Below are 122,630 nucleotides of genomic sequence, written 5' to 3' on the forward strand. Positions count from 1 at the left end.
CGCGGCTGTCCCACTGCTGGTGTCCTCAGAGGCTTTGCTCCCCATCTCCCTGGCAGACCAGGGAGACTGGGAGCAAAGCCGCGGAGGTCCCAGGGGGCGGGACTGTGGTGCGTCTCGGTCCGCCGCCCGCGTCTTCCTGGTCTGCTGGGGTGGGGGGGGGGGCGCAGCTAGTACGCCTCCCCACCCAGCAGACTAGGCTTTTCTCCAGACGCCTGTGGCAGAGCAGCTGGGGCACTGCCGGTTGGTCCCGCAGCGCCGCTCTGGGCGCTACTGGACCAACCCGACAGCACCCCAGCTGCTCTGCCCCAGGCGTCCTGATTCAGCCGCTGCTGGTCAGTTTCAGCAGCGGCTGAATCAGGACGCCTGGGGCAGAGCAGATGGGGTGCTGCCGGGTTGGTCCAGTAGCGCCGAGGAGCGGCGCTACTGGAGCAACCCAGCAGCACCCCAGCTGCTCTGCCCCAGGCGTCCCCAAGTCAGCTTCTGTTGAAACTGACCAGCGCTGACTGCAGGAAGCCCGAGGCAGAGTTGCTCTGCCCCGGGCTTCCTGGAATCAGCTGCTGATCAGTTTCAGCAGCAGCTGACTTGGGGACGCTTGGGGTTCTTAAGTTGATTCTGTATGTAAGTCAGAACTGGCGGTCAGTTTCAGCAGCGGCTGAATCTGGATGCCAGTTCCGACTTACATACAGATTCAACTTAAGAACAAACCTACAGTCCCTATCTTGTACGTAACCCGGGGACTGCCTGTATATTGAAAAGCTGTTGCACTGAAAAAAACACATGCAGGAAATCAGGGTTAACATGACGTGAGGACTTAATTCTACATTGGAAAGAAGAGACCTGGCTAAACCTTGTTGTCTTATCTGTGCTATATTTGTGTAAACTGGCCTTGTATTTCAGAACACTGAATAGGAGACAAGATATGTCAAAAGCTGAGGCTGCAGTCTCTCCCCGATGAGGCACAAAAAGAACAAACCAATAGTTAAATTCTCCCAAAGTCCTTTAACAGTTTTGCAGCAGATCCTAGCAGTTCTGAAATTAGGATGTTTCATTTATTACTCAGTCTAGCTCTAGTGGGAAGCAGGGAATGGTGTCTGGGAATCTCCCCTTTCAAAGCCCTTCTGATGCATAAACACAATCCAAGCAATTCTTCTGTACCTTTTTCAGTTCATTGGTTGGATTCCGTCATTCCCTTCAACGGCAAGAGGCTTATATGTGCTTCTGTACAAAGTTCAGAAGTGTTGCTCTGTCAATGAATTAGTGCTGCAATGTGTGGCAGCCTGTTGGGACTCTCTGACTGTTGGCAGGAGTAAAAATGGGCTATTGGGGGGCCCTTCTGGGAGGGTATATCTAGCCTTAATAAAACTATTTGAGCTAGAGCAACTATTTGGCAGTGAGGTGGTGGTGTGGTGCAGATATGTCTGTAACGTCCTAGGGCTGCCTCTGGGACAGGCAGCTCACTTGTTTCCACTGCAGCTTTATCTCTTTCAGCCAGCCAGGTTAAGGTTAAGTTGTTTGTTCCTGACATGTCTGCGTGAAGTGATAAATGGAATGTGGCTAGGAAGGCTAAATTGCACAGGCCCGTAATGTGCAGGAGGGGCTGTCTGGAGTGTATTTGTAAGGCTGGGTCACATGCTCTGATCTGAAGTATGTCAAAGGCTTAGATGTTGCTGCATCAATGCTCCAAACTGACCAGAACTGCTCCTGTCTCATCCAGTAGCCTCAGTTTAGGGCTGGGCAGAGACAGCCCATGGTGCTGAACGATATCTTGACCATCCATAGCTCTTTCTCTCGTACGCCATAGCATATTTGCAAAATCCATTGAACTTTTAAAATATCAAGACCAAAAAAGTCGGGTCTGCTGTAGCCCTACCAACATGCCTTTGGTGTAAATGACCCGCCATATTTTGTTTTGCAGTAATGGATTCACATGCTGAGTAAACCGAATGTCCTCTGTGTTACTGTCCTTGGGGTATCCCTTTTTCTAACAGCCATTCTACACAGTGAATATCTGAATGCCTTTCAGTCTCCGTGCCCTGGGATGCAGAGAAGTAATAAAGTGCCATTTTATTGATGAGGAGATCTGGGGTAGTAGAGCTGAAATTGACCGTAGAGTTTTTAATCAGGAGACTGTCCTTTTATCTGTGCCAAATGGTTTGACTCAGGAGGACACAACCCGTTGTCATGTTTACCTCATTTTAGTTTACATAAGCGTGTAAATAGACAATACTGTGCACATAGAACCAACCTATCTAAATATGCACAAAGCAAGCAGAATGTAAAATATAAATCAATACAGTGACTTCCAATCTTATTAAAATGTATAGAATCAGCTTGGCACCCACAAGATTGTGCTTAGGTGTATGTGGCCCTTCTGTGTAATAAGGTTGGGTGCCCTGGCTGACTCCTCTCTTTATTTCTCCCACCACCCCTTGTCATCCCTTCCCCTTGGGATCTGCAGCTGGAATAACTCTTTCTTCTTATTATTTCCAGAAATGTCTTCCTTGCCAGACTTGGGGCTGTTCACGATGGGGATGTGGTCTGTCGGCCTTGGAGCTATTGGCGTAGCTGTGACGGGGATGCTTCTTGCTAACACTGACTTGTTTCTCTCCAAACCGAAGGCAGCCTCGTTGGAGTTTTTAGAGACAATTGAGCTAAAATCTCTGGGAGAAGGTAAGAATTGGATTCCTCTAGAAATCCGAGCTCACATTATACAGCAATGAAATTTATCGTGTAGAGCTAATCTTACTGTTTAAGGCCAGGGTTGAAAACCAAGATACAAGGAGAGTGTGTTTGTAAGAGTGAGTTGTTCTAGGCTATAAGTTCAACAAGGGAACCAAACCACTCTACTCTTGTTTTTTCCTGCTTCTGTAACTGTTGGGGGAAGTAGCTGACACTTTTTGAGAAGGGGAAGATAGGGTTAAAGTGAGAAACTTCACTGAAAAAATAAGTGGCGTATAATTTTGAGAATTGTGGTGTCAAGTGAATGGCTGCCAGATGAATGATGATACCCAGTTCTTATTTAGCACTTTTCATCCATAGATCTCAAAGCACTTTACAAAAGAGGCCAGTATTATTACCTCCATTTTACAGAGAGAGAAATTGAGGCACAGAGACTTGCCCGCAGTCAACTGGCTGGCAGAGCTGGGAATAGAACCAGGTCTCCTGAATCCCATCCAGGGCTCTCTCCAGTAAGCCATGTGGCCTCCGATATAGTTTTGTGGTTCTGTGTTGCCTTTTGCAGACTTCTCTACTTGCTGAAGATCATTCGTCTTGGCAGCTAGATAATTTTTCTGCCTAATACACACACAACTTTTATTTCCTGTTGATTTGTTGCTTATTTCACAGAGAGCACTTTTTTCTAGTCTGTCTCAGCCATCACATGCTGCATGGTAGGAGCGAAAGGATGAAAACAGACACAGAAAAAATGTAAACAAAAAATTAAAAACCTTCCCCCAAGGTGATACGCAATTTAATTCTGTTCATATGTGAAATCCAATCAAAAACCCAAAATAAGGTGGAGAATTGTGTAAGTGTGCGAGGTCACATGCAGGATTCATTAGAGGTTAAAACAGAATATGCCTCTTCAGGGTTTTCACTATCTAATATTTCCTGTTACAGCGGGGTGAAGTGGGTGGAAAACTGAAATGAAACTATTGACATCTAATCAACATATGTACACAGAGGGACAGAAGCGGATCTTTTGTGCTTCAGAAGGAAGCGTCATTGTGGTGTATAAGTTGTAATATCCAGACATAAGGTCAGCTGGAGGCTGCCTGATGGTTAAAGCAGGGGATGGAAAGTGACGGATTTTAGCAGAGCTGGGAACTGACTCCCATATGCAAAACAAGGAATAACAATTTATACCTGTCTTTGTGAGGTGCTATAAATTCTGGGATTTTGATAAAAATGGACTCTTGGTTTTTTACATTGAGTTGGAATTCAAATGCACTTTGAAAAACCTCCCCCTCTGTTTTGAATAAAATATAAATGCATATGGAATGCTGAACTGGGAAGTTTTCATCAAGCTTAGCATTGTTCATCAGACATCCTAGTAATGTAAATAGATGCCATAATTCATGCTATTTCTCCCGTCTGAGCAGAAGAAAGAACTTTCAAGGCAGGTGAGCTATGGAAGAAGAATGGGGCAGTGATCATGGCTGTGCGGAGACCAGGATGCTTTTTGTGCAGAGAGGTACTGTGATTGGAAAATGAACGTTGCTTTATCTGTGTCCCCCCTTGTCGATATCATGGGCTAGATTGCCAGCTGGTGTAAATCAGTAGATATCCTTTAGCTGTGATGGGGTTATGTTGATTCATTCTGCATGACAATTTGGCTCCACAAATCCAAAATAAACTTGGATGGGTAGGTACACTGTGGTCAAGAGAAGCACATACATGGATTAGCATGAATTTTTCAGGTACAATCCATTGATGCAGTAGCATTGGCAGGAGACAAACACGTTATCACCAATTTGCTCCAGTAGGTGCTTCATTTTCTGGACATGAAAATCATTCTTTCAAAGGGAGGAAGGAAGAGCCTGCTGTTCCCACATAGACAGTCTGCTCAGTACTCTACTTTGTGTTTCAATCACTTAGGATATTTCCACCATAACAATTATGTTGTTACTCACCTGTTAATAAAACAGAGCAATTAGGCTAGCAACCACTTAATTATAGGATCTTCATAATCCCTGCACCACATAATATTAAAAAGCATCGTACTAGGGCGGTCAAGCAATTAAAATTAACCACGATTAATTGCGCTGTTAAACGAAATTAAGACTCTAACTGTCCCTGGGCTCTGCGTTGCACTGCCCCTTTGAAATGCCGCCATAGCGTTTCAAAGGGGCAGCGCTGCAGAAACGCCTCCGATCAACGTGCGTTAAAAAAATTAACACATTCATTTCTGCCCTGCGTTAATCGCAGGTGTTAAGATGCGTTAATTGACAGCCCTACATCGTACATCTCTGTGAATTTAATTCTCCTGGACAGAGCAAGACTGAAATCCTGTGATCACGAAAAGGGTAGCATGAAGACTGGGGCAGAGAAAGCCCCTTCCCTTTGTCCCCCCCCCCATGCCCACTGTCTCACTAGTGGAATTCAATTTTGACCTGGGGGGGAGCCACCACTAGGGCAATGATTCTGTGTCACCTGCGGGGGGGTCTATTTTCAAAGACCTAAAGGGCAGCCTAGGGGCACACAGCTCCCTCTGACTTGTGCTTTTGAGAATCTCTTAGTTAACTTTTGCCTCTCTGCTGAGCCTGCCAGCCTAAGCAGACATGGTGGTGGTGTGCGGAAAAGAGGTGGCTAGCTGTCCGTGAGCTGTCTGTGAGCCATTTGCTTCACTCAGGTGGCAAGATGTGTGCCATCAGATGGCAACAGCATGGATTGACACTATGGGTCTCCTCTCCAGAGGTGGCACCCACAAATTCCATTGCCACTGGTGCTCTGAGAATCAGGCCATGTGAACTTAGCATAGAGTTGAGCCAATGACCTCGAGGGGAAGAAAAGCTCTGTATCTTCCCCTAAAGCGACCAGTCCCATTCGTTAAGCATTCTTCACTGTCATCACGTGTACTTCCTTTAACTAAGTTTTAATATGACTCTTAAAAATATCTATGTAAAGTTGGGGCAGGGAAAAGTTGCCAGTGTAGCAGGAAAACTCTGTGACCAGAGTCTAGTCCACTCGGTCTCTTCTGGTTTTTTTTTACCTTTTATGGTTCTGACGGGGCAGTGGGGAGGGACTTACCTTTGAGATGGACATGGAAGAGAAAACACTGGTCAACTATTGGTTTGGCTAATGGCTATCTAGTAATGGAAGTGGGCAAAAAGACCATAGACTATGTTACAAATGTTCCCTGTGCCCTGAATAAGGGGTGGAGTATGGCTGCTGCAGAGCCCCGTAAGCTGACCAGGGAGGGAACTGTAGGTGGACTGACTTGTCTTGAAGGGGGCCACGTCACAAATTTTGGAAGTGGTCGTGGACCTCAGGCAGAAGGGGTGGGGCCTCGGGCAGAAGAGGGCTGTTCCCTCTAGGTGCGGCCCACCCCTGGTGGGGGGAGGAGACTTCATGTGCTCTCCTGCCCCCACAGACCCTGATTGACCTGGGGGCAGGGGAGCATGTGAAGTTTTTGTTCCCGTCCTGCCAGGGCGACTCTAGCCGCCACGTGCCCCTGGTGGGGGAGGAGACTTGGCGCGTTCCCCATGCCCGGGTCTTGATTGGCCTGGGGGCGGGGGAGTGGCAGAGCTGCGGCAGGCTGGAGCAAGTGGCTTGGCTGGCTGGATGCTGTCAACAAAAAAATCCCGGCTGCCGGGGTCCCATCGAAATGGTTCGAATTGGGCCCCACACTTCATAAAGCCAGCCCTGTTTCCTGGGACATAAATAAGGATAAAGCAGCCCCATGACATTCAGGCTACATCTACACTACACATCAATTTAGAAATAAGCTATTCCGGAAATAGTTATTCCAAAATAGCTTGTTTCGAAATAGCACATCTACACTGCAGGGAAGCCTCAAAATTAGTCCAAGGCAGGCTTCCCTAATGTAGACGTGCTATCTCGATTTAGAGCCCCAGGAGGCACTGGGGAGGAATAACTTAGACTAGCCATGGTGAGAGGCTTCCGCAGACCATGGGCTTGCAAAGTTCTGGTGGTGTCCTGTTGTCTTGGTGTCCAAAGAGAGGAAACAATTTCTTGGTGTGCATTAAAGGAAATAACCCATTTTTGCCTTCTTCCTTGTGTAATAAGAGCTGCATTGCACCCTCTGACCTGCAGCATGCAAAAGGCACATGAATGCCTCTTCACCATTTTGCAGGTAGAGAAACTGAGGCATGGAGCTGTAAAGTGACTTGCACGCACTGGCCATATTGTCACTAGAAAAGAATGTGTGTGTTTAACACATGCTAAAGTCCTAGCATGCACAAGGCAAGCTATAGTTTTAATTAAAACTTTTGTTTGAGCCTTTGCTAGGATTTTAGCAAGTTCATGCTTAAAATGATACCCCTTCCCTAGGGAAGTCAGCCCCAATAAGGGGTACTGTGAATGAAGGTGTGACGGGGTGCAGTCAGAGAGGACCGCATGGGGGTGCTGACAAGGCCACTGCCACTCGCCTTCCTGCTTTCTGGGGTTTCTCCCCACCTGTCCTGCTGGGCCAACTCCCTGGTATCCACCAGTCAAGGCACAGAGCTGAGATTCCCTCTCCCTCCCGCCCCAGGAGCACTACAGACACTGAAACACTTCTGCCTAAGTGGCTGCATGCCATATGTTAAGTCTTCCATGCGTCCATCCAGTGCTTAAACCTGGCGTCACACTCATTGTCTTCTAGGAGGCTTCTGAGCTTTCTTCTCTCAAATCTCAGCTTGACCAGTTTGGTGTCCCCCTCTATGCTGTTGTGAAAGAAAATATTGGGAATGAAGTGGAGGATTTTCAGCATTATTTCAAAGGGGAAATATTTCTGGATGAAAAGGTATGTTTGGATTGCACTCTTTGTTCTAAGCAAGACTTATGCATGAGTCTTGGCTTGAGTCAGCCTCTGTATCCACCAAACCTGTTCAAGCAATCTGAACAGTGTGGCTTGAATGGAACTTGGGTATCTGGAAACTGATTTAATAGTGCTTTGTAGCTTAAGAAGTTAATCGGCTTAGATTTTCTATATATATGTTTGCTCAGTTTATAAGCTAAGTTGTCTTATTGCTGTGTACTGTTGACATGTTCTTGCATGATTCTTTTCCCCTACACACCTAAACAGACTGTAAGATCTTGTCTTGCACTGTCTGTTTAATCATCCTGGTACTAAAACAAAGGACTAAAAATAAAATAGAAGGGTGTGATAAGTTCATTAGCTGCGCTGCAGCTAATACAGAGAACAAGAAATGTTAGCAATATAACTGCTTGTTGCTATGTTTACTGAAACACTTCTGCTGTTGCCAACCCCGAAAGGTCAGAAACCATGTGTCACAACCTCAGAATCCTGAGGTGAGTTTAGAAATTGTGATATATGATTCTTTTATTTGTCTTTTATTGTTTTGGGACTGTGGAGGCATGAAAAGGGAATAAGGGAATTTGTGTGCAGCCATCTTGGTCTTGTTAACAAGAGAGCAAGAGTCAGGCTAAGTCTGTGGCCTGACAACGCGAGATCTGTAATTAGACGCTGCCTTTGCCTCTCGCCTCTATACGGAGATAAGGATAGAATGCTGACTCTGGTAGGGACCTTGAGATAAGGAGCATCTGGGTGGAACTAAATAACTGTTAACCATTGGTGTTTGTAATGGGAAGGAGACTAATTGTTATTGTTATTATATCTAATAGACAGTATATAAACTGCTTTATAATTGCTTGTATTCGAAGATCTGCCTCGGTGAGGGGGGGGACTCCCCCCCTGTCCAAACCAGTTTTTCCCTTGCTGCAGCTCGTAATAAAACTGCCTCTGGCTACTTGTTGCTTACAAACTCAGAGTGAGGACAATGTTTTCTTCCACAGGACCTTTCGGAGTCATACTCTCCATCGCAAGTCTAGGAGAAGTCTCGTAAGCGAAAGCTCGGGTTGTTTCAAATGCATGATTCCAAAAGCAGGGACTTTAGGATAAACCAATTAATAGCAATCATGGTGATAAATGGTGGAAGATGGCACCCTTTTAAAAAAGGGTGGTCCCTTTTCTCCAGTGGATGAAAAAAGCCAAGCTATTCTAGCAGGAGTTCTGTCCAGTAGTTCAAAACAAACTTGTTCATTTAAAAACAGGCTGCAGCTGTCAGGATGTCCAGGAAGTGAATATAGTAGGTTGATCAGGTCCATAAATCTTGAATAGCAATAACAAAAAAAATGGCAATAAAAAAAATAGAGTAGGTGACCTCTTGTTGTGTTAACGGAACTTCTGTCCTGATAAGATTACAGTAATTACTCGTTTAACACGTACCCGCTTAACACGTTTTCGCAATAGCACGATTTTTTTTTTTAGGGAATGTTTTTCGAATAACACGACTGTCCCCGAAATAACACGAAAATAATCAAATGGCAGACTACTTCATGTGATGGTATAAGTTGGTGAAAACAGTGATAATACACACGAGTGGATGAATACACGTGGTCACCGTGCTCCTTTGCTCATTCACATGTTTATCTTTGTGTTTTAACAAACCGCAGCAACTTGTGTTGATAGTTATCCTGTGTTGCTACATATCTAATGTTGTCGTTGATGACCCAGCACCAACAAAAAATTGACTTTGCCACCACCAGCAGAAATGCAACCCCCACCTTTTCCATTATTTTTAATGGGAAAATTGACCCCACTTAGCACGAACATTTTCAGAAACGCATCTATAGTGTTAAATGAGGAATTACTGTACTAAAGGCATCATTCGGTCCTATAGATCCAAATGTGACCTGTTAGAAACCATTCTGGATGCAGAGGCTGGCTGCCTTGATTACAGTTAGGATAATTGCTTCAGTCATTGTTATGCCTCGTGTAATGAGTTTTCTTTTGTGTCCTTCTACAGAAAAGGTTCTATGGTCCTCACAAGCGAAAAATGGTGCTGATGGGTTTTATCCGCTTAGGAGTCTGGCAGAACTTCCTTCGTGCTTGGAAGAATGGCTACAGTGGTAACCTGGAAGGAGAGGGGTTTATCTTGGGAGGAGTTTATGTGATTGGTGCTGGGAAGCAGGTACTGCATGGCTTTGAGGAGTTCTTTTTCCCCTTCCTCCCTGTTTCTCTTCAGTTTCTTCCAAGACCCTCTGAAATCCCGAAGGCCTCCTGCTTTAGTCATTTATTCTTAGAACCACATAACAAGTCAGTGATTTCTGCCCTGCACTGTGTTTTAGTTGTGAGCTTGGGACATCTCTTGTCTTGTGCAGTGCAGTGATGTTCACCAAACAGCTTCCAATATCTGACACTTCCAATGTCTGGCCTTGCCATTGAAAACAATCTCTTATAGTCACTTCCAAACGTTCAAACACATACCCATTAAGGAGATTTCTCATATGCTGCTCTCCATTGATGAGCTCCCATTGTCTTAAAAATCACATTTGATGGTTCGCATACATTTCTGCTCAGCTCGTGGATGTGCACCTAGTACCGACTTTTCATTTTTAACTTAAAAATGTGGGGTGTTTTTTTGCATCAAATAAATGATCTCCCATTACTGGCTATGATGTGTGTGGCTGTGAGAAAACTCTGTCCTAAATAACGTTGCTATCTGTTCATGTTCTTAAAGATTTCATTGATTCAAATCAAATGTGTGGAAAATATCGGTACACATTTTAAATACCCACCCTCGGTTTGTTTAAAAAACACTATAGTTCAGTGTACCTAAAAGATGGGCTTGGTCTGGATCTAGCTTCCAGCAAATTTTGGGAAAAATCAGCTCTCGGTTCAACTTGGAGTACATCTTTAAATAGAATATCCTAAAGACTTACCCTATTGTGTGACCTGAGCAAATTGTTTTGCAAAACAAAGTGCATGGAGAAAAATATGTAGCAAATTTCATAAATTGTGATTTTTAAAAGGCAAAAACCTTGGACTTAAATTTCCAAAGGTGCCATGAGAGCATCTTCTAAAAATTAAGCTGCCTTTAAATTGTCTCAAGTTGGGCACCCAAAAAATCATGAGTTACCTTTTGGAAATTGAGTCTTTGGTAACTGATATTGTCAAGAAACATTTGTTTGTTCGGAAATTACACCGCTCATCAAAGCACAATTTAGAGTGGGGGGGAGAGGCATCTGTTTTGAAAATGCTAAAGACTGGGTGCTGTGGTGGTATAAATAATTTACTTAAGTACACAAGAAATGTATATATACAGTCTGCAGGCAGTATGGAACTTCTAATTTCCTCATTTAACCAAGCAGCTTAGAACCTAACGATACTTCTGGGGCCTTGAGCAGGTTACGTACATTTATATTTGCACTAATTTTCCTGAGATGGAAGCAAGAGTGTACTGTAAGAAGTGTTTATCTGGTTTATAGGGAAATACCACAACATGTATCCTTGCATAATATGTGCCGTAACGTAAGTAATAATGGGAAAACTCGTGTATTTGTTGGACAGGGCCAGATTAAGGGGGGGGTGGGTTGCCGGGCAGCTGCCCAGGGCACCAACCAATGGGGGGCTCCTGATGGCAGCTCTAAGGGGCACCACGTGCCCAGCCTCACAGCGCCCCTTAGAGCTGCAATCAGACGCTGCACGTCCGGGGCCAGGGGCCGCATGGTGCCCCTTACAGCTGCAATCAGGCACCGCGTGCCCGATTGCAGCTGTAAGGTGCACAGCGCGGGGGGGCGGGGCTGCGCATGCGCCATGCGCCCGGGGGCGGAGCCGCGCATAGTCGCGCACTCGCTGCCCGTGGCGCAGGAATGGCTCGAGTCAGCCCTGTTGTTGGGGTGACTTGAGTAATCCTGTATTTGAGAAATTGGATCATATCATCTTCCACTCCCCCTTCTTTCTCATTCAGATTGAAAGTGAAAAGCAACATTTTTGAGTTTGTAAATGTTGTGTTCTATTTAAATATGTATGCCATATAAAAAAGAAATCACTGCACATTTTTCCTTTTCCTCTCCCTAGGGTGTTCTCTTGGAACATCGAGAGAGAGAATTTGGAGACAAAGTGAGCCTTCAGTCAGTCCTCGAAGCTGCTGAGAAGATAAAACCACAGGCTGCAGATGCCGAAAAATAGTTACACATGTTCAGTCTTGGCTGGAATATGTAGAACTTGTCTGTATGTGAACATGCAGCATAATTGCTTTCTTTTAGACTATTCTGTAACAGCTCAGCTGGAGGATTCTCCCTGATATTAGTCAACAAATGAACAACCTCCTTGATGGTAGCTGACTTGTTTGTGCTTTGTAACCCCTCAGGCACCCACTGTTTCTACTAGTCTTACCGCATTAATGAAATGTTGGTCTTAAAATCTTAAGGCATAGCCTAGACGGGTCCTGTTAGAGCCAGAAAGGTAGAGGCTGTCTGGGGAGTAGAACATTGATAAGGAGGAGGAAGTGAGATTGAAAGGTAATAAAAAAACATGAATTAAACTTCTTGGTTTTCAATTTTCTAATTTTATTACAATATCTGGAAGCCTCTGTGTTGATAAGCTGGGCAAGTTTCTCTCCCATCTGCTTGCACGGAGACACATGTCTGATTGTTACAGTTTTTACATTTGGGCTGTGTCTACACTGGCAAATTATTTTGGAAAATCAGCCGCTTTTCCGGAAAAACTTGCCAGCTGTCTACACTGGCCTCTTGAATTTCCGGAAAAGCACTGATGATCTAATGTAAAATCATCAGTGCTTTTCCGGAAAAATTATGCTGCTCCCGTTCAGGCAAAAGTCTTTTTCCAGAAAACTGTTCCAGGAAAGGGCCAGTGTAGACAGCACAGTAGTGTTTTCCGCAAAAAAGCCCCGATCGCGAAAATGATGATCGGGGCTTTTTTGCGGAAAAGATTGCCGACGGACGCTTTTCCAGAAAAAGTGCTTTTCTAGAAAAACATCCTGCAAATCTAGACGTGCTTTTCCGGAAATACTTTTAATGGAAAACCTTTTCCGTTAAAAGCATTTCCGGAAAATCATGCCAGTGTAGACGTAGTCATGGGGTCCAGTCCCATTCCCTTTGAGTCCAGTGGTAATTCTGCCATTGGCGTTGGTTGGAGGAAGATGGTGCCTTTTATGCATCAGGTTCTGATTAGTAAGGGAAATTAAAAGTCAGTATCAGGCTGTGTATTTAAAAGGTGACTACAAGGTGGGACGTGCCTATTAATAAGTGATGTAAAGATCCTAAATGCAGCCGTGAATAAGAAGTGCATATCAGCTAGCCCTGGTGAAACATGTCAACACAGCAACAGGGCTGCTGGCATGCTTTCCTGTAATATCTAGAGGTGGACCAGCCAGTAGGATACATTGAGATACAGTACCAAGTACAGCCAAATAACTACATCTAGCTGTATGTTGTTAAAAGGCCTGTTCTGGGGAGCGGGGGAGAGGAATTAATTGCCTTTGGGGAAATTAAGGGCTTGAGTTTTTCAGAGATACTGAGAACTCAAAATGGAAAATTTTAACAGGGAGGAAGGGGTACTTAAAAATTGGAACAGCTCAGCAAGGGATAGGGCAGATTATCCATCACTTGGACTCTTTAGAATTAAGACTAGATCTCTCTTAAGAGATCACTCTTAAAAGTGATGGTGTAGTCCCTTCACAACTTACTGGACTAATGCAAAAATTAGTGGGTGCAAATCTATGTCCTGTCTTTATGCAGAAGATTGGCCTAGATAATCATAATGATTTTTTCTGGCCTTAAAATCTATGAACCGTAACTCCATTGACTTCAATGGAGGAGTGGATACTTAACAGCTCTGAAAACAGAGGCTTGAATTTGACTGGCAGGTGTCACTCTTGCTGCCTGCCTGTATGCCAGTATTTCTTTAAAAAAAAAAATTGTCAGCTCAGTGGAGAGAGATCTATTCTTCTCTCTCCATGACAGCTAAAAAAGGCAGTTGCAAAGAAATCTAAAATTCCCCAACCATTTTAACCTACTATTAGCACATCTGGATTATCTAAAACTTGCACAGTATTTAAATGACACTCCCCAGTACTCTTTAAAATTAAATAAACTACTCTTCAGCCCAGAGAGAGAATCATTTTGACAAAACCTGTGTCCCTACCCACCTTTCTTTGTTTCTCCTCTGCGAAAATGAGCCTATGGCATCTAACATTTGATACTCATGGTTACTAATAGGTTTGATCTGAAAGCTGTACTCTGCCATCGTTTTGAAATTTGTTTTTTTCTGTCCTTTGTGTGGGGTCCAAAAGCAGCACAGCTTCTACATCAGCTTGTCATCTCATTTGACCTTATCCTGTCTGACCCGGCCTAACAGGTGAACTCAGTGAGTGAGGCTGTGATGTGCTTCTTGCAGTCAGTTTCCAATTTAAAAAGCAACTGTGGATGCTTTGGATAGGGGCAGTGATATTGTTAGAGGAGCAGCCCATGTCTGATTCGGGTCTATTAAAATGTCAGGGATACATCTGTGTACAAGCAGCTTACTCTTAGCCCTGTTCAGCCTCCTGCAGAGCAAGTAAATTGTTCTTGCCCACGTTCCTGCCTTTCTTCAAGAAACTGCCCAGACTCTTTTACATCTTAGGTAAATCTACACTCGGTTAATGTACAGATTTTACTATTTCGGTTAGTGTGAGTGTCCTAAACCAGTTCAGCTTCCAAGTAGGAGTATAGTTAGATCAGCATAAAGGTGCCTTGTGGGAATAAGTATAGCAGCATAATTTAGAGAGAAATTATGCTGGTATAAGTACCTTCATATCACTATAACTAAATCCATTGTAGCATTGTAATACATTGATCTAGTTAAGTTACACTTTCCTGTGTAAATAAGCTGTTAGATTGGGCTGAAGAAAAATTCTAGTGCTTTTGTAGCCCATCCTACCAGGACATAGGCCTGTGACCCCCTCTAGTGGTTATACCATGTGAGAGGTTTTAAGTGTGCTGCTGACTCCAACATAATGGACCTTCCGGCTCTCTTGGCAAAGGAGGAGCCATGCTTTTAAATTCAAAGGTCAGCGGTTCAACCCTTGCTTGGCCTATCCCAAGTCGCTGTTACTCTTTCATCTAGTTCTTCTGCCATCCAGTGGGGGTAAGGAAACAGACAGGAAGCCATCTTTCATCCTGTCCCACTTCAGGCTTAAAATGCTTAGCCATTGCATAAAGGGCATTCTAAGTATCCCATTACCTTGTCCAGCCAGGTTATCTAAGACCATGCACCTCAAAAGGCCCTGTGCAATGTTTCAGCTGCTTTCTCAAGGACCGGAGCCACCGGAGAGGCTGTCAAGCCCTCTTGCACTAAGGGCAGGCACAGCATGTGTAGACTCCCCAAGAGATGCCTGCGGCTGAAGAAGGAAAAGAATGTTCGAATCGGAATGTTCCCTGCCCCTGAGCGTGCCAGTTGGATACGAGCAGCTATGGGGCTGGTGGAGATGTGACGTTTTGCTTGACGCCTGAGACTCTAAAGTCACGTGGGTATATCAGCGCCTCAGTTTTCTTTCTCAGTGGTTTTAAATGTAAGTTTCCGGTTGCTCCTGGTTGCAGAGAGGAACTAAAAAATTTGGAAGCCTAACGGTAACAAAAACAAAGCAATCTTGAGGCCTTCCTTTTTTGAGCCTGTGGCAGTAGTGAAGAAAGAGGACTGAAGAAAAAACCCCTAGTAAAAGCTCCAGACCAAAGAGAAACAGGAAATAAGTCATGAAGAAGGAATTATAATAGGAATTTGGATGAAGTGTGTGAAGCAGTCTCTAAAGCCAGGTCTACACTCGACTCGGCAGGTCGGCTTAAGGAACGCAACTCTAGTTACACAAAATGCATAGCTGGAGTCAGCTTTTCATAAGCTGAGCCACTGCGGGACCCCAATGGGAGCAAATGTTCCTGTCAGCTTCCCTTGCTCTTCGCAAAAGGAGGCGTACCGAACACCGGCGGGAGCTGCCCTCAGCGTTCGATTTACAGGCCTATACTAGACCTGCTAAATCTAATGCCAGAAGATTGACCTCTGGAGCGTTGCTATCCCAGTAATGATAGACATGCCGTAAGAGACTCTGCATGTGATCTCCAGATTGCAAAGGAAAAACAAACTTATGTGGAATGATAACAGAGAAGATAGTGAACCTGCCTCACTGCAAAGTGAGGGAGGGGTAGTTTGAATAGTTGCTTTATCACAATATTCTTTACTAAATGTAAAAGTTCAATGTATTTTTCCCATTGTGATTAGCTGCTGTGTTGATGGCTGCAGTGCAGCAGCAGCTTCTTAAATGTACTTCATTTGTTCTCTCCTTTTTAATAAATAGGTACGCAAAGTCTGAATGACTCCTTTAAAGAGACTTCCTCAACTTTTAGATCACGTTGGTCTGGAGATTGTTTACCTACTTTACCATAGGCCGGTCTTCTAATTAAAATGACAATCACTAGAAGAGAATAGAAAGCAAATTCTAGTTTTTCAGTTAGTTTATTACTCTGTGCTTGTGAAAGAGAGCAATTTGCATAAGGCCTATTTCACTACAGCCATTTCCCCCTTGTCTGGGGGGAGGGGTTTGTTTCTGTTCTTTTCTTTCTCCACGTGCAAATATGAACACGCTTTTAAACAACAGGATAATGTGGTCAAATCATCAAGTTACCAAGGAGATTTTGGGGCAGATGTTAGTAGCTAAAACTGCTTTTTAACTCCTTCTTTTACAAATGTTGGTGTAGATCTGAGATCTACAGCATCCCTTAGAGTCAGCTAGTAAAATTATCACCTGACAGGATCTTTTCTGTTTATTTCCTATGCTGTGCTTTCTGTTTCACTTTGTCGGTCACGTGTTCTTGTTGCTATGAATCCATCTGCAATTGGTGCCTTTTACACGGGCTTTGGAGGACAGGGTGGCTGAACTGGAGGAGCTAAGGGAGGTAGAGAGCTATGTTGATGAGACTTTCCGGGACACTGTAGTACTGTCCCACCTCCAGTCTGAGAGCCCCAGTGTTCTTAAGGAGGATGAAAGTCTCAAGGGAACAGAGCATTTAATGGGAGCAGAGGGAAACCATCCCGTAGTTGGGACCCTCCTCCCAGAGGATGTTGCGGTATCCTCTTGCACTGAGGATACCTCTGATGGGGAGGGAATGCCAGCTAGGAAGAGGCAGGTGTTAGTAGTGGGTGATTCGGTAATTAGAAACATAGATAGTTGGGTTTGTGATGACCGGGAGAACCGTATGGTCACTTGCCTGCCTGGTGCGAAGGTTGCAGATCTCTCGAGGCATCTAGATAGACTTATGTGTAGTGCTGGGGAGGAGCCGGTGGTCGTGGTACATGTAGGTACCAATGACGTAGGGAAGGGTAGGAGAGATGTCCTGGAGGCCAAATTTAGGCTGCTAGGAAAGAGACTGAAATCCAGGACCTCTATGGTGGTGTTCTCGGAAATGCTTCCAGTTCCACGCGCAGGGCCAGATAGGCAGGCAGAGCTTCAGAGTCTCAATGCATGGATGAGACGATGGTGTAGGGAAGAGGGGTTTAGATTTATTAGGAACTGGGGACACTTTTGGGAGAGGGGGAGCCTATACAGGAAGGATGGGCTCCACCTAAACCAGGGTGGAACCAGACTGCTGGCACTAAACATTAATAAGGCCGTAGAGCAGTTTTTAAACTAAGAGATGGGGGAAAGCCGATTGGTGCGGAGATGCACGTAAATCGGTGAGAGACTTCTCTTAGAGGAGACTCCGTTGATAGAGATTCTCTAAGCCGTAGTCAGAAAGAGAGGAGGGGAGAGGGCAAACCATGGGCCAGAGCTGACACACAACCGCATACAAAGGAATCCAATGCATCAGGGAAGGGCAAACAAATAACCAGTGGCAAATTTTTAAAGTGCTTGTACACAAATGCTAGGAGTCTGACTAATAAGATAGGTGAACTAGAGTACCTCGTATTAAATGAGGAGATAGACATAATAGGCATCACTGAAACCTGGTGAAATGAGGAAAATCTGTGGGACACAATCATACCGGGATATAAAATATATAGAAAGGATAGAGCAGGCTGGGTGGGTGGCGGAGTGGCACTGTATGTGAAAGATAATGTAGAATCAAATGAAATAAAAATACTAAGTGAATCAACATGTTCCATAGAATCACTATGGATAGAAATTCCATACTCCAATAATAAGAAATTAGCAGTAGGGATATATTACCGACCACCTGACCAGGACAGCGATACTGATATAGAAATGCTGAGGGAGATTAGAGAGGCTACCAAAATAGAGAACTCTATAATAATGGGGGATTTTAATTACCCCCATATTGACTGGATACGTGTCACCTCAGGAAGAGAAACGGAGATAAAATTTCTTAATGGCTTAAATGACTGCTTCTTGGAGCAGCTAGTGCAGGAACCCACAAGGGGAGAGGCAATTCTCGATTTAGTCCTGAGTGGAGTGCAGGATCAGGTCCAGGATATAACCGTTACAGGACTGCTTGGGAATAGTGACCATAATATAATCACATTCAACATTCCTGTGGTGGGAAGAACACCTCAGCAGTCCAGCACCCTGGCATTTAATTTCAAAAAGGGGAATTACACAAAAATGAGGAGGTTTGTTAAACAGAAATTAAAAGGCACAGTGACTAGAGCCAAATCCCTGAAAGCTACATGGAAACTTTTTAAAGACACCATAATAGAGGCCCAACTTAAATGTATACCCCAAATTAAAAAACATAGCAAGAGACCTAAAAAAGAGTCACCGTGGCTTAACCACCATGTAAAAGAAGCAGTGAGGGACAAAAAGGTATCTTTTAAGAAGTGGAAGTCCAATCCTAGTGAGATAAATAGAAAGGAATATAAACACTGTCAAATCACGTATAAACATGTAATAAGAAAAGCAAAAAAAGATTTTGAGGAACAGCTAGCCAAAAACTCAAAAAGAAATAACAAAATGTTTAAGTACATTAGAAGCAGGAAGCCTGCTAAAAAGCCTGTGGGTCCCCTAGATGATCGAGCTATAAAAGGAGCAATCAAGGACGATAAAGCCATTGCGGAGAAACTAAATGATTTCTTTGCTTCAGTCTTCACGGCTGAGGACGTTGGGGAGATTCCTGAATCTGCACCGTCCTTTGTGGGTGATGAATCTGAGGAACTGTCCTGGATTGAAGTGTCATTAGAGGAGGTTTTGGAACAAATAGAAAAACTTAATGTTAACAAATCTCCGGGACCGGATGGCATTCATCCAAGGGTTCTAAAAGAACTTAAATGGGAAATTGCTGAGCTATTATCTGTGGTTTGTAACCTAGCCTTTAAATCGTCTTCCGTACCTAATGACTGGAAAGTAGCCAACATGACACCAATATTTAAAAAGGGCTCTAGAGGCGATCCTGGCAATTACAGACCGGTAAGTCTAACTTCAGTACCGGGCAAATTAGTCAAAACAATAGTAAAGAATAAAATTGTGAAGCATGTAGAAGAACATAATTTGTTGGACAAAAGTCAACATGGTTTCTGTAAAAGGAAATCCTGTCTTACTAATCTATTAGAGTTCTTTGAAGGGGTTAACAAACATGCGGACAAGGGGGATCCAGTAGAATCATAGAATCATAGAATAATAGGACTGGAAGGGACCTCGAGAGGTCATCGAGTCCAGCCCCCCGCCCTCAAGGCAGGATCAAGTAGATATAGTATACTTGGATTTTCAGAAAGCCTTTGACAAGGTCCCTCACCAAAGGCTCTTGTGTAAATTACATGGCCATAGGATAAGAGGGAAGGTCCTTTCTTGGATTGAGAACTGGTTAAAAGACAGGAAACAAAGGGTAGGAATAAATGGTAAATTTTCAGATTGGAGAGGGGTAACTAGTGGTGTACCCCAAGGGTCAGTCCTGGGACCAATCCTTTTCAACTTATTCATAAATGATCTGGAGAAAGGGGTAAGCAGTGAGGTAGTAAAGTTTGCAGATGATACCAAACTGTTTAGGATAGTCAAGACAGAAGCAGACTGTGAGGGACTCCAAGAAGATCTCACCAAACTGAGTGATTGAGCAACAAAATGGCAAATGAAATTTAATGTGGATAAGTGTAAAGTAATGCACATCGGGAAAAATAACCCCAACTATACATACAGTATGATGGGGGCTAATTTGGCTACGACAAATCAGGAAAGAGATCTTGGAGTTATCGTGGACAGTTCTCTGAAAACGTCCACACACGGTGCAGCGGCGGTCAAAAAGGCAAATAGGATGCTAGGAATTATTAGGAAAGGGATAGAAAATAAGACCCAGAACATCTTACTGCCCCTGTAGAAAACTATGGTACGCCCGCATCTTGAATACTGTGTACAGATGTGGTCTCCTCACCTCAAAAAAGATATTTTGGCCTTGGAAAGGGTTCAGAAAAGGGCAACTAAAATGATTAGGGGTTTGGAACGGGTCCCATATGAGGAGAGGTTAAAGTGACTGGGACTTTTCAGTTTAGAAAAGAGGAGACTGAGGGGGGATATGATGGAGGTCTATAAAATCATGAGTGGTGTGGAGAGGGCTGATAAAGAAAAGTTATTTATTAGTTCCCTAAATAGAAGAACTAGAGGACACCAAATGAAATTAATGGGTAGCAGGTTTAAAACTAATAAAAGGAAGTTCTTCTTCACACAGCGTGTTGTCAACCTGAGGAACTCCTTGCCAGAGGAGGCAGTGAAGGCTAGGACTATAATAGAGTTTAAAGAGAAGCTGGATAAATTCATGGAGGTTAGGTCCATAAAAGGCTATTAGCCAGGGGATAAAATGGTGTCCTTGGCCTCTGTTTGTCAGAGGCTGGAGAAGGATGGCAGGAGACAAATCGCTTGATCATTGTCTTCGGTCCACCCTCTCTGGAGCATCTGGTGTTGGCCACTGTCTGTAGACAGGATACTGGACTAGATGGACCTTTGGTCTGACCCAGTACGGCCGTTCTTATGTTCTTATCTGTAAAAAGAAGAGAGTTCTAAGGAACCCTCCCCTCTTTCAGAAAGCATTTTAAAGCAGATATACAAGGAAATCTCATCTGTATGTTTCACCACTGGATGTCACTGCTTCTTCAGCCACAAGGAAGGTCCGTGCTGAAAAGATACTGCAAAGAATTTGAATAGTAAATAAATGTGCCAGAAACTGAACACCACAGATACCTACTGGGCTAGAAGACCGAAACAGAAGTGGCTGAAAAACAAACATTCCAGTGCCCTTTTATGTTATATACTTTACACTCTACCTTCCTAATAGGATATTTTGGGATGGAATGAATGGGGGAATGATACAGATCAGCTATTTTGTAGATACAGGAAATGGGTTGTGCCCATGAAAGCTCATGATACCATTTGCATGTTTTTGTTAGTCTTTAAGTTGCTACTAGACTATTTGTTGTTTTTTAAGTCTTTCATATTTGTAAAAACAGGCTTGGGAGGAAATGACTAATCTATTTGATCTACAGAGCAGACGCTTTGATAAAATAGTAATGGGAATTACACTTGGATTGGGGCTAATAAACCCACAATCATTCCCAACGTAGTGCTTTACCAAGCTTCTTCGTGGATAGCGAGAATGAAACTTGCAATGTGAGTTAGCTGGAGTAAATTGTCCAGTCTAATCCTAGGGGCTGTTTTGATTTCAGCCAAACTGCAGCTTGGTCTAGTGGCTCTTAAAAAGATAGGGAGACCTAAATCTTTACCTCATTAGCTTCTGATTACAGTTTCTTGTAGCTTTATTATCTGAGCCTGCTTAAACTCAGAGTCATCTGGTATGTTTCATCCTCTTTTATATTTTCTCTTGTTGCCTATGGCTTTGCTAACTGTGGGACTTGCAATCATACATCACGCTCCCAGGTGAAACTGCTTGTTTATAGTGATGCATCCTGGTGACAGTAGAACCTTCTCCCCTATGAATTCGTACTTCAGGAGGGAGAAGCGTTAGAAATGAATCCTCCTATAATAGCAATAATGCCCTTAACTGCCATCTCTTTGTCGCCCATATCAGCAAGGCCTCCTGCTCCCTCATTAATGTCAGGCAATGTGTTGTGATGGCCCCAGGAAATGGTGTCGATGAGCTGTGTGTAACTCATTATGTGTAAGTCTTGCTTTCCACTGTAGCATCTTCATTCTAGGGTGAGAACTGAAGCCTTGACCAAGCAAAGCTTTTGCAGACTTTCCAGGTTTGCTGTTGCAGTTGCAATTACTGCAATCGATGGGATATTATTGAAACTTTATAACTAGGAGATAGTGTGAATACAGAGGAAACATTGGTTGGTTAGTGGCCAAGGCAACTGAAACGTTTTTAAGAGTGGTCACTGCGATAATTCTCACCTCTGAAGGTTAACATTTACCCCACTCTGATGCTTCCTGCATCCAGTACAACAGCAGCCCTTTCACAAGCCTGTTGCAAGGGATGTGCAATCTCTGTTTGAAATGCTGATTGTTCCAGTCTCCAGGGCCAATAGCCTGCTGGTGCCAAAGTCTCCTAGATGCCCCTCCCCTTCCACCACTGATCAGCTCATTCCCCAGGCGAGTGTGGGACATTGGTGAGTGGGTGCCCACAGGCCAGGGGCATGGCCCGACATTAGAAGGCACTGACATACAGTGCGGAATGGTGTGATTGTGACTCACCTGACTTTCTGCATTGCCGAAGAAGAAGGTGCCGGTGGCCAGCCAGTGGTTCTCAACCTGCAGCCTAGTCAGCCCAGAATTACAGCCCATGAGGCAGTCTCAGTGCCAGGTAGTACTGGACGCGGCCCACACATACGTGGCCCACAGCGGTAAATAGCTTGATAACCATTGGATCCCACCTCCTCCCTGCAGAACCACTCAATAGGACCACCTCAAGCCATAAACACCATCCGGCCTGTGCCTCAGACTCCAGCTCGAGGCGGCATGGGATTACGCCGCCCTCTGCTTTTTTCTTTTCTTTTTAATTTAAGGTTGCAGCCCTGAGGGTGTGAAGAAATGCTTCAAAACAGAAACTGAGCGTAACTGAAGCAAGTGCTGTCTGCCTGAGTCTGAGTTTTACGTCCTTATGTCCCCCACTCACCGCGGTGGTGGGAGCTGGAGCAACCTGCTCCGTTCCCCCAGCCCGCTGTGCTTGACTTCACCATGGCAGCCACAGGGTGCTCCGCTTCCCAGTCTTGCAGAGAAGCAGGTCACAGCGGGCTGGGAGTGGGTGGTAGGGCAGAGTAGGTTCCTGCTGCCACAATGAATGCAGTGGGGGGCGAACCCTGCTGCTGCCCTGTGTCAGCGCCCCCCTCCTTATAATCCCCTGTCCATGTCACTTGGGGAAGGAGGCTTTGGCAAGGGGATGAGGGGAGCGGAGCTTGTGGGAAGGGGTGCAGCGGGAGAAGGGCAGAGTGGAGGGGGAGTTGCACTGGGCCCCCTGCCTGGGGTACTGGGGGGAGGGGCGTTGCCCCCAGTCTCACTCCCCTCTAGGACTGGCCCTACTTTGAAAATGTTCGTAACTCCGAACAGAATGTTATGGTTGTTTTTCAGGAGTTTACAATTGAAGATTGGCGTAACACAGCCTTGAAATTTTTCAATGCAGAAGGAAAATGCTTTTTTTAACCATTTTAATTTACACCAAAAGGGCACAGAAATAGTTCCCTTATCTTAAATCTCTTTTAAAATCTTCCCTTTTGTTTAATAGTTTTCATTTGGCACAGTATTGTATGTATTGCTTTTGTTTTACTTTTACTTTTACTTTTACTCTGCTACTGCCTGACTCCAGTTCTAAATGAGGTGTGGCTGGCTGATATGTTCGTAACTGTGGTGTTCATAACTCTGAGGTTCTACTGTACAATAGTACAGTTGCACCAGGCCCCCAAAAGAAGTTAGGGTATGTCTACACATCAAAGTTATTTCGAATTAACTTTCCTACCGTCTACACAGGCAAACTGCTATTTCAAAATGAAATTGGGGCGCTTATTTCGAATTTGGTAAACCTCATTCTATGAGGAATAACGCCAAATTCGAAATAGCTAATTCGAAGTAAGTGCTCTGTAGATGCTTATTCTGAAATAGGGGCCTCTAGCCCTTCCCAGTTTCCCCTGGTGGCCACTCTGGGCCAAACCAGGAAAACTCTTCTCCTCTCCCCCAGTCCCGGAGCCCATAAAGGGGTAGACGCTCGCCACACTGTATGCCAGAGCCAGGCCTGCCATCAGTAGCTGCCCCTCACACAGTGGCCAGAGAATGAGCTGGGCAGCCAGTGCTAGCCAGCTGTCCCCCAGCTCCCAGGAGCCAGCCAGGGGCCAGAGACAGCAGGCGCCCTCCTGGACTAGTGCAGAGATCATGGACCTCATTGAGGTTTGAGGGGAGGCCTCCAATGTCCATGATCTCCGCACTAGAAGGAGGAACGCCGACATCTACGGACACATAGCTGGCACCCTGGCCACCAAAGGCCACATGTGCACACAAGAACAGGAGTGCATGAAGATCAAGGAGCTGCGGCAGGTGTATGCCTGGGCAGCTCCTCAGCAGGGGCAGACACCTGCCCCTACTCTGACTCCCTGGACCGCATCCTGGGGGGTGGGATGGTCTATGCCACCCTGGGGGGCCCTGACCAGGGCACAGAAGAGGAGCCGCCACAGAGGGTGCCATGCCGGCCAGACCCCCAAGCTGTCCCAGCAGCGGAGTCACCAGAGTCGTCCGGGGAGGCCACATCATGTAAGTGCCATCACTGTCCCCTTCCTGGGGGGGAGGGGGAAGAGGGAGAGGGAGACCAGGGATCGCACATGTGGGCCTTGCTTACCATGGATCATGCAGCAATCTGTGCACATGCAAGCATGTGCCGTGCCACCCCTGGGCAGGTGGCTCCAGCTGTGTGAAAAGACCTGACATGCTCCTGACTCTGGGGTGGGACACAGCAGGACACCCTCCCTTCACAAGCCCCCTCTACACAGAGGCAGGGGACATCTCCGCCCACCTCGGCCGCACTATACACAGCACAGAGGCATGGGTGCGGTCTCGGGGCAGCTCCCACTCCAGGGGATAGCCGGACATTCCATGGCCTCTGTGCAAGCACAGCAGCTCTGACGGTGCAGGGCACGGTCATCCTCACCTCGCAGAGGGGGGCTGGGCTTCACCCACTGTGTCCCCAGGGAGAACTGACCACTTCCCTTCTTTCTCCACAGCCGCACCAGCTGTGCATGCAGGGCGCACCGCCCTGCCTGGGACATCCTCCCGCACCCGAGGGCTCAGCAAGTCCACCGCAACATTGCAGGGGTATCGAGACCAGCACCTGGGGGCCCTGCGAGCACTGCACCGCACCATGGAGCAGCGGGTGCAGGACAAACAGGAGTTCTAGCAAGAGAAGCTTGCCCAGGGTCATGCCATCTGTGCCCATCTGCAGACCCTGGTGCAGAACGTGCTGTCTTGTGCCGCTCCAGCACCTGCTGCCTCCCCAGCTTCTGCTCCTCCTTCCACTCCTCCCCTTCCCGCCTCTCCCTCCTCAACCTCCACACCCTCCTCCCCTTCCCCCCAGGGATGCCAAGTCCCCGCACTCTTCATGCTGGGAGACCCCCACCCTGAACTTCCCCTCACCCTTCTTCCCCTTGCTTCCCCCTCCCAGCTCAACTCCCTCCTCCCAGGTTTCCCCCTCCCCTCTCCCACCCTCTCTCTTCCCCAGTCTCCCCAGAGTTTCATACCCCCCATTTTGTTAAATAAAGAGAGTTTGTGTTCGTGAAAATCCGTGTATTTTATTTTACATCAGGAAGGGGGGCTAGGAAGGGGTAAGTGGAAGGATGTGAGGGAGTAATGAGGCACAAGCCCCTAGTGGGGCAGACCAGGGAGGCTCTTAGTGCTCCTCAGGATGGAAGCTCTCCCGCAGGGCCTTCTGGATACTGACAGCCCCCTGATGGACCTCCTGGATGGCAGCCTGAAGAAAGTGCAGCCCGGTTCGCAGCAACATGTCCAAGAGAAGCACCAGAGTGCCCAGGGACAGCTCTGGCTCCGGATGTTGCAGAGTGCTTTTGTGCAAGAGGGCCAGTGTAGACAATGCGTTATTGTTTTGCGCAAAAAAGCCCTGATTGCGAAAATGGCGATCGGGGCTTTCTTGCGCAAAACCGCGTCTAGATTGGCACAGACTTTTCCGTTAAAAGCATTTGTGGAAAATCATGCCAGTCTAGACGCAGTCTATTAGTCTGCATGCCCATGAGTATTAGAAACCTAAGGTTTTGTTTTTAAAAAGTGAGATTCCCATCTCATGCCAGGACTCCCCTGGCTGGAAGGTGAAGATCAACAGCAAGGGTGCTAGACTTGGGATTAAAAGGGGGATGGTAGCCATGATGGCTAGGAGGCTTTAAAAACTGATTTCAAAACTAAGGGGCAGGTTGGGGCCTGCTCTGGAAGTGGGGCTGGCTGTAACCTCTGGGCAGGCTGGGAGCATTCATTGATGCGGGGGAGTGGCTGAAGTACAGCTGAGCCATTGTGAGATCGCTGAGAGTCTCACGTATTTGTAAAGCCCGTGCTGGCGGGCGAGCACGGAGTCGCCTGAATGGTGGGTGCGGAGGGGGAGGAATCCTATTCAACCCAGCACAAGAGGAGCCGCTGGGAATGCCGGCCAGCTGCACGTGACGGAAGAGCGGGGCGTGTCTCGGAGCTAAATTTAGGCCGGTATATGAACTTTTCCCGTGGCGCGAGCCGGCTTGCCAAGCGCTCGGCAGTGGCCCCTGGGGGGCGCGGGGAGGCCGGGCAGAGCGCAGCCCCTGGGAAGTCCTTTGTGTGCGGGGGCCCCCGGTTGCAACAGAGGCGGGGCCGCCGGAGGATTTGCTGCGCTGGCCGGGCTGCAGGGGAGCCGCGCTGCAGCGTCGGGGGCGGGGGGGTTTCTGTTCCACCCGCGCCCATGGACTGACCGCGGCAGGCAGCACGCGAGGAGCCCCGGCGTCTCCGGCCGCCTGGCACCCGAGTGGGGAACGTTCGCGAGCAGGCTGCGGGGTGAGTCTCGCGCCCCGGGGACCGCGCGGGGGGGGGGCGCGTGGGAGCCGCGCGCGGCTATTGACCCGCCCGGGGGCAGCGCCTGGCTTGGCCTGCGCGAGCGGAAGAGCCGCTCGCGACGCGCTTTGCTGTGCAGCGCGGCGCCGAGGCCCCCGCAGGGTGCAGCTCCGAGCTGGGCTGCGGCGCGCTCCGCATGGGAGAGAGTCGCCCGCAGCCCGAGGGGCGGTGCCTGAGGAACGGGGCTGCCTTTGCAATGTGCACGTTGAGAGGCTGGGCGGGGGGGGTGCCCTCACCAGGTCCTTTGGGTGCCCCCCCAAAAAAATCAGGTTTCCCAAAGCTCCTAACGCTGCGAGGGAACAGAGCGTCCATCGCATTGTTTCGGTCCCCACAGGCGTAAAGCTCGGCTCCTGCAACAGGCTCTGTGCAGCGCTGCTCCGCCGCGCCATTGCAATAAGCAGGGCCTCCATGGGGCCCCCAAACTGTATTTAAAGTGCGACGGGCCTGGGGTCTGAGCTGCATCACTCTGCTGAAATGTTGCTGGCCAGGGTCCGAGGGAGCCAGTGTTGGAACGAGGAAGAGAAGCGAGGTGCTGCAGGATGTGGTGTGTAATGGTGCCCCATGGCAGTTCTACCCCATGGTGCAGAGACAAAATACTGCCAAGATGGTTTTGAATGGGCAATAATCCAGATCAGTGTTTCTCAACCTGTTTCAAACTTTATTTAAAAAAAAAAAAGTACTCGTTTAAAAAAAAAATAATAAAGCACCCCCCAGTACCTACAGTTTTCAGGCGCACACAATTTTTTTTCTACCATTGCAACACATTTGTTTAAAAAACTTAACAGTAGCCAGGTAGATGATGACATTTTTGGGTGTAAAAAGTACAAAAATAATAAAACGCTGTATAACTTTAAAAAAAATCAATTTTCTCCAAATTTCAGTTGTGTTGACGTACCCCCCAGACTTCTCTCGACTACCCCTAAGGGTACTCATATCATTGGTTGAGAAACACTGGTCCAGGTGACTGAGAAAGTGAAGGGCCTAGCCAAGGACTCCTGGCCTTTTGAGGGCATCTTGGGGCAGTAGAATTAACATGTTCAGGTCCAATTGCTGTGGAATCGATTTCATTCTACCCCCTGCAGATTCAACTGGCAGAAGACTTGTTGAATAGCTGTTTTGTTCCACCTGGAGAGGAGAGTTGAGTAATACTCCTCCTTTAGGCCTCGCTTACAGGGGAAAGGCTCTTTGGTGGTATAACTCAAGGGTGTACATTTAAACCTCCGTAGTTACGTTGTTGTAGCCAGTCCCTCTCCCCCCTTTATCGTTGCCTTTTTTAGCCTTCATTTCCATAGGGGTTTAAGATTAAAACTCAATAAAGCTGCTCATAAGTGCTCGCACAGGGGAGCTATTCTAATGTAATTGCAGAGTTGGTGTAACGGTTAAAAATGTCTACTGTCTGATGTAGACTGACATTAGAGCTTTACTATCTTCAAAAGGGTGACCATTTAGGCCCCAATTCAACATGTGCCTAATAGAAGATTAAAGTTAGGCACATACTTCACATCCTTGTGGATGACAGTGATTCCATTGGGAATCCTTCATGATGATTATTTGTATTGCTGGAGCACCTAGGAGCCTGAGTCATGCGCAGGGACCCAGTTGTGCCAGGAACAGTACAAAAATACCAAGAAAAGGCTATCCCTACTGCAAAGAAGAGAAAATACCATAAATAATAGATTACATTCCAGTGGTGGGAGTGGGCAGGGAAGAGGAGAGATAGTCAGGACTTAGTCACTTGTGGGAGGGGAAAACTGATTAATCACTTAAAGCAGTGACTCTGGAAGGAAAAATGATGAATGCACAGAGTGTCTCTGGGAGATAAATGCCTAAGAGTGACGTATGTGGCGAGACAGCTGTCCGCACCAACCACTTGCGAATCCGCAGGCCATGTCCCGTGTTGATAGCCTTATCGTTACTTGTTGGAAGTATCTAAGTGGTCACGCTCAGCTTTGCAGGCTTGAGCTTGGATGAATGCATTCACTGTTGTTCTTTGGGGTACATTTGGGTTGGGGAATCCTCATGCATTCCGGATCTCCTAACTGGGCTGCAACGTGGCTGTGTTGGCCTGGGAGGAAGAGTGCTGCTGTTTCGTATTTCCTCCTCTGTGCCTGGGATTGTTGTTTTGAGATATGGGTTATCTCTGAAGAGATGGTCTGCAGGATGTGTAGCACTTTAAAGACTAACAAGATGGCTTATTAGATGATGAGCTTTTGTGGGCCAGATCCACTTCCTCAGATCAAATAGTGGAAGAAAATAGTCACAACCATATATACCAAAGGATACAATTTAAAAAAAATTGAACACATATGAAAAGAACAAATCACATTTCAGAACAGAAGGGGGATGGGGGGGAGTGTCTGTGAGTGAATGGTATTAGAGGTGGGAAAAAGGTAAATGTCTGTGAGCTAATGGCATTAGAGGTGATAATTGGGGAAGCTATCTTTGTAATAGGTAAGATAGTTGGTGCCTTTGTTGAGACCGACACATAGAGTGTCGAATTTTAGCATGAATGACAGTTCAGAGGATTCCCTTTCGAGTGCAGATTTAAAATGCTTTTGAAGTAGGATGCAGGTAGTTAAGTCGTTGAGACAGTGTCCTTTCTGGTTGAAATGGCAAGAAACTGGTTTTTCTTTGTGGTCCTGTCTAATATCTGTTTGCTGTGCATTGATTCTTTGGCGAAGCGTCTGAGACGTTTGTCCAGTGTACATAGCAGACGGACACTGTCGGCACAAAACATAAATTATATTTCTGGATGCGCAGGAATATGTGTTCTTGATCTTATAACTCACTTGGTTAGGTCCAATAATGGTATCAGCAGAGTGAATATGTGGACAAAGCTGGCAACGGGGTTTGTTGCAAGGGAAGGTGCCAGGGTTGGTATTAGTGTGGTATGTCCTGTGGTGGTTGGTAAGAATCATCTTGACGTTAGGTGGTTGTCTATAGGAGACTATGGGTCTGTCTCCCAGAGCCTCTTGGAGTTTAGTATCCTGTTCCAGTATAGCCTGTAGTTTATTGATAATGTGTTGGACAGGTTTAAATTGGGGGCTGTAGGTGATGACAAGTGGTGTTCTATTGTTGGTTTTCTTGGGTCTGTCTTGAAGTAGATGGTTTCTAGGTATTCGTTTGGCTCTTTCAATTTGCTTTTTTATTTCTCCGGGTGGGTAGTTGAGATTTATAAATACTTGGTAGAGATCCTGAAGTTTCTGGTCTCTGTCAGTGGGATTAGAGCAGATGCGGTTGTATCGAAGGGCTTGGCTATAGATGATGGATCGTATGGTGTGTGCTGGATGGGAACTGGAAGCATGTAGGTAACTGTATGAGTCAGTGGGTTTTCTGTAGAGAGTGGTGTCTAATTTTCCATTGCTGATTTGTACTGTGGTGTCCAGGAAATGGATCTCTCGTGTAGAATGGTCCAGGCTGAGGTTAATGGTGGGGTGTAGGTTGTTGAAATCTCTGTGGACTGTCTCCAGTGTTTCTTGGTCATGCGTCCAGATCATAAAGATGTCATCGATGTAGTGTAAGTAGAGAAGGGGTAAAAGGGGACAGGAGTTGAGGAAACGTTGTTCTAGGTCAGCCATAAAGATATTAGCATACTGTGGGGCCATGCGTGTACCCATGGCTGTGCCGCTGATCTGGAGGTATAAGTTGTTCTCAAACTGGAAATAATTGTGGGTGAGAAGAAAGTTACATAGGTCTGGACGCATGAATCTGGACGCATGGCCAAGAAACACTGGAGACATTCCACAGAGATTTCAACAACCTACACCCACCATCAATCGCAGCATGAACTGTCATTCATGCTAAAATTCGACACTCTATGTGTCGGTCTCAACAAAGGTGCCAACTATCTTACCCATTACAAAGATAGCTTCCCCAATTATCACCTCTAATGCCATTAGCTCACAGACATTTACCTTTTCCCCACCTCTAATACCATTAGCTCACAGACACTCCCCCCCATCCCCCTTCTGTTCTGAAATGTGATTTGTCCTTTTCATATGTGTTCAATTTTTTTTTAAATTGTATCCTTTGGTATATATGGTTGTGACTATTTTCTTCCACTATTTGATCTGAGGAAGCGGGTCTGGCCCACGAAAGCTCATCATCTAATAAACCATCTTGTTAGTCTTTAAATTGCTACATAGTCCTGTTTTTTGTTTCAGCTACACCAGACTAACACAGCTACATTTCTATCACTATTTTGCAGGATGTGGTGTGTCATAGGGGTGTAAGCGAGTACTCGACTAGTGGACTAACCAATGAGCCTAGGCTTATTGGTTAGTTGTCAACTATTGGTATTTCCCTTCCCACCTTGGGGGGGCAGGAGCTGGTTACCCCAGGTCTCTACCATGTCGCCTGCCCTTCTCCTCCCCTCCCGCCCCACCCCTGCACTGCTGCTTCTATCAGAACAAGAAACAAAGGAGGGGAGGGGGCAAAGGAAAGTTGCCATGAAGTAGCCCCTGTCTGTGGCAGCCCAGGCTGGCCAGGTGCAGAGGCTGGCTAGCAGCAGCAGCAGCAGCCCTTGTCTGCAGGGGTCCCAGTTCCCTGCAGTGGCTCTGCAATTTAAATGTAGTAGGAGCCGGGCTGCCTGTCTACCCAGCTCTTATTGCACTTAAACTGCAGAGCCACAGCGGGGATAGCTCCTGGACCCGGCCCAAGCCAGGACTGAGCGCTTCTTCCCTTATCGACTCATCGTGTAATCTATAAACGTTCTGAATGAATTATCTGCCTCTTAACATCCTTAGCGTGTTATTCTAGTCATGGCATTAAAAGAAGGCTGGCTATACAGATTGTATACAGACCTCCCTTAACTGGGACACTCTGGTCCGGCACGGACCACAGAGCCTAGGAGTGGGGAGGTCTGGTGGCAGGACAGGTGAGAGGTAGGGGGGGACTGGTGATTTAGCCGTGAGGGGGGAAGGGTGGGTTGGGACGGATGGCACAGCAGGGAGTTCTAGCCCCAGTGGCTGGGGGGCCCCAGCCTGGCATCTGGCTCTGGCCCCAGCAGCAGTAGGGCTGGCAGCATTTAGAGAGTCTGGGGGCAAAGCTGGGGCAGCAATGGGGCCAGGCTGTAGCTCTACCCCGGGGCCAGCATGGGCCATTAGGAGAGGGACCTCCTCTGGTCTGGCAAATCCCCTGGTTTGGGATTGGTCTGGTCCTGAGAATGCCAGACCAGGGGAGTCCAACCTGTATTGCTTTCAAAGTCAGCTGAAACCAAGAGCAGTAATTTCGTTAAAAAAAAAAAAAGCTGTTTCAGTAACAAACAGCTGTGATGTTAGGGGTGTGTGTGTATATTAATGGAACAGAGCTGAAATTGACACACTTGAAACAAGTGTCTTATAGCAGCCTTGTTGTGGGGTTCCAATGCGTAGTTTGGTACTTTTGAGAAACAAAAACTAAGCCTGGCTACTTCCTGTGAGTTAAGAGGGTGATATTACCACATCTAACGGAAGTGCCTTGCCCAAGTTCCTACAGCAAGTCAGTGGTGGAGCTGTGACTAGAATCTTGTGGCCTGATTCTCCCATTACGCAGTGCCTGTGTTTGAGGCAGAAAGCACGGGGGCAAAGGTAGCTTATTACCTTTATGCTCTGGAGCTATGCATTCTGCCAGGCCCCTAATGAAATTCAGAGCAAACTTACAGACTGCACCGATTTATGCTTCGCTTCCCATAGCCCTTGCAAAACCAAGAATAACTCCCTGAAGTAGGGGATCAGAGCAAGGCTAGTGTAGAGCCCTGACGTCCATACAGTCAAGGGGATCATTTGTGTGTGTGTGTGTGTGTGGGGGGGGGTGACCCGTTCTAAAGCCTCTCTTTTTCTGCCATAGGACTAGAACACTAGAGGAGACTTTTGTGTAAACCATCTTCTCTGGTGCTGAAGATGATCGTTTGCTATGTTTTTTAATGTAGTTAATCTAGCAGGTGAGCCAAGCATTACTAGATTTTTTTTTTGTTTTGTTTTAGGTCTACAGCACAGGTACTTTGGATGCAGGAAGTTAAAGAGCAACTTGCATGCAGTGGATGTGGGTTTTTTTTTTTTAAAGCAATAGCTTTGTATGTTGTGATATTGACGTGCTCTTCTTGTAAATGTGGCTAAGTGTGTGCCACGGAGCCTTGAAATATGAGCAATAACGCTCCTTTCTTTGCCACCAGAGTTTTTATTGCTGGGCGCCTCAACCACTGCAAACCTTACCTATTCATCTATCCAGATTTGCCAGAGTAGCTTCTGGTGTTGTGGAACTTGAGCGCCTTTAGTTAGAACAGGCCAAATTTGTGTGTCGAGGAGAGTATAGTACTGTGCTTTCTGCTGGCATCAGTGATGTGTATGTGTAAGAGTATTTCACCAGCTATAATTCAGGGATATTGTGTATCCCTTTTTGTGACAAGTTATTGCTGTGGAACCAACTCATTTTTAAACAACAAAACAAACCTGATGGTTTCCGCTTTAGGGTGAGTGATGTTTGTTCTTTATCTGTAGCTTCATTTTTCTTTTTGTGGAGGGGAGAAGGACAGACACCTGCTGGCCTGCTCACCTTCCAATCAGAACAAATAGGTGTATGCATGCGTTTTTTCCTATCCCAGCCAATAAAGATAGAAACAAAAGGCCTCCCTTGGAAAGCATCTGTGCAGGCTGAATATTCTTCCAGGTTCTTGTTTTCTATTGCCGCATCCCAAACAGGACTGTTGGTAAGTGCTGATGAGCTGATAAGGAGCATTCCAGGTTTTACAGGCCTACCTGAAATTGTACTGCTGGACTCTAATAACTAGAGGTAACTGTGCTGCATAGGTAGAATCATAGAACACTAGAACTGGAAGGGATCTTGAGAGATCATTGAGCCTGGTCCCCTGCCCTCATGGCAGGACTAGGCACCGTCTAGAATCATCCCTGACAGGTATATGTCTAACCTGCTCTGAAATATCTCCAGAGATGGAGATTCCACAACCTCCCTCTGCTATTTATTCCAGTGTTTCACCACCCTGACAGGAAGAAAGTTTTTCCCAATGTCCGACCTAATCCTCCCTTGCTGCAGTTTAAGCCCATTGTTTCTTGTCCTATCCTCAGAGGTCAAGGAGAACAATCCCCCCCCCCCCCCCCCCCCCCGTGATACTCTTTTAAATACCTGTAAACTGCTGCCATGTCCCTTTTCAGTCTTCTCTTTTCCAGACTAAACAAGACCAATTCCTTCAGCCTTCCCTCCTAGCTCGTGTTCTTTAGACCGTTAATCATTTTTGTTGCTCTTCTCTGGATCTTCTCCAATTTCTCCACATCTTTCTTGAAATGTGGTGCCCAGAACTGGACACAATACTCCAATTGAGGCCTAATCAGTGCAGAGTGGAAGAATGGTACGCCCACATCTTGAATACTGTGTACAGATGTGGTCTCCTCACCTCAAAAAAGATATTTTGGCCTTGGAAAGGGTTCAGAAAAGGGCAACTAAAATGATTAGGGGTTTGGAACGGGTCCCATATGAGGAGAGGTTAAAGCGACTGGGACTTTTCAGTTTAGAAAAGAGGAGACTGAGGGGGGATATGATAGAGGTCTATAAAATCATGAGTGGTGTAGAGAGGGCCGATAAAGAAAAGTTATTTATTAGTTCCCTAAATAGAAGAACTAGAGGACACCAAATGAAATTAATGGGTAGCTGGTTTAAAACTAATAAAAGAAAGTTCTTCTTCACACAGCTTGTAGTCAACCTGTGGAACTCCTTGCCAGAGGTGGCTGTGAAGGCTAGGACTATAATAGAGTTTAAAGAGAAGCTACATAAGTTCATGGAGGTTAGGTCCATAAAAGGCTATTAGCCAGGGGATAAAATGGTGTCCTTGGCCTCTGTTTGTTCGAGGCTGGAGAGGGATGGCAGGAGACAAATCGCTTGATCATTGTCTTCGGTCCAACCTCTCTGGGGCACCTGGTGCTGGCCACTGTCGGTAGACAGGATACTGGGCTAGATGGACCTTTGGTCTGACCCAGTACGGCCGTTCTTATGTTCTAAGAACGATGACTTGTGTTTTGCTCACAACCCTCCTGCTAATGCATCCCAGAATCATGTTTGCGTTTTTTTTTTTTTTTTTTTTTTCCCCGACAGTGGTTGGAGGCCAGAGAGTCTAATGGCCCTTCTCCTACTCTGCCTCAGCTACTCCTGCTGAGGATGAGTCAAAGGAGGAAACAAAGCAATATGTGAAGTCTTCAGATCACGTGGTCTGCCCAAAGTGAGGCTTTCTCAGTCTCGGAGCTGGAAGCTTCTGTGGATGAGGCTTTTCCCTAGGACAGTGGTCCCCAACCTGTGGAGGTTGCCGGGCGCCAGGGGGCATGGCCGTTCGCCCGCCGGGCGCCAGGGGACGGGGGCAGGGCCCCCCATAGCCGCGTGCCCCCCCCCCATAGCCACGCGCCCGGGGCCGGCACCCCCCGCCCCTCCTCCAAGTGCCCGGGGCCACCTCCAAGCGCCGCGCGCCTGGGGCCGGCGCCCCCCCTCCTTCTCCAAGCGCCACGGGGCCGGGGCCGGCGCCCCCCCTCCTTCTCCAAGCGCCACGCGCCCGGGGCCGGCGCCCCCCCTCTCCTCCTCCAAGCGGCTGGGGCCGGCGCCCTCCCCCTCCCCCAAACGCCCGGGGCCGGCGCTCACCATGCGCCTGGAGCCGGCTCCGGCACTGTGCATGCGCCACGTGCCCAGGGCCAGGCCAGCCCCGAGCACGTGGCGGGCGCACACGAATGTCCCCGTGGGCGCCATGGCGCCCGCGGGCACCGTGTTGGGGACCACGGTCCTAGGACATCATCGGTGTATTTACTTCACTCAAACTCTCTGGCTCTTATTGACCTTATTTATATTCTCTCCATTCTAAAGAAAGCTCCCAGAGTGGCTCTGTGTCAGGGAAATGACTCATCACTTCAACATTGCACCTTCATTCGGAAGCCCACTGTAGAACTCAGTCCAGTTGCCTTTTTCTTTCGGTTTCCTGCTTCCACGCCTCCTTCTCTCATCTACCTTTTTCAGAAGCATATAACTGCTCACTGCTGCGAATGAAGTTCGTGCTTCTAAAACCTGAATTCCCACTTCTCATCAGCCTCTCTGCAACCAAACATTTCTTTTGCTTGGAGAACAGCTTCTCTCTATCCTTCTCTTTGGAGTGTCAAGTGCTGGAGCCTCTGGCAAAGGAGTAACCATTAGGGTCGTCCTCACTAGGGATGTAAAGGACTGGTCGACTATCCGATAAGCAAATGCTGATTGGGTAGTCAGCTAGTCGCTGCCTCTATCAGAGGTAGCAAGGGGGCAGGGAAAAGAAGGGGGTACTTCAAAGCTGCCTTTTTGAAATGCTGTGTGGAGCCTGGGATCAGCTGGGGACTCCCCAGCTGGCTCCGGTCTCCCTGCGTCCTGCCAGCTTTCAAATGTACAAGAGTCGCCAGCAGGAGCTCTTGTGCATTTCAAAGAGGAAGCACAGCATGGAGCCTGGGGCTAACGGGGCTCTTGCACATTTCAAAGCGCAAGTGCCCATGTGGAGCCCGGAGTCAGTGGGACTTCCCACTGGTCCTGGGCTCCACGTGGCGTTCCAGCTTTGAAATGCACAAGAGCCCCTAATGGGACTCTTGTACGTTTCAGAGGCGGAACGTGGAAGTGCTTATCGACTGGTCGAGTATTTCATGGAAATTCCATCGACTACTCAACTAGTAAATTAATCGCTAGTTAACATCCCTAGTCCTCACTCTTCAGTCAAGAACTCGGGTTTAAAAGACCTATGTCTCTGATTCCTCTCTTGGAACTATTCTTCCAGTCACTCCCTACATCATATTATTTCACTAAATGTCTCTATCTTGCCTGGTTTTGTGACCTAGGATATATGTAAACAATGAATAATGGCAAAATTCTCTGTTAAGTGTTTAATCTAGAGACCATTAAAGTAGGTTGGTGGCTTTCCTTCAACAGTCATGGGCTTTGGCTTAGGCCTTAGTTTAGTCTGTAACTAAAAAATGGGTTGATGGTGGCCTAGCTACGGATTCTCCTTCAAGTAGTTCATGTAGTAACGCCAGTTTCCATAACCCGATACTGCAGTTGCTCTGAGCAGCGCTGGGAGGAACCAGTGCAGAGCCTGCCTGCCCAATTGGGGTGCAAAGTGGTGTGAGTCCCTAAGTGAGGGGCCGGGGCAATGGTGGTATAGTCCAGGGTGGGGGGAGAAATCAATTCCTGGAGTGAGGGGCAAGAAAGAGAGCTGGTGTACTGGAGGTTAAGAAGCCTGCAGGAGCTGGGAGCCAGTTAATTGATGGATTGGAGAGACTCCTAGGGGCTGCTCCAGCAGTAAGAACATAAGAATGGCCATACTGGGTCATACCAAAGATCCATCTAGCCCAGTATCCTGTCTGCCGACAGTGGCCAATGCCAGATGCCCTAGAGGAGGGAATACAACAGGTAATCATGTGATCCCTCTCCCTGTCACCCATTTACAGACACAAAGAGGCTAGGGACACCATTTCTACCCATCTTGGCTAATAGTCCTCGATGGACCTAACCTCCATGAATCTATCTAGGTCTTTTCTGAACCCCGTTAAAGTCCTAGCCTTCACATCCTCTGGCAAGGAGTTCCACAGGTTGACTGTGTGCTGAGTGAAGAAAAGCTTCCTTTTGTTTGTTTTAAACCTGCTGCCTATTAATTTCATTTGGTGACCTCTAGTTCTTATATTATGGGAATAAGTAAATAACTTTTTATTCTTCACTTCTTCCACACCAGTCATGATTTTATAGGCCACTATCACATCCCCCTTAGTCTCTTTTCTAAACTGAAAAGTCCAAGTCTTTTTAATCTCTTTTCATATGGGACCCCTAATCCAAGCCCCTAATATTTTTGTTGCCCTTTCCTGAACTTTTTCCAATGCCAACATATCTTTTTTGAGATGAGGCGACCACATCGCTATGCAGTATTCAGGATGTGGGTGTACCATGGCTTTGTTTAGAGGGGAGGGAGAATAAGATATTCTCGGTCTTATTCTCTATCCTTTTTTTAATGATTCCTACTGTTCTATTTGCTTTTTTACTGCCGCTGCACCCGAGATGTTTTCAGAGAACTAAAGCAATAGCAGCTCTTCTCGCCCGCCAGACAGCAGGGGCCAAGTATTGTGTAACCAGACTGACCGGACACTGCACGGATGCCCTTTGGACCGGACTTTCTGGTTGGAAAACGGGCAACTACGTTCATCCTTTTTCCAATATGCAGTTTTCTATGCCAGATTAAATATTTAATGTCCTGTTTTCCATACATAATAGATGGGCTTTAGAGGTGTTTTGGCTTCTAAAGCAATGGGAAGCCAAATGACGCACCCCTCCTCTTTCCATTGCAACTGCTGAATGCTGTGAATTGTAAGAGTGGCACAACGTGTGTTAATGGTTTAGATCTGCTTTTGGCTTGAGGCACACAGTCACTTCCAAAAACCACCGCTGGACACCCGGAGCAGCTGGAAAACGGCGTCACTTCGCTCACCTAATGAGAGACGCCCGAGGGGCTGAACATCAGTCTTGCGTGTGACAGGGCATCTTGCTGCTTGCTAAGGCATGGCACTGATCCTCCCCTTGCTCACTCTCTGCCTCTAGCACCTGGCTGCTAAGTGCTTCCTCTAGTACAGTTTAACCTCCAGGAAGGTTAGAGGACAGCTGTCTTCACGCAGACAGTACAGTGACACTTGGAGGACGTGAATGGAGAAACTATGCCCTGGAGAGGAAGTAGGATTCCTGAAGGAGCTGGCGAACTTGGAGCTACCACATTAAACAGTATCACTGAAATGCAGCCAACTTTTGGATTTGGGGTTAGATGCTTTCCTGTGCCTAAGGGGTACTGCTCAACAATATGGGAAAGAGACTTGGGGGGAGGAAAACCTTGGCCTTAGCAACCCCCTCCCCATCCCAAAATCAGGACTTAAAAATGTAAGATCTCATCTGATAGAAATACTCTGCCTCTTGTGCTTTCACAACTGGGCTGTATTTCCTTTGTCACCAGATGGAAGTGTCCTGATAGCTCACCAGTGTATTAGATGTCACTTCTCACTTTAAGGGTGCTACCAATTCAGAAGTTTTAATGTTATAATTCATGTTTTGTGCTTGTCACATGATTTCAAATATGGGCGCATCTCTCTCATAATGGGTGACAAGTCCGTAACTTGGCAAAGTGTGCATTTAAAGGAGCTCTGACATTCTTATTGCAATTGTTTTGCTGCCTTTGTCTGTGTGAGAGCTAGGCTGTTTGTTTCTTGACATGCTTTGCAAGAGGTGGAAAGCTTGTCCCAATTCCCTGGGGAGGATGTGGAGGCCTAGTGAAACAATTGACAAAGTTTCTCATGACCCCATCCCTGCCCTTTGTTTGTGTTTTGGGAGAGGGGGAGAAGAGTGAGATTGTCTGCCAGCTGTATCCACTACAGAAGCTTGTTTTTTGTCTTGCCCTAAGTAAACTTGGTTATCACACACATCTCAAACTTTTGTGTGACATTCTCACAGTGGAATTTCATTTGGAATCCAGGACACCTTAAAAACTTTAATATGGCATAAGCTTTTGTGAGTTGCAACTCTATTCATTAGATAAGTGAAAGAAACAGTAGGCATACAGAGATGGGAGTGTTATTTTATCTTGCTGTTGGGTACATCCCGCATGCAAAGTCTAAATTTTGTTCTTAACTCAGCTGGTGTTGAAAAAATGAATGGGTAAAAGTTAATTACTTTGGGTATGTCTACACTACCCCGCTAGTTCGAACTAGCGGGGTAATGTAGGCATACCGCACTTGCAAATGAAGCCCGGGATTTGAATTTCCCGGGCTTCATTTGCATAAGCGGGGAGCCGCCATTTTTAAAACCCCGTTGGTTCGAACCCCGTGCAGCGCGGCTACACGGGGCTCGAACAAGGTAGTTCGGACTAGGATTCCACGAGGTGTACTGGTAGTTCGGAATAGGAATCCTAGTTTGAACTACCCAGTTCGAGCCCCGTGTAGCCGCGCTGCACGGGGTTCGAACCAGCGGGGTTTTAAAAATGGCGGCTCCCCGCTTATGCAAATGAAGCCCGGGAAATTCAAATCCCGGGCTTCATTTGCAAGTGCGGTATGCCTACATTACCCTCCTAGCTCAAACTAGGAGGGTAGTGTAGACATACCCTTTTTCCCACAATATAAGAACTAGGGGTCACCAAATGAAATGAATAGGCAGCAAGTTTAAACAAACAAAAGGAAATTTTTCTATTTCATTTTCAACTTGTGGAACTACTTGCCAGTGGATGTGGTGAAGATTAGGACTTGAACAGGGTTCAAAGCTAGATACCTTCATGGAGGTTAGGTCCATCAATGGCTATTAGCCAGGATGGGTAGGAATGGTGTCCTAGCCTCTTTGTGTCTGTAAATGGGTGAAAGGAGGGGGATCACGTGAGGGTTAGCTGTTGTGTTCCCTCCCTCTGGGGCATCTGGTATTGGCCACTGTCGGCAGACAGCATACTGAGCTAGATGGACCTTTGGTCTGATCCAGTATGGCCATTCTTATAAATAAGTTGTTGAGAGGCTGAGAATACTCTTACTTGTATTCTCCACTGATTTTTGTTTCAGGGCTTTCCTTGCTAGTCTTCCAATCGCTTAAGTCTCGATGAGAGAGGCTCAGTTAGTAGGCAGAATAATTACCATATAGAGTTGTTGAGCTGTCTAAATGGCTACAAAGGGCCATTTTCTTAGTGAGCCATATGTTTCAGTCATGAACTGCATATAAAACAAAGTCCTCTGAGTGCATTTTCAGGGAATCTCTGGGACATACATTCTTCTGTAACCAGCTATGAAATTTAACCTTTGAATGTGCCAGTAACCTGATACGAATTGCTCAAACAAAAGGCACATACTATGGTGATGGGTTGTGGCTTCACTATTATAAAGTTCCTCTTACAAGGGAGAACAGCAATCTTTGTTTTAAAAAAGACAAATGATAAAATCAAACTCTTTCAGGGGTTCAGCCCCATATGTCTCAGTAATAGGGGCCTTACCTGGCTGATCATACTAAACAAATCACAGATGTAGCTGACATTGCATAAAAAAATGCATTAGTTTCATGTCCCAACTGATGATGGAAGAGCTTTGCTTTCTTCAAAGAACATTCTCTAATTTTAAAGTTTAATTTGTACCAGTAATACGTGTTTGACCCAGACCCAAATGAGAGGTTTGAATAAATTTAAAGAAAAATCAGAAAACTTCAGTTCTGCAGAATTAATTCTTGCTGTGTAAATAACTATTAAACATTGCGTATAAGCTTTCATTAGTAAAATAGAAGAGAATGCCATTAGTGTGGCAGGTAGGTAACTTGGATGTTAAAATGAGCAGCGTCTGTTGACAAGGGCAGCGAGGTATGGTTAGAAGCACTGGGCTTTTAAAAATTGGGTGTTCCTTCAAAATTGGCAAAGAAAACGGTTAACTTCCTTCCTTGACTTTTTTAAAAATATAACTATTCTAGTAAAGATTTTATTTGAATTTTACAATAAACAAAATACTCCCTCTCCTGCTTCCTGAAACTGACAGATTTGGGAAAAAACTAGGTTCCCTTAACGGTCAAGTGAACATGGCTTGCTCATTTATGGTCTTATCTTTCCTTCCACATTGTACAGAAAGTTCAGTATCAGAATAAACATATGTGATTCAGTGCAGTGTATAGACACTTGCTTTCTGGTCACTTAACATCCTTTTTGTTTAACAGCCAGAAGGAGGTTGTTTTAACTCACCACCTGAGAGTTCAGCCTGCCTCTTGATATAAGAACCTTGAATTTTTTGAGTGTTGGCAGTGCTCAAAGGTACAAACAGAAAGTCGCATGTAGCGTGACCAGACGGTAGCTGCACAGCTTTGTTAGTGCAACAGATCACTATTGTTCTCCACACCATCTCTGTCCTAAGGCCAAATAAAGTATTTTGATGACCTTCCATAAATGTAAATGTTTGGAGCCAAATTCTGGTCTCATTAGCGTGTAAGTCCAGGGAATCACAGATTTAAATGAAGGTACATGTGCAAATCTGGCATCCCTTAGAACAGAATTTGGTGCCTGATGTTTGACTTGTTGTTCACCCACATGAACTTAAACTCCTGCATTTTGTCTGAGAGATGCCGCGATCTTGGTCCGCCTCTGTTGTCAGTCGCACTTTGAAATTGCCAATGCTGTTAGTGTTCAGTTAAAAATATTTTGAGGTAGCTTTTGTTTACCTTTTGGCTTCTGAACATCTCTGGCTTATGGGTCTCAAAGCTTTCTCCACAGCTACAAGTTCTAGAAGCTTTTTTTCACTTTAAACAGAAACTGAGATCCTTTGCTTAAAGCCCCAGTTCCTACCAAATATTGTAACTTGTGATTTAAAATCAGCCACAGAGAGGCTGTCTATATTGGCATGATTTTCCGGAAATGCTTTTAATGGAAAAGTTTTCCGTTAAAAGCATTTTCGGAACAGAGTGTCTACATTGGCATGGATACTTTTCCGCAAAATCACTTTTTGCGGAAAAGCGTCCGTGCCAATCTAGACGCGCTTTTCCGCAAAAAAGCCCCGATCGCCATTTTTGCGATCGGGGCTTTTTTGCGGAAAACAAATCTGAGCTGTCTACGCTGGCCCTTTTGCGCAAAAGGGACTTTTGCCTGAATGGGAGCAGAATAGTATTTCCGCAAGAAGCACTGATTTCTTACAGTAGGAAGTCAGTGCTTTTGCGGAAATTCAAGCTGCCAGTGTAGACAGCTGGCAAGCTTTTACGGAAAAGCGGCTGATTTTCTGGAAAAACTGGCCAGTTTAGACACAGCCAGAATGTATAGGAAGAATCATCGGGAACAGAGGTAGGCAAAAGCCACCCAGTGGGCCTGCTCTGGCCTGCCTAGGGCTTTGATTTGGCCTGCGTGGCTGTACCAGGCCCTAGCCTGTGCCTGGGAGCTGGAGCTGTGAGAGCCTTTTCAACTGCTTCTACTTCAAAGGCTCGTGCCTCCCAGGCAGCTACATTGCCCAGAAGCCACCCGGCAGGTGCAAGCCCTTTAAATAGCAGGAATTGAAAGGGCTCGCAGCTCTCATCTCCGGCTAACCTGATGCATGGGAGCTGCAGGTGAGGTGCGAGCCCTTTCCACTCCTGCTATTTAAAGGCTGTGCCTCTTCTATCCAGGCTCCACTCCTTCCTTCTGAGGCCTTGCCCCTTCTGCAATGGCTCACAACCACTTCAAAAAATTTTCAAGTGGCCCCTGCTCAAAAAGGATTGCCCACTCCGATCTGGAGGGAAGGAAAAGGGATCTCCATTGGGCATGTCTGAGGCTGGATGCTCAGCCCAAACCTTAAGGAAATGAAACCAATCCAGAGAAGGGGACAAAAGAACAGCAGGACTGCGTGCCATCTCTTTGGAATGAAGACCGTACATGTCACTTAAAGGTTGGATGAGCTTTTGAAGACTTCAGGCAAGGATCCATTGACTATGCACTCTTACAATGGAAAAGACTTCCTAAGAGTTGTAGGAGAGGGAAGTGCAGGTGATCTTTTCAAAGTTACTTCCCTTTGAGGGTTTCTGTTCTTGTGGGATATGGGGGCCACTTTCTCTATGGAGAGAGAGATGTGTGTGTGTGGAGTGTGTGGGTTTGAAAAATGTAGCTGTAATTTGTCAGATGCCAAGTAACCTTTGTTCTAAAAATATTTTACTTTTGGAGAAGTGAGAGCTGGCCTAGCATTTCTTCTTGGCTTTTGCCAGCGTAAGGGTGTGGCTTTCCACTATTTTGTCAGAGGGGTCCCTTTACATAGGTGACAAAACCAAACACAATAATCACAATTCATAACCACAGCTATTTGATTAAAGAAAGAAAAAAGAAACCGGGACCAAAATAAGAAGTTTCTCATGTGTTTTCAATCTCTTCTTTATGTGTGTCTATGGAGAACTTTTAACAGAGGTTGCACCCTTGAGAGTGAGCCTCTCAGAGATGTGTGCTTGTCTTCATACATGAAAACCAAAATATACTGGTTCCAAAAATTGTTTTGAATCCATGCTTTAGTATTTCCTTAGAGCCTAGGGATGTTTATACAGGCAACAGAACTTCATTTCAGAGTAGGTGGACCTGTTTAGAGAACATGTGAGTGCGCGATGCTCACTTCATTTTTTTTATACCTTTCTTATTTTAATAAAATTATAGGCAAACACATCTTTCATGCTTGTTTAGATTCATATTGGCTGCTGTCACTGTCACTGTTTAAGTGACGCTATCGGCTCCTGAATATGCAGTCTGTTTAATGAATGTGCAACATTGCTTCATTCTTCTTGTGGCAGGAAAGCATTTTTTATCCAGTACACTTTCCAACTTCTATTTATTTATTAGATTCTGATAGGAAATTTTGTTTTTGAAAGGTCCAGACACTCCTGTTCTCTTGCATGAGTGTGCTGGATCTCAAAACGGGTTTTTTAAAATTAAATATCTCTTAAAAAGCCTTTAGCTTGAATTGTTAATTATAGGTGACCAGAAATTCATCACTTCAAAAACTCTCATCTATAGGTTTGTCAGGTGTCCAGTATTGAACCAGACAGTCTGTTACTTTCACCTCCTGTCCGGTTTAAAAAAAAAAATTCAGAGAATATCGGACACCTAAAATGTCTTGTACTTTCTGATTATTTTTTTTCTCTCCCCTGGCCAGGAGGTGAAAATCCCAGGCTGTCTGGCTCGATACGGAGGCAGCCTGGCAACCCTAATGCTTACCGGGGAGCTGTGTGGCCCGACCCAGGGAGGGAAAATGGCAGGCAGCCGCCAGCAGCCTGTTAGGGCCAAAAAGCTTCACCACACAGTTTTTAAAGGGGCAATGGTGGTTTGTTTGGGGTTTTTTCCCCTTAACTCTTGGGGTCCCTTTTTTCTGAAACCATCTGGCAGCCCTAGTCACCTAGCATTAGGCAAATCAAATTCCCTACTAATGTAAATGCCACTTACATTAGTAATTAGTTTAGCACCAAACGATTTTTCTGTATTTGTACCTAAAACACCTTACTATTCATATAACAGTACGGGGCAGTTGTATGAAGGCTTGCATTTAGATTTAATATGTTCATTTGAAAATATTTTAAGAAGCATTTGAGACCCCAAAAAGATTATATATCATCATAAATGAATGAAGAAGGTTTAGAGTGTGTACAGACTAAATCAATTTCAGTAAGGTGTTTCTCTGCTACTGTCTGTGGATTTAAGATCAAGTTTTCCTTTGGAAAGGAAGTTGAGGAGGAGGATTTATTATAGGCCTGCTTTACCTCTAGGATTATTGCTCTGCAGGTTACATTCCTTTCACAGTCAGATTTCTTCCAAAATGCATTCGTGTGGTTTGTAAGTTTGATGTTTGCTTGTCCTAGAGGGATCAAAGTAGAAACTTTCTGGAATTTCTCTGACTGTTTTGTAACCTACATCTATTTCTGAGCATCCTGGCTATAACATTTCTGTAGCTGCATCTTGATCGACAGTGAGGGTGCAGACGGGTTTGTAATAACTTTTAAGTTTAAATTTTATTTTTGCATCAATACTGAGGTCTCATCCTCACAACTGCTCCTTTCCTGGTAAAGGGGTGCTAATCTTCTGGATAGCACATGCGCTAGAGTAGTCATAAGGGCTTTAAATTCCTATTGGAAGGGGAAGGTGCTAAGAGGATAAATGCAGGATATATGCTAGGATAAAATATTTTGGCTCCAGGAGTCTCCAATATAAAATGTCAGGGGATGTAAAGATAATCCATTCTTCGGTTGCCTGTACACCAAAGCTAGGGGCATGGGTGGCAAATAAGAATTAGAAATATTTATTATAGAAAAGAAATGTGATTGGTATTACTGAAACTTGGTGGGGTGATTGACATGAGTGTAATTTATAATAGGGTGACTCTAGTGGAAGGCAGAGTGGGCTGAAGAGAAGGTGGGGTGGCATTGTAAGCTATAGATACCTTTACTTGCTTTTTTGAGTTGCTGACACGCCTGAAGAGGACCTGTAATGTATATAGGTAGGTTGATTGTACCAATTATAGTTGCAGTACTGGTGTGGGTCTATTATAGGCTACCAATTAGCTGAGGGGATAGGATCCGTGTTCCTGGTAATCTTGTGCAGCTGCTCAAGAGATTTAAAATGTCATCCAGCTGATTAGCAGAGTGTACTCAGGTGTTTTTATTTCTACTAGTGGTGCACATAAAATTATTCCACACATGGATGGAAAATATTAGAGGGAGCATCGGGTGGCAGGTACCTACTTCGCTCTAGCCCTTTTTACGTTTAAGGTTGATGCACAGCTGGGGGACCCAGCATGAGCCAGACTTCAGCTGTCCAATTGTTGGAAGGTAAAGCTAGACAAAGAGAAGTGAGGGGCTTGGTGGAAGAATTACTGGGTGAAGCTCTTTGGTTTATGTCATGCAGCAGGTCAGACTAGATGATTGTATTGATCCCTTCCCACCTTAAAATGCAGTGGCCATTGGTGACAGGAGAAAGGGGGGGGGGTAGTAGCCTAACCTCTCCCCGCCCCTTTCTCTGCCCCCATCCCACTATTGCTCTATCCTGCCCCATCCTGCCTGTTCCCAGCACTTCCCGGAGTGGTGCGGCCCAGGGTTGTGCTCCTGCAGGCTGGAGCTGTGAGTTCTGTGTCTTCCCTACTTCTGGCAGGGGGGAGGGGGAAGCTGCAGCACAGCATGGATTCCTGCTGCTGGCTGGCCCCTCACACATTGGGAGGTGCATGAGGCCCCGTGTGCACCCCACACGTGACCTATTTCAAAAGATATGAATCTGAGAGTTGGTAACGTGTATGAAGATTTTAGTGTTAAACTGTGAATGTGTGAGAATTACATACTGGGGTGAAAATAGCCCTCGAGCTTCCAGCTCTTTCTGGGGGAAGGTAACATGAGCAATACAAACATTACAGCAATGTTATAAACGCAGCCCAGTGCACCTCTTTTTAAAGTATTAGATTTTGTGGCCATTAACTTCTTTATGTTTATCTTTGTTTCCGCTATATTTTGGATGCTACTGAGCATATAGAAGTTGATACTGTAGTTTGTGGGGAAAGGCCCTGACTCTGTACAATTTTGCAAAATGGATGGGTAGAGGGTTCTGTTGTATAGGCCCTTGCTGGAGGAACGATACCTCAGTTGATGACATGGTTTAGTCAAAGGCACAAGTCTGTATTCAGCCTTGCATGTCCACCGATACTGTAATCCTTTTGTCTCTAGTGCCTTTTTATAATAAACCATAAATCTTGTGAGAGAATAGCTGCTTTGTTTATGACCTGTAAAACTGTCATTCTTAGGAGCCTTGGCTCTGGAACAGGCACCCATTGCGGTAAATGCTGTATGAACACAAACCAGAGATTCCTAGCACAATGCATGCATTTCTTTTCCTTCTGTCGTATCACACTGGTCTAGTTGGGGTTGTCAGCTTCCTGCTCATATCAAACCAAGCACCCTAACCCTTCTCTGAGGCTCTGCCCACTGGTTAGTCCATTCCCCACTCCCTTGGTGGCTTGCTTTCACCCTCACTTGCTTTCATTGGGCTGAGGCAGGAGGTAGGGGTGCAGGCTCTGGGGAGGGGCCAGGGGTGAGTCCCCTCCTGCACCCCAAACTCCTTCAGTCTGGAAGTGGGGCAGAGAGCTTGAGGGTGTAGGAGGGGGCTGTGGGTTGAAGTAGTGGATTGGGATGTAGGTGGAGGTAAGGGCTCTGGCTAGGGTTGTGGGCTCTAGGGTAGGGCAAGGAATGAGGGGTTCAGGGTGTGTATGGCAGCTCAGAGTTGGGGCAATGGCTTGGGACTCAGAGTTGGGGCTTGCGTTTATCTTGGGCTGCTCCTGGTCAGTGGCACAGAAAGCAGATTCCCTGCCTGTCCTGCTCTGAAGTGGCGAGGAGGTCCCATTCCTGTGGGTATGTGGGGAGCAGGTCGGAAGCTTTGTGCACCGCTCTTGCCCATGGGCGCTGACCTGGCAGCTCCCACTGGCTGGAAACTGTAGCCAATGGGATTGCAGAACCAGTGTTTCTGGTGGGATGGGCACATGGTGCCCACTGTCCTCCCTCTCCTAACATAGGAGCCACACCTGCTGTGTTCTGGGGCACAACATGGAGCCAGGAAAGGGTAGGACTAGCCTGCCTTAGCACTGCTGGCTGGACTTTTAATTCCTCGGTTGGCAGTGCCGACCAGAGCTTCCAAGGTTCCTTTTCAACTGGAATGCCTGGCTGAAAATGAGATGACCGTGGCAACCTTAGGTCTAGTTCTGGGCCTCAGTAACTGAACACAGGAAAGAAAACTACCCACAGATAGTGGTTTGACCAGTTCCATGCGGATGTGTCTGAATATTCATAAGATGTGGTTAAAAGGTAGCTTTAGTCCAGACTTTTATTCTTGGATTCTTCTTACTATCTGGTCTCCCTCCAAAGAACTTTACGCTTTTATTACTGTCCACAACTTCTGTTTTCAGTATGCGTTAGGTCAGTTACTAATCTGAGTTTTCAGTTGTTTCGTTTTGCTGCTTCCAGCAGTTCCATGTTCTGGAGTTAATGAACCCATGGTCAAAAATTATTTGAGGGACCTAAACATTGTACAATATTTAAACTTCCTAAAAGTAAATAGCAGATCTCTCATCTTCTTGTTCCAGGATTCTAAGAAGTAATTTTCCAAATAGACACTAATTCCAAGTGGGTGAACTCCCATTACAAACTAAATTGTAGTAAATTATCTTGCAAATCTTCATGTGTATTTTTTTCATTCTCAAGGTGCTGTGAGTGTCCACTTTGCTATTTTAATGATAGGGCCAAATTCTAGTCTTGAACCAGTGTAAATTGATTGACTTTGAGTATCAGGAGTGACTTTGGAAGTATTCAAGCAGATTAAGATCTCGCTCTTTTAGACTTGTCCTAAACTTTTCACCTGCAGATCACAAAATGCTTGACAAGGATGAGTAATGTTGGAAAGGTCACGACTGTTTCCCTTTTTTTGAGCCATTTCCTTCTGTTTATTTTCTAGGTATTCTTTTTCTCCCCTTCTCTTGGAGGTGGATTTATTTTCGAAAATTACAACTGTTATGGTCACTTCTACTTACAAACTCTCCCCCATTCTGCATCTGCAATTGCATGCTTTTTGTGTATCCGAAACTAGGTCAAACATTTGTCTTTTTTTTTTTTTTTTTTTTTTAAAGTTTGTGCTTTGTGTATTGTGTAAGGAAGCCTTTATGTACAGGCAGTCCCCGGGTTACGTACAAAATAGGGACTGTAGGTTTGTTCTTAAGTTGAATCTGTATGTAAGTCGGAACTGGCGTCCAGATTCAGCCGCTGCTGAAACTGACCGCCAGTTACGACTTACATACAGAATCAACTTAAGAACCCCAAGCGTCCCCAAGTCAGCTGCTGCTGAAAAACTGATCAGCAGCTGATTCCAGGAAGCCTGGGGCAGAGGCTTCCTGTAGTCAGCCACTGGTCAGTTTCAGCAGCAGCTGACTTGGGGACGCCTGGGGCAGAGCAGCTGGGGTGCTGCCGGGTTGGTCCAGTAGTGCCCAGAGTGGCTCTACGGGACCAACCGGCAGCGCCCCAGCTGCTGTACCCCAGGCATCCGGAGCAAAGCCGCGGAGCACGGGGGCAGCAGGACAGCCCAGACGCGCCGTGGCTGTCCTGCTGCCCTCTGGCTCCGCGGCTTTGCTCTGCTTTGCTCCCCGTCCCCCTGGCCTGCAGACCAGGGGGACGGGGAGCAAAGCAGAGCAAAGCCCCGGAGCACGCAGGCAGCGGACAGCCCAGACTCATCTGGGCTGTCCGCTGCCCGCGTGTTCCGCCGCTTTGCTTCCTCTCCCTGGTCTGCTAGAGACCGGGGAGAGGTCCCCGTTTGTAACTGCGGATCCGACATAAGTCGGATCCGCGTAACTCGGGGACTGCGTGTATCATGTACAGAAACAGATTGCTCCCTTTACTCCTTTATGCATTAATGGAGTTAGTGGCATAGAACTCATGGAATGTAGTGGAGAATTAGGCTTCAACTATCCAAGCTATCTTCTGGTAGCATATTGTTTGATTTCTCTTCCCCCCCCTCCCCCTCCCAGTCTTACCAATTTGTTCTTATTTTATTGTAATGCTATTTGTACTGGGTTGGTAATTATTCACCCCATGTTACGTGTTTGCTAAGTAAATTAGTAGGGTCAGTAAATGGATAGTATAAATAATAAATATAGTACTTCGAAACCCCCACACATAGTGAGCACCAGAGCTCTCTTGTCCATAAGGTGTTATCTGCAACTTTGATCTGCAGTGATTCCATCCAGATTATCAGGGGCGGATATATGGCAGGGTGAGTGGGGTGGCCGCCCTGGGCCCCGCGCTGCAAAAAGCCCCGTGCATGCGCCGTGGCGCCACCGCGTATGCGCCATGGCAAAGGGGGCCCCCGCAAGATTATGCTGCCCTGGGGCCCCGCAAAAGGTCATCTGCCCCTGCAGATTATAGTCCTACCTAAGTTTCTGCAGCATAGCTAGTATTTTCCTATTTTTGAGGCAAATTGCCTGTAAAAACAATTGATCAATAGAAAATGACAAGCTGCTATCAGCTGGTTTCCAAAGGGAGCATCAGGGAAGGAAACTGGGTTGGTTGGTTGATAATTGATATGCTGCTGGCTTTCCTCCAGGAGTCCAAGGGGCCCAACAAAATTGCGAAACCTCTGAGCCAGTCCAGGGGGCTGACAGCTCCACACTCCCAGAAAGGGAGAGGCCTCTGGTGGAAGGGGCAGGGCTGTGGCTAGTCGTCTTTCCCTTCCCCCTCCTTCCCTGGTCCACCAATGCCACTTGGAGCTCTCGTGACACTTTAAAGGGCCTGGAGCTCTGGCTTCTCCTGCCACTGCTATTGCCTCGCCCTGGAACAGTTATCCCCTTTGACCTCCCTGTTCCCCATAGGTGAGCCTGAGGAGCCCCAAAACCTTTGGAATGCCAAGGATCCAGTTACCTGACTTTCCTCCTTCTAATTCGGCCTCTGCTTCTCTGGCCTGCCTTCTCCCTCTTGCACTAATTCAGGACGTACAACGAGACTAAGAAGACAGACACATGCTTAATGCTTGACTGAATCAGAGGCTTGTGATGTAGCACTTGAGTTTGCTCAGCTGAATAAGCACTGAGTAGTTTTAAAGACACTAATGGGACAGCTCTCCTGGAGGAAGTTACTGGTGGTCTTCAGGATCATTCTCTTAATCAGTACAGGAGGAGTCCACTGAAATTTCAGTGGAGGAAGATTTTATTTTTAAAAACATATTCTCTTCTCTACTATCAAACTTATAAAACACACACACACTCTCTCTCTCTCTCTCTCTCTCTCTCTCTCTCTCACTTAGGCAAGTATTCCAACTGACTCTGGCCCTGCTCCAACTTATGGATGTTGAAAGGGTTCACTGTTTTAACTCCGCCTGCTGCCCAGTCCTATTGCAGTGTGGCTGTGGCTTCAGCTGGCTGCTGGAGTTCACTGGCAAGGGCAAGATAACTGGAAAGCTGTATGTCTATGGTTAACTGTTTAATATCCCTTTAACATTGAGTACAGTTTGCAAGATCAGTTCCTTTACAATACTTAAGACCCAAGTTTCCTCCCTCTGCTGGGTCTGTGGCATATGAGAGAAACACACAGCTGAATAGCTTTCTATGGATTGTAGACATGCTATTTCTGTAATAAAATACATTAATGGGGGGGGGGAGGAAAATTTACCAGTGCAAACTTGCTGGGAAAATAATTGGCTTCCAAATGCAGGATATCCTTATTTATTGTGTAGGAAAATACATTAATGTTTACATTGACTTTAAAAAAAATTCAATATTTTGGCCATGATGCACTTCCTTTAAAAAGCTTGTCAATATAAAGCATATTTGGGATGGGATTTATCGGGGGACGGGGGGCTTATTGAAATTACAGATTGTGCCTTGTTTTACAAGCCCCCCTCGAAGGCCCACTATATCCACCTGCCGAGGGGGATGGATCATAATTCCACAAGGAGTTTCTCACTGCTGCTCTTTAATCAACCACTGAAGATTGCTGTTCCCCCACTGCATTCAATTTAGTTTGATGCCTGGTGCTTGCTTCCTGACTCCAAAAGAAACAAATGGCAGGCCTGTCTCTCAAGTCTCTCTTGACTACATAGTAAACTATTAGTACACAAGTTAATCATTTATTGTTTACATGACTTTATCCTGTCTAATATGACTCATTTTCGTTGCAAGCTGTTGAGATGCTTGGAGGCACATGGTTCTCTATTGCACTGTGTAGGTGTAAGTTCAGTTGGAAAATCTTAGCTTATGTGTTTCCCAAGACTCTCCCTGGAGGTCTCCTTGTCAGAGTTCTCCTCCTGAACTTTCTGCAGCCCCAGCATTGTCACTGAAATTGAAACATAGAGGTGACAGTGTAGACCTATGAGTATTAGCTTTGACTTGCCTGCAGCCAGCCTGTGTCCACGCCCTGTCTCTTTTTCTCCACAATATTTCTTAGATTCTGCTCTTTCTGTCTCCAGGCAGTTAAAATTCCTCATCCTTTCCTGGCTTGTCTACTTAGCAGGTCTGTATGAAAGGTGGTGGATGATCTGTCACTCTGATCACTTGGTCAAACAGTTGGTGTGAATTGTCATGCTTTGCTGAATATCTGCATTTGGTGTCCTTCTCCACTACACGAACTATTGTCCTCGTTTTCCAGTCCCTGCGTAACTTTGTTCCTCCTTACTCCCAGTGACCATCTGTTGGTTTATATGAAAGAGTTTGGTTTCTGTCCAGTTCCTAGTGGAGAGACATCCCGGCCGAGAGTATTTGCTGAGCACTGCAGTTAGTTTGTCAATAGTACAGTCATGGAAGCTGGATTCCCCTCTCTCCAGTAAGGGCTCACTGGTGATGAGGGGAAGACTGTATTGCTACCACTCTATTGGCAGCAAAAATGCCAAAAGTCACATAGCGGAGGTCTGTCACATCCATTGACTTCAAGAATCCTAGAACAATTCTTAGCCCATATTTTGTAATAAAGCCACCATGTTAGAAATGGTTGTACGTTGCGTGATTGTAGAGTTATAGTTTGAAGTCACCGGCCCTATTGCATTCTCATGTTCCATGATTCAGATCTCCATTTCTTGTAGCTTACTCAGCATTCAGTGCTTCACCTTTCTCCCAGGAGTGAGCAAAGCCAGGTCCTCCATACTTTTGCATCACAGCTGAAGTAAATGGTTTTTTGTTTTTCCTTATGGACATCCTTGAGGCATTTCAATCCAGCCACAGTCAAGCTCTTGGGACTGAGTGTTCAGTGACTCACCCATGCATGCTCTCAGATTTACCTGGTACTGTCTCTGATGATTCACTGTCTTGTCTACTGGAAGAATCAACAACTCTTCTGTTTTCCCTTTACCTCACAGTAATAGGGCTAAGGTATTTGTTACAGCCTTCAGGATCTCTCATTTTATCCTGAATGTAAAGATCAGCTTTATGTAAAGATTTCTAATGCAGCCATCTCTATTGTATCTAGCACATAGTAGTTAGTAGAACCATCACTGCAGCTGGTCTATCTGATAGACTATTTGGAGGATTCTGATGGGGAGAAGAGAAATAACAGTGGATTGGTTTCCTTCTTTGTAGTGAGAGCTGATTTTAAAAAGTGCTTATGAAATGGAATACTGAGAGTAAAGTGAATAAAAATCTGTCTTTGTTGTTTTTGTTTTTTAACCAAAAGAATCAGATCTTTTGTACTGGATTTTTTTGTTTTAAATATTTTCTAAAATATCTTCATAAAACTCCTCCATTAACATACTTTATAATTAAGTTCAGATTTTATGATTTCAGAATAATTATATGCTGAATCCATTCTCTGGTCAAAAACTTTGTGTTTAAAAGCTGCTTTTCTAGATAAAGGAAAAATCAGGAAGGCGGAGGAAGTACCATTGAACAAGATCAACCTTTTAAAATATGGCACAATGAGTCACTCTGTTATAAAAAAAATGATGTTGTTTTATGAGTTTAAATTCTAATTACATCCTTGTGTAGCTTGCTACAAATCATAAGAAAGTTAATTATCTAAAAACAATAAGCAATGCTATTCACCATTTTCTAATATATTAAAATATGCAATTACATAAGAGTAAGCTAATTGCCTAAACAAATGGGTGTAGTTATGGTGTAACCTACCTAATATGTAGCAAAAAGATGTGTTCCATCTATTGTTAAGGGTCTGTTTAGCTGTAAATCATATTTTAATGGTTGTATCATTCAACGTGTGCACTTTTCCATTTGTATTTCAGTTACTTTCTAAAGAATAGTTTACTTGAATTCAGTGGTTTTAAAATTTGCCCTGTCTGGGTGAGAAGGAGAAACTTAACTTAAACAACAAATAGTCTGGTAGCATTTTAAAGACTAATAAAACATGTAGATGGTATCATGAGCTTCTTCACTTCTTCAGATGACTGGAGTCTGAGAAGGGGAAATTCTTGCTTTCACATGCTTACCATAGTTGGCACTTCTAAATGGACATTAACCTGTAAGCTTCAAGCATTCATCTACTGCAATACAGTATGGCTGGAATAATGTAAGTAACTAGCATGCCAAAAGATGCGACAAGGTTTGTTTTTTCTTCCCCAATACATATTGAAACTCTCTGGTCTGGCACCTTTGGGACCAGATTGGTCCCAAATGAGGGAGTTTGCCGGACCGGGAGAGGCCAATTCTGGCCTCAACCCCAGCTGCTCTGCTCCCTGCCCCAGCTGCTTTCCCTTGCCTGGGCCACTGGCCCAGTTTGGGATACTCTGCTGCTGTGTCTAGCTCCAGCTGGGTCACTAACCTTGGGCCGCCCATCCCAGCTGAGCTCCCAGCCCTGCTGCTACCTGGGCTCTCTGGCCCCAGAACATCTGTAGTCCTGCTAGATCAGAGAATCCCCAGATTTTAGAGATTCAACCTGTAGTTCAGTGCTTTGTTACCAACAACCCTGTAACTTTCTTGTAATGTTGCTCTGTAATTGTGGTGTTTTTATGGTTTGTTTCTTCACTAACTTAATGTGGACCTGCAAACACATGTCTGATGTTTGACCTAATGTATCTGTTTACTAGGTGGAGTATTCATTTTCCCCACCCCTGCCCCTATTTCTGTAATTGCTCTGGTTTGTTCCTGGGTTTTGTAGGATCAGATTAAAAACTCTGGAGCAGATCTTCAGCTGATTAACATTTACTTTAACCTGTATTGCTACATTAACACTATCTGAGACTCCGGTCCATTCTTAGAATCGCTGTTGTAGAAAAATGGCAGTGTCATGGAGATCTGTTATTCCCCTTCTCTTTCTCTGTTAAAGCTAGATAATAGTTAGGGGAAAGACCCGTCCTGATTAGATAACATAGGTGGTGCAAGAGTTAATCTGTGGGCAGTGAATAATATCAAGGCTATAAAAACCTGAGAATCCTGGCACTTTGTAGATAACAACAGTGCAATCTGTGGGTGTGGAACTGCTTCTTACCAGGAAACTGCAGGATTTTTTTTGCTGAATAGTTGTATCTTTTTCATCAAGTGCATCTGTACGGTGAAATGAACACCTTTAAAAAAAGCTAACAGTATCCCTCTATTAGTTCTCTGAAAAATTCCCATCGGTGTAAGTGGGGAAACAACTGTTGGCTGAGAGTTCCGTGTGACTCCATGTGAAAGAATAAGATCTAAAAATACTGCTAAGAAAGCTGATGATGATGATTGTCACCTACTTGTTGATTTTATATTGCTTCAAAGCACTTAACAATATTAATTAGCTGATCAGTGAGGCTTGTGAAGTAAGCTAATATCAGTAACTCCATGTTTATTTTCTAGTCGGGCTATTGACCCTTCTGGGTTTGTTTCCTAGCATAGGAGATAGTCTCTTCCTCTTTTTTACTGTAGGAATGACTAAGGCTATGTTGACACAGCAGCGTTCTTCCAAAATAACGTAGTACGTGTCTACTGTGCAAGCACGTTATTTCAAAATAACAGACTTCTTACTCCAACTCCTGTAGCCTTCGTTGAACGAGGCGTAAGAAGTCGGAAGAAGAGAACGAGGAGTAAGAAGTCGGAAGAAGAGTACTCTATTTCGAAATAACTGCTGTGTAGACCGTGCCAGAAGTCCAAATAAGCAATTTCAACTTAAGCTAAGGAATTAGCATAGCTCAGATTGCGTAGCTTATTTTGAGTTTAGCCCTGTTGTGTAGATGTGCCCTTAGCGACCTGGTCTAGTACACATCGCCAATCCACTTGCAGAACTGGATGTAATTTGGGATGGGGTAGAACATGTTGCCTCTCCATACAGCATCAGTGCTATAACAGCCATGTGTATCTTAAAGGCAAGAACAGAGATACCAAACCTGTCTCTCACACATCCCCATGTAGAAAGCAGCAATAGGTGAAATCCTGACCTCTATTTTAGTGGGAATTAGGGGCCCAGAAGCCCTTTATCTCTCTCTTGAGGACTCCGGGATGGTCAAAAGGGCTTTGAAGCAGTTCTGAAGATAAGACCTGTCTTTCTGTGTGAGAGTGAGGAACGCCAGAGAAATACCCTCATCTTGCCATCCTTTCTCTCTCCAGAAAGCTGTCATTTCAGTTTTTTGGCAATTCTTGCACGGTTACCTGTTTCCACATGCCCCTTTCCGAAATCATCCCTGTGGAGAAGGGGATGCGGTGAACATGCTTCCCTGCTTGCTCCTTGCCCAACTAGATAGGAGGACAAGATGTGTGAGGAGAGTATCTCTTCTTGAACCAAACCTCTGTCAGTGAAAGAGACGAGCTTTTGAGCCACACAGAGCTCTTAAAGCTTGGGAAAGCCCGTCAGTGCGTCCCTGCTAAGTACATGGTGGAGCAGGTTGTTCGGCAGCATGGCAGGAGGCTTTCATCTTGGCTGACTGCTTGGAAAGGGAATGGCATTTGTTTCTGTTGTGCTGCTCCTTTTAAGGATCTCCATTGCCAGTGCGGTGTCTTGGAGGGAGTGGGCAAATGCTCTGTGGTATTGTGGTTTGATCAAGTGTGAACCCCCTGACTTCACATGAAATGCTGCATTTTTCACAACCTACCCAGTGACGCTCCTTGAGGTCAAGCAGCTGGTGAGTTCATGACTGGGCAGTTGGCCAATGGAAAGGGAAGTAGGGAGAAATGTGTTACCAGTCATGGAAAGGTCAAGATGAGGAGGCAGTTGGGAGCCCTGCTTGTTGGTAAGGAGGTGGGAGAAGCTGATATTCCTCCAGTGGACTTCTTGCTGAAGCTGTGACTGGATCAGAGTAAGTCTGAGAACCATATTTTTACATTGAAACACCCAATGTGCCTACACAAAAGACGAGGGAAATTGTAGCTCTTCTTGGTGTACATCGTTTTAGGTAGGCTCGGGTGTACTGCTATAGCTGCACCGCATTAAGGTCTTCTGTGTAGCACTAGCCGCTCTGCATTGGTGGGAGAGCATTCTGGTGCCGGTATAACTAAACCCCCTCACGAGCAGCAGTCGCTGGACTGGTAGGAGGGCATTGTCCGCTGACCCAGCACTGTCCACATGGCACTTTTGTTCAGGGGTGGGGTGTGTGTGTGTTTTCCGCACCTCTGCCCAACAAAGGGGCTAATCTCGGACCAACGGTCCTTTTTATGCTTTGTACATCTGTCTGTCCAGTTCACTGTAGGCTCTGCTGTTGCTGCTTCTGGTTAACACCCTTGTGCAAGACCTGTGCTTGGGTGTGTGGCAACGGACTCTCCTTCCCCTCCCTTCTCCCCCTCCCCCCCCGAATAGGTCATTAAAGTGCTGCTGCAGTGCTAGAGCATGAGAAAGGGAAGCTCATTCCTGTAAGGCCACAGAGCAGTGTTTCCCAATTGGTGCTCCGCGGAACCCTGGGGTTCCGTGGAGCACAAATGAGGGGTTCCGCGAGGAGCCGGCGCTCCCCCGCCCCCTCTGAAAAAGAGAGAGAGCCGGCTAGCCAGCATGGAGCTGGTCCCGACCCCGTGCGCGCGCGTCCTCCCAGCCCGGCCCCAGAGCGTCTCTCCCCCAGACCTGTCCCTGCTGTGCGCGACCTTCCCTGAAGGTGAGCGCCGGCTCCGGGAGCGCTGCAGATTGGCTGCCTGTGCTCGGGGGGGGGGGGGAGGGGCGCCGGCCTCAGGCTCGCGGCACTTGGGGGGAGGGGGGCGCCGGCGCCGGGCTCGTGGCACTTGGGGGGGCCCACCCCCGGGCACACAAGTGTCCCCGCCCTCTGGCGCCCGGCGGGCGAACGGCCACACCCCCTGGCGCCCGGCAACCTCCAGTGGTTGGGAACCTCTGCACCAAAGGGACAGGGGTGGAAGAGAGACAATTGCCAGGGGGCCAAGCACAGACAATGAGGAAAAGGGCAGGAGGGGAGAGGAGGTGTCAGTGGGAGGGGGGCAGGGTGATGCTGGGAGGGGAGGGGGTAAGAGCATTGGGGGCTAGAGGGGTGAGGGGAGGTCCTGGGAGAAGGCTTGAAAGAAGGGGTGGGCATGAGGAAGGCTGGGATGGAGCAAGTCATGTGAGAGGGCAGAGGGGCATGAGGGGAATGGGGGCAGAGGGTGGTGAGGGGTGGGCATCAGGGGAAAAATGGAGCAAAGGGGGCAGGGGAAATGAGGGAAGGGGGAGGCACCAGGAGGGTGCAGGGTAAGAGAAGGTGCAGGTGCCAGGGATTCTGGGCAGACAGCTGCCCAGTGGAGGGACCACCATCAGGAGAGACGCGGGGCAGGTTTGTAGAGGGAGGTGTTAGAAGATGAGGGAGGGGATGAGGAGGGGTAGCTCACATGATCAGAGTGGGGTTACTGGAGAAGTGGGCACAGGGAGGAGAGAAGGGCTGGTGGAGGGAGGCAGGTTGCAGGAGGGCTGAGGACAGTGAGAAGAGCAGGAGTCAGGACAGCAGAGGAGGGTGAGGAGTCGGGGGGCAGCAGGCTCCAGGGGAGCTGACATGACAGCAGAGGGAAAAGGTAGAGGTTTTAAAATATTTATTAATAACTTGGGTGGTACATCCACACAATCCACATGAACTCAATACTGGTGCACAACACAAAATTCATTTTGCTCATGTGAGGAAACTCTCAGGCTGTGTCTACACTGGTTGTTTCTTGTGCAAGAACACATCCACGCTTCCATGTGCGAGCTGTGCTTTTGCACAAGAGCATCTATGGCAGTGTGGACACTCTCTTGCCCAAAAAAGTGCCGATGGCCATTTTAGCCATAGGGCTTTCTTGCTCAAGAAATTCATGTTGCCTATCTACACTGGTGTCTTGCGCAAGAATAGTTGCTCAAAAGGGCTTATTCCTGAGTGGGAGCATCGTAGTTCTTGTGGAAGAAGCCTGATTTCATACATGAAAACGTTAGTGTACTTGCATGAGAACACACGGCCAGTGTAGACAGGTAGCAAATTTTTGCGCAAGAGCAGCTGCTTTGGCGCAAGATGGTGCCAGTGTAGACACAGCCAAGGGGAGGGAGGAAGGCAGGGGCAGGGAATCAGCACTGGCTCAGCATGTCTACATGGTTTGGGGGACGGTGCAGGGAAATTGAGCTCAGCTGTGTTGCAGAGTGGGGAGGTCTGAGGAGCTGGGCTGGGCGGTGGGAGGGGGTGTGTGTGTGGAGCTCAGAGCTCAGACGGAGGTGGAGGTGCCGGGAACCGGGGCTAGACTCAAGGGGAGGGAGAGACAAGGAATCAGCTCTTGGCTCAGCAGTTTTGTGGGGCTTGGAGGAAGTGCAGGGAAACCAGGATCAGCTGTGCTGTGGGGGAGGCATGCAGTGAACCAGTGCAGGGCTCAGCTGGGCTGAGGTGGATGGGGAAGGGCATACAGAACAGACAGGCAGCTCAGCTGGGCTGTGAGGGGCTGCAGGGAACTGGTGCTGCACTCCCTTGGATTGTGAGGGATGGTTTTGGGGAAAGTGCAGGGAACCAGCAGGGGTGGGCAGCTTAGTTCGGTTGCAGGGGATAGAGGTGCAAAGAAGCCTAGTGGGGAAGGGGAGGGGACCAGGAGCCCTGAAATGACCTCTCCTGGTCCAAAAATTCCTCCTCTGGGACCAGTCAGGTCTAGAGGGTGCCAGGTCAGGGAGGTCCAACTCCTACCCAAGTCCCCTCCTCACACCCTCCCTTGTAGCCAGACACCCTACATCCAATCCAGCCTGCTTCTGTACCCTACCTATGTGGTCTGCACCCTACCCAGACCTTGTCCCCTTCCGCCCCCCAGCTCCCTCCCAGATCCTGCACCCCATCCCTATCCTGCTCCTTGGCAGCCCTGCCATCCGCCCTGGCCCCAGCACCTTGCCTCACACCCCAGGACTCAGCACCACCCTGGCCCTGGCCCCAGCCCCAGCACCCTGCCATCCACGCTAGCACCCAGCAGCACCCTGTTCCTTGTCCCAGCACCCTGCCAGTCACCCTAGTGCCCAGCAGGACCATATCCCTGACCCCAGCACTCTGCCACCTGCCTGCCCCAGCACCTTGCCCCAGCACCCTGCCACCTAAGCCAGCATCCTTCCACCCAGCAGCACCCTCTCCCCAGCACCCACTAGCACTCTGTCCCCTACCCCCACCAACACATTTGGGACCACATTAGTGAGGCTTGGGGGTTTTTTGAGGAGCTTTTTTTGTTTTTTTGCATCTCACTTGTGTGGCCCCAACTGACTTTTCTGTGGGTCAGTGACCTTTGACTCAAAACAGGTTCCTCACCCCTCTCACATATAAAGACAATGCTAAAACCTTTTGAGTTTGACATAATATTTTATTTAAAAATGAAGCCAACAAGCCCCCAATTGGGACCAAACCCCCATTTCACTGCAGCATCATAACACTCCTGCATCACCTGACCCCAAATCTGAGCCTATCATGCACTGGAACCCCTGTCCTGAGCCTCTTACATCCCCACACTCCTGCATCCCCACATCCTCAGTCTTCTGCCACAACATTCCTCCACCAGCCACACATCACAAATCTGTGTCTTGAGCCCATCATACTCACACAACCTTATTGCCCTGAGTCCCTCACATATCCAGCCCAAACTCTTGCACCCTCATATCCACAAGCCCTGGCTTGCTCAGCACCCCAACCTTCCACCTGAACCCAACACTCCCCAGCCTAGAGCCCCCTCCCTGAGTCAACAGCCCTTTCTCCTGCATCCAAATTCCCTCCCAGAGCTTGTACTTCTCACCCCTTCCCACACCCAAATCCCTCATTCCCACCCCACATCTCACTCACTAGGTTGAGACAAGTATAAGGGCTGGGTATAGCAAGTGATGGAGAGGAGGGGAACAGAGCGGATGAGGCCTCACAGAAAGGAGATGGGGGTGGGGTCTTGGGTCATGAATTGGTGGGTCCCTCTCTCCTCCCCCGCCCCCTCCTTTTTTTTTTTTGCTTGACAAACCTAGGGGTTCCTTGAAATTTTGAAAAGCTGAAAAGGGTTCCTCAGCCAAATCAAATTGGGAAACACTGCCATAGAGAAACAACTGCACTTCTTGTGCCTAACAAGTAGCAAAACTGAAGATGACTCGGCACAAAGGAAGCTGAAAGTGTGTAGATGGGTGGGGCGCCCCATAATCCCTCCTAGCACCCTTAGATGCGATGTCAGGTTGTATGTGGGTCTTCTGAAGTTGATTGTGGCTGTGTCAGTCACAGAGCTAGCAGCTTTTCAGCCATTTCTGTTCTCTCTAAGCTCACCCTCCTCAGACTTTGGGTCTCTTGACTGCTTGTCAGTGGCAAATCTTTTTTTTTTTTTTTCCCCAGAGGGCATCACCAGGCAGATTTCTAAAAGCGTTTTAACAGTAAGAACAACACCGCAAAGTGTGGGGGTGAGAAGATTTAAAACTGTCTTTAGGCAAATCTGACTTAACCTTCCAAGAAAAGGGAAGGGGGTGGGGGATGTAAAAGCAGGGTAAGGAGGCTTGAGGGCTTTCACCTCTCTCTATGGCAGTGTTTTTTAAACTTTTTAAGACCACAGAACACCAAATGGTTTTTTTATATGAGGAACGCTAAGGATTTTTTGTTAATGATAAAAAAAACCCCAGCCACTTTAAAGATGGACATTTGGAATTATCTTCTCCGTGGCACACCTCTGACATGCTGCAGAACACAGTTTAAGAAACACTGCTTTAGGGTGCAACTGTTCCAGTCCCTTCAATCCAGTCTGCTCCTAATCTGAGCAAAACAAGCTTTATAAAAATTCAGCTGGTGCCTGTAAGGATTGTTTTCCCAGGCACCAGCTGAAGTTTTATTTTTATTCACTTCCTACCCTGTTTACCAGGAAGCATCTGTAGCTGTTGTGTTACTTGCTGGCTATTAAGCGGGACCTCCCCCATTTATCTGTAGTGCAAACCCTTCTGTGCAGGAATTTAAATTTCATCACCGTGCCTCTAGGGCCAGAGAAGTTCTAAGTCGCCACCCATTATTGGCATGAGGGTTTGTGATCCTAGTCTTCTTTCCCTTCCCACACTCTGTGCACGCCCCTGTTTACAGTATTAACTATAAATTAATACAGATCAACCCTCCATCCTTCAGTGGCCATTTAATAGGTTTGTATTTAGGTGAGAGTGGTGACCCCTTAAGTTGAGAAGTTGTTGACTATCCCATTAATGCAGGGATGGGCAATAATTTTTGATGGGGGGGGGGGTACTCCAAGATTTTGGGAAGTGGTTGAGGGCCAAAGTCTTCTATGACATTAATGGAGATGCGGGGTCTGGGATGGAGGTTGGGTGCAGAAGGGAGCTTGGGGTAAAGGATTGGGGTGCAGGTGGGAGAGTGCAGTCTGGGAGGGAGTTGGGATGAAGCAGGCGGTTGTGACCTAGGGCAGGGGACTGGAGTGCAGGGGTTTGGGATGTGATATGGATGTAAGGGGGAGACAGAGGGTTTGGATATGTTGAGAGTGTGGGGGAGGGGGGGGGGACAGAGAGTTGGCATGAAAGGGCTGGGGTGCCAGAAGCAAGCTGTGGCCAAGAGGCATACTTGTCAGCTGCCAGCCGGCCTGCTTGCATGGCCATGTGCTTCATGAATAACTGAGTCCAGGAGAAGGGGGTGTGATTCTTAGCTGCCAGTTATTCTAACAGGCAGCTCCCATTGGCCGGTTTCTGCCAGAAACCGGCCAATGGGAATGTGCTGGGGGCGGGGCAGCTACTAATACCCCCCCCCCCCTCCAGTTTTGAAACCGAGCCCTGCAGCCGTGTTTCTGTACAGCATATGGGGCAAGCTGGGGAGCCTGCATGGGGCTCCCCGCTGCCTCCCTGGGCCAGATCTGGTGGCGTGGTGGGCCGGATTCGGCCTGCGGGCCATATTTTGCCCAGGATTGCTTTAATCTATAAAGTCTTAGATGGCTACCTCCAACTGACGGATTTTCCCCAACTTCTTCCTCCTGCAGCTAAGAATGCACTGGAATTATTCTTTATCTAAAGTGTGTGATCTCTTTCTCTGTCAAGGGAACTTTGGCCTGTGCCAAGGGGAATTATCTTGTAGTTTGAACAGTCATACTGAGGTCACAAACAATTAGAATGTATTCTTATTCATGTGCCCTTGACCTTAAAGGCCAGAATAAGGTGCTTCAGCTCCATATTTGATTTTTTTTTAAAAGGTGTGGTGTACAAGTTAGCCCATTTTCAAGAAGTACAAGAACTAGAGTAATTGTTTTTTGTTTAAAATAAGGCACATTTGAACACATTTCTTGTCATAGCTACAGGCATTGTTATTTGTGATGTTGTGTAGCAACAGCATCGCATTCTTCAGCATTTTCTCTCTCCTTTTTTTATTACAATAGTGCCTAAGGGCTAACCAGCAGTGGGGCTCCATTGTGTTAGGCAATGTCATTGTAGCAGACTGTTCTTCCCTGATGTGCTTAAAATGTAAATGGACAAGACAGACACAGGGCGGTGAGAGGGGGCAGAATGCATTAGCAGCATAAACAGGGATTTGATGGGAGGGGAGCAGCTACAGGGGAAAGGAATTGGAGGAGGATGGGAGAAGAAGGGCAGATACAGAGTGGACAGAGGGCTGTAGCAGTCTCCAAACATCTAGTAAAAACAGATCCTTTGCATTTGGAGAGCCATTTACCAAGGTCCCTGCTTTTGGCTGCTTCTACCCCCTCTGGCTTGCTCCTGTCAGAAATTATAATACACACTTGAAGCACTAGGAGGTAAGTATGGAGGTGGTCCCAGCGGGGTCCCACTTTACCACTTCTCTCTCCACACACTGCAGTAGTCCCAGCTTTGGCTGCTTCTGCCTTACTATCTGCCCCATACGTCGGGGGTGGGGTGGGAAAGAGTTAATATTAACTCAGTTGATGTAGGACTCAGTGTTCACTACAGGAGAAGGTTGAATTAAGATATGCAACTTCAGTTATGTTAATTGAGTGGCTGGACCTCAATTCCAGTTTCCTCATGGTCTCCACAGTATGAAGTCGACGGGAGCAATTGCTGCTGTCTGCTTGCCTTACACCTCAGGAATACTGATGCCAATGGAGGCAGCCTCTGAGTTCGATTTAGCAGGTCTAGTAAAGACCTACTAAATTGAACTCTGGTAGATGGATCACAGCAGTGTCTGTTTTCCCTGTGGTAAGGGCATGGCCTCATCCACTCCACAGAGATGGAGAAATAGAAGTTGATTCCCTTAAACTTCTCCCCTGCGAAGAAGTGAGCAAATGGAAGGGGCCCTGGACCTGCTCTTCCCCTACCCCTTCTCTTCCCCACTCCACCTTTCGATGGTCGGCTAACATGCAGGATTATGTGGCACTGCAACTTACTTTCTGGGTCTAATACGAAGAATTGTGGTTGAATCTGTGTCTGGGATTACACCGCTCCATGCTCCTGCCTTACTCTGGGTAGGCTACAAAGCTACAGTTTAGCTCTGAGTCTGGTACTGTGGCTGTTTGCTTCCCCTGCCTTCACTTTAACAAGCATGTAATTCAACACAACATGTTGTCTCGTTTCCATACTTGGGTTAAAACCATGGGAAAAAATCTTACGATCTCCTTTCTCTTTCTAAGCCTCTATATTAAAATTTCCGGGGAGGAAACCCCTGATGACAGGGTTGAAATATGGGTATGGTATTAACCCCTCTCCTGCTCAGCTTACAGAGTAACTGACCAGTTGGTGTTGCTTGCTGGGACTTTCCCATACTCTGGGCTCTTAAGGGCATTGCTTGAGTGTTAACGGCTTTCAGCTGGGAGTCTTTGCTCTGTGGCTTTTGTTTTTCCATATGGAGCATTCTGCTGCATTCCTGTGGAGAGATGGGTTAAGCACAAGGCCCTACAAAGCTACAGTTTTCTGAAACATTGAACAACTCTCATGGCTGCTGCTAACCTCCTTGGAGTTCTGCTTTCTGAGCTTCTCGTATTCTAACGCCAGTTCGTAGCAAAACTTTCATAACTGCATGACTTGTCATTTAGATAAAACCAGTTCTTCTTTGAGTGGTCCCCTGTGGGTGCTCCACTTGGGGTGCTGATGTGTCCTTGCACCAGCAACCGGAGACTTCTCTATCAGTTTCTGCCATGCTGCGCAGGTACCGTAGTGCCCTCTAGTGTCGTTGGAATTGTTGGGCGCGTGTGCGGCTTGGCCCCTCAGGTCCTTCTCTACCGTCCTCAGCAGCAGACTGAGCCGATTGTTCTCTTCATTTCTGTAAAAAAAAAAAAAATAGTTAAATACTCTGTTTTAATCCTCAGTTTTCTCATCTTCCAAGTTTTTTAGCACTATTCTCCTCCTCTGTCAAGTTTTAAAAAAAAATTCTCATTGCGGTTCGCCGCTTTTCCCCAACTCCTCATGCCCGGCTCTCCGGGCTTTAGAAGGTATGAATCATGTCGGGATGCCATGCCCATTTTGGATGGGCACTCAATGTATTAAATGCCTAGGGGAGGTACACCAAACTCAAAAGTGCCTCCACTGCTCCAAATTGACAGTGAGGGCGCGCTGGGACCGAGCCAACAGGCTAAAGACACTCCTATATGAGAAGTCCCTCCGTCCTTCCTTGGAAGACTCTCCTACGGCTTCAAGACCAGTGCAATTGAGTATGGGTATGGAAAAAAATCACCCCTCTACCCACTCTAGTCTTACGACCTCCAAAACGGGTCTTTTTCCCGACTCCGTTGCTACCCTCGGCACCGTCAGCCGTACGGGTCAGCACCGAGGATAGGCGGGGAACCTCCAGTACGGCACAGTCTAAGGCGTCGGCACCGCACAAAAGCGCTCACTCAGAGCCAAAGCAGAGGTCAACGGCATCAACTGGTATGGCACCGGAGCCGCCCTTGGTGCCGATGGCACCAGCAAAAGATCGCATGGCACTGAAGCACCACACCAAAATGGCACCGAGCCCGGCGCCGAAGAAGGCCCGTGCCGATATACCACCACCGAGCACTACGGCGCCAGAATGATCCTCGGCACTGCCGCTGCCAGTACCGCCACCATCCAAACCGCATCGTCCTGCACCGACTGAGGGGTCTGAGTGATGCTGGTCCCCGGTACGGAGCCATAGCTCATTAGCACCACCTTCCCCAGGCTCCTCCATCCATTCCGTGAGGTCCCGATGCTCTTCCATCGCTTCTTGATCTCCCAGTGACATCAGCATCGAATCAAGGAGCAGGTTTTCCTCCCAGCACTCTACCCTGGCACACAGACCTCCATCCTGGCAGCCGGCCCCGGTTCAATATGCATACCCTCCCCCTCTGCATCCTTGGTATGCACAACAATACGCCTACCCACCTTTGCCATATACCACCCAATGGCAACCGTAGGATCCGCGTCCTAAGAGGAGCCACCATCGGGCCTCTTCGACTATTTCCAGGCTGCCGCCTCCCTCACACCCCGCCACAGTATTGGCCACTGAACCGAATTCCTCAGCCCCCTCGGAGGCACATGACTCTCTCTCTGAAGGGGAGACCAGAGCACTCCTCCTCTTCCCTAGATGAAGCGATCACAATTGAAGTCCCACCATCTGGTGATGATGCTAAAAAAAAATTCCAGGACTTGTTCAAAAGAGTAGCTATAGCTCAGGAAAGAGCCCTCCAGGAGGTATAGGTGAAACAATATCGCCTTGCTAACGACTATAACCATGCTAACTACTTTAAGCTCCAAGATCTGCTCCAACACCTTCCGGAACACAAGAGGCCAACCTTGCTCAGTATCATGCAAGAGGGCCACACTGTCTCCCGCACAGCCCTACAGTCCTCCATGGACGTAGCAGACACTGCAGCTTGTATTACGGCCTTGGCGATTGTCCTTTGCAGAATTTCCCGGTTACAGGCATCTGGGGTACCTAGGAACCTACAACAGAAGGTTTAGATCAGTGGTCCCCAATGTTTTGGGGCCGCTCACGCGCTGCGCGTACGGGGGCGGGGCCGCTCACAGGCCACGTGACTGCGGGCGGGGCCAAGCATGTGCTGCACGCCTGAGGTCGGCACCGGCATGTGCCGCGAGCCCAGGCAGGGGCTGCCCAGGTTCTGCCCGGGCAGGGGCTGGCGTGGGCACGCGTGGCACCCCCGTGGCCGGGGCGGGGGTCAGGGGTGGCACCGGCACGTGCAGCGCCCCTGGGGGCAGGGCCAGGGCCAGGGCCAGCACCAGGGCCGGCAAGGGCATGCGCGGCGGGGGCGGGGGTCAGGGTCGGCACTGGCACGCGCTGCACGGCCAGGGCTGGCCATGCGCCCGGGGCTGGCACCTGCTGCACACCCGGGGGCGGGGCCAGCCCAGGTTCCTCTGCGGGCGCACGTAAAGGGCCTGGCGGGTGCCATGGCGCCCGCGGGCACCGGGTTGGGGACCACGGGTTTAGACTACCCTTTGACTGAACCAATCTTTTCACAGCTAAGACCAATGAAGTGATGCATTCCATGAAGGACTCCCGTACTACTTTCAGGACCCTGGGAATGTACACTCCTCCGTTTAAGAGAACTAGGTACCAGCCTTTACCAGCGCCTGAGAGAGCCTTTCAGGCAGCAGCCCAAATATGATTTCTGCCCGAAACCAAGAACTCAGCAGCATAGACAACAACGACAGCAACACCTCTCGACTAATCCACCACTGAGCAAACAGCAGGTTTGAAGGTCAGGTCGAGAGCCAGGAAGCCAATCCACTGCTACTGCCAACCAATACTCTTCAGTTCCACCATCCCCTCCGGGCCTTTTTCTACCAATGGTCTCTCATCACTTTGGACAAATGGGTCCTGGAACTGATTCAATTCAGTTACACTAGCCCCTTTACCTCCCTCCCTCCAACCACCCTTTTACCCCATCCCTCTTCAGGGACCCCTCTCACGAAACCATTCTCCACCACAATTCCATGGCCGGGGTTTCTACTCAACTTACTTCCTTACCCAGAAGAAGACGGGAGGGTGGCAACCCATCTTGGACCTCAGGTGCTTCAACAAATACATTGCATACCACCGTTTCAAGATGGTCACTCTCACAACAATCATTCCTACACTGGATCAAGGTGATGGGCTTTCGGCTCTCGACCTCCAGGATGCCTATTTTCACATTACAGTTCATCCTGCTCACAGACGTTTTCTACGGTTTACGGTAGGCACCCAGTACTAGCAATACCGCGTGCTCCCATTTGGCCTTTCCACTGCCCCCAGGGTGTTTTCCAAAACCCTGGCAGTCGTAATGGCCTCACTTCGGCAGCAAGGGATCATAATATTCCTGTATTTACATGGTTGCCTCATAAAAGGTGCGTCCTTCGACGAGACAAAGGCCATGACAGACACCACAATAGCCCTTCTACTCAGCCTCTGGTTTCACATAAATTACGCAAAATCCACCCTCCTGCCAATGCAGAGGCTAGAATTCATAGGCGCCGTCATTGACACTGTCACAGCAAGAGATACGCTTTCCGAGCACAGGTTTGCTACCATACACAACCTTATCCGCGTGGCAGATTCGGTTCCAACTGTCACGATCCTCAACTGCCTCAAGATCCTCGGGCACATGGCCTCCACGACCTACGTTGTCAAATTGACCAGACTCCATGTGAGACCGCTTCAGTGTTGGCTCACGACGGTTTACAAGCCTTCCAGAGACCAACTTTCCAAACTCGGTCATTCCTCCACTCATCATCAACTCCCTGCTTTGATGGACAACTCTGCAAAACATATTACAGGGCATTTCTTTCCAGCATCCACCTTCCACTCTCACAGTTATAACAGATGCCTCACTCGTGGGGTGTGGGGCCCACTTAGGGGACATCACAGCCCAAGGCAAATGGTCATTCACAGAGCAAACCTTCCATATCAACCTCCTCGAGTTACGGGCGGTCAGATATGCATGCCAACATTTCAGTCAATATATAGCACACAAGTCCATTATCATCATGACGGACAATACCACCTGCATGTACTATATCAACTGTGTTCGGAAGCTATCAAGTCCTGGAACTGGTGCCCGACACGCAGGGTCACCCCTTTGGCTGTTTACTTTCTGGGCGTACTCAACGTCACAGCGGACGCCCTAAGTCGTACATTCCAGGGCCAACACGAATGGGAGCTCAACAAACGTGCCCTCACTCCACTCTTCCTTCGCTGGGGCCAACCAGATGTAGATCTCTTCATCACAAAAAACAACAGGAAATGCCACCTTTACTGCTCCAAAGGAGCCCTGGGGAAACATTCCCTCGGCGATGCCTTTTCGATCACATGGGATGCCCCTCTTCTTTACGTGTTCTCCCCCCTTCCCGCTCCTACATAGAGTCCTCCACAAGATCAGGACGGACCAGGCGCGGGTCATACTAGTGGCACCTGCGTGGCCCAGATAGACGTGGTATCCTTGCCTCCTCAAGATGGCAGTGATGAACCCTCATCCCTTCCCTCTTCACCACGACCTTCTGTTGCAGAACCACGGGTAGGCTCTCCATCTAGACGTTCTCAAGCTCCATCTCCACGCCTAGCTCTTTCATGGCTCCAGGATGCTGAGATTACCTGCTCGGAACAGGTGAAGGACATACTGATTAACAGTAGAAGACATTCCACTAGAAGAACTTACTTGTACAAATGGAATCAATTCTCTCACTGGTATGGTTGAACATATGCAGAGCTCGCTCCAGAGCTCGCTCCTTTACCTACCTTACTGAACTACTTACTATCCCTCAAACAGTCGGGCCTAGCACTCAGCAGTATCAAGGTCCACGCCGCCGCCATAGCTGCTTTTCACCATCCCACGGATGGCGTTGCTTTCCTCGCTAACCCGTTGACCAAACACTTCTTTAAGGGCCTACAGAATACCTTTCCTCTCGTCCGTCCACTAGTCCCCGACTGGGACTTGAACCATGTTCTGAAAAGCATGACAAAACCACCATTCGAACCTCTAGCCACCTGCTCTTTGTCTCATTTATCTATGAAGGTATCCTTCCTCGTCGCTTTTTAAGACTCTTAACATTTTGTTTGCTTTTTTTAACTGCTGCTGCACGTTGAGTGGATGTTTTCAGAACTATCCACAATGATTCCAAGGTCTCTCTCTCTTGACTGGGTATAGCTAAATTAGTCCCCATCATTTTGTACGTATTGGTGGGATTATTTTTTTTAATGTGCATTACTTTGCATTTATCAACACTAAAATTAATTTGTCATTTTGTTGCCCAGTCATCTCTATCTAGTTTTGTGAGATCCTTTTGAAACTCTTTACAGTCTGCTTTAGTCTTAACTTTCTTGAGCAGGTTAGTCTCACCTGCCAATTTTGCCACCTCACTGTTTTACCCCTTTCTCCAGATCACTTATAAAATAGGTTTGGTCCCGGTAGGGACAAGGAGCCTACATGCAAATTCCAGGTCATTGCATATGCATGGAGGGTCTTGAGGCTGAGAGGGCACAAAATGGGTTGTCTGTTTAATGGACCCTGAATCCCTTGGGACTTCTGGGTGCAACGTTAACTTGTATCGTCAGTTTTATTGGTTTCCAGTAGCGAGAGAGAGAGAAAGTGGTTTAAAAACTAGAAAATACTATAAAGTCATAAGAATTATCAGTGGGACGTGGAGCGAGGTGTGGTATTTGAAATGTTACTAAATATCTTTTTTTACCAATGAGTAGATTTCAAGGTACAACAATCCCTTTTTAATATAAACTTTTGGAAAAGGGACTTCGCTTTTTTGAGACTGAGGAAAACTCACATTTAATGTTCTGCATTTTTACATTGAACTGACTTTTTTTTTTCTTTTTCCTCTGCAGATATTGCTGTATAGAAGATGCACTATTACCGATACTCTAATCCTGAAATCAGCTGTTGGTACAAATATCTGCTTTTCAGCTATAACATCATCTTCTGGGTGAGTGAAAACTTTCCTCCTGAAGTCTTCAGTCTGAGATTTCGCTCACTGAAATGATGCCTTTTTTAGCATGTGCACATCACTCCGAGACAGTGAATGGCATGGACCAAATGGAGGCTTTTTTTATATGATTGAAACTATCAAACTCACTTCAATTCCACCTTAAATTGGAAGCAGTCAGATGTCCAGACAGCGTCGTCTTGATTTTCAGCATATCAGTAGGGTCACTCTAATACAAATTATAGAGGCAAAAGGGTGTTCTCTGCTCCAGCGAGTTCACAATTTAGATTAGAAAAACAATGTAAAAGCACAATATACTGCTTGAAATGTCCGTCTGAATTACTGAGAGGTCATGGCGGAGATGTCGAGGTCTACAAATTGATTCAGACTCTTCTCCGTGCAAATACTACTTGTATAGCCTCTTCTGGACACTTTGGAACTTCCGGAAAGTTCCAAGTCTGTGAGTTGAAGAATAGTTATGGTGTGGGAACTTATCAAAGATATTGTGAATATCAAAAACATTCTTTTGAGTTGCTTCCCTACGGGGTCCTCCACTTCAAATGTGCATGCATCTCTCAAGCCCTTGGTAAGCTTTTTTTCTATTGATAGGGTGTGTTCAGCCTGTTCATGTGCTCTGTGCAACCTCCTCCCACACCCAAAGTTGCCTGAGTGACCTCCCCTTGGTTCCTTTGCTGCTGCCTTAGCCGGAGATGGAGCTTTAGCATGTCTGCTTTGTGCTTGCCTCAGCATGTTGTAGCTTTCATATAGTTTAGTTTAGTGTGTGTTAGTTGATGTGTTAGAGCTAGGTAGTAGAGAGAGGTTTGGCCAAGATGGGTCCTTTTTTCTTTCCCTCTTTTTTTTTTTTTTTTTTTTTTTTTTCCAGAGAGCTTATTTGGCCTGGCTGACTTGAAACACTTGCCTGTCTCTTTTTGGGAGGCTGTTCAGGTCAGCAGCGGTCAGTTTAAGTGTATCCATTGCTTGGGAGGGTCCCATACATTTTTGGAGGTAACTGTTGTTTAGCTCTCAAATCTAGAACAGACACTAGAGCAAATACTGCACCAGGTACGTAACCTCTGGTTATATTGGTCTGTGCTGGTTCTTATGGCTTCTAAACCATTGACCTGACTCTGACTTAAACAGGGTCATTAAAAGAGGCACAGAAGATGGCATAAACCCATGCTTGTTATTTTATACTGCATTCATATTAAATTAGGCTTAGTTCATTAAATAGCCTGACCTTTCAACATCTCTGCCTGCAAGGTGAGAAGATCTCTTAATCAGAAGTTTATTAAAGACCTCAGAAAGACATTGCATTATGGCCAAATGTCAAGACAATGCAATAGGAAGACTGGCATAAATTACTCAAGTGTCACTTTAGAAATCATGGCCTTCTCCTAGATAGGTTGGGCTAAAATGACCACTAATGAAACAGGTGCCAAGTGCAGGTGCCCCTTGTGCTAATATAATTTAGTGACGTATGCAACTGGTCTAGTACAATGATGCTAGCTCTTCAGAACTTTGCTAGAACTAACTTAAATGCTGGAGTTTTCTGGGGAAGAGCTGAAAATGACTTATTTTTTCCTTCCTTTCAGAGAAACTTGATGCCAAGGGTATAAACGAACATTTTCCACTAAAGTTAGTGGAGGCATACTAACTTATATCAGCTGGGGCTCTAGCTATAATGGAAGCATCTCTTGTTGGTGACCCTCCTTGTTTAGTAGGCAGTATCTTTTGCCTAAGACAAATCATTTTTAACAAAAACCAGGACCTCTAAACTGTGATACTGTAGATGATAGTTCACAATAGAACGAGTAATCTGGAAAAAGGAGAGAGATTCTCCAGAGGGTGATTTTTCTGTTTTCCATGATAACAGTACGAGAGTCCTAACTTTCAGTAGTATGCTTGTTGTGTATCTGTCAAATCATTTGTTTTTGTAACTTGACAGGATGAATGTACACCACTTGAAAAGAATCAGATGTTTCAACATTTCCACAAGACTATCAACTATCTGCAACTCAGTTTTTCCTCTCATTTCTTCCATTTTTTTTAAATCACTTGTTTTCTTCACAAATAGGGTTGCCAGGTATCTGGTTTTGAACCAGACAGTCCAGTATTTGAGCTTTCTTTTTGTTGAAACCGTCTGGAAACCCTATTCACAAAGGGTAGAACCACCTTCTGGTACCCCCTCTGTTCCCAGCCTTTCTAAAAACTTTCCTTTGCCTTACCTCTTGGCTTTGCTTACTAGAATGAGAGCTGATTCTGAGAGATGAAAAAGCAAAGACTTTTAGCAAAGATTATTTCACATAAAAGGGCCGAGAATTTAAGCAGCATGGTTTTGAGCTACAGCTTTTCACTCCACCTCTGGATCACTGTTTAGTGTTCCCCATGTTGAATTTTGGAGATGGAACAGTCGAATCTTTGCACTTTTCCAACTGAATGTTTTGGGGCTTGCATTAAAAACTGTGTCATACTCTGCTGGTAAATGATGGTACCTAGGACTAAAACATCCTTGATAAGATGCTACAGATGAGTCACCATATTGTATGAAAGGTTATTTAATTTGGGGGTGAGTGCACATACCTGCCCCTTGGTCCTGTTGTGGGGGCAGGGGACTGGATTTAATGATGTCTCAGTAACTTCCAGTTCTAGTATTCTATGAGTCTTACAAGTATTTTGCCGCTGACCTGGAGTTCTGTTGAATAAAGTCCGGAATATAGTGGTTAGGAAGGTCAGGTTGTGCTTTGGCAGTGACTTCAGGATTTTGCTTCCTTCTGTGGATCTGGCCAAAGAGGTAAATATAACGGGACTGCTCGGAAATAGTGATAATAAAAAAAATAACATCCTAAGGTGAGAAAAACACCTCAGCAGTCCAACACTGGAATTTAATTTTAGAAAGGGGGGACCTACACAAAAATGAGGAGGTTAGCTAAACAGAAATTAAGAGGTACAGTGACAAAAGTTAAATCTCTGCAAGCTGCATGGAAACTTTTCAAATATACCAAAATAGAAGCCCAACCTAAATGTATACCCTAAATTAAACACAGTGAGAGAACCAAAAAAGTGTCACAGTTGCTTAACAACCAAATAAAAGAAGCAATGAGAGATAAAAAGGCATCTTTTAAAAACTGGAAGTAAAATCCTAGTGAGGAAAACAGAAAGGAACATAAACTCTGTCAAATTAAACCTAAAAATATAATAAGAAAATCCAAAAAGGAGTTTGAAGAACAGCTAGGCAAAAAGTAATATTAAAATGTTTAAGTACTTCAGAAGCAGGAAGCCTGCTAAACAGCCAGTGAGGCCCTTGGATCATCAGGATGCTAAAGGAGCACTTAAAGATGATAGTCATTGCGGAGCACTAAATGAATTCTTTGCTTCAGTTTTCATGGCTGAGGATATTGGGGAGATTCCCAGACCTCAGCCATTCTTTGAAGGTGAAAAATCTGAGGAATTTTCCCAGATTGAGGTATCATTAAAGGAGGTTTTGGAACAAATGGACAAATTTAACAGTCACAAGTCACCAGGACTAGACTGCCTTCACCCAAAAGTTCTGAAAGAACTCAAATGGGAAATTGGGGAACTAGTAACTGTGGTTTGTAATCTATCCTTTAAATCCGTTTCCGTACCTAATGTCTGGAAGATAGCTAACATGATGCCAATATTTAAAAAGAGCTCTAGAGGTGATCCTGGCAATTACAGACGAATAAGTCTAACATCAGTACTGGGCAAATTAGTTGAAACTATAGTAAAGAATAAAATTGTCAGGCACATAGATGAACATCATTTGTTGGAGGAAAGTCAACATGGTTTCTGTAAAGGGAAATCCTGCATTACAAATCTACAAGAAAAAACAACAAATAGTCTGGTAGCACTTTATAGACTTAACAGAACATGTAGATGGTGGTATGAATTTTCATGGGCACAGCTCACTTCTTCAGATGACCGGAGTGTTCGATGTCTAGGACCAAAATAAATAGGGGAGCCAGGAGGGAGGGTGGAAGAAGGGAAAATCGGGAGGGGGGGGGAACAAGAAAAGGCAGTGGGTAAAAGAGTTGTTTGAGGGGGGGTCAACAGACATGTGAACAAGGGGGATCCAGTGGCTATAGTATACTTAAATTTCCAGAAAGCCTTTGACAAGGTCCCTCACCAAAGGCTCTTAAGGAAAGTTATTTGTCATGGGATATGAGGGAAGGTCCTCTCATGGACTGATTACTGATTAAAATACAGGAAACGAAGGGTAGGAATAAATATTAAGTTTTCAGAATGTGTATGCCCCTTGACAAAACCCTGTGTGCCGAAGGGAGTCTCGTCTGGAGAATGTTTAGAGATGTCCCAAAGGCTATTTTGACAGGAAGATCAGAATGAGGCATATTGTGGTGCACCTTGAAGATTCCTTCCTAATTCTGCTCCTGATCTTTAGCAAATGGCGTTACATTATGCTTACAAAAATACAGTACAGGAGGCCCCTGACATGTGATGCGATTGGTTCCGGGGAAGGTGTCTCAGGTCGGGAGCATTGTAACTTGAACCCTCCTTTACAATAGGCACTACGCACCATTGTATATGCGGGCCAAGGACATAAGTCGGGGGTTTCCGGCCCCTTCCGCACTTACAACCATTTTTGTAAGTGCAGGGGCTCGGAACTCGGGCAGTCGTAAGATGGGGGGGGGCCTTCTTTAATTAGTAGAAAACCATAGGAGAGCCACACTCAATATTTTTGTACTGAACTTGATAATGATTTGTTTCAGGTCCAATTTAGTACAAAATGTAGGATTTATAAAAATTATCTTAAATATGAGTCTAATATTAACATTGTCATGTTAAAGGAAAATGTTTTTTGAGATTTTTAAATCACAGCTCCTCTTCTTTTACTCTGCTATGCAGTGGTTCAAGGAAAGGAATAGTCAGCACCTTGAACAAAAAAGGACACCCAGAACAGCAGTCCCTGCTCTTGGAGGAGGAAAGCAATCATGTTGTTTACTGACCACAAGAGCAACTCCCTAGAAGGGGTTCAAGGAGTGAAGAGTATATTTAACCATTTCTCCACTCCTGCTAAATCACCAGTGTATAAGTTCACAGCATAAATATGGAGAAGTTAGATAAATATTCACATTGGAAGTTTGTATTTTAAAGTAGTGCTACAATCCAGAAAGCATTGGAAAGACTGATCTTGAGTGTCAACTGGCAAAGGACAAGGAGCTTTGTTCCACTCCATCAATAGGAATGTTTCTGATCATACCCCTAGACTGCCTGTGAAGCAAGATTTCTGTGTACCTGCCCCATTGCAGGTGGTGATTGAAGGACACAATTTAGCCCTGTCTGTTGAGAGGTAAATTGGATTTTAAGTCTTTGCTTTTAATCATTAAAGAGTGTTGCTGCTGACAGAGGAGGGAATTCAGAGAGGGCTTAAGACTGATTTTAAAAGTAAGTGTGAGCATGATTGTCTCCTTTCAGAGAATAATTGTTCTCAGTGACAATGGATAATTCAGTGACCCTGGGAGACAATCCTACCAAAGAAGAGTGCTTGAGATGCAGCCATGTTAGTCTGGTCTAGCTGAAACAAAAGACAGAATTATGTAGCATTTTAAAGACTAACAAGGTGGTTTATTAGGTGATGAGCTTTCTTGGGCCAGACCCACTTCCATTGGCCCACGAAAGCTCATCACCTAATAAGCCATCTTGTTAGTCTTTAAAGTGCTACATAGTTCTGTCTCGTTTCTACCAAAGAAGAGGTATTTTTTCTGAACAGAATATAAAAAGAAAATCTAACCTTTCAGAGTTGTTACAGATGGATAACCCCAAAGACAGGAAGGGTGCAGCTGCTGATTTTTTTGAATTTCCTGTTTTCAGAGGTGTGCCTAACTTTTTTGCATCCAGCCAGCTGCATGGTCCAAGATGGCGGTTGAGTCTATCAGGCAGACGCCCAAAACAAACTTCTCAAACATGACGTGGCTCACTAATTTACAGCCTTGACATGCTGCTTGTGGTTTAAGGCTGTTAGCACAGAATATCATTAACAGACCTTTTTTCAGCAGTTATCAATTGGGCATTTAAAATCTTACATGAACTTTGAAAACCAGGAACTCCTTTAAATTTTCGCAGTTTGGCAGCCCTGTGAATCTCCTTTCATTCCACTTCGATGAAATCACTGGGGTAGGTCAGGTACGTCAGCATATTATAGAAACTGCAGTGCCTCTAAGGCTGGACCCAATGAGGTGCTAGGTGCCCTTTCCTCTGATTTGAAGTTGAACATCTTGAAGGATTAGGAGAGAACCATCTCTGATGTGTCATTTGATTTTACCACAGTGGCTGTATCCACTCCAGACCACGTAGATAGCAACCAGAACTTGTTAAAGTAGGATAGGTGTCTGATCACATAGGTAGTGTTTTTTATGTCTGTCCATTGCCTTCTGCACTGGGATTGGCATCACAAAAACAGCACCACATTTAAATCTACTTGAAGTTTTTTTGGTAGTCTTTGGCCCCTCAAATACCAAATGAGCTTGGAGACTTCAACAGTGTTCTCAGTCTGAGAGTCAGTCCTCTTAGCAAGTTAGAGGTTGGGAAATAGATTTGGGAGAAATGTGGGCCGTACAAATCACTAGGAATTCTAAATTTGGCTGTGTTGACACACAGGTCCTCCACACTTCTGTAAGATTTTGTTCTCTTGGACATCTGAGGCATTTGAGGCATTTAGGAGGTGAGAATGGAAGCGCATGCCCAGAAAAATATGCTGGCTCACAGCAAGGATACTAGCATGTACTCGTATACATGATTAATTGATCAACTTAAGCTCATTAGTTAATCCAAATGGTTACACACGCCACCATCCTTCCCCCCCACTCTCCCTTTGCTGCCTCTGTATCATCTGGCTCCCCATGAGGGAGGTAGCAGCAGCAGGAGGGAGGCGGGAGCTGGTACATGTGGGATGCTACCGGCCGCCCCGTGCTGGTGCCTCTCTATCAGGCGGTGCTCGTGGGGAGCTGGCTCCCCCCCCCCCCCCCCCATGTGTAACCGCTAAAAATTTCAACGGTTAAACATTTATACAGATGTTCTTGAGCGTCCCTAGTTCGCAACATGGCCAAACTAGAATGTTCCTTTCAGAAGTACTTGCAAGGTCATGAGAGTGGTGGATTTGGATGTGATGGTGTTAGTCAATCAGAAATACACAGTAATTTTTGACAGGCTTCCACAAATTGTGACTACTGGCAACAATTCTTCTAGGGCCAGATTGTGATGCCCTTATTTAAAGGCTACTTGGTGAGCAAGGGTGTCATAATTTGGCCCATAGTGTACCATTGTCAGCAATTCATAGGCTGAAATGAATTCATCCAAGTAATTTTGCAAATGAATCTAAAGGGGAGAAACAGATCTGTTCTAATGAGCAGCTTACGTTGCTGCTTTGTTGGTCAAAGCAAGCTTCTGTCTCTAAGGGTACGTCTACACTAGCCCCCTAAATTGATCTAGGGAGGCTAATGAGGGTGATCGGAATTGCAAATCAATTTCGGTGGTAAACCTCATTCCACAATTTAGGGGTTTTATTCCGGAATCCCATTTCACTGCCGCGTGTAGACGCAGGCAGTTACTTCGGGCTAGTCAATTTATAAAAAGGTGAGTGGCTGGGAACATGCAAATCAAGCGCGGGATATTTAAATCCCGGGCTTGATTTGCAATTCCGGTCGCCCTCATTCGCCTCCCTAGATCGATCTGGGGGGTTAGTGTAGATGTCCCTTTAATCTAATGGAGCCATCATGGCTAAAAAGGAGTGATCCTGAATCTATTTCTGCTGCTGATTCTCAATGAATAATTTACTGAGATTCAACAATGAGGCTGCAGTGGTGTTGAAGGTGTGATTTGGCCTACAAAAAAGCTTGTGATGCACAAGCAAGAAAGAATGCCGTTAGCCTTCAGAACACAATCTGAGAGCTTGTAGTGACAGAAAAATATATCCCCTTATTGTAAACTGATGCTATGGGGCTTAGAAGGTACTGGAGGTGATTAATGGAACCCTACAATGCTGGTATTAGTCACTTTTCAGAGAAGACCTATACTTTTGAAATAAAAGAAATGAGATCAACTTGTAACAGCCAAGTCAACAACCTCTGAGTGAAAGTGACATAAGGGAATTGGCAAAAGTGGAATGTACACAGTAGTCTAAAAGCAAATCCGTTATAATTTTGCTATACTATGTCCAAAGGTCCCTGGGAGCCCTCATCTAGAGAGAAAAAAATTGTTAGAACAAATAAATGAGTATGTTCTTTCTACTACTCCCAGATCGGGGGGGCATGGAATTGTAGGGAGAAATAACAGGTACTGCCTTCCCCATTCCTCCTAGGACCAATGTCCTTTCTGCTGAACCTAATAACCCTTCTTATAGCAATCTCTGAAAAATTCCCCTCCGCCTCTTGTAGTACAGCAATAATCAATCCGAAGCAACAATGAGAGAGTTTTTCCTGCCGGACGACAGAGTGATGCCATTGTGACACTCTGCATCCTGCAGGCTCCACCTCCACCCGCCTCCCCAATGGCCTCCCTGTCCTGGACACTGCTTGGGGATGGCAAAGCTGCCATCCAGGTTCCACCTCCTAAAAAGCCGAGGCTAGAGCTGACCGGCCGGGACTCTGTGGAGGGAGAATCTGCTCAGGCTGGACTGCCAGGTGGCTTTGCCTGTCCCTGAACAGTGGATGGAATCGCTCCCTGCACCGGACCCTAACCCTAACCCTAACCCTAACCCTGCACCGGACAACTCATAGGCACTGCTCCGGATCAGCCTGCTGCAGGGAATGGGGCTTCAGTAGCACCGCTGCCATTGCTTGGAGGGTAGAGACTCGGAGTGGTTGGGCCTGCGGATGTTGGGGGGGCCTTCCTGATGGCCTGGAGTGCCACGCGGGAGCAGGCCCACAAGGGAAGCAGCACAGGGCCAGGTGGCTAAGGGGAGGTGCTGGCTGTTCGCTGGGCCAGCCTTGGCAGTCTCCTGCTTGGGGGAAGCAACTACTGTGCCATGTCCCCTTCTGGTGTCTGGTTATAATGCATGACTGTGTGTGGGTGGGCTGAGCTTTGGCTTGCTGCCTGAGGACGGGGGCCGCAAGGTCATGCTCCTCCCAGGCAGAGGCTCTCAACCTCCCTGGCCCAGGGGACTGCTATAGCTGGTGCGAGTCTTAGGGCACGGCCCACTCATATTGGGAACACCACCCCATCCTCCGCTGCACCCCGAGTGGCCACTGCTGTCTGGCAACCCCTGAAGCATCACAGAGGGGAGGCCCAGCAGCGTTCAGAGCAGCTGCCAACACGGCTGAGTAGGGGCAGGCTAGCTGGGGGATGGGGGGAGAGTCACCTGCCTCTGCATGGTGGCGCCCAGAGACCCCTTTCGCTGCCTGTCCAGGGGTGTGGTGAGCGGGAGTAGAGAAGGGTGCGAGTGACTCGGGGCCATGGAGAGCGCAGCTGGGCTCAGTGCACGATTAACAGGCTCTCTGACTGCAAAAGAAGCCAGCAAGCAGGAGTAAGGGAGGGTTGGCGAGTGCAGCGAGCAGGGGGCACAGCCCCCTGGTGAATTTATATAGTAGAAAATCCGCAATGAAAGATTTTTATTTCCTATCTGAAAAGTTACTGCTTAGACTTGGGTGTGTCGAGGTCACTACTACTTTTGAAACATTCATGTGCTTGTCAAAGCCTATTAAGATGGAGATTATTTTTTTAACACTCAAGCTGTGTACTTGCCTCAACATGACCAAGCTGCATGTGTTCTGTCTGCTATTGCTTATCTAGTACCTTGAAATGTTAGGGTTTTTTTAACTAGCATCACTTTACCTATCTGTGGCTGGATCATGCCTAATTATTTTGTATTGCTTTGTGTGTGCTTGTCTTATAATATGATACTGAACTTGTGCAGAATCACCTGACGCTCTTTTGAGTTCCTGTATATAAAATGTATCAAGACATTCTGTGTGTTTAGCTGCAGAGCAATCCAGGAATTCCTCCAAGTCTGTTCAGTGCCATGCCAGTGGCAGCAGAAGCTGTGACATTTCAAAATCCTGACCTCTGCCAAACACACGTAATGATAAAGAAACTCCATCCTTCCCCCTCCGACTTCCTGTTTGACGCCATGTGGCATTACAGTGTTCAGCTCACTGAAGGTGGTAGCTCCAGATTTTGCTGCTTTTGCTAGAAACGTTGTTTTTTTCAGAGTGGTGTAGGGTTTGGTGTTTTTAAAGATATTGGTCTCTATCTATCTGTTTCTCAGCAGGTGTATATTCTCAGGGCTAGAGGGCAATAGCAGATCAGCCTCGAGAAAAGAATTACTACTCTATGCTGCTAACAGTACAAGTGATGGTTCTGAGATAGAAGTGGCAGAAGAACACTATTTACAATAATCTAAAGGGGGTGATCAGGCTTACTACAGAAGGCATGCTGGGCAATTTTCTTATTTTTTTTTCTATCCATGTACATAATAAATTTTATGTGAACTGAGACATGTGCGGCTTTACACCACCAGTAGAAACACATGCTGCTGGCTTGGAGCGCCCTAATCAGCGAGGGGCATTTGAATCTCTCCTAGATGTCTTCAAGTCATGAGAGCTTGATGAAATGTATCCTAGAATACTCACTCAAGGAGGTATCTAAGCCATTATCTATCATTTTTGAAAAGTTATGGAAGTTGGGAGAGATTCCAAAAGACTGGAAAAGAGCAAATATAGAGCCCATCTATAAAAAGGGCGGGAGGGAGGACAAAACCAGTCAGCTTAATTTCTGTGCCAGGAAAGATAATGGAGCAAATAATTAAGGAATCCATTTGTAAACATCTGGAAGATTATGCAACAGCATGGATCTGTAAAGAACAAATTATGCCAAACCAACCTGACAGCTTTCTTTGATGGGATAACAAGCGTTGAAGATAAAAGGGAAGCGGTAGATGTGGTATACCTAGACTTTAGTGAAGCATTTGATATAGTCTCACATGACTTTATTTATAAACTAGGGAAATACAACCTAGATGGGACTACCATAAGGTGGGTGCATAACTGTTCTTAAAGAGTAGTTATCAAAGATTCACAGTCATGCTGGAAGGGCATAACAAGTAGGGTTCTGCAGGGATCAGTGTTTGGGGACCAGTTCTGTTCAATATCTTCATCAATGATTTCTATGATGGCATAGAGAGTACACTTATAAAATTTACAGCTGATACCAAGCTGAGAGGGGTTGCAAGTGTTTTGGAGGATAGGGTCATAATTCAGAATGAGCTGAACAAAGTGGAAAAATGGTCTGAGGTAAATAGAATGAAATTCAGTAGGGACAAATACAAAGTATTCCACTTAAGGAGGAACAGTCAGTTTCATACATACAAAATGGGAAGTGACTGTCTAGGAAGGAGTTCTGCAGAAAGGCATCTAGGGTTCATAGTGGATGACAAGCTAAATATGAGACCGCATGTAACACTGTTGCAAAAAAAAGCAAACGTGATTCTGGGATGCATTAACAGGAGTGTTGCTAACTGACAGGATGGTTAAACTTGGGAATAAATTGCCTAGGGAGGTTGTAGAATCTCCATCAATGGAGATATTTAAAAGCAGGTTAGACCGATACCTGTCAGGGATGATCTAAATAGTGCTTGGTCCTGCCACGGGCAGGGGACTAGACTTGATGACCTTTCAGGGTCCCTTACAGTTCTAGCGTTCTGTGTTTCTATGGGCCAGCATTCTTACTGTATTCCCCCTCAGCACCTGTGCTGGGAAAGCCAACGATCCAACCAATGGACCACATTTGTTAATGAATCCTGGTCACATGAGGCACATTGTGCATGTTATGAAGCAAGAAAGCACAAAATAGAAATCATAGATGTCATAATTAGAGGAGTGTTGACCAGCACCCAGTGACTAAGGGGTAAACTGATGTCTCCTGTATCTAGCCAGGTATCGGATGGTCAGCCAATAACAATGCAGGTAGGAATTTCAAACTGGAAGAGAGGGTTTTTTCTCTCCCTTTTTTGTTTGAGAGGCAAAACCATTTCTTCCAAGTACTGAGGGATGTGGGAGACACTTTTCTCCGAGAACGGATTGCTTAAAATGTGTAAGTAGGGAAAAGCTTACAGTCAGTCAGGATTTATTGTTTTCCTTGTTTGGGGATGTGGAAATGTCTGAGCTTAAGTGCTTTTTTTTTCTTTGTAACTAAGTTTTAGCCCAGGGGGTTTCCCGGAGTATATATATCAATTGGTGGCTCTTTCCATCTAGCCACTTTACTATGCTTGCAACTATAGTTTTGTTGTAATTGTAAAGGATTGTTTTATTTTCTGATTAACCAGGATTGATTATTGTTGTCCTTAGGACTCAACACCTAGTTACAAGGGCAGAGTCCATTGTTGTGTGTGAATTCCCTCTGTTTTTTCCCAACTCCAAATAAAACAGAGGTTGGGGCAGGGGGAGAGTTTTACCTTAGGGAGGAGATTTCCCAAGTGATTTCTTCCGTGTTTTTTTTTCTTGGAATTAGTTGGGTGGTGGCAGTGGATTCCCCAAAATCTGGATACTAGGATTTGGGGGGAAGTTTTTGTACCAGAGCCTGTAGAGGCAAGGTTTTGGAGTGCTCCTGAAGGCCTGCACGTCTGCATTTGTCGTGCTAGAGTGGGGAACAGCCTTCACAATAGGAAAGAACTGATTTCAGTTTAAAAAAAAGGTGTTCTACTAACATGATACAGCTGTGGCCAACTGAAATTCCTGAGTGACTGATAGCTGGGTATGAGCCCAATCTTTGCAAACTCCAGTTAGCTAAAAGGCCGTGCAGTAGGAATGCTGAGAGAAAGCAAGTATGGTCTCTGTCGAATATCTGACTCAGCCTGTTTCGTGGGAACTATACCCTGCTTGCCGGGGCAAAGTAGAGGTTTCCCATCTCTAACGACTCTACATCTACTACTCAGTATTTCCAGAGCTGGTTGAATACATGGGCTGCTCTAATTATAGGTAAGGAAAGCAGCATCTTAAGATGGCAGATTTAGCCCATTCACCTCTGTTACAAAGGAAGGGCAGCGTGGCTAAATCTGCCACACTAGACATAGGAGGAAGAGGGTGGCATGTGGAAATGCTAATTTGTCTTGAGCAGACTCTGATTGTGTCTCCTCTCCTTTATCTGAAGCTCTGTTTATCCACAGAGCTTCAGATATGTGCCACCCCCTCCCCAGCCCAACACACTTTTTGGGTAAATGAGACTGGGATCTCCATGTACACTCGAACTATGGAAAAGCTTTGGCTATAGCAGCATATTATTAACCTACAGGGTCAACAGGTGTGCAGATTACTGCTGGAGCCGATAAAGAGCTGGTTAGATCAGACATGGAGGTGGAAAATGTCATCTTGTTTAGATACTGAAGAATAATGCTGCCTGTGACTACAAAGAGTTGAGAATGAGAGAGAGATCACAAGGTCAGAATAAGGATCGATATTTTTTTTTCTTCAGGTTAATGAGCTATTAGTTAATGGGAGTTGTACAGTGTTTTAGTCAGTGCAAGATCGGGCTCAAATGTGTCTCAAACTTGCTACTTTCTGGAAAGAAAGGAGTTGGGAGACTATCCCCACTAGGGATGTTAAATTTGATTAACCAGCTAATCAAGTGGTCAATGGAATTCCCATTGACTACTCGATTTAGTTAAGGGTTGGAGTGGGATGCTCCCTATCCTGGCTGCGCTTCTGCCTTTTAAATGTGGTAAGAGCCACCTGCAGCTCTTACTACATTTAAAAGGCAGAGGCACAGCAGGGAACTTGGGGCAAGCGGAAACTGCTGGAGTCCCTGCTCACCCTGGGTTCCCTCTGTGCTTCCTTTGTCTTTTGAAATGTAGCAAAAGCCCTGCAGAGGTCTTGAGTGTGGGGCTCTCACTACATTTAAAAGGCAGAGGCACAGCAGTTGGACAAGCAGGAGCGGGGACTGGTTCAGTCCACACTTGAGCTATTTCCCACTGCACCTCTGCCTCCCCTCGCCTTCCCCCTCTACCCCGTGGAGATGGCTTCTTCTCCCTCCCCCTTACTGCCTCTGATACAGAGACAGCGTGTGGGGGGGGGGGGGGGGAAGCAACTGGTTGACTCGACTACCTGCTTACATCCCTAATCCCCACCACCTAATTCAAAGTGTCTTAAATAAGTCAGGAGCAGAAAGCAAAGAAACGGCTTATCTAATGGAAGGGAGTTAGATAATGAGTCTTGACACAGAAAACTCATTGGGGAAAATGGAAATAAAGTAGCGCAAAGTCTGGTACTGCACTGTAAAAGTACTAAACTGGGGAATGAGCTGCAGGAAGTGGTGCATAAAATTCTCAGAAGTGATCATCATAGTGCAGATAAGATTTTAAAAAATGGGCCATGGGATAATATCCTTTACACAGGAATATATAAAGTGATCCCTTAAGGTGGCGTCATGGTCTTTTTTTTTAATAAACAGTGTTTAAAAGGAGTGAGATTTTTATTTGTAGATGGGGTTGGGGGATGCAATGGACTAAGAACAAGTCGTTCTCCCCCCCCCCCCCCCCAAAAAAAAAAGCTTTTTCAGGGTTTAGTGTTTTGAGGAGACATTACAAAGAATGGGGGCAGTCAGCTTAGAGAAGAGGTGATGGAGGAGGGCAATGATAGAGGTCTATAAATCCCATGAATGGTATAGAGAAAGTGAACGCAGAAGTTTGTGTGAAAGGGTAAATAACAAGAGCCCAGGAGTCACTTGATGGAAACCAGTGATCACCAAAAAGTTCATGGAGGGATAGAGCATGGATGTTGCTGGACCAGAGTGTACCGGTTTTTGGAGGTGCACACTGTCCTTGAGAAGAAAGATTTTATCTAACTGAATGACTGGAACATTCAGAAAATGGTAGTTCCCTCCCCCTCCTCCCCCCAATACACCTCTCTCCCCCGTGCCCCAGTTTGACCATACTCAGATTGCTGGAAGCTGAAGCTGGATGACCGGGAATGGTGCATTTTATAATCTTCCCTGAAGCATCTGGCACTGGCCACTGTCAGGAGACAGGCTAATAGGCTAGATGGACCTTTGGTCTGACCCAGTGTGACTGTTCTTAGGTCTGTAATGATGCTTATTACCAGGGCTCAACAAACTAGAGAATCTACTCGCCCATGGCGAGTAGATTTCAGCCGTGTGCCCTGTTTATCGGCGTCGCGCGCATGCGCAATGCGGCTCTTGCACATGTGCAGTGCGGGGCTTGTGAGCGGCCCTGCTTATTACAAGAGAGTTTCTCATGGGAGGCCTAGATTCTGTTCCTGGCTTATCCCCCAATTGGTTCTGTGGCCTTGGGCAAGTCAGATAACCAGTTGTTTGTAACACTGTAATTCCCGGGGCTCTGGTCTATGACTCTAGGAATGCACTAGATGCATATGAGCCAAAATAAAAAGACCCCTGCCCCAAACAATCTAAGATGAGACAGCAGGTGGACCCCGTCAGACTGAGGGAATGCAGGGAAACAAGGACCCTATTGGTCACCATGACAGACTGCTGATGTGCTGAAACCTCTCCTTAATTGTAATCAAGCTTTTTGTAGGCAAGACAGTGAATGATGATTAATTGGAAGGAAGGTAACGAGGTAGGTTTGTGAAAAATGATGGGGGATCTCCTCCCAAGCATGAAAGGCTAGTATAGAAGGAAAGCATGAAGATGCAATAACTGCACAATGGAAGCTGCACTTCCACAACTATCTGGCATGGGATTTGACACTGACTGAAAGTGGGGAATAGTCGGAAAAGGCCTTGAGTGACCGTAAGTTGTGGCAGAAGAGGGAGCTAGTGGAGGAAATCAAGCATTCTGAATGGGTATGGATTTATTTGTCAAGGCCAGGGGGAGGATGTTGTAATTGAGATGCAAGGTGATGGGACCTGGTTGAGAGTTTTAGCTGCCTGGATGGACAGAAAAGGTGGTATCTGAGCAGTGTACTGCAGAAATAATCTGCAAGGTTTAGACATAGCCTCGAGATGACTGCATAGAAAGAGGCTTGAGTCAAAGGTGATGTCCAGCTATTTTGAAATAAGGCGTGTGTAGATGCTCCACTTCTTCCATTTCGAAATAGAATGGCCCTGGTGAGGGGCTAAGTTGTTCCTCCCCAGTGCCTCCTGGGGCTCTACATCGAGATAGTACGTCTACACTACAGGAAAGACTCAAAATTAGTCTGAGGCAGGCTTCCCTAATGCAGATATGCTATTCAAAATAAGCTATTTTGGAATAACTAGTGTGAGCTTAATTCGAAATTGATTTGCAGTGTAGAAATAGCCACCATGATTGAGGGACATAGGAAAAAGTCCTGAGGTTCAGGAACCATCACCTACAGTTTTCATCAAAATTAAGTAAATTCAGTACTGGCAAATGATACCAGATCTCCAGCACAACTAGAGAGCGAGAGTCTCTGGCTAGCCACATAATTCAGCAATGCAAGTGCCTTCTTTGCCATTTTACATGTTGGGCCATCCAACACATGGCTTAAGCTTGCCCTGGGGGGAACATCTCCAGGGATGTGCTGAACCCACTCAATTCACAGTAAATATGTCTGAGGATCAAGCTATCAGTTTTGTCTAGATTTGAACAGTTGTCATCCCATGTTTTGGTTTCATCAGCTTGGAGTAGGGATTTAAAATCCCATTTAACTGGTTAACAGGTTAAATGTAGTGTTTGACTGGTTAACCAATTAAAGGGTGGGGGTGTCAAAGATGCCACTGATAGGTGCTGGAGTGCCTCTGTCTGCAGTGGGCCCCGTGGGGCTGGAGTGGCTGCCTCTCCATGGCAAGCAAGGAGCTGCTCCAGAGCCCACCAGCTAACCAGAGCTGGTAAGCATCACCCATGAAGGTTAACTGGCTAACTTTTCACATCCTAGTTTGGAGACAATAGTTGACCTCACTCTAGAGTCCTAAAAAGCCCTTCCTTCTGTTTCTACAGGGAATGCTAACTTAATTAGGGAATAAGAAACCGATCAGATGATTTTTATGTTCTGCTGAAACATTTTTTTTTTCATGAGAAGACTGCTGTTCCTTGTAAACAGATAGAGACTCAGAAATGCGCACTCCTTTTCCCTTTACTACATGTATTAATAGTGAATATTTGTAAACGTGGGGGTCAGAACTGTTGTTTTCATTGCTGATTCATGGACTAATCAATTTTTGTATTCTTTTCTCTAGCTAGCTGGAGTTGCTTTCCTTGCAGCCGGGCTTTGGGCATGGAGTGAAAAGGTAAGACTATGATGGACTATTGCTTTTGCATTAATCAATTTTTTTAAAGCTTTTTAGTCTCTCATGTTCAAGAAATAATAGGAGTGAAAAAGCTCTCTGCTAAATTCTTACAGGAAAAAATAATTTACTGCTTTCTAGAAAGTCCTAGATCAGGGGTGGGCAAAAGCCTTTTTGGGCTGGATCCGGCCCACCTCCGGCTTTCTTCCGGCCTGCGATGCAGTTCCAGGCCCCACCCCTGGTGTGAGCCCTTCTAACTGCTTCTATTTAAAGGGCTCGTGTCTTTCCCATGCGTTGCCTAGCAGCCACGGGGAAGGCGCAAGCCCTTTAAAGAGAAACAGTTGAAAGGCCTCGTGTGTCTCTCCCTAGCAAGGCGCTAGAGGCGCGGGGAGCTGCGAGCCCTTTTAAGTGCTTCTCTGTAAAGGGCTGGCACCTTCCCTGCACCTGTCAGGCAATGCGTTGCCTAGCAGCCACTGGGAACACGAGAGCCTTTTGAATAGAAACATCAGAAAGGGATCGTGTGTCTCTGGCAACACGCTGTTGGAGGCCCCACCCCTTCCAGATTGGCCTGTGGCCACTTGCAAAATTTATGACATAGTCCTCCTTCAAAAATTATTGCCTACCCTTGTCCTAGATGTTGCCCATCATAGGGATGCTTGTTTCTGTAGGGTCCATGTACAACACAGGTATATCACTGCAATGTTTACCTAGTTTAACCTTCTCTCCTTCGTCTTCAAAGCCCTGTGGCAGCTGCTGCAGCATCACTCCATTATTTTTCCATTTGTGACAAACTAAGAAGATAATCCAGCCGTGCCACTTTTCAGTTAAACATCAGTGCTTGCTTTTCATTACTGAAAGATACATTCTCGCCCACAAAGTCGGATTTTGCTATTTTGAGCACTGCTTGATGGCCTGAGAAAAAGGTATAAGAACCATGAACTGGTTGTTGGTGGAGACATTAGTATTAATGCCTGTGCTTCTGATAATATAAAAGAGAAAACAAAATGTAATCTCTGTTTTCTGTCCTGCCACTAGAAATAATATGAACTAAATATGTATAGTTATTTGAGTGGGTCTACCAAGTATGTTATCTGTAATATGTTGATAATGGTACATTTTAGTCACGATTTTTTTTGTTTTCAAATTTTTTTTCTGCAAATTTTCTTTCTGTTGCTACCAACATTGCTGTGACTTGAGTAGAATTAAACAGGGTTTGGGAAAGGCCAGTGTCTGATGTACATATTGTGGAGTTAGAATTATTGGTACATATTGTAGAGTTAGAATTATTGGAAGTCCAGGTGGGATATTGTAGGGAGTGGGGGGAGTCTGAGCCCTAATGTCTGAATTTCTCTTAACACACTTTATTTTAGAACCTACTGCAGTGATGCCATAAAAGTGTTTGGGTTCTAGTCCAAATCCCTACCAGTAAATCACCTTATTGTACACATACCAGAGCTTTAAATCTAATCAAAAGCTCCCCCCCGCCGAGTGCCGCGCGCCCGGGGCCGGCGCTCCCCTCCGCCCCCTCCCGCCGAGTGCCGCGTGCCCGGCGCTCCCCCCGCCAAGCGCGCTGCCCCCGCAAGCGCCCGTGCGCCATGTGGTTTCAACAGGCTGAATCTGGACACCAGTTCCGACTTGCATACAGATTCAACTTAAGAACCCCAAGCGTCCCCAAGTCAGCTGCTGCTGAAACTGATCAGTGGCTGATTCCAGGAAGCCCGGGGCAGAGCAACTCTGCCTCGGGCTTCCTGTAGTCAGTGCTGGTCAGTTTCAGCAGCAGCTGACTTGGGGACGCCTGGGGCAGATCAGCTGGGGTGCTGCCGGGTTGGTTCAGTAGCGCCCAGAGCGGCGCTGCGGGACCAACCGGCAGCGCCCCAGCTGCTCCACCACAGGCGTCCGGAGAAAAGCCTGGTCTGTTGCGGGGGGGGGGGGGGGGGCATACTAGCTGTGCCCCCCCCCCCCCCCCCCCAGCATACCAAGGAGACGCGGGCGGCGGACCGAGACGCACCGCCGCCCACGTGCTCCGCGGCTTTGCTCCGCATCTCCCTGGTCTGCTGGTCTCTCCCCCCCTTCCCCCCCTCCCCAGCAGACCAGGGAGATGGGGAGCAAAGCTGCGCAGCACGCGCTGTCCCGCTGCCCGCGTGCTCAGAGGCTTTGCTCCCCGTCTCCCTGGTCTGCTGGTCTCCAGCAGACCAGTGAGATGCGGAGCAAACCCCGTTCGTAACATAAGTCGGATCCGCGTAACTCGGGGACTGCCTGTAGATAACTGCATCTACCCTGCCTGGTCCTAAGCCCGTTTAGAACACACTGCATAAGTGGAATTTGTTGCTATCTCCACTTTGTGATTGTGGCAGTCCGCAAAATATACACCACATTGTTGTGGAATGCCCAACACGAAAATGTATTGGCTCACTGAAGGATATCCACAATCTAACCAGCGATGCTGTTCGCTGGCTGGAGAGTTTGGACGTCCAACTTTGATGAAGAAATATAGTGTTGAACCTGACATTCGAAAGAAGAAGACTGCCGCTATTTTGAAATAGCGTCTCTCCAGAGTCGTTCAAAGTAATTACTCCTGAGTGCTTCCTCGGGCTCTAAGTCAAGGTAGCACATCCACATTAAGAGAGCCTGCCTTGGACTAACTTCAAAGCTTCCCAGTAGTGCGGACACTAGGGATATAATCAACTAGTTGATTACACGATAAGCCGGTTCCCCCCCAGCGCTGTATTCGTGGGGGAGGAGGGCAGGGGAGGCAGACGTATAGCAGACATACACTGCGCCTCTGCTTTTTAAATGTATTAAGAGCCTAGCACCTGGGGCTGGGAGCTAACCCTGCTGTGGCTCTGCAGTTTCCATTCTTATCCACTAATCGAATAGTCGATAGAAATTCCATCAACTATTCAATTAGCTGATCAAATGCAATTTAACATCCCTAGTGGACCCGTTTTGAAATAGTTATTTTCGGAGTTGTTATTTTGAAATAGCTGCTGGGGGCACGTCTACACTAGAAAACTATCTTGCCCAGTGTGTGCATTTTAAATAGAGTTCTATGTAATGTTTGCTTCCTTTACTAGTGATTTATAGAAAACCATTTGACCATTTTCAGGAGTCCAGCAGAAGCCATGTATTTATTTTAATGGGACCTTGGGATGTCAACGACTAGTCGACTCTCCAATAAGCAAATGCCTCTGTCAGAAAGAGGCAGCAAGGGGAGGTGAAGGGGGGTATTTCAAAATGGCAGCACCACGTGGAGCCAGGATCAGCTGGGGACTGCCCCGATGACCCCGGGCTCCATGCGGCACTGCTGCTTTGAAACGACACGTGGAGCCTAGAGTCAGTAGGGGAGTTCCCAGTTGATCCCAGGCTCTACATGGCGCTGACGCTTTTGAAACACCGTGGGGAGCACAGGGCCAGTGGGGGACTGCCCTGCTGGCCCTATGCTCCCCGCAGTGCTTTTGCCTTTCAAGTGTAGCAACAGCTTTAGGTCTGTTGCTACACTTCAAAGGCAGAGGCATCCTATCGACTAATAGAATAGTCGATGCAATTCGACTATTCGATCAGTCAGTTACTCAAAATTTAACATCCCTAATAGGACCTATACTTCCTTCATTGTTTTGGAAAATGGAAAAAGTTTGCACTTATGGTTTTCCACTAAGGACAAAAAGAAATGCAAACTATGAATTTATTTAGGGTTTTTTCCTGTTCTGATAGGAATGCAATGTGAAGGCCAGTTTGGTGAATGAGATTATGCTACTTCCTATTACACATTTTCTAGTCATTATGTGACAATAGTAAAGATAAACAAACAAAAACATTTCTTACCTGTATTCTCCTTTCTCTGAATGTTATGTGAAATGTTAATGTAATTAACGCATTTCTGTTTGTAAAGCACAAACAGGTCTTGCAGATTCTGCCTTTTCTTTAATTAAGCTCTTCCTGTGCTGTCCACAGTTTAAAAAGAAGTGCCTACTATTTGTAATTACAGTAATGGCAAACACATAACCATCTCCATCTGCCTCATGGTGTAAACAACATACTGGATTTGCTTAAGGGGGAAGTTTTGCTAAATTGATATTGTTAGATCTCTTTTAACACTTCTCTGTCCTGTAACTTTTTCATATGTCATTCTGCTTTTCCTCCTGTTGGCTCTTGCTGTTGATACACTCAAATCTTGAAAATGACCTGTAGGATACCTAAAGTCTGTGGCTTAACATTTGAGTGACCTATAAGCTGTGTGTGTTGCTGGCTAAGGATAGGATAAATCAACCGGTGAGAGAAACTAAAGTCTAAAACCCTTGATGTTACTGATATCCTTCAGCACTGGTGCAGATCAAGTGTGAATCTGTATGGTCGACTTCTTCATGCAGATCAAACTCTAAGGCTACGTCTACACTGGCCCCTTTTCCGAAAGGGGCATGCTAATTTCACAGGTCGTAATAGGGAAATCCGCGGGGGATTTAAATATTCTCCACGGCATTTAAATAAAAATGTCCGCCGCTTTTTTCCGGCTTTTAGAAAAGCCGGAAAAGAGCATCTACACTGGCCCCGATCCTCCAGAAAAAAGCCCTTTTCCGGAGGATACTCTTTATATTTCTGAATTCTCTGTGTCTGTCTCTTGACTATTAGATTTTTCTTGGGTTGAAAAAACCACAAATCTTCGTTTCAGGTCACACTTGCCAACATTGATCACGACCCATTTTTTCATCAGAGTGAAAGACTCTCTCTGAGAGAGCTTCTTGTATTCATGTTGTTGGTAACTTATTGGGACTCTTCCAGCTTTCAAAGTAGGAATAAGAGATCCTCCGGAAAAGGGCTTTTTTCCGGAGGATCGGGGCCAGTGTAGACGCTCTTTTCCGGCTTTTCTAAAAGCCGGAAAAAAGCGGCAGACATTTTTATTTAAATGCTGCGGGGGATATTTAAATCCCCCGCGGATTTCCCTATTACGACCTGTGAAATTAGCATGCCCCTTTCGGAAAAGCCAGTGTAGACGAGCCCTAAATGTACAGTAGAAAAACAACTCCATGAGCTATGATGCTGCAATAAACTAGGGATGTGAATTTATTTATAAAGCAGAAAAAAGTTCATCATCAATGGAAGCGGATATGGAAAGAGTTAAGGAGACATTCTGAACTACCTCCCAATGGAAACTCATCCAAATGTATCTGGCTCCTTCATAGTGCTGCATTCCTCACCCTTTCCCCTTCAATCAGAATTAATTCAGATTAATTCTTCAGCAGGGATTTTTATCACCTGGATTCCTTCCTAAGTGCTGTATCTGGCACTGAGTGCCAGAGTCCAGCCCATTTTGCTTTTTTCCCCTAAAACTTTGTTCACAGGAAAACCTCTTGTACACAGATCTGTTTGAGCTGACAGGGGAGTTGCAGGGCGGGAGAGTGGTTTCAAGGTGGGAAGAGATGAGTAGAGCGGTTATGAAAAGAGTCATTACGGTGCAAACATCCTGTTACTGACTGTTTCCATTGCTCTGGGGCTGTTGTTTTGGGGAGCCAGGGTTTAAAGAGAAACCGAAAAGGGCTGGAGGTAATAAACGTACATTCCAATTGTGCCTGTCACAGGGAATAAGAACACGTCTCCAATTAAACCAGTGGATGGCTCACTGCTTCATCTAGCAAGAACACTTTTTATATCAGACATTCATAATCATGAGGGAATCTACATGTTTTCTGTGACTCTGTAATGGAGGATGCCCATGCTTTGACTGGTCAGTGGGAACTGTAGAATGGGACTGCTCTTCCTCTTTATTCCTTTTTGATTTTGACACATGCTGATTAAAAGTAAAGTTCTAATAACATGTTACTGGTGCCAACCTGGCAGCTCTGCCATCTGGCAGTTTATTTTAATTATGCAGGAAATATTCAATAACTCTTAAATATCACCACAGCGCTGCCCCTCTTCCAACAGCAGCAGCTTATGCCACAAACTTTCCCTAAAGCAGTACCCTACTTTTATATTTACATGGGGTTTTTTTTTTTAGAGGAGAGTATTGTGTCTCTTGCAAATTTTGCCTTTGTGATGTATTTTCAGTTACTCCAGCAATGCTGTCTCCCTTGAATAGCAAGATGGCAACATACAATGCTTTGACAGCATTAGGCTGCTTCTATAAATTTATATTTCTGATTTCTCTGTGTCTGTCTCTTGACTATTAGATTTTTGTTGGGTTGAAAGAACCACAAATCTTCATTTCAGGGCACACTTGCCAACATTGATCACGACCCATTTTTTCATCAGAGTGAAAGACTCTCTCTGAGAGAGCTTCTTGTATTCTTGTTGTTGGTAACTTATTGGGACGCTTCCAGCTTTCACAAATTTGGAAGTCCAATGGACATTACCAAAAATTTGTCTTTTCCTTCCCACCCCTTTATCGTGTATCTTTTAATAAAACACAATCCTAACCATAGTTTGTTCCATGCTCCATCACAATATTATAATTGTAATTATTATGCTTTTATTTACTTTCAGCTTTCTAGAAAAGATCATGGTTATATACTTACATTTTGTATGAAGTTCTTCCATAATTTCTATTACAGTAAGTGTCTTAAAAACCTTGGTCAGCATGGATCACCATGATAGGCCCTGTGCAAGCATGTCACAGAAAAATAGTACCATAGAACTCCCCATCTAAGATTTGGTAAATGACCATAACAAACAGGAGGTGGGTGGAGAAGTATATAATAGGTGTGTTTGCATAAGCTAGTCAACGGTCAGCGATAGCCAAAATAAAGTGGGAAGGTAAGTGTTGTTGAAAATACACACCAACCAGATTGGTGGATGGGTTGTGTGTCCATGTCATCAGATGGTCTCAAGAACTATTAATTTGTCTTGATGTATGTTCCCCTGCAATGCTGGCATAAGATTGTTGATATATTGCTTTCCCTCAGTTTGCAGCCGTATGTCCTAGGAGGCATCCACAGCATGGTAGGAGTCAAGATGAATTAAAGTCAAGAGTACAGCCAAGTGTCTTGAGGGGAAAATGTGTCTCAAGACAAATACATTCCTCCACAGACCGACCATCTGTAACTGCCTTAGTGGCTGTGACATTATTCAGGACCTGAAAGCCCCCTTCCCGTGTGCCACTGTCCACACGGTTGTTTTGTAGTGGCACTAGTTTGAATCCTTTGGCTTGAAGCTGATGGTTCCAGGCTTTCAGCACCATCTTGTGGTAGCTGAAACCTGCATGAAGATAGATTTTTGCAATGCTCATGCTACGTTGTGAGCTCTGTCACTTTTTTTTATTGAAACTTTGCTTCAACCAGTGTGCTCTGATGAAGAAATGGTGTTTGTGATCAAACATCTATTTATAAAAACCTTTCTAGGAAAACCTCCTTGTGATGTGAAAGCTTTCCATAGGCCTAAAGCAGTGGTTCTCAGCCAGGGGTCCTGAGTCTCAGGGTGTGGTAAGCGTCTTTCAGAGGGCCTTCCAAGCCTGGGGCAGAAGACCAAAGCCCCACTGCATCTCGTTGAAGCCTGGAGCCCTGCCACGCATTGCTGAAGCCAAGACTGAGCAACTTAGCTTCTCTGGGGCATGGGTTCCCACTTGCTGCCCCTTAACAAAAGTCAAGGTTCAGTGTTATGCTGAAAAACAGTGGTAACACAGATGGCTGGGCTGTGGAGTGTGTTTTTATCACATGCTGGGATGGGCCTCAGAAAAAGGTTGAGGACCCCTGGCTTAGAGGGTCATATGCAAGGTATGTTCATGGGGTTAGCAGTTGCATGTAGCGTTTTATCTGTATGCCTTGTATTCCTGTTCCAGAATTTACTTTACAACATCACTGTGGCATTAATGGCTCTTCATGCTTATTTTTTTTAATGTTTAGTGCCTTTGCATTCTCTTTACTCAATGCCTGTCCTAGTTCTAATTTAACACAATAGCGAAATAAATTAGACTTCCTTAAAGTTTTCAGATATTTGAGTGAGAGCTTCAGCAATGCTGCCTACACAAGAGTAAAAGGATCTTACTTTTGTGGCGAGTTGACATAAACATGCATAGCTGAAGATTCACAGTAATCTTCTCTTCCCAGGTATGAAATGGGGGAGGGAAGAGCATTGTGCTCTGCCAGTTTTTCTGGAGTAATCTCACTCTCATTCCCTCTGGGGCACTGCTCTCTTTCTCTCTGAGCTTCTCCTGTCTCAGTGGTCCCTTGGACCCTCCTTTTCCCCCTCCAGCTTATTGGATGACCTGTAGGGAGGCAAGCCAGGGAGCAAGAGAAGCTAAAGATTAGGAAGGCCTGGTATGAGAACTGCTTGACCCTTGGGAGACGCATCGCAAGGTATAACACATGAATAAGAAAATGGAAGATTGCACACTTTAAAAATTCCAGAAAACATTTCTGTATAGCAAGTAGTTGTTTGCAAATACACTGAATTAATAAAAAATGTGTGAATGTACGAGGACACAGAATCAGAAGGGTAGCCGTGTTAGTCTGAATCTGCAAAAGCGGCGAGGAGTCCTGTGGCACCTTATAGACTAACTGAAGTGTTGGAGCATAAGATTTCTTGGGCAAAGACCCACTTCGTCAGATGCATGTCACAGAAGGAGGACACAGAAGTAGAACATGGAGGGAATAAAATGAAATTTTTGTAAATGAAGCGCGTACTTATTTTGATCTGTTTTTCCTTGTGATTATTCTCTTTAGGGTGTGTTATCTGATCTCACAAAAGTAACTCGTCTCCATGGCTTTGACCCAGTGGTACTTGTGTTGGTGGTCGGGGGAGTGATGTTCGTTCTGGGATTCGCTGGCTGCATAGGAGCACTGAGAGAAAACATCTGCCTTCTGAAGTTTGTAAGTAACTTGATGGTGCGCTGGGGTGCCTTAGTGCTCAGGGAAAGAAAGGATGGTGTGGCAATTAAAGGAGGATTGCTAAGTGAAACCAGACATTGAATTGAGCACAGATGTGTGGTAAAAGTTCCTGCTGACGTGGCTGGGGGGTGGTATCCATAACAGCAATACATTTAGACTTTCTTTCTTTCTTTGTGAAATGGCTCCTAGTGCTTCTTGGTTCATTGTGATGTTACATTCTGGAATGTGTTCACATATCAGAAATCTCACTGAAGCCCATATTACTTGTAACATCTGAAAATGAGGAATTCCAAGATGGTGGCTCTGAACCTTTCCAGACTACTGTACCCCTTTAAGGAGTCTGCGTTAGCTTCCATACCCCCAAGTTTAATCTCGCTTAACTCCCTACTTACAAAATCGGTATCAAAATACAAAAGTGTCATAAAATTGCTTACTTTCTCATTTTACCATATAATTATAAAACAAATCAATTGGAATATAAATCGTGTACCTACATTTCACAGTATGGTATATAAAGGGTAGAAACAAGTCTCTGACGGTTTCGGTTGCAGTGATTTGGCTAGTGTTGTAGGTTGTGTTTTTGGGGTGGGGTGGGGTTTGGTTGGTGTTTGTAACCTTTTGTAAAACTAAGCAAATAACTAGAAGAGCTGATGTACCCTTAGGGTTATATGTACCTCAGTAGAGAACTGCTATTCTTTTGATAATCCTAGGTAAGATACCCTCAGGGAAATAGGAAAATACACATTCATAACTTTCCTCTGAAAATTTCCTAAGTTAAAAGGTTTCCCTTCTGAATAGGCGGAACTGTGGACTCCAGTACAGAAATCAATGTTTACCCCAATTTTAATTCTAATGTTTGAAGTTCTTGTTTATTTTGGATCCAGACGCTAACAGCTATTTTGAGACGAATAAAAATCCAAATAGCTTCCCTTGTCAGGACCTTCTTCTGCTTCTTGTGTTGCCATCTCTCAAGCTTATTTTTTTCTCACTTTCTCTGTATTACAGTGGACTATGACACAGTATCTCTGTTCACGGCACACTTTAAAACTACCAAATTAAAACATAGGTCCATCTCCTATCTCGTTCCCCCACTATATTCAGTGTCATTGGCCTTGATCAGATTTGTATTTTGTTAGCATTTTACTGAAGTCCTTTATCTACTTTTAAGTTGAAACATGGTTGTATTTTAAATGAATGTTTTGTAATCTGACTTGTGACTTTATTTTGCAGTTCTGTGGAGCAATCGTACTTATATTTATGTTGGAGCTGGCAGTGGCAGTGCTGGCGTTCTTGTTCCAGGACTGGGTGAGAGACCGGTTCAAGGAATTCTTTGAGAATAACATTAAGTCCTACCGAGATGACATTGACTTGCAGAATCTCATTGACTCACTGCAGAGAATTGTAAGTCATTATCCTTTAACTTATCACAGTTTTTGCTTCTCTTTCTTTCACCCATGGATCAAACTTTGGCTTTGAGGTTTCCCAGTTATTGGGATAGCATTTCCTCTCAGGAGATAAGTAATTGTATTTTTAAGTTCTTTTTCCAGCTCCTACTGTTGGCACACAAGTAATCATGGTGGTTCTGTCTCATTGGTTCTAACAGCAAAGGTTTCATGGAGGCAGCAGTGCCAGTCCTGCCTCTGACACCTGTGAGAAGCTGAGGCCTCAGTGCAGGGATTGGCAATCTGCAGCACGCATACCATATGTGGCATGCGAGCCAATTTTCAGTGCCACGCAGCTGCTGGAGCCCCCCTTCTTCCCCAGCAGCAGGTTAAGGTGTGGTAGGAGGAGGCAGTGCAGGGGTTGAGGCTCCTTAGTGGTGCCTCTGGCCTCTGGGGCCAGCCTAGGACTACGTGACTGCAGTAGTGGCACCTGGAGCCATGTGGCTGTGGTAGTGGTGCCTCTGGCCTCTGTGGCCTTCCCAGGGCCATGGTAGTGGTGCCTCCGTGGCTGGCCCGGGGCCGTGGCAGTTGCTGCAAGGGGGCACAAAGCCACGTAAACGTCCCCTCCTCATGCCCAGTCCACCCCACACCCCAGTTCACCTCACTTCCTTCCCTCTGCCAAGACCCCGCACCACCAGCTTGCTTCGACACCTCCCTTGTTCCTGCTCCCTCCCCCTGGCCAGACATCCTACTCCCAGCATGCTTCACCTCCCACCCAGGCCTCACAACCACTCTCCCCTGTGCACCCCCCACCCTCTCAGATCCTGCATCCCACTTGCTGGCAGCCCAGTCTCGCAAACTGAACCCTTAATTTTTGTCCCTACCCCAGGGCCTAAGGGGGTCCATAATATCCACTAACCCTGGAACACCAAGAAAGTAAATCTGGCCTATGGGAAGTCCTGACCCTCAGTCCTCCCGGTTCCTTCACCCTGTGAGGTTAGAGCATCAGGAGCGAGGGGCCACATCAGTAAGGGTTGGGGGGTCTTTAGAGGAGTTTTTTTGATTCTCACTTGTGTGGTCCCCAACTGATTTTTTTTTTCATGTGGATCAGTGACCCTTGACCCAAAAAAGGTTCCCCACCCCTGCCATAAATAAAGAAAACATTGAAGCCTTTTGTGTTGGACATAAATTAATATTTTACTTTATTTAAAATGAAGTTTGATAAACTAACATGAGAGAGTTAAAATGTTCAGTCTGTTTAATAATTTAACCTAAACCGTTCTCCCTAGCTGCAGCTGGTTCAGAAAATATGGTCACCATACCCAGCCTGCCCCTTCCTCCTTTTCCCCCGGCATGCAAATCCATAAATAGAAGTGAATAAATTAAATCTTGGCACGCCACTTCTGAAAAGTTGCTGACCCCTGCCTCAGTGACAACAGTGGCCCAAGTGCCTGGACTTTGTAAAGCTGCCTTCTCTTGACCTTGATTTTTATCAGTGGTGTCAATAGAAATGTCTCTCCAGCAAAAGCAAGAAAACTCAATTCTCTACATTTATTCTGCAGTCAACTGCATAGCTGTTGATTTCATGTAAATGCAATTTGACAATCGACACTGCTGTCCATGTACACAGGGAGACAGTGCCTTTGCCCCTTGACTGAGGGGTTTTATAGGTAATTTATTTCCAGCAGTCTCTTTGCCAAGGATTCAGAAAGGAATGTTACTTTGCATTTGCATTCCACTTGGATAGTCAATGCTAGCAACTCCAGCAACCTAATAGGACAACCGCTTCCCATGCCCACATGCTTTTTTTGTCCTTTCCTTCAAGTGTTACCCACATGTAGAAGTGCCTTTCTGCTAGTTAAGATACTCACATAGATTTCTATACCATTGGACATCATAGATAATATGTGCATTGTGGTACTCTTTAGATCCAATTAGGTCACCAACGCTCGTTCTTACCTGCTCCCAGTGAGTTCTTATCAGTAAATGCCTTAGCTCAGCATGCTATTTTCATTCTTCCTGATGTTGCTATTGATCCATGTTTAATGCAATCATACAAACTAATGTGCTAAGCTGATTTACAGGTGAACCCTTATTAAAAGCGCTCAATAAAAATAAAACCCAAGAGTTCCATGGCTAGTCTATCAGGCTGAGGAATGTGAAAATAACAGTCAGAAAATCTCTGGATAAACCTTTCACTCACCCTCAGTAGGTAATACACTTGGGAAACAGCGTGACGTCAATCACTAAATGTAACTCTGTAGCACTGAGGAAACCCTTAAGGAGATACTCCCATATTCTTTCAGTGCCTTGATGAAACCTGTCTTATAACTAGGCATGTGCGAACTTACAGCACCTATGGCTAGTGACAGCTTTTTGTACACCTCTCGTTACACGGACTAATGCACAGTCATGTTACCCTTGTGGCTCACATTTGAGCAGGCCTTCTCTTTTCTACCTTTTAACTTACTTGCACAGACTGATGGGTATTTTTAGTACGTGCCTGGCTTGGAACAGTGTTTTTTAGAGCATGGGGAAAGGAAGGAGGAAAGGGAGAAGGGGTGGATGGAATGGCAGAAATCCATTTACTGTTGTCTCCAAGTTTTTATATGTATCTTCTAAACATGCTGCTCCCGAGAAACAGAAGGAAGGTACTGACCCAGGATTATTTTTAGTGTATTTTCCTCCTTTTTAGTCGCTAATTCAAACCATTTTTTTACCTCCAAAGTCAACATGCCTTTTTCTAAAAATTCCACCCACTATTCTGACATGGTCTGTTCTTAAGCAAAGGTACTTACAGTATTGTATCTCCTGTTGCTGTTCCTGAGGTTATTGTTGATTTAGTTGTTTTTCTTTCTAATGAAACACATTGATTTGGTCCACGCTTCCTGTAACATCCTAAAACAACAACAGAGACTTTTGAATGTAACCTTGTTTAATTAAATAATCAGGCTATCTTCTGTGGATCAATGAACTTGTCTGGTTGATTGTTTCAGTCTGGCTAGCTAAAACCACGTGTATATGTTTTCGGTGAAAAAGTTTCATGAATGCGTTTTTGATCAAGCTTTGTGAATTCTGCGGGTGGTGTGTGGCAATTCCACAATCAGATAGGAATGGGAAAATCCGACTTTGTTGTGGATATTTCCACCGTTTAGGTGGAGTTTTGGGAAAGCTCAGTTGCTGACATTTTTTCCATATTTGCTTATAGCAAATGCTTGTGTAACTGGTCTCGGGGTGGGGGAATAAAATTGTACCCATATAATAACTCACATTTGCCAGCTGTAGTTTTGCTGTGTTTAACAGTACAGCTTCTCAAATATATAAGCACACAAATGGCTTGCTTTAATATGAGAGAGAAGTTGTCCTATCTATAAAATGGGTATAGCTTGGGTAGACTGTGCAAGGGCATGACTTTCATAATGCATCTCAGCCTGAACTCAGTGGGATCATCTCCTAAATGAAGAGACATTTCAATTTCTGAGGTCACTTCTGTCTGTAGCCTCTCTTCTGATACTTCCACTTAGCATGCCAGTTTGTGATGACATTTCTTGTTATGTAGACATCTGTCTCTACAAACTGGACAGAAGTTATAATTGTAACCGATACCATGGCCTAGGGCAGGGCTACTCCACTTTGGAAGCCTGGGGGGCCACAATGATACTCATGGCACATGCCGAGGGCTGCGACTTAAGTGTGGTTGCATGTACATGCAAATATATATGCAAATAGTTTTTCACACTGATGGGCATGAATACAAAGATTAAGGCAACGCAACACAACACACAGGCCCCTTTTAGTAGGTTCAGCTGCTATTAATAAAATGCAATATTTACCCGATTTCCACCTATATGACAGCACTTTTAATGAGCAACGACAGTCCAGGAATTTAACTGTTAAATCGCATATCAACAGAAAGCCATTATACTGATTACTCTTTTGTTTTGGCTCCCACCCGCAGGCTGCATGGTGATTCTTGCATAAACCCAAACCGCATCACGGGCTGTATGCAGCCCACAGGCCACGTGTTGAGTAGCCCTGGCCTAGGGTAATCAACATGGAGCCTGGATACCAGGAATTTGAAAATTCTGACTCTTGCTTGGCCACTGACTCACCATGTGGCTTAAAACAAGGTGTGATGGGGTATGGCAGGCCTGGCTACTCAACACGCAGCCTGCAGGTGGGATCCTTTGAGCAACGCCTTCACTGGCAACACTCTCCACAGTGGCGAGGCATCTTCCAGGTGGGGTGAGCATTGAAAGACACAAGCAGACAGGGTGGCTGGAACAGACGGGTACAAGGTGTTGGCATTTCTAGCTCCCAGGGAGGAGGTGCCGGGAGCGCCAGGGCATTGTAGAAAGGGCTTTGTGTCCTGCCTCTCACTGTGAAATAAGCTATTTTCATATATATGCACCACACTTAAGTTGCAGCCCTGGGCATGTGCTGTGTTTATCATTGTGACCTCCAGGGCTTCCAAAGTTGAGTAGCCCTGGGGTATAGGAACAATCTCAAGGGTACTTCTATGACCGGAGAGAAATGCACAGTAACAATTATTTACACGGGGTCTGATAGTAAACAAAAGTGTCTTTTTTAACTACAAATAGTAGGATCTAAGTGGTTTCAAGTGAGATTAGACAGATCAAAGTACTTTACTAAATTTAAAATGAAGAATGCATAGCTAGTTCTAATTTACTAAGGGATTTATTGCAAGCAAATTCTTACCCTAAACATCTGTTCTTATTTTAGGCACAAGAATATTCAAGTCAGCGACTTTTTTTCTTTGGTCTCTAGCCCCTATTGTATCGTGTTAAGTTGTGCAAGGCCATTTCTCAGGTCAAAGGAAGACAAAGGGCCAATAGCTTCTCATTGCTTCAATAGATTCTTCCCCCCAGGGCGAAAATCTTGTTTTTCATCTCTTTTCCCCCTCCTCCCCTTCAAGATGGATCCTGGTACCAGGTGGTATGGTCTCATCTTTCCACAACAACTGCCTGCAGGTCTTGCAGGACAAACAAGGCTTGTTTACAAGTCGTTGAGTTGATCACCCAGTCATTAGGCTCATTAGCACACTTACAACTGTAAACATACTCACACTACATACTTCTAACTTCACATACAAGAATGATGCACCAAAATAAAAGGAAAAACTGTGTAGCACTTTAAAGACTAACAAGGTGGTTTAATAGGTGATGAGCTTTCGTGTGCCAGACCCACTTCCTCAGATCAAAGAGAACCGGAAGAGAACCGGCATGACCATATATACCAAAGGAATACAATGAAAAAAGTGAGCACATCATTAAACTGACAAATCAGATTTAGTACAGAAGATGGGGTGAGGCAGAGGGAGGGAGGGAATAGCTATTTGAGTCAATTAATGGCTCATCAGGGGTGATAAGTGGGGAAGCTATCTTTGTAATGAGTAAGGTAATTAGCATCTTTAAGGCCCATTTTTGTAGTGTGTCAAATTTAAGCATGAATAAAAGTTTTGAAGTTTCTCTCTGTAATCTGGTGTTAAAGTCTCTTTGAAGTAAGATGTATGTAATAAGGTCGTTAAGACTATGTCCAGGTAGGTTGAAATGAAGAGAAACTGGTTTTTCCATGTGAAGATGTCTGATTTTTGTGGGCATTAATTTTTTGGCAAAGGGTCTGAGAAGTCTGTCCAGTACATATAGCAGAAGGACACTGTTGGCACATGAGAGCATAAATTATATTTCTGGATGAACAGGAATATGTGTTCTTGGTCATATAACTGACATGGTTAGGTCCAGTTGTGGTGTCACCAGAATAAATACATGGACAAAGTTGGCAATGGGGTTTGTTGCAAGGGAAAGTTCCAGGGTTGGTATTATTGTGGTATGTCCTGTGGTTGTTCATAGAATACTAGGACTAGAAGGGACCTCGAGAGGTCGAGTCCAGCCCCCTGCCCTCATGGCAGAACCAAATACTGTCTAGACCATCCCTGATATAGACATTTATCTAACCTACTCTTAAATATCTCTAGAGATGGAGATTCCACAACCTCCCTGGACAATTTATTCCAGTGTTTGACTAGCCTGACAGTTAGGAACTTTTTCCAAATGTCCAACCTAAACCTCACTTGCTGCAGTTTAAGCCCATTGCTTCTTGTTCTCCCTCCTCCTTATGACAGCCTTTTAGGTATCTGAAAACTGCTATCATGTCCCCCCTCAATCTTCTCTTTTCTAAACTAAACAAACACAATTCTTTCAGCCTTCCTTCATAGGTCATGTTCTCTAGACCTGTAATCATTCTTGTTGCTCTTCTCTGGACCATTTCCAATTTCTCCACATCCTTCTTGAAATGCGGTGCCTAGAACTGGACACAATACTTCAACTGAGGCCTAACTAGCGCAGAGTAGAGCAGAAGAATGACTTCTCATGTCTTGCACACAACACACCTGTTAATGCAACCCGGAATCACGTTTGCTTTTTTTGCAACAGCATCACACTGCTGACTCATATTCAGCTTGTGGTCCACTATAACCCCTAGATCCCTTTCTGCCATACTCCTTCCTAGACAGTTGCTTCCCATTCTGTATGTGTTAAACTGATTGTTCCTTCCTAAGTGGATCACTTTGCATTTGTCTTTATTAAACTTCATCCTGCTTACCTCAGACCATTTCTCCAATTTGTCCAGATCATTTTGAATTATGACCCTATCCTTCAGATTAGTCGCAAGCCCTCCTTGCTTGTTATCTGCAAACTTAATAAGCGTACTTTCTATGCCAATATCTAAATCGTTGATGAAGATAATGAGCAGAGCCAGTCCCAAAACAGACCCCTGCGGAACTCCACTAGTTATACCTTTCCAGCAGGATTGTGAACCATTAATAACAACACTCTGAGTACAGTTATTCAGCCAGTTATGCACCCACCGTATAGCCCCATCTAAGTTGTATTTGCCTAGTTTATTGATATGGTCTCGCATGATATTCTTATCAAACGCCATACTAATGTTTAGGTATACCACATTCACCGCTTCTCCCTTATCCACAAGACTCATTATCCTATTAAAGAAAGCTATCACATTCGTTTGACATGATTTGGTCTTTACAAATCCATGCTGGCTGTTCCCTATCACCCTGCCACTTTCCAAGTGTTTGCAGATGATTTCCTTAATTACTTGCTCCATTATCTTCCCTGGCACTGAATTTAAACTAGCTGGTCTGTAGTTTCCTGGGTTGTTCTTATTTCCCTCTTTATAAATGGGCACTATATTTGCCCTTTTCCAGTCTTCTGGAATCTCTCCTGTCTCCCATGATTTTCCAAAGATTATATCTAGAGGCTCAGATACCTCTTCTATCAGCTCCTTGAATATTCTAGGATGCATTTCATCAGGCCCTGGTGACTTGCAGGCATCTAACTTTTCTAGGTGATTTTTAACTTGTTCTTTTTTTTATTTTATCTTCTAAATCTACCCCTTTCCCACTAGCATTCACTATGTTAGGCATTCCTTCAGACTTCTCGAAGACCGAAACAAAGAAGTCATTAAGCATCTCTGCCATTTCCAAGTTTCCTGTTACTGTTTCTCCCTCCTCACTGAGCAGTGGGCCTACCCTGTCCTTGGTCTTCCTTTTGCTTCTAATGTATTTATAAAAAGTCTTATTCTTTCCCTTTATTCTCGTAGCTCATCTGAGCTCATTTTGTGCCTTTGCCTTTCTAATCTTGCCCCTGCATTCCTGTGTTGTTTGCCTATACAGGCAGTCCCCGGGTTACGTACAAGATAGGGATTGTAGGTTTGTTCTTAAGTTGAATTTGTATGTAAGTCGGAACTGGTACATATTGTAGGGGAAACTCTAGCCAAACATTTCTCCAGAGCTCAGTTTTATTCTCCCACACCTCACTTCCCTCAGTCCTTTATTCTCAAGCTGAGGTGTCTGCTGAGAAAAGCCGCTCCGCGTCTCCCTGGTCTGCTGGGGGGGCGCTAGCTTCGCGTCTCCCTGGTCTGCTGGGGGGAAGCAGCTAGTGCGGGGTTGCCTCACCCCGTTTGTAAGTAGGGATCCGATGTAAGTCGGATCCATGTAACCCGGGGACTGCCTGTATTCATCCTTTGTAATTTGTCCTACTTTCCATTTTTTATATGACTCCTTTTTTATTTTTAGATCATGCAAGATCTCGTGGTTAAACCAAGGTGGCCTTTTGCCATATTATCCATCTTTCCAACACAGCGGAATAGCTTGCTTTTGGGTCCTTAATAATGTCCCTTTGAAAAACTACCAACTCTCCTTAGCTGTTTTTCCCTAGTGTTGATTCCCATGGGACCTTATCTATCCGCTCTCTGAGCTTACCAAAATCCTCCTTCCTGAAATCCATTGTCTCTATTTTGCTATTCTCCCTTCTACCCTTCCTTAGAATTGTGAACTCTGATTTCATGATCACTTTCACCCAAGCTGCCTTCCACTTTCAAATTCTCAACCAGTTCCTCCCTATTTGTTAGGATCAAATCTAGAACAGCTTCCCCCCCGGTAGCTTTTTCAACCTTCTGAAATAAAAAGTTGTCTCCAGTGCAGTCCAAGAACTTATTGGATAGTCTGTGCCCCGCTATATTATTTTCCCAACATATATCTGGATAGTTGTTGGTAAGAATCTTCCTGAGGTTAGGTAGTTGTCTATAGGAGACTATGGGTCTGTCCCCCAGAGCCTCTCGGAGTGTAGTATCCTGTTCCAGTATAGGTTGTAGGTTATTGATAATGCGCTGGAGGGGTTTAAGTTGGGGGCTATAGGTGATGACAAGTGGTGTTCTAGTGTTGGTTTTCTTGGGCCTGTCTTGAAGTAGATGGTTTCTGGGTGTACTCGTCTGGCTCTTTCAACTTGTTTTTTTTATTTCCCCCGGTGGGTACTTGAGATTTACAAATGCTTGGTAGAGATCTTGAAGTTTCTGGTCTCTGTCAGTGGGATTAGAACAGATGCGGTTTTACCTAAGGGCTTGACTATAGACGATGGATCGCATGGTCTGTCCTGGATGGAAGCTGGAGGCATGTAGGTAAGTGTAGCAGTCAGTGGGCTTTCTGTAGAGTGGTGTTTAATTTTCCATTAGTGATTTGTACTACAGTAAAACTCCATTAGTCCGGCATCCAATGCTCCGGGACTTCTGATGGTCCGGCACCATCAGGAACCCGGAAGTGCTGGGGCAGCCGGACAGGCTTCCCCCATTCAGCTGCTGCTGAAACTGACCAGCAGCTGAATCGGGGAAGCCGGGAGCAGAGCACCTGGGGTGCTGCCGGGTTGATCTCGTAGCGCTGCCCCTCGGGGCTGCGGGACCAACCCGGCAGCACCCCAGCTGCTCTATTGCAGGCATCCCCGATTCAGCTGCTGCTGAAACTCACCAGCAGCAGCTGAATCAAGGACGCTTAGGGCAGAGCCGGACTATCGTAAGTGGGGGCCATGAGGAGTCTGGGGTGGCATCCCCTCCCACCCCACTCTATCAGCCCCCCCTTCTGATAGTCTGGCATATCTGATAATCCGGCACCCCCTGGGTCCTAAAGGTGCCAGATTATCTGAAGTTTACTGTACTGTGTTGTCCAGGAAATGGTGTTGAATGGCCCAGGCTGAGATTGATGGGTGGAGTGTAGGTTGTTAGTCTCTGTGGAATGCATCCAGTGTTTCTTGGCCATGGGTCCAGATCATAAAGATGTCATTGACGTAGCATAAGTAAGGGAGGAGTAAAAGGGGACGAGATCTGAGGAAATGTTGTTCTAAGTCAGCCATAAAGATGTAAGTGTACTATGGGGCCATGCGGGTGTCCATGGCTGTGCCGCTGATCTGGAGGTATAAGTTGTCCCCAAATTGGAAATAATTGTGGGTGAGAACAAAGTTACATAGGTCTGCTGCCAGATTGGCTGTGGTATCCAAAATAACACATATACATCCAGCGGATTGTAACATTAAGATTGATAGGTTACATCAGGTAGTTTGTCTAAAGCACCTTCAAGTTATCCATGTTTATAGTCATAAATCATGGGGGAGGGGAAACAGTCACAAAGTCACTTCACTTCTTTCCTTTGGTTTCTCTGTCAAATTGAGAGGATAACACTTTTCTATCTCACGGGACTATTATGAAGATGATGTGCACAGCACCTTTTCTTCATCTTTTGCAGAACCATTGCTGTGGTGCTCAGGGGCCAAATGACTGGGATCTCAACATCTACTTCAACTGCAGCACCGAAAGTAAAAGTCGTGAGAAATGTGGAGTCCCCTTTTCCTGCTGTGTGCCTGATCCCGCTGTGAGTTGTTTCCTGGCTTTGTATTCCTATATTATTATTGGAGAATTTTGAAGGGAAGTTCTTCCTGGATATCCTGTAACTAGGGTTTTAAAAAGAAGGGACATAAAGACTGGGTGGAAGAGAGAGAATAATAAAATATCCTGGAAATAAAACGTGCTTGGGAATAGGGAGAGTATGAAAAGTCCTAAAGAAAAAATAGGAAGAGTAAATAAAGCTGACAGAGGGAACAGATTCTGAGAACACATACTATACCTGCTCCTCTTGCTGGAGACTCTCATTGTGCATTTCTGTTCCAGATTCTTTGGAGATTTAAAGTAACCTTAGTCTGTTGCTGAAAGACACTGGTTATCAGTCCCAGAGAAACTATTTTTGTATCCCTTAAGACCAAGGATGCTGAATTTAAGTATTGTTTCGTTAGTAATCCATTGTTTCCTTCAGTTCCTGATCTCTTGTTCCCAAAGCTGACAGGATCTGGGACCTCTGTCTGAACTGTGTGCTCAGCTCCCAGGGTGAAGGGAGAGTCTTAAACTATTCTACATCAAACCCATGATAGATACAATAGCACTGACTCACTGGGCGTAGAGTTAATCTGAGTAATCAAATTGGCTTGCGTGGGATTTGTGTACTTTAGTGCTTTGCTAGATTGGTGCTCAAAAGCAGTCTGTCTGACTTGCTTTCTGGGCTATGACTTGGGTTGAGCATGAGGATTGTAGGATCTCAGTGCTTCAGAAGAGTTTTGAAGGATGCCCCCCTCTCAAAAGTGTTTTGATTTTAATAAACTGTCTGAATTAGTCCCCCTCAGTTTGATTTCACCATCAACTGTTCTTTATGGCATACGCTACTGTGAAACACCTCTTTACACAAGAGGCTATTTTGGGCATTTAATTGCTATAATTGCAAATTGTGGTAAATTGGCAACTATAATTAAGCAAGCAGTATGGTTCCACCCCCTCCCCCCCCCCCCGCCCTTCACAAAACCGTGGTCTTTAAATTATTCTCAGAATTTCTCTGGTTCACAAGTAGCTCTGTATTCATTGAGGCCCCATAATTTCTATGGTTTTTGTGCTCTCTAAGTCCTGGTCTACACCACAGAGTTATTTTAAAATAACACCCTTTAATTTGAAATCCCAAGTAGAGCGTCCACACTACCAAGCCCATTATTTCGAAATAATAACTCCTGCTTTCCATGAGGAATAATGTTTATTTCAAAATAGTTATTTCAAAATAGCAATAGTGTGGACACTCCACTGCTGCTATTTTGAAATAACTACTCCCCAGAGTCATTCAAAGTAATTACTCCCCAGTGCTTCCTGGAATTCTAAGTCCAGGTGGTGAATCCACATTGAACAGGAGTTTGCCTTGGACTAATTTCGATGCTTCTCCGTAGCATGGAGACACTACTTTGAAATGTTTATTTTGGGATTTATTATTTTGAAATAATAAGTTATTTCAAAATAATTTCCTAGTGTAAACCTGCCCTAAGGCTCAGTGTTTAGTACCCTTACTTCAATATCAAGTCCTATTTTCAGGGTGTTAGAATTTTAGAATCTGGCTACTTGGTAGATTAAATGTACGAAAATAATCCAAATCAAATAGCTTGTGATTTATTTATTTATTTATTTATTTATTTATTTATTTATAGAAGTCCAGCTTTTAGCTGATCACAATCACAGTCATGCCACTGAAAAGGGAAGGAGGGCAGCGTGACTGGCTTACAAAACCCCCTGCACTCTTATGTAAATAAATTGGCTGGTGTGTGGTTTTGTGTGGGTTTTTTTTTTTTTTTTTTTTTTTTTTTAAATCCCTTCTCCAAAACCTTCAGCAGTTGTTGCATGGGACTTGGGCCATGCAACTCCATCAAGTTGTCTGAAGTGACACAAGTCTTTGAAGGTGTCGGTGTTTGAGAATTATTCTTTCGAGAAGTAAGTGTTAAGAGATGTCTGCAGAATAGTGATACAATGGAGGGGGCTGTAGCTTGTTTGAGTAGGCCTTGGTGCTTAAGGCTGAGTGATGGAAGAAACAGGCTTGCAAGAATGTGTAGGGCCTATAAGTAATAGGATAACAGCCATATATTTCAGCACGTTTCATGATCTTATAGAAAGATAAGCTTTCTTTTTTTTTTTTTAAATGGACCATTAACAGATGATAGAAAAGTTCCCTCCGTTGCTATTGGTTGTAGTTTGATCATGAATCTTCTGCAGATAGATATCTCCCTGTGAACTCAAGCTGTGAGAATTATATTAATATTTCTAACTTTTTTTTCCCCTCCCAGCAAAAGGTTGTGAATACACAGTGTGGATATGACGTCAGAGCATTGGTGAGCATCTGCTACCTACAGTGTTGGTGATTTTAGTTGATGGTTGTTCAGAAGCGGGACCTAACACATGGTGAATTAGATTGGCTCACTTTTCAAAAAAAATTAAATGGTGACCTACCTTTTTTTAAATTTGGGAAGCTAAGAGTAATAGTCAATGTTTATGCAGGACCAATAATGTAGTTTTGACTTACAGCTCTATGAGAACAACTAACCATGTGTGTGCCAGTCTATACTATCACCTGCATAAAAGCTGCCTTGGAAATTTCCTATACGCTGTCAGAGGGGGTCTGTCTGTACTAGAAACAGGGGGAGAAAAGAGAGTGAGTGTTTTCCTTTGGCAGTGGAGTCGGGCAGGGGCTATAGTCATTGAAAGAAGAGTCTCAAAATTCAAGTGTATGCTAAATAAGTTTATACGCTTCTGATAATTTATCTGAACTTTTGAAGTGTGTTCCTCATTAATAGTCAATTCACAACAAGAAATACGTGTTGACTTATGAAGCTCAAGATGATCTGAGTTACGAGTCTCTAGTTTTTGTACTTCTGGATTCTTTTTTAAAATACTAATTCTGTCCGCTATAGACACGTAGAAAGAAACGTTGCCTGCATGGTTTATAGTAAATATAAGCCAAAAAAAGTAACATGTTTTCTCCTCCCCTTCTACATTCCCCCATCCAGAATAAAAACCAATGGGACAACTCAATTTTCACCAAGGGTTGTATCCCTGCCCTTGAAGCTTGGCTGCCCCGGAACATCTACATTGTTGCAGGAGCCTTCATAGCTATTTCATTGCTACAGGTCAGTAGTTTCATTCTCCTACTGCTCCAGTAAAAGCTTCAGCCTTCAGAATTTCTGCCTATATGGTAGTTGAGGGGAGACAAATATTGTATAAATGTTGAAATCCTTGGGTTTTGTGAGAACATTATATCAAAATCTAATACTGTGTATTTCCATAGACCTACGTTCAAGCGTACTTTTGTTGCAAGTTAACATGGGTTTGCTGGTCTTATTACAATTTCACACCCCATCAATATCATAAAATCACCACATGTTCTGGTACCAGTGAATGTATTTGTCAATCTGTGTTCATGAAAAGTCTAGGACTAGAACAGAAGCAGTGTCTGATTTTTAACAGTCTCTTCTTTAGAGAATAGTGATAGAACAGTGCTACATTGTCCTGCATTTTGCTGCTTCTTTAGAGGCCTTCAGTGCTTAGATCTTCTCCTTAGATTATTTTACACTGCATGATATACCAACAGTGAAATGTAATCTGAGAAAATTGAACTTCCTCTTACATTTTTAAAAACGGATCAACTTTTTGTAAGAACTGTGAGGTTTTTTCCTGATTTTTTTTTTTAAACACGCGTGCACATGCACACAATTGCCCCAGAATTTATTTTCAAGCAAAGCCTGATTTCATTGAAAACACCCAAGTGTTTGAATGTTGCGGGACGTGTGTGTGTGTGTGTGTGTAATTTGAAAAAAATTCATGGCAATTTTTGTGAAAATAAAAACTTTACAAGCCAGGGGGCAACACGAGGGGTCACGTGCCTGCCAAACACTGAGGGTGCGGGAGGGGCAAGGGGCCAGCAGCTGGTGGTGGGTGACCTGAGGAACTAGCTGGGGGAGGAGGCCTGACTCCTGCAGCACAAGGCAGCAGCAAGAGGAGTGATGCAGCCCTAGCCTGCCCTGCTCCCCTGACTCCCAGCTGTGTTACTCAGGGGAGGAGGCAGGACTCCCCCGCCCCCCCCCCCCCGCACTCACTGGTGGGAAATGGAGACTCCTTCCACTGCCAATGAGTGTGTGTGTGTGTGGGGGGGGGGGTCTTACTCCTGCTGCAAATCCCAGGTTGTTCCCCCCCTGCTTGTCTCCCAGGCCACCTTGTTTGGGGGAGGGGATCTGTGGTAATGAGAAGGAAGAGGTGGAGGAGGGGCGAGGTCTGTTGGGCCTTCCCCCAGACTAGGGACAGCCCAGGAGGAATCATGTGGCGGGGAGGGGGAGCAGTCATCTGGTTGGTGCACCCCCCCTTTGTACCTGTCCTCAGCAGTGGTCCCTGTTGCAGGTGTCAAAGGCTCAAAATGATATGAATTTTTTCTCACTCAAGTTTGGAATAAATGTTTCATCCCTTTTGTGCCCATATGAAAAGCTTTCAAAATGCAATATTGGCTGAATGAGAGACAGTGCCAGGCTATATGATGATCAAAGAGGAGCGTAATGATGAGCATGATAAGCAATCTTTGGATACTTTAAAAGCTACCATAAAAAGATGGGGAAGAGTTGTTCTTTCTTGCCCCACAGGGCTGGGCATAGGGTAGTGGGTTTAAACTACTGCATAGCAGATTTAGATTAAAACTTCCTACTTGTAAGGATAGTAGACTGCCTTGAAAGGTTGTGGAAGCTCTCTTGCTGGAGGATGGATAGCCATCTGTCTTGGGTCGTTTAGACATAGCAAATCCTGCATTTTGGCAGGGGAGTTAGACTAGATGACCCTTCTGTCCTTGCTATGATTTTTATAAATCTTCAAGATGAATCACTGGTCTGGGTAGAAAATGAAAATGCCTGAAGTGTCTAAAAGTAACTGAGGTGATAGGAAAGTGCTAGAACTAAAGGAACCTAGCTGTATCTGACTCTTAGATTGCTGGGAATACTCATATGACTCGTGCATCACAGTTGGAAGTGTTACATGAAATTCTTTCTCTTTCTCTTTTTTTTTTTTAAATTAAATTAAATGGGCAGATTATGCCATCTTTACTCCAACTGAGTAGTGAGGTGCTATTTGGGTGAGACGTTCCTGAGACCTGTGTGTCTTAAGTACGTGTCATAACTCCACTCTTTGAGTAGTTTCATCGACTTTTAATGAGCGTGCTCATTTGAGAAGAGTTATACATGTGCTTAAATGTTTGCAGAATTCGAGCCTAACTAAGGATGGCAGAATTAGGCTCTTTATTATTCGGAGCAGCCTCATGATCTGGAAATCTTGAATGTGTGTGTTCTGTCTGCCTGCTTACTGGTTTTGTATGTTTTTTTCTTTAGATATTTGGGATTTTCCTGGCCAGGTCATTGATTTCGGATATTGAAGTTGTAAAGGCAGGTCATCATTTCTGAAGATGAAAGCAGACACCAGCTGTGAAGACAAATACTTTTCACTGCTATTGATTTGACATCAAGGTGAAAAGAAATCTGAGACCTGCACAGGCCTTGCAGTACTCCAGGTTAAAAAGCCCAGCCAGATGTTACGCCACTTCTCCTGTTGCTGCAGGCTGGTGCAGCAACAATGCACTGCTTCCTCCTCCTGCCTCCTTTCTGCCAACACAACATCTGATTCTTTTTCCAAGAGGAAGGACTCAAAGCACTAGATCTGAGCCTTTTTCGCTGTGGACGAGTGAGATTCCCCATACCTTATACAGGATGGATTGAAAGGCTCCAGGGAGCAAAAGTGGAAACTGCTACAAATCTGGCACTTACTGTGAAGAATTTGCTGCAGGGACTGTTTTGTCTTGGATCCCAGCTACCATCACTGGAGACTGCAAATGTTGCATTCAATATGTGGATCATAGCTGTGTTTAGTGGTGGTATTTGCCTATCCCATCCATGTGGTCATTGTTCATCTTTAGGACACTCTCTAAGATCATGATAAAAGGAGTTATTTAATCTCTATTCTGAAAATTTTGTAGTGTGGTCTCAAAACACCAAGTATTTCATTGCATCCTGTTTAAATGGAGAGCCCAGGTAGTGATGTCATTGGATTACTGGGAATCACAACTGTCTTGCTATTAAAAGTTTTTCACTATTTCTGAGTCCCTAGTTGTCAGATGGAACCTCAGCTCTGCAGAAGTAGGGAAAGTCCCTGTGTGACCAGAATGAATGTGGATATTTCCGTAGGGTCGTAAATGCTTGAGTAATGGAAGTCGCTTAATTTGATAATTCATATTTTCCTTTTTGTAAATAGTTTTAATTTATAGAGAAGACAGATTTCATCATTTACTCACACTGATTTGTAGAGCAATTGCTTCTGTTATCTGTTTGGCTGAAAACACATAAAAATGCTATGCCAAACAAGCAATCGCTGAATATGCGATTGTTTCTGTCAAGAGCTCTCTAGCCTTCCATCTGTTCTCTTTCACACCTGTCCACAGCACTGTTTTTTATTGTCATCTTTGAATGTTGATTGCTATAAGACTATAAAGAAATCAAAGAACAGGTTTAAGAAACTGTTAGACCTTCAGGATTTTCCAAGCTAGCCAAAAGCTAACATAACATATGTGTAGCAGTGCACTAGAATTGCTTTTTTTATTTTTATTTTTATTTTGACTGAATTGGATTGTTTCCTGTTCCGTTTCTTCTTCACTGCTCAGTCGCTCCTAACCAAAAGCTGAGTCCAGTAAGGCTGAAGAAATACTCAATTCTGTATTTCCGGAACAGTGCTTTGGATCTTTGGCCCAAATGGAATGCTACGCCCATTGAAGTGTGTGGCTCCTGTTTACATCAGGAATGAAATAAAGTCCTTATGACATTTCCTGCAGTTGGTGACCTGAGCTGAAGTCCATGGAGACCAACGGAAAGATTTCCACCGATGTCAGTGGACTTTGGATCTGGTCTGTTGTGCTGGCTCAAACCATTCGTCTGTGAAATCAGAAGTCAGAGTAATATTAACTGTAAAGGCTGTTATACATAATAAGACTCTTTCTTCAGTAGCTGTTGCATCGGCAATTTCACCACGGGCCGTTTTTACTAGCAAACTATTCACTACTTTTAATGCCATGCTATTTTCAGGGATAGCAGTTATTTGCAGTGCATAACATTAGGTAAATACTAGTAAAATATATATTTTTGTAATTATATTTTATTACATTAATGCTTGCATTTCCAAAGTGTGATGCTTTCTTAAAATGCCAAACTTATGAATATACTTTTTTACAAAAAAGTTTAACTTTTTGAGTGTTTCCTAGGTATTAATGAGCATTTTACTGGAAGAATGGTGATATCAATAGGGATCTGAAGTGGTCTTTCTTGCTTGATCGTAAGAAGAAGGCTGTTCTGATATTCTGTGAGATTTCAGACAGTGCTGTATTTTGTATGTGGCTTTCAGCTGAGCTTTCGTATTTCTTTTTCTGGCCAGTGACTGAGACAGAACCGGAAAGGGAAGCCTGTCTAAGGATGGCTGATTTCCTCACAGACCGACAAAGAACACAATTGTCTATTTTATTTTTCTGCAGGACCCGAAGGTAAAATCTCCAGGCATATGCTGTTACTTTTTTTTTCTTTGATCTTCAGAAAGAAGAAAAAAAATAAGTAGCAGAAGCTGGAGAGACAACAAAAGAAACTGCTTCAACAGAGCCATGAAACAGCAAACATGGCACAGACTTCAATGTCGATTGCAGCAGCAACTGCCTGAAACTCAGTGCTGATATTTGCATTTAGTAGGTGGCACACCCATGTCTAGAATTACTGCTTCAAGTTCTTCCACGAAGAATACTGATTTGCAATGCCAGACGACCCCGGGCATCAAGCCACAGCAGCCAACTGATGCGCGTCACCTGTGATGATACAGTAACCCATTGAGTTTAAAAACATTGCATTCTGCTTGTGAAATGTAGTGCCAGAATTGCAATGAGGGGAATAGATTTTGCTATTCCAGCTTTCTGAACTTGTGAAGAGTTAGCACTTTCCTGAAAGACCAATAAAACCGGCAGGCCATTTCTTTAGCTGTGGAATATCAATATAGCATCTCTGGCTTTGTTGGCGCTATCTCAAAACCTGCTGAGGTTGTGAGCTGGTATAAGAACTCTCCAAAGTTCTCTGCATCATCTGCTGCCTTCTACTGGCTAAATGGCAAATTAGTGTTTTTGTCGCCTCAGTCATGTTTTCTGTGCAAAGCCACATCAATCTCAAGTGTAGCTTTTCACAGTTAGGTGCTTATTCCTGTTACTACCACTGTAAACTTGTAAAGCTAATAGCAGATATTTATGACACTGCTTCAGTGCTCTTGTAAATAACGCCTAATGCTTCCAAAAAACCAGGAATAGGGTTTTGATATCATTTTTCACTTTTCTGCTTTTGAATTGTTAAAAATCCCTAAATCCTACATATGAAAGCGATTTGGGAGCCTAAGTGACTTAAAAGCCGAAGACATTTAAGTGCCTCTGGAAATTGTCACAATCCATTTTAAAGAGCAGTGGCAAATAGTTGGCAAAAACTTAGACCCCCTGTATTGATGTGAAACATGAACATTGCCTGTTGTGTGCTAACACTTCTAAATAGAACATCCTTCATGAAACTGCAGTGCCTTACTTGTTAGAGATATGTAAATTCTGATTCCTGGCTTCTGCTGCTTAATGCTTGATAGTTAGACTCTTAATGAGGAGCAACTCAAATCCATTCCACCACCAATCATCGTAAGGGCTTAAAGTTGAGAGATCGATGGCAGCATTCAGACCAAGTTCACCACACTACAATAGAAACCAGCTTTGGCTTATATGACCTGAACTTAGAGAGACAAAAACAGAACTGATGGACTGGGTTATGAGAGGCTATTCTGTTCTAGGAAGTGATTTTATTTCTGGGATACTGTATCTTATTTACTTTTCACCATTATGAGTGACCGTGGGCTTTGGTCTCTGCTTAATGCTCCTATATACAGAGACACAACTGCTTACGCATGAAGAGGAGAAGAATTCTTTTGTGTGCCCCTGATGAGCATATCCAAGTGATCCTCTTCCCAAGGGAGAACAGCTGCCCTGGGAATTGTAACATTCCTATGTAGCACCAGCCCTTTATACAGCGCAAGGAGGTTGGTGTGTGCTCCCACCAGTATCCTGCGAGGCTGCTCCACAGCTCAGTCTCAACTGTGTGTCCAGCAGCTCCCTTCTCTTCCAGAAACTAGGCATGTAGCTTTAACAGTGTACCTAGCCCACAAAAGGATGGCTCAAACTCTGCTCCCCTGCCTGGTTTGGTTTCCTTTTGTCTTCTAAGCAGTAAAATAAATGGACTTAAATCTCTCATCACTGAAACTGTTTTCTTTCTTTTTTTGGGGGGGGGGGGGGGGGACTTCCTGGATCCAGCCATTTGTAAATTGAGTGTTTTTTATTGATGAGGCTTAAATTCTCTATTGATGCTGTTGATGGCCAACACAAACAAATGAGCTGGTGCTTTTAGGATAAGTGTGTTTTGGTATGTTTTTAAAGTTAACTTTTCTGTTGCACACTCTGTCCCCCAATGTTGCTTGTGGCTTGTTGCACAAATGCACTCTGTATGATCTGCCAGTGTTGACGATTGTAATTGAGTGATGAAAACCAGTTTCAATGTGATTCATGAACTATAGAAAAACTGGGGCTAAATCTTTGAACTCTTAAAAATATTTTTAAATAAAATGTATAATTCATTATATGTATATCATATCAGATTTTTTTTTAAAGAAAGGACTTTAAGTCCTCTCTGCCATGATGCTTACTTCAGGTCTGTTAATTTCAGCATTTGATGATATTGCACATCCTTATGCTTCTGAAACCAGCTACATGGACACTTAAATTATAGTTGATTTGAAAAATGTCTTCTGCACTTGGAATTACAGGTCAAGCCTCCTAAATCTGGCACTCTCTAGTCTGGCAATGTCGGATGTTGCCAGACCAGAGAGCCCCAGTGCCTGGGAGTGCGAGCCGGTTGGGAGCCCAGCTGCGAGGAGCCCCACCGTTGGGCGAGCCTAGACCCAGCGGGGAATCAGCAAGGCAGCAGCAGAGCCCCAACCCAGTGTGGCAGCAGTGGAATCGTCCCAGCCAGAAGAGGCAAAAGCAGGGCCATGGCGGCTGGGGAGCTCTGTCCCTGGAGAGCCCCAGCCAGCTGTCAGAAGGAGTCTAGAGCCAAGCCCAAGCCATGTAGCAGCAGGGCTGGAGCGGAGCCAGCCAGAGGGAGGGGCAGTGTCCTGGGAGTGTCCTGTACTTAATGACAAGCTTTTCAAATGCCATGTGACTGGCATTTAAATATTTTTGAATGAGGATATTCATGCATCCCTGAAAGATCCCCGTGATAGAAACATGTCTCACTGGTTAAAGACTGAAAGTTTGAAATCCTGCAATTCTAAACTTTTCTGTCCCTGATTCTCATTTTAGAATTCATCTAGACTGGAGCTTGCAGCCCTGTTGTAATGCGCGTTGAGGAACCGCTGATTTAGCTGGATTTGACAAACACCTTTTGTGAAGGTTTAATTTAAATATTTCACAAACGTTTGTTCTAGGGTACAGATGTTGCATTTACTCTGGGGGGTGTCCTAATGTACAGCAGTTTCCTGCAGACTGTCTGTGAACTGCTCCGGAATCATCTTAATGACGTTGACAATGGAGATGCCCTCTGTGCCGGGGATTCAGAGAGGGCCAAAGTAAGTCTGTTTACGGCAGCCCCCTGGTGTGCAGGAGTCGAGTTCTTCCCCGGAGTTCTTCCTTAGAGCATAGTGCTAGCCCTTTATGCTGCTGGTCTGGTAAGTGGGGGACTGAATTTGTTCCATGCCAACTTATAAAGTCTAAAGTGCTGCAGTTGTCCCTTGGTGCATCTAATGGAGCTGTAGACGCTTGGCACCTCTCAACTAGCACACAGTCCCTTATGGGATTGGGCGCTTAATATAGCGAAGGAGTTGAGTGAGTGTGTGTGTGTGTGCGTGCGCCTTCCCCAGGAACAATACGCATATCCATGGAAGACTTGCAACAAAATACAAACTGGTATATCCGTGCAGTTTATTGAAATGTGTTCCTTTAAAAAGACATTGTCATGCATCAAGCTCTGGAAAGTGCCTGTAACTAAGGAGGGAAAAGGGGTTCTCAGATCATCATAAGCTGCTCTGGTGCTATAACAAACTCTTTAAAGGAATGGAAACACAACTTACTCCTGCTGTAGGCCCACTTTCCTTTACCAGACCAGCATAAAGGGATTGTAGTTTAAAATGAGAATCAGGCCCTCAATTTTCGGGAACACTTATTCACAAATTACCCCAGGCAACAGCTACTGCTATTTCAAATGGGAATGTCCCCAACTTTTTGTACTCGTTGGATGGGTTCATTTTGATGGCCGCAATCTGGGGAGTCCATCTGTAAAACACTTGCACAGTTTATGCTAATGCCATGTCTGAGCAGCACAGCAACGGGCCTTAGACTGCATCAAGAATGACAGACTTAATGGTTACAGACCTACAGTGTTGAGGGGGAGGGTAGACTTTGCTAAATGAGCCCGAATTTCCTATTCCACCCTTCAACAGATTTATTGCAAGGCCTAGATTCCCCAAAAGGGATTTGGGCATTGCTGGATTGTAAACAGCTACTTGCAAGATTAGACTTGTTGGCTTTAATGAGACGACTTGTATGAGCAGTGGGAGTAATGGGTTCCCAGGCATACTATATACTTAGTTTTTGTTTCACTGCAGTACTATTTCTGTTTTGGATTGCTGAAAATCTCTTCTCTGTTTTTATAATGGAAGATAACTTCAGACAGACTGTTTCAGGGAAAGAGCATAGGGATAGGTTGTGAGAACGAGGGCATTTTATCACATTTTGTTCTAATGGAGACACAGTTGCATCTGTTTTATGCTGAGTAGAAACATGACTCGACTAAAAAATGACTTACGCTTTTAAAGTAATTTTTTTTCCATGGACTACCTTTAATGTGGTGTTATCATTTCTATAGTATTCACGAACAAAGGTTAATCACAAATGCAAAGGATTAAATAGAAGCTCTGGAAGAGACACAGGTCTGGAAACTCAGCTGGAACTAAAGATGTGAACTGAAGAAGTTATGTCAGTCAACAAACAAGCAGACCATGCACACACATGATACTTGGTCTGCTTAGTACTTTGTAATCACTAACTTTTAAGCGTAAGGTCTGCTTTTCTGTTGGGGTGCGTTTGAGTAACTTTTGTCAGTTTTAAAAGTTATTCAGGGAAAAATAATTTGCTTGAAACCTAAGTATATAGTTAGTTAAATATGGTCTGTCATGCTATCTGGTTCGCCAGCATTCTCCTTGATAGATTCTGAATCAGGAACTCTAAGGGCATCAATGCTGTAGCGATCCACCGGTGGTCAACTTTTTGTGACTACTTAGACGTGATAAATCGACCTCTGAGCATGCTCCCATTAACTCCAGTACTCCCTTAGAATGAGAAGAGTAGCCGGAGTCAATGGGGGTGCAGCCCCCACCAGCCTTACTCACCATACACCTCTATGCTGTATGTCGACTTCAGCTGTGTTAGTCACAAAGCGGAAGTTGCATAGCTTAGCTTGATGGAGGGATGATATAGTGTAGAACAGAGATGTTAGTTACAGGGTAATTGAATAGTTGTGTAACCACATGAAATCTTTGCAGTTGCACAACTATTTGATAGTCCCCAGGGAGCAGGCCCAGCACCCATGTGCTTCCGGCCCCACTCCCAGGGAGCCCCCTGCTACCCTGTGCTGCTGCCTTTGTATCAGAGGCAGCAAGGTGTGTGTGTGGGCGGGCGGGGGGGGGAGGGAGAAATGCATGTGATTTTTTTAGTTAAAAGATAGGGTTTCGTCTTATACCCCAGCGCCCCTCCGCCTCCCCGGCTTTGCTCCCGGTGCCTCTGGCCTGCTGGGGACCGTCTCCAGCAGACCAGGGACACCGGGAGCAAAGCCTCTTGAGGACGCCCCGGCAGCGGGACAGCCCCGGCGCACCTGGGCTGCCCCGCCGCCGGCTTCCCCTGAGGCTTTGCAAAGCCACAAAGCTGTATACCTGGCGTATAAGACGACCCCCGATTTTTGGGGGATGTTTAACATCAAAAATCGCCTTATACGCCGGAAAATACGGTAAGCCTAAATTAGGAGTAGCAGTTCTGTACTTGAGGTTCTGTACTTGGGCTACCAAGTATGCTGCCCACCCGGTAGGGGTGGAAGGGAATTACAGAACTGGAGTGTTGTTACAATGGCATTGTTTTTAAACAAAAGCTGTTGACGTCAAAAGTTCTTTTTGGAGACGTTAGTTTTGAAATAGCTGTCAATTTTTAATTTACCAAGCATGAAAAATAATGAATCTTCTTAATGGAAAAAAAGACCAGTTGCATAATCTGTGTGACACAAACCTGAAAATGTTTTTATTCTCGTTTCATTTTTCTAACCAGTTTAAGTTGGCCCAGTGCTCCTTAGACACTGCTGTATAAGTTCATCCTATTGCAATCAATAGCTATTTAATCATGGCATATTCACGCTAAAGCTCATCAAGCTAGGGTATTGACAAGAATAGGGTTGTGAAGTAGCAGTGACATAGGCTAGCCACACTGCACAGAAACCTGCCTGTGAGTATGTGCTCAAGACAGCTAGCCCATATTGCCACTCAACACTGCCCTTGGTACCTCAGCAACACTATTTTTAGCCCACTAGCTGGATGAGAGCAAGTGCTATTACATTTATGCAAGCTGGGAATCACACCCTCTGCTCCAAGCGTAGCCATAGCTAGGAACTTGATGAATACCTTGAAGATTTGTTTGAGTAAAACTCCCAGAGATAGCAGGTAAAATCTGGGCTAACTTAAGTATTTGGGGGGAGTGGCAGTGGGGATGCTAGAAAAAAAGTATGCAACACTTCATGCTTGCTTAATATGCACTGTTATTTTAATTGGGCATGGAAACAGGATAACTTCACTTGCAAAGGGTTAGGACTGACCATTTGCATGTGCAATTTTCTAGAGTGTATCCGTGCCTTAATCCAGCGGTACTGGTTAAGGCTTAGGGACCCCCAGGTTTTTAAGTAACGTGATGTCAATTTAATATTTAATTGAAAACATGTCCTGAGTGTAACGACTCAGCAGATGTTTTGACACAGTAGCTCAGAAAGTAGGAACTGCTCCATTGATCACCAGACAGTATCCATCACAAGACTCACGGCTCTGAGCTCCTGCAAACGCTGCTTCTGCAGAGGACTCTGCATGTTATGAAGAAAATACTGCAAACAGGTGCACTCTGGCTACTGTGGTAAGGATCTGGGGGGAGCCTAACTGTGACACGCCTCTCTCTAGAGGGCTAGAAGGCATATTTTGCCACTAGTGCTGCTAGTCCTGAGGGCAGGGAGTGGGGATGGGAGAAGCAGAGAGAACAGGGACCTTTTATTGTAG

The 122,630-nt window shown here is 45.5% G+C and overlaps 2 protein-coding genes across 4 annotated transcripts in view; both read left to right on the top strand.

Annotated features, from left to right (window-relative positions):
- Positions 1-12,011, top strand: part of PRXL2A (peroxiredoxin like 2A) — a 25,859-nt gene extending 13,848 nt beyond the window's left edge. For both annotated transcript variants that reach the window (XM_006129920.4, XM_006129919.4), the window contains exons 2-6: positions 2,491-2,670; positions 4,101-4,192; positions 7,325-7,465; positions 9,492-9,656; positions 11,546-12,011. In XM_006129920.4, the coding sequence (XP_006129982.1) occupies positions 2,493-2,670; positions 4,101-4,192; positions 7,325-7,465; positions 9,492-9,656; positions 11,546-11,656 (687 nt within the window). In that variant the 5' untranslated portion in view covers positions 2,491-2,492 and the 3' untranslated portion in view covers positions 11,657-12,011. The remainder of the gene's footprint in view (positions 1-2,490; positions 2,671-4,100; positions 4,193-7,324; positions 7,466-9,491; positions 9,657-11,545) is intronic.
- Positions 12,012-25,961: 13,950 nt separating this feature from the next.
- Positions 25,962-117,913, top strand: TSPAN14 (tetraspanin 14). Of its 2 annotated transcripts, none has more exons than XM_075934797.1 (9): positions 25,962-26,092; positions 70,501-70,598; positions 87,734-87,784; positions 96,433-96,579; positions 97,828-97,998; positions 108,088-108,213; positions 110,486-110,530; positions 111,206-111,325; positions 113,561-117,913. In XM_075934797.1, the coding sequence occupies exons 2-9, from the start codon at positions 70,518-70,520 to the stop codon at positions 113,630-113,632; spliced, it is 813 nt and encodes a 270-aa protein (XP_075790912.1). In that variant the 5' UTR covers positions 25,962-26,092; positions 70,501-70,517; the 3' UTR covers positions 113,633-117,913. The 2 variants fall into 2 exon arrangements, with proteins under 2 accessions (XP_075790912.1, XP_075790911.1); XM_075934796.1 differs by lacking the exon at positions 25,962-26,092 and adding an exon at positions 26,103-26,417.
- Positions 117,914-122,630: the final 4,717 nt, after the last annotated feature.

The sequence above is a fragment of the Pelodiscus sinensis genome, chromosome 8 (assembly GCF_049634645.1).
Source record: "Pelodiscus sinensis isolate JC-2024 chromosome 8, ASM4963464v1, whole genome shotgun sequence".
Classification (NCBI taxonomy): domain Eukaryota; kingdom Metazoa; phylum Chordata; order Testudines; family Trionychidae; genus Pelodiscus; species Pelodiscus sinensis.

Bases quoted from the DNA above. Each gene is read 5' to 3' on its own strand.
- TSPAN14 (XM_075934797.1), top strand. From the start codon at position 70,518: ATGCACTATTACCGATACTCTAATCCTGAAATCAGCTGTTGGTACAAA. The intron at 97,999-108,087 runs GTAAGTCATTAT...CATCTTTTGCAG, and splicing joins TTGACTCACTGCAGAGAATT to AACCATTGCTGTGGTGCTCA. The intron at 110,531-111,205 runs GTGAGCATCTGC...TCCCCCATCCAG, and splicing joins GATATGACGTCAGAGCATTG to AATAAAAACCAATGGGACAA.